The sequence below is a fragment of the Psittacula echo genome (genome assembly GCF_963264785.1).
Source record: "Psittacula echo genome assembly, chromosome: 13".
Classification (NCBI taxonomy): Eukaryota; Metazoa; Chordata; class Aves; order Psittaciformes; family Psittacidae; genus Psittacula; species Psittacula echo.
This window is the reverse complement of record NC_137749.1, coordinates 8,588,407-8,710,302: the sequence shown is the minus strand read 5'-3', so window position 1 is coordinate 8,710,302 and position 121,896 is coordinate 8,588,407. Positions and strand designations below refer to the sequence as shown.

The 121,896-nt window shown below is 44.9% G+C and overlaps 2 protein-coding genes across 10 annotated transcripts; both read left to right on the top strand.

The window, feature by feature from the left end:
- The first annotated feature begins 4,600 nt into the window (after positions 1-4,600).
- Positions 4,601-33,925, top strand: LOC308226749 (septin-2). Its single transcript, XM_080628767.1, has 12 exons — positions 4,601-4,667; positions 10,086-10,137; positions 11,243-11,342; positions 12,838-12,924; positions 13,551-13,674; positions 18,359-18,493; positions 18,952-19,069; positions 24,190-24,291; positions 25,095-25,240; positions 26,270-26,353; positions 27,334-27,391; positions 33,832-33,925. The coding sequence occupies exons 2-12, from the start codon at positions 10,111-10,113 to the stop codon at positions 33,898-33,900; spliced, it is 1,050 nt and encodes a 349-aa protein (XP_080484893.1). The 5' UTR covers positions 4,601-4,667; positions 10,086-10,110; the 3' UTR covers positions 33,901-33,925.
- Positions 33,851-92,643, top strand: SEPTIN5 (septin 5; the record flags this gene model as incomplete). 9 transcript variants are annotated; one of them, XM_080628764.1, is made up of 13 exons in its annotated part: positions 74,587-74,676; positions 78,942-79,038; positions 79,541-79,627; positions 80,186-80,309; positions 80,481-80,615; positions 81,285-81,402; positions 81,757-81,858; positions 82,738-82,834; positions 84,077-84,212; positions 86,083-86,185; positions 86,524-86,659; positions 90,076-91,647; positions 92,332-92,643. In XM_080628764.1, the coding sequence occupies 11 exons, from the start codon at positions 74,587-74,589 to the stop codon at positions 86,578-86,580; spliced, it is 1,146 nt and encodes a 381-aa protein (XP_080484890.1). In that variant the 3' UTR covers positions 86,581-86,659; positions 90,076-91,647; positions 92,332-92,643. The 9 variants fall into 9 exon arrangements, with proteins under 9 accessions (XP_080484891.1, XP_080484892.1, XP_080484890.1 ...); XM_080628760.1 differs by having other exon boundaries at positions 87,376-91,647; XM_080628759.1 differs by having other exon boundaries at positions 86,524-89,211.
- Between the last annotated feature and the right edge of the window lie 29,253 nt (positions 92,644-121,896).

The window sequence follows — 121,896 nt, the reverse complement described above, 5'->3', positions numbered from 1 at the left end:
ATATACATTGCAGATGTTGAAAGTAATTAGTAAAGACATGACCATGAAATTACTGAAAACTGTTCAGGACTAGCGATGGGAAACATAGCACATTTATCTAGTGTCCCAGGAATTCTGTGTTCCTGAGAATACGTGAGAGGTTTGGGAAACCTCCTCTGATTCTGAGAGTGATTAACTCTCAGTAGCGTTGTCCCTATTCTGAGACAAGTCTGAGACAAGCCTGAGACAAGCCTCTTCTTTGGGAATAGCATGCATCTGTTTTGTCAATCCTGATTCCCTTCTTAAAAGTAAAGCTGGCTTCTGTGAGAGGAAAGGATGATTGTTATTGGTGAAAAGATGCAAAATGCGTCTTATTCCAGAGAAAAGTTGCAGATTCTTCTTATTGCTTCTTGGTTGCCATAATTGGCATCTTGAAAAGCTAGGCTTGTGCGTGCTTGTAAAAGCAAACCCCCACTTCTATTCCTCTGAGACTGCTATAATTCAAATGTAATCTTCATTTCCTGTGGTGCATTACTAAAAATGCATTTATTTTTTTGCTTTTTGGGTTCTTTCTTTTTTTTTTTTTTTTTCAGCAAGGGGAAACACTTATCTGTTGCAGATTTTCTTACGGCTTGCTAAATAACTTGTGAAGTAGCTCGTGTATATAAATCCTGGTGCATCCACAGATACTGGCTTCCTGTTTGTACATAAGCAGAGTTCCAGCCCTGAGCTGCATGCTTCAGAAGGGCTCAGCAGTGAGACCAGCTTTCAGGGGACGTGACTTTCTGATTCCCAATGCAGCATGGCTGCAATAATACAGAAAATTGGAGATGTTAATATGGTTCACCCATTAGTGATTCCTTAGATAAAGCACTACACAGTAGAGTATTTTGATCAAATCACCAGTTTACCAAATGCTAACAGAGAATGGGAAGTTTGCCCTGAAATTCCTGTCTATCAGCACACCCAAATACTGAAAATTAGTCTAGGGAATATTTAAATTACAGTATCCAACATTCACACAAGTTATGTTAAAAGTGCTTTTCTCTCTGGTAATCCTTTAAAAGGGGATGTCACCTACAGTGAGCTCTTAACTATGTATTTCTCACAGGCTTAGTCCTGGAGCCATGTACTGTCATTTAGCAAAGCATACACAAATATTCTGAATCAAACACAAACTCAAATGTTAGGAAATTAAAATGGTTTATGCATATGCTTAAGAAAATGTTGTTTAATCAGGACTTGAGCACTTTTATCTTGAGGGAAGACTGGGAGAGATCAAGGTGCTCTGTGCGTTACAGTAGTGGGCCACTATCTCCATGAATTGCCCTTACAGTGCAGCCATTACAGCAATCACACACAATTTTAGGCTCAAGTTCCACATATTCAGCTACATGAGGAACAGACTCAACTAAAAGAAAATCAAATTAAAGGATCTTATAGCTGAAAAGAGACAGTTTTATTATGTCTTAGCAACATATCTTTTTATAAATTTAAATTTAGTCAAAATAATGCCGAGGGACATGAGATTATTTTATCAAAACTCAATTTTCAGTTACATGGTGATATTTATTTTATTATAATCAGTATCACACCATTTTCTCTGTTAAGGAGCAGAATAAAAGAGACAGAGTATTTTTGCTGAATGTATCAGGTATTTCTAACTTGCTAAGACGTGACCCCACACAAAGTTAAGATTTGAATTCAAGGAAGGACTCTAATTGTACTTTTGATAATGTAAACTGAGATGTACCAGGAACTTTTATAAAAGGCTTTTGAGCTTCCAAGGGAAGAATAAACCAAAATTCTTTCAGAAATAATAATTATGGGAATGGGTGATTCACAGCCAGACAGCTGTTCACTGCGTTAACATCTCCAGGTTATTTAACCGTTTAGAAGGAACAGTGTTCTTCAATACAACAATTTCTTCTATTTGCACCTTTTCTAATAGCAGGGTGAGAAATAACAAATATGCTGTACATCTTTTGTGGGCGTGCATTCTCCCTAGGCTTCTGCAGTGCACTATTTCTTAGTTATATGCAGTAAATTTTTTCCATTCTGCTGCTTGGTGATCCTCCATGCTGTGGTTTCATAAGTCTCATAACTGCTTTCAAAAGTAACAAAAGTACATGTTCATAGCGCACTGTAAAACTCCGTGTCACAGGATGCTCTTTAATGTCAAAAGTTGAGATGGGTTCAAAAAGCAACAAGAAAAATTCATGGAAGAGAAGACTCTCAAGATAAAGCTTCTGGCTCAGGAAGCTGCTGAGCTCCAGATTGCCGGAAGCTGGAAGGATACACAGACACGACACTCTTTTATCTTTTCCTAAGCATCTGCTACTGGGCACTGCAGGGGTAGGGCACTGGTGAGACCTGACCTTTGCTCTTACCCGAAGTGCCCTTCCTTGTGTTACTTTCTGGCACAATGGGACTGCTTTGGGATGATTGTGACTTGCCTGAAGCTTTTGTGTGACAGTTGGTCAGCCATCTGATTGAGCCATGACTTGGGAAAATCACTGGTAAGCCTCAATAATGCGGCATTTGACATTTCTGGAGAATGTTTCACCCATTGCACTAAATCCTGCCAAAGGAAAGGAGTGACAATGACGGGAAAACAGGAACTTCCAGTAGGCTCTGTGTGGATGCCAGTCTGTAGTTTGGCATTGTCCACATTAATCTCTTGTAATTTCTTCAAGTACAAATAGTTACGTGTAATAGCAGTTTATGTGTGTAAAATACTGTGTGCATCGCCACGTTCTAATATAGTGACAGAAAAATTGCCACTGTTGTTCCTTTGGTGATGGTACAAAACACCTATATGGATACCCAGGGAATAATTTCTAAAGAAATCTGAAATGCCACCTTTTGGCTCCTCCAAGAAGGTAGTGTGTAACTCTACTTTGTGTTACAACATTACACTTTGTCCTAGGAAACGGAACTTGGTTGCCCTTTCATCGGCTTTTATCTTATTCTTACTCAGATCACATCAATGCTCAGCTGATAATATGAACACAATGTGAATTAACAAATAATGCCAGTCTGCCTGCAGCCACATTTGTTTCACTTCCACATTTTCCTGTTGGGAGCTGCAACCCTATTTGTTTAATGGATGGAAATACAGGAAAAAAAGCAGAAATGTGCTTCTTCGTATTCAAAACTGTAAGTCAAAAGATTTGCTGTGAGCTCGCACATACAAACCATCCTCTGCAAAATGTCCAGATGGATTGCTAGGAACTCTCCTGAGCACAGTTCTTGCAGCTTGAATGGCTGGAAAAAGTCTTAATTGAACTGTTGATACCTTGGCCACTTTGTATTGAGTGTTTGAGCTGTTTAACACTGCTTCACCAGGAGAAAGTGATCTGGTTCCGTAATCTGACTGCAGGTGTCATTTACACGGCAGGTTTATGTCTGCTGGAGTCTCAGAGACCTTGCTGGCGAGAATTCCACCCACCATTTCAGCGATGATACCGATCAGGATGGCTCTCACTTGACCAGAGGGACTGCTGTGATGAAAGAGAAGGTGGCAGTGGTATAGGTAAAACGAGTACATTGGGGGTTTTGCATGATGTTTGAGAGAAAAATTTGCTTCACATGTGGACAAGCAGTTGAAAACCAAGTAGGCTTATGTTACATACTGCGTTACAGTCGAACAGCACAGAGCTTAAGCTAGAGATCTCCCTGGCTATCGCACCTACTATACCAAAAGGTTTTCCACTGTGAGGAGTATCACTAAAACCTCAGAGGTACTTGAGTAGGAAATAGGAATCAAACGATTTGAGACAGAGTCATTTTAAGCAGAATGGGATCTAACTGTTTCATTCTTGAGCGTTAACTCGTGTATGTAGCTCTAGACCCAGGCTGTTTGCACAAGACAGATGTCCAAGCGTGCTGCTGGCAGAATGTGAAATTGGGGTAGGAAGAGAGACTCATACCATTTCAAAGCTGTTACCACAGTAGCACTGGCTACCATGTGGTATAGTCGGGGTGCAGTAACCTCCGTGAGGGGTAGCCCTGTCGGATGAGCCTTTCTCCTATGTTTTTTACTTTGTGAAGCCAGCAGCACCAGGAGACGCTCAGTATTTTGGATCAGGGCACTCAGGGCCATAGCAGGAACAGACCTGCTTCGCTGTAGGATCCCCATGGACATCAGCAGCCTGCGGTGCGGCGGCACCGCTCCCTCCTGAAACGCTGTAGGGAACAAGGGAGTGGAGGCTGGGGACCCAGGGTCCCCAGAGAAAGCAGCCGCTCGCCCATCCCGCACGGCGGGTTGCGGGCCCGTCCCACCGGGACCATGTTAGCTGTTAGCTACGGCATGTCCCGGGAGAAAAGCACCCGCCGCTGAGCCGCTCCAGCAGCTGGACCCTCGCTGTGTCCTGGCTCCCACACCGCGCCCCCCATAGCGGCCGGGCCGGCGGGCCCTGAGCGAGGAGGTCACCACAACGTGGACAATCCCCCTCGCTGCCACCCAGGCAAGCGGGCAGGGCGAGGAGACGCTCTATCCCTCCTCTCGCTCATTCCGGAGCCGCGCTTCGTTGTTACCCTGGGAAGCAGTCCTGACCATAGAGATATGCGGAAGGTAGGCAGGCGCTCGGCCGCGGTGGCATGTGGGATGCCGGAGGACGGCGCGGGGGAGGTATCCGGATCGCGGCCTGGAGGACGCGCACTGGCGGAAGAGGCTGAAGGCTCAGGTAAGTGGCAGGGGCCAGGTCGCGCCCTCCAGCCGGCAGGTGGGTACTTGTGTCACGCACACCGCTCCGCTCCTTCTGACCCCTGCCCGCTCCCTGCACACCGCTCAACCCGGCCCGGCTCTGCCCCGCTCTGCCGAGCGGCTAGCGGTAGGGGCTCTGCCCATGCCCGGTGCCCGGAGCTCGCCTGCGGTGGTGAGTGCTCCGTGTGCGGCCCAGCGGCCTGGCTTCGGCCTCGCTCTGCCTGGGACGAGGCTTTTGGAGTTAGTGGATGATGAGGGGAAGAGCGTATCGGGGTCTTGAACTGGTTCAGGCTCACTTTAGTTTGTTTTAGAGCAGGGCGTGCGTTACTTTGGGGATGTGGAGAGGCCCCTGGGGTGCTGGGCTGTGCCCGGCAGGATGTAGCTGGAGATGCGGGGCGAGGACGGAGCAGGAAGTTCTGTCTCCATTGGCATTCCTCAGATGTTTTAAAAATTGCAACACCAAGCGTGGCCCAGTAGCAGGGACAGGGGGATGCTGCAGGAGCAGTGTAACCCACCAGTACACAGGGCAAGGCGGTCTAGGGTTTGCAACAGAGTGCTTTACCTTTTTTGTGGTCTTTTTTAAGGTCTTAAATTGGTTACGTGCAGGCTGGAGGCTGTGTGGCATCATGGGACTTGGGCATGATTTGAAACTTAAAATACTAACTTATCACTTTTTGCTGGGCTTTGCCAGTATGCCCACAGTTATACGTAAGCTTTGTGGGTATGAGGCAGAGCTGCCTGTATTCTGATAAGTGATTGTGGCTGATATGTTTAGCTTTTTAAGAAAAGCTCCTGCAGACTCGTAAAACAAGTCTGCTTCACAGTGTTTTCCTCTGATAGAGTAACTGTGGGAAAATCGTGTCAAAAGCTGCTTGCGTAGGAAGCACATAATCGCTAAAACTGATTGTTAATGTGGACTGTATCACTGCCACCTTTGTGCTTTTTAAGTGACTGTATTCACTGAAACAACTAGGAAAGGAAGTTGTCTGGAGTAGTATGTTAACATTGAAATGGACCTTTAAATACAATATTTAAGATTAGAGATCTGGATTTATGCACAGGTTTTTTCTAGACCTTTTGCTTTTAAGAGCAGTGCTCACACATGGTTCTCTCAGTGCTTGGTCCTCTCCTTCCTTTGCTGTGCATACATGTGCTATTAAGTCAAACAAATGTTACAAGTTTTGATGAACAGCAATGCATTCATTCCCAGTCATAATCTATAAGGTGTGTCACTGGTTCAAATACATTATCAGAACAAAGTCCGTAGAACTTCTGAATGCTAATCCAAATAGTGGCATACACTCAGCATGGTCTACCTGCAAGCACCCATCCTGGGTTGTTGCATTTGCTGTTACATTTTGTATGTCTTGGAAGTGGTATACAGTTACTTTCCTGAATAACAGTAATACAGAAATGTATTCAGTTGTTCACTTGTAAAAGAGGTTTTCTTCACTTGGTAACATTGGTTCTAATGGGGAAAGTTGAATCACCTGGAGGAACACTCCTTGGGAGTTCTGGGAGGGGTTTTTCAGGTGCAGAGGTGAGGTTGTGATGGGGACAAACCCTGATACAGAGAACAGCTTTGCTGTTGTTTGACAGAGTGAGGTGACTCATACGACTTCGATAGCATAAACTAGCACAAACGAATGAACTCCTTTGTATTTGACTACCTCTATATCCAGTTTGGAATATAGTGAGGAAATCTTTAATTTTCACATGATTCCCTTGATTTTCTGTATGTAAGACACTTGGGGAAGTTATAACTATTTTTAAAAATTATTTATGTGCCTCAGTACTTGACTGCCATTTCTTTGTGGGGTTTTGTAGTTCTTTTTGTGAGAAACCACAAATATTGGTATTTTACTGACACTTTCCTGGTGTTTTTCACTGCCTGCTTTAAGTCTGAAAATGTGACTTGAGAATGCTAATGTTGTTGACACTATTTCCAGCACTTGGAAACCTACTTAAGCCTTTACTGTTTTTCTGTGGTTCCTTATTAGATTCTTAAATACTTCTTCAAAAGTATCAGAGTTACCTAATCTCAGATGAGGTCCCATGTAATAATTCAGGGGCTGCTCTGCTCTGCTTGTGGAGATGGTTGTTAAGGTCACTCTGAAGCCATTCTTTTAAAGTGTTGTTTAATATCCTTATATGGAAATACTCTTTGTACATTTTTCATGGAGTTTTCTTTGTGCTAGTTCCTATTAAGAAGCTCCCAGTCTGCTTGTTCCTAGCAATTTACTTCTTGCATCCTGACAGGAACAAAGGAAATGACCCATTTTCCTTCCCCTCTCTTTCTCTTTCACTGGAACACTGTTCTTAGCAGAAGACGGTAGGATGGCACGTTCCAGGGCTCTGTATTTGTACAGGAGGCAATTGTGACTGAATTTAGTAGTAATCTGTTCCCTTTGATTACTGAACAGCAAATTGTTTAGGATAGGAATTTGTTGGGATCCAAAATGAAACTTTGTTACATTATCCATTGTTCAAAACCTGATTTGGACATTTCTATGCTGTAGCATAGTGTCCTTTTTTTTCTGCTAGACCTGCTTAATGGGGCCCGCAATTACAAGTAGTTTCACTGCTTTTTTGCAAGTTAATCCAAGTGAACCTTATCTATTCCTTTATCTCTGAAATATTTTGCATGTGCTGCTTTGCTTATTTCATAATGATTGGAATAGTTCATTGAAAATCTAAGGCAAACAGAACAGTGGCGGCTTGCTCCGCTTTGCCTCTGTTGTTCATTTTTAGTTTTTAATGAATTTTCCATAATAATTAAACTACAATTTCCAGATGTGGGACTATGCAGAGTGTTGTCAGATACTCAGCTTCACAGTATTTTAATGTTTGACTCAGTTGCATGTAGACACATTCAGGAGTTCAGCAGTCATTGATACTTTGGGTAGTCTGGTCCATTGACACGTTGTCACTTGTAAGCAATGCTGTAAGCACTATGGTTATTTGGTGCTGTAAAAAGATGTGACAAGGTAACATCCAGTATTTTGCTAATTCTAAGATTTTGACTTGCAATGGTGTGGTAAAGCTTCAGGAAGATGGCCCAGGTCATCTGGAGAAGATAGTTGGTGGAATAATTTTCTAGGAAACCTCATGAGGGCAGTGTTATGAATTGCAAAATGTGTTGAGGCTGCATAACAGGCTTCATTTTGAACCTCAGTGCCTTGTTTAGGTGCTGTGGAGCAGTGGGTTCATTCATTTGGGTGGTGGGTTTTTGTTGTTGTTGTTGTTGTTGTTGTTTGGCTTTTAGTTAAGAGTATTTCTAGTCTAACAAAATGCAGTGGGAAATAACTAACCAGATGCTTGCTGTACATACACATTTAAGCATGTGCTGCAGTCACGATGTGATCAGAGAAGCTGTCTGCAGCTTTGGCTACAGTGACTTTTTGGTCAGGGTAAGACGCAAGGTGAATGTAGTTTGCCTGTTAGGAAACAGGCTTTGTAAGTTCTATTTGTGGAGCAACTTAATGTAAATTTAGCTTTTTATGAGATGACAGGCTAATTTTGAAGCCAGATGAGTCGTACTCAGTTGACAAGAATTGTGACGCTTCTGCTTTTTAATCCAGTATCTTGGGTAATGCTACAATGGATGTGACTATGCTGTCAGTTTAAAGCAGAAGTCATTTGAGAATTTACCATGCATATTTAAATCTGAATTGCTCCCCTTTCTCAGGTTTAACTATAGCAGCTGCTCTGGGTGGCTTCTCATCTGGCCTTACTGTGGGAAAAGGGCCAAGAAGGTGAAGCTGCATTAACACTCAGTGACTACTTAGGAACTTTACTAAACTCTTGAATTATGTTACTTGTAACATAGTAATTATATTACTATGTCACCTTGTCTATGATTTTATAGACAAGGTGACAACAGAGGTTTCTAAATGTAGAAACAAGATGTGGACAAAACAGTCAGTTACATCCCTCAGCGAGACTGTGACTGGCTTTTTCAAACCATTCTGAAGGGATGTTTCCCAGGCTGTTTTGAGGAATACTCAACTGAAGGTGATTAGAAGATGATTAGGATCAGGACCTCCTCATTTTATAGGCAATGGATGTATTAGGCTTTCATTAGCAAGCACATGGGGGGAAGTTGGAGGAATAAACAAAGTCAAACAATTTTCCTTGCTTACAGGGTGGCTGGTGGCTGCACAACTGCCAGGATTTAAAATGCCTGCTTCAGGGCAAATGAAATGCCGTGTGATCTGAAGACACGTTTTCCTTAAAACTCGAAGTTGCAATTAACTTCAGTTTTCCTTTCAGTCCAAAGCTTAGTGTGTCTCTGCTAGGATTTGACTGTCAGACTGCCAGTGTCAAAAGCTGAACTGTATCCTGCTAGAATGACTACAGCTAACCAACAGGAAAGCATTTCTGTCTGAACACACAGGTGCCTGCATAGGTCACTTCCCTGCTTCCCCAGGCCAAGAGCTGAGTTGTCAACAAACCAAGCTGTGAAGTGCTTCTGCTGCTTCCGTGTTTCCTGTCAGTGCTGTGGCCGCTCTAAATAAAAGGGCCTTGCTATTGCTGTGATAGCTAATCTATAGCACAACTAACATCCTTGAGCAAAAAGATAAGGGCTTGCCAAACCCCAGCTGTTCCGTGTCTGAAACTAAAGAACAAATCTTTCTGATAGTCCTTCAGATCAGGTTGAATTTTCATGTCCAGTGTGGGTTAGCCAACTGCCAGTGTTTGGCATAGTGTTTGTATTCGGTGGTAGTACTTTGAAGTGACAGAAAATAATGTTATAACCTCTATCTGGAAATTCCAGAGATATCTTGTTCTCAGGATAATTGTTTTATGTGGCAATGATTCTCAAATGTCATGTTTTGGACAACACTTATGCTACATTTACCTATGTCAAACTGTCTTTAAGAAAAATGTAATTCCGAAGTGGAAAGTGTAAAAATGGAAGGAAAAAGGATTTCCTTACGCTGTTCGGTATAGGGGGTTGGGAACAGAGAATATTTGAATTTTGGGTTTTATTAGTTAACTACAGAATCAGAACTTTAAAAAAATTATGTCAGGAGTACCATGAATACGCAGCATTGGCTTCTGGTAGATATTTTTCCTTCTTTAAAGACAGGAAGAAGAAAGGTCTTTAAGGATTCTGAATTTTAATGCTTTGAGTTTTAAAGTAATCTGGTTCAGAACTTTTAAGTATTTCAGTGAACTATTCTGGCTTTGATAATCCTGTGTAATTTCTTTCCTCTGAAGAGCTTCACGTAAGCCACTATATTGATTACGGCTTGTTTTTTTTCTGTTAATCTTTGAGTATGTAACATTTTGTTCTGCTAGAATAAAATGTGATTATATGCAATTGATCAATTAAAACTTAAAATGAATGTAACCTTCAAGTCAGCTAACATGCATTGTGGATTTTATTTTCCAGTGTCTGAACCTTGGAGTGACGAAACATGTCTCAGTCAGGTGAAAAAGTAAAGGTAAAGAGACGGCTGCATGGCCAAAACTTTGTTTAGAATCTATTGAACTTCTGAAAATACTCATGATTTTATTGAAGTGGTAAAAGAGTGAATAAATGATACCTTATTGCTTCATATGTGGTTCTCAAAAGGATCTGCTTAGTAGAAACAGAGCTTGCATGTGTTTCTAGAAATAGGCTTTTGGGTGATTGCCAGACATTCAGTGTTTGCTTACATGTTTAGAACAGTGCCTTTATCTAAGGAAATTTTAATTTGACAAACTTTCATTTCCCATGTATTGCCCCATCTGAGTGGGTTTTAAAAGGATTGTTAGCTAATAATTATTGCCCTTTAAGTAATTTCCCCTGTATCTCCCCAGCACCACTGGAAGTATAGCATGGCATAAAAACTGTTCTCATCATAAACTCATCTGTAAAGACAATTTGGTTCAGGCTAACTCATGGGTCCCTTAATCAAGTGGCTGCACTTCTTGTTTAGGCTCTTATTAGTTTTTCAGTCAATTGATAACAGATGGTGAAGCACACTGCCCTTTTTATAGCCCAAATCTCTTTGATAAGTTTTTCAGACATGTTTCGTTTTCCTGCTTTTGTGTTAGAAGTTAACCATTGTGAAGACAGGTGAACAGCTTAACAAGCAGAAGATAGATCTCTGTGTGGTTGTATGCTGGTAATCTCTGCATTACTATACAGTGTTCTTGTTTTTCTACATATGAGTGTATGCATTATTTATTTTTATAAAGTAGTAGCAGCAGATACTGAATTTGACCAGATATTTTTGTTCTGTAGCTTAAAATCTGGGGGATTTTTAGCCATGTTTACAGTTTAAGATTAATAATAGTGGGTGCTTGCAAGCTTGCAGATTCTTTGTTTGAGGAGAGACTTTTGTTTATATGTAACCCAAGGTACTTACCAGATTCCCATTTATATCAGGCTGCTTGGTAAACAGGCCTGCTTCAAGGTCTGTCTTGCTATAGCAGGAAAAAAATGGTTGAATTCTCTGTTTTTCAATGTGGTTTATGTACCTCTGCACTTTATTGTATAGAATCAGCTGCACTCTTTTCAACTTTTTAAGAGGAAAGGGATCTCAACTTTTGTTCTCTTGTCAGTTTTCCGACTCAGCAGGTTATGTGGGATTTGCAAATCTGCCCAACCAGGTTCACAGGAAATCCGTGAAGAAGGGCTTTGAATTCACACTGATGGTGGTTGGTAAGTGCCTTGTTTAAGTCTTTGTGACTGTTATACAACAACAACATTTCTTTCACGAAGATGTGTGTCTTCCTACTTAGCAGTTGGCTTTTATACAGAAGAAAAAGTTTTGGACCTCTATGTACTTTCTAATTAGAGCTCTTCATATGTTGTCATGTTTGGTAGGAATGAGTATTTGCAGTGATTAAAGATGATGACTTTGAGCCAACAGGACATTCTTGTAATCCTGACTCATCATCAGATGGTAGGGATAGTTGATTAATCTTTCTTTGACTCCTATTTCCCCATCAGAAGGCATGAATGCACGTGGTGAATGTCTTGCTGTTGGAATGGTGATGCTGCTATTGTGTTTTCTGCTGTTCCATACTGACTCATGCTGATATAATCACTAAACTTGTAATTTGCCTGTTCTCTGAATGAGCACCTGTAGGAGTCTGCTGGAAAGTCCCTTAGGCAGAAAGCTGTTTTAAGTGATGTGTTGAATTATACTTGCATTGAATCAGCTTGATATTATACAAGTGCAAAGGGAGTCCACAGTACTATCGCCTTTTTGTAGTGGTTACTTTGGAATGACATGTTATTGAAAAATGAAAATGAGGGGAAATGTACAACACTTCCTTATAATTCTTTGCTCTGTAGTGCCTTTTGGGATTATTTGGTGACAGAATGTTCAGTGTCTGTGAAATAACCAAGTAGTTTGTAATAAGTGTAGAGATTTTGATTTCATGTAGTTTGGGATGATAAATACAGATAACTTTTCTATCTCTAAGATTAAGTGTTAGTAGCCTCTAAAATAACATGGCCAATTGTTGTAAGTGCTGACGCCTTTGATTCCTTGGGTTAGGAAAAGAGGAACTTTCTGAAATTCAGATTTAGTAACTGCATGGACAGGTTTAACTTCATGACTTTGATGTAGGACAAAATTTATATGACTGGAACTGGAACTTCCCAGGTGAATTTTGAATAATTTCCTTACAATTTTCTGCTTCATTTTTCATAGGACATACGTAGCCTGACTATAAGGCTGCAAAGCTTCATTCTTAATTTGGGATCACTTTATTCATTCTCCCTCCTAACACTGTTTCAGATTCAATTTCTAGCTTAGGAAAACCTTAAAGCTCTCAGAAATTTTCAATGGGAGAGTTACAGCTCCTGATTTTGTAAGTTTAAATGGAAAAAAAGAAAGCTTTTCTTTCCCTGAAATAACCAAACTGTCCCTAGATCTATAGTCAAGTGCAGTATGACCTTTCTGCTTTTACTATGAAATCTACTACAGTGAACTTATCATTTTCATGTAAAGTTTATAAAAACACTAGAGGCTTGTTTTTCCTGTGGTTTTAGAAGTACTTCGCTGAACTTTTGATGCTTTTATATCAAAAGCTAGGGTGGATCCTGATGAACAGATTACCTTTCCTCCGTAATGTGGGCTTGGGGAAAGAGGAGGTGCTTTGGAATAAGAGATGTATATGCTTAATAACCTGAATTTTGTTTGTAGGTGAGTCTGGCTTGGGAAAATCCACTTTAATTAACAGTCTGTTCCTGACTGATCTTTATCCAGAACGTTACATTCCTGGAGCTGCAGGTAAACATGGTTTTGCAATTCCTTTAGTGTATACCCTATGAAATATTACATTATTATTGCTTCATTCTGATGAGACCTTCACCCATGAGACCCTTTCTAGATGTATTTTAGTCCTCCACATTGTATTTTTGAGCTACCATTTTTTCATTTTACTTTCAAAGACTCAGCTTTGCTGTTTATCAATTGTTATTAAAATAACCAACACTTCCCTTGCCCCTCCCCAGCCTCCCAAACTGACAATGTACCTAAATGTGGTTTTGCTCTAATCCCCATTTCTCCATGCTTTTTGCTTCTAATCCCCATGCTTTTTGCCTGTAAAGCCATAAATCCTGCTAAGAGGGGTAAATAGATTTTGACAAATAATTCAGCATGCTTCTGAGTATTTTAATTTTTTTTTTCATGCAGTCAAGATTAAATCCCCCCTTTTTAGTTCATTGCTTAGAGTTTATTTACAGAAATGTGGTGTTAAATTTTGACTAGCTAACTTGTTTTCTCCTTTAAAATATTTTATGTCACATTGGCTACGATACACTTCAGATTAATTTCCTCCTCTGTTGCTCTCTCCTGCAGGGATTTCTGCAGCAATTGATAGGCACAATAACAATCAAAATGTTCCTTTATTTTAGAGAAAATAGAGAGAACGGTTCAAATAGAAGCTTCTACAGTAGAGATAGAGGAGCGAGGGGTGAAACTGCGTTTAACAGTAGTTGACACACCAGGATATGGAGATGCCATTAACAGCCAGGACTGGTATGTGTGTAAATACTGCTTTGCTTGATAGTTTGTATCTTACAAAACACTGGTGTGTCTGTCTCTCTGAACTTAAGTGGTGCGACTGGTGGTCTTTGGATAACTTTGATGTACTAAAAGGAAGCAACAGATTCATTATTCTTAACATTAATGGGATTTTATCTTGAATTCATAGTAAACAGTCTTTTCTGAGCTCTTGCAGTTAAGCACAATTTTCTGAGCACTTCTGCATTCTGAGTGCTCGTCTTCATATCATCAGTGACATGACATTTCATTTGTGTGAGCTTTCAAATCAAGCTTCTCATACGTTTTTTGTTGCCTAAAATACACATCCCTAGTAAAACTGTGTTACTTTGTACAACTTCTTGTTTTCTAACAACTTTCAAACTCTTTGAAAGGTTTGGTTAGTGTTCTGTAGCCTGTCTATGATTCTCCCTCAAAATTAGTTGCCTTCTCTCCAGTAAGGTTCTCTGTGACAACTGCAATCAACTTTTTGTCTCTATAGCTGCCTCTGACAGAAGGGAGTTTTTTGTTTGTCTTTTACTTTCTGTATCTCTGGCCTACCCAGTTTCCATGTTTTTAACATGGTACCTTTAATTCCCTGTCCTGTACGTGTACTACTAACAATTTGGGTAGAATTGCTTTTTTAATGATGTAGTTACTGCTTTCGCTGTCTCTGGTCTAAATATTGCTGTTAGTCTTTAACAGCTGAAGTAATTATCTGCAGGTACATACAACATGGACAATTGGTTTAGAATAAAGATCAAGAAGAAAGAAAATGGTAAAATAGGTAGGAAGTTTGTTCATAAATGTAATTTCCAAATTATCATCATGATGCACTTCCCTTTAATTGTGGAGAACTGATCTTTAGGTAACTTTTTTCCAAATAAAGATATGTTAATGTGCTTATAGGATACCTGAATTATTCCAGTGCAACTAGGAGCTAGACTTTGATTAATTTTTTTTACGTACCTGTCTTTTAAGAAGTGCTAACAATATTTATTTTGCTTAGCCTTTAGTTTTTGTTGGCAATTTTTTGTGGGGTGTGTGTGGGGTAGTCCTAAGGAAAACGAAGTGTTGCTGTGCAGAGAAAGGGAGCATAAAGCTAATACTGCTTGATTTGAGTTCTATAAGGTAACAAGCAGGAAGGAGGCAAATAGCTGATAAAATAAACATCTATAATGCCAATAGAATGTTTTGTGATCTTTTCTTGACAGAATGCTGTGTTATCTGGAGCATTCTGAAAAACATTTTTATCAGACATGGTTTTTCTTTTCTTTCAGTGGTGTACTGTCGAAACAGCAGAAGTGAAGGCAATGAAGTTATATAATATACTAAATGAAAGTTTGGAAGTGAAGTTGCAGTGGGATTTTTATTTTCCTCCCACTTTTCCTACTGCATTAAGTTGAAAAAAAAGGGATCTTTCAGGGTAACATGAAGGCATCTTTCTGGACTGCAGCATGGCCTTGCTTATTTTGTGCACTGTTGACTAGAGCTTCCTTCCGCTGGAGCTAAGAGCTCTGCAGCCCATGTATTGTGTTACATAGAGCTCTTCCTGTTGATTGTGTTCTAATGCCCTTTGTTTATTCTGTTAAGATGTTTCATAGAGACCTACGTGTTCAGATTTTTTCCCCTTTCTTTTTTGGAGGCTTACTAAACAGAGTTATTCCATGATGATTCAGACCCAGTAGAACAATTTACTGGTTTATGCGTAGTTTTCTGTGACAAATCTTAAACATAAAAATATATTATGGGAACAAATAGTACCTACATACTAAAGAATAAAAAGATGCAGCTTGTTTTAGTTATGTCTTTCTAGTCCTGTTTTCTTATATCGCATGAAAAGACCTTGTCTGTGCCCTGATGAATGTCATTTTGACAAAGTCTTTACAGGATACCATACGGACTTGGATGGATGGACTCTTTGTTTCAAGCTGTAGTTGAGACTGACCCAGTGCAGCTACCTTCCTTCCGTGTTAGTTCAGAGGAAGCAGCAAATTTGTGGTTTTGAATTCATGTTTGTGTTCACTGCAGTTGAGGTTAACCAGTAGATGGTGCTGATCTCAATCCAAGTTTTATAAAGCACTTCTTTGGGATGGCTGTAATTTGTGCAGACGGACTGTTCTTCACGGTGATGAATTCTACTAAGGTTATTTTTGAACAGGGGTAAATCAAACTGATACAATGTCTGTTAGGAGGCAGCAATTGCTGAGAGTGTTTCAAATATCTTTCTTCGGAGTAGGTTTTCTTATGGCTTTTTGTTTCTGGCTTTGCATTGATAAAAGAGCTTAGTTTTAGAGTTTGACTTTCAAGGATGGGAGCTGGAGTCAATTTTTTATGTACTTTCCATCACAGAAGTAGTGCTAGCAAGGATTATATGTTGTCAGGAGTTTGTCCAGGAGGCCTCCTGAATTAAAAGAATAACAGCGTTGGATTGGGAAATGAGTTCCAGATTTAGTACAGTGGATTCTCTAAAGTAGGTAATTTTTTGTTTTCCGAATGCTATTGAACTTAAAACAGCCCGTAAGGAAAGGTGAATGTTAACTGCAGTTAAATATAGTGATCATATTTTAGATTCTGTGTGAAGCTTTCGTGCTAGCTTGAGTTCTGTAATCTATAATCAAACTATACCTGGGAATGCTCTTTGTATCTGTGGAGGCATGTGTTTGGAAAATAGCAAAATTCTTCATGGTAGGAGGTTCGAAGCATAGGATGGCTGTTCCATGCATGTGGACAATGGGATCGTGAGAGAAGTGTGTCCTTAAAGTAGTATCTTTCATAAGACAGATAAGAAAGGATCTGAGGAGAGGAGGGGAAAAAAAAAGATTGCTTTATGCACAGATTTGAATCAAATCTGACCTCAAAAGGATGGGTGACAAAACCAGTCTACATATTAACTTGTTAGGTATTGCAGATCATAGGCTTCATTTCATCTTGGTTGCAGTGTCACAGGTCATTCTTTAACTGCTTTCTCGCTGCTGCAAGCTTTCTTTTTTTTTTTACTGCCTTATGTTAAGTTGATTTTGTGGGTTTTGGCAGCTTGGTAATGCTCATTTTCTCCCAGTGGGCTTAAATGCAACAGTTGTGTTGTTTGCTGTTACAATACAGGATGTGCTATCGCCTAAGTAATGGTAGGACAGTGGTATAAGCCAGGTGTTTCCCGGAAGTCAGGAGGTACAGGACACTAAGGCCATATTAATAGGGAAAATTATAGCTGTTAGAGCTAGAAAACTGCACGTAAACTGATTACATTGCCAGAGAAATGTGTGATAGTTGCTTTCCCATTGTTTGTTCTTGGTTTCTGTCCTAATATCTGTATGTCTTCAGTCTCGTTACCTTTCACCAGCTAAGAGGAGAGTGGCAAAGGTCAAAAGGAGCATAAACCCTTTTTCAACACATTTATCCATTTAGATGCTGGTTCTTAAAGACCAGAGCAGCACTAAGGTCAAAACTCAGTATTAATACATGTTTTGCTGCATTGTCTTCTGTGGTATGACCTAGAAATCTTGCAGATATAATTGTGTACATATGTATTTATTCCTCCTAGATTCAAAAGCTTGCTCAACTTTGGAAAATCAAATTTCCTCCAAGATCTCTTCCATCATTCGTGTTGCTTCCTTTCATTATCCTCATTATAGCCATTGCAGCCCAGGGCTGAACTTTGCTGTCGCAGTATTTGCCATCGTTCTATGTGTTCATTTTCCAGATTACTAATTCTAGTATTTATATTGTGTTCTCTTGTATGTTTCCTCCTTAAATTTCTCCAGTCAAATTTGCACTTTCTCAACAACAGAAATACTCTTTTTCAAGCTAGGTTTTCTGCTCAGTTTTTCCTCAGGTAGTTTAAGATATGTCCATGACACACAATCATCTGCCTAATCTTATCTTCATCAGTGTGTTCATTTCCCTTTTCCAGCAGCACTTTATTAAAGTGTCCTTTTATATTAATGTTGTTTGCAGGTGTCTCCATGCTCTGGAATATCTTAAAGCAATCTTCTTAGTAATGCATTGTGTTTTCTCTTTCTAGTCACAGCTCTTTTATGTGTTCAAATTTGGTGTTCCTTTACATCTTTGTAGGGCAAATGAATCTTTAGCTAACTGCCTTGAACTAAGCAGGAATTATTTTTCTTTGCCAACAGAGTAGGAGTCTGTAAGGTAACAAAAATAGCTTAATAAATCATGTGATGCTTGCGTGCATGACTTATAAATGTATTTGTATGTAATTCAAGCAGACTAGAATACCAGAATTTTCATAGGTAACTATACAAACTTAACTCTAGGTCAGGGTTGTAAATCAAGAGGATATCCTGGATGTCATTTGTCAGTGGGTTTAAAAACAATTCCTCATCCCTTACCCCCCAAAACCAGAAAAAAATATCAATCTTCTGTTCCTGCCTGTGTTGTCTCATCTCTGAGTGCTTTTTTTTTTCTGAGCTTGCCCTTGAACTTTTTATCCAGTGGACATAGTAACACTTTAAAGTATCTCTAGGCTTGAATAGGCACTCAGTGGTTGCTGTCAGAGTATCTTTTTGCATTATCAAAATACTTTCAGTACTAGATACAATGCTAGAAGTTGAATTTTTGTAACAACTGTTTTTAATAAAAGTATGATTCTTCTTCTGTTCTTTTCATAATTATTTCTTTATTATTTTTTATTTCTCTTTCCCCTCTCTCCATATCACAGCTTCAAAACAATTATCCAGTACATTGACAACCAGTTTGAAAGATACCTTCATGATGAAAGCGGTCTAAACAGGCGCCACATTATAGACAACAGAGTCCATTGCTGTTTTTACTTCATCTCTCCCTTTGGGCATGGGTAAGAAAAAGCTCCTGAGCTCTTGTATTTTAGGGCATTATATCTTGTTCTTAAGTTCATTCATTACTTGAACTGGAAACTTTAATGTTAATTGAGTTACTTCCCACACTATCAGTTAGCCAATGCAATTAAAATGGTCTCTGGGGATTAATGCTCTCCTCTGCTTTGTCCCCTTTTTGGCATTCAATATTGTTTTGAAGCACTCAGTATTACATTGTTTATCACTCAGAAACATAAGAGCTTGTAATATCCTATTTATCTTTATAGTGATAATTTTAATTTCAGTTCAACCTTTACACAGCCAAGCTGATAAGCAAGTCCTCTTACTTAATTTGTTCTGGAAAAACTATTTCTGTAGATACTTGAAATAATTTTTAATACATTTTGTTTGTTAAAAAATAAAATAAATAAACCCAAACAAAACCCCACAAACCTCCTACTCCTCTTTTTTTATCCAGGCTGAAACCACTAGATGTAGAATTCATGAAGGCCCTTCATGGAAAAGTCAACATTGTCCCTGTGATTGCCAAGGCTGACACACTGACGCTGAAGGAGAGAGAAAGACTGAAGAGAAGAGTAGGTCTAATATTTGGTCATGGGAGCAGTGCAACCTATAAAGTGTTAAGCTAAATATAAAGTAAATTCAGACTGAAGAAGGGTGAGTGGTATTGGCCAAACACCTAATCTTCAGGAAGTGCGAGGTAGGAAATCTTCACTGAAGAGTGATGTGCTTTACCAGTGACACTTGCTGAGAACCTGACCATTCTTGGCTTCATCTGTCTTAGCAAGCAGTGTGCCCTCATAGAGCAGGTTTTGAGAAAAACTGTTTAATGAGGGTTCAGGTCATCCTGAAGTGCATGTAATGGAGATGTTTCGGACTAGCTCTTGTTTAGTTCAGTCCACTGAACTCCCATTAGTTGTGGGAGTGCATTAGATATGTTTTGAGATAATATCTTTAGTTTCATCCATCCAAAAGAAACTTGGTTTGTGTGCTCTCTGTGCTATGTGGTTTGTAGCAAAATACGGTTAAGTTGAGGTGATTGGAAAGTTGCTTCGTAAGAGCACCAATGACACAAACTAAAATCCTAATGTAAAGGCAGGACAGTTGGGCTAATACATTAGCAGGATGCTTTTTGTAGCTCGTTTTTTGTAGCTAGTTGTTATGGAAAAATTTATGTCTTGTATCAGTTTTTCCGACTAAGTTGCTGTTCATGTGAAATACAAGGATGTACTCTGGATTGCATTGGAGAAAGTCTTTCCAGACAGTGGTACTAAAATTAATCTGTTTGCATTGGAAAGTTTACTTGCTGTCTTGAAGCGCTTTTTTTGTCAAACCTTTCCAAGGCAGCCCAGCCTCTGCCAAATAAGACATTGTAGTGAATTCTCCAGAAATAAATCACAAATTTGTGGCTGTACAAGCTTTTTACCTTAAATCTAATTCCTGTTTAATCTCATTATAGAATAATTTACCTAAGGAATGTAAATATTTAATCTTCCCTTGTTTATCCTCTTTGATTCAGACTGACTTCATGCACCCTGTTAAACAAAGGAATGGTGAGACTCTATTATGCTGAGAGGTGGCTTAGTAAAATTTGAGACCGCAGGAAGGTTCTGTTGCCTCCAGCCCAGTACATTAATTTGTAAATTCTAACAGATTTGAACCCTACAAAGCCTGTGAATTTTTACAAGTTTAATAACTTATGCCTTGAGTAGTATAGAGATAATTAGTACTTCTAAAATGCAGCCTTTACTTTGCGCCAGACTCTGCAAACTTTTTTTCATGGTAAGATGATAGCTTTTGTGTTATGTCTTCATATCATTTTATGCTACCAGTTTTTGATTTGTCACTGAGGGCGTGACAAATGTTTTGATTATGACCCTCTGGCTTTCAGTAGTCCTTTGGAATGGGTATTGGATCTTTATTCCAAGGGCTTTTGTGTGAGGGTGTGTTTTAGTTTTCTTTGAGGGAGTACAGCTTTATTTAACTGGGAAAATAGTATAGTTAAAATCATCCTTACAGACCAGCACTTAGCTGATCTCAACCTAAATTCAGAGGATTTGTTTGGGGTTTTTTTGGGTGGACCAGTGTTACAAAGGTGTGACTGTGGTTTGTGCAGGCATGTAAACAACTGCAATTTGGCAAGGTAAGGTACTGCTGGCATTGCTGTTGTGTTTATATAAAGCTCAGTGATGTAAAGAAAACTTGCCTGAGAAATGGAATAAATCCTCTGTATCTGAGGAAGTTTAAAGTGAGGGCAGTTGTGACTGGATGAACCTTGTCTGCAGTGTAGACAAACATTCGCTGAAGCCGGCAAGAGCTGTTTATGCAAAAGTGACCAGTTTTATGATGAACTAGGTGAAAAGAGGAAGGAAAAAAGAAAAAAGGTCATTCGTTGGTTTTAAAAGGACCTCCAGATCTTCCAGGGAATAATTCTGTTCAGACTTTCTATCTTTTATTTTGTTGTTCCACAAATACTAAGGAGATGACAGGTACTGTGACAGATTGAAAGAACTCAGGGAAACAACAAACCAGAGATGTGGCTGCTTCTGCTGGTTTTATTGCTTCTCTTTTTCAGTGGCTGTATTGACTTGGTGAAAGATTTTTATCTAATGGTAATATTGTTTGTGGAGCTGCTACTTTTTATAAAGAAACTCTATTTGATCTTTCAGCAGTGTACTTCAGGCTCAGTTTTCATAGGTACTTGCTTTTTCGTTCAGCATTTGATAGCAGAATGATGTTGACAGATTTAAAGCAGGCATTTAAGCGTAATGTTCATTATTTTACAATGTAATTCTCAGGGAATCTGAATGTTCTGCTCTGTCATTTCAAATCCATAAAATAAACTGATAGAAATAGCTTCTAGCTACAGTTATCTTTCACAAAATCAATTCCTAGTTGAAATGAAGAACAACATACTCTTACCAGGTTTCAATACTTGCTGTAATTGTTTTGTGCTTTTATCTGCTGTTTGATGTCAGGGTCTTAGGGTCAAGCATAGCATAGTGCATGTGCTTTTGACATTTACTTCTGTGTGGTGTTATTGCTGAATTTTAACTGAAACACGGCAGTAGTGCAAGTGAACGTGTTTCCCAGTGTGGATTTGGAATTGCTTGGTCTTCAGTACAGTTCTGTAAGTGATGTTAGATTGACGGTTTATGATGTAGGTTTTATTATAGAAGATGGAGATGAATCCTAGTTTACATATCCTGTGATGAACAGATTAATTTAAAGGCAACCTCTCTTGACCATATTCAGTGCTAATCCATGTCTAGTTCTTCCTAGTTCGAGCAAAGTTACTTTTAACTAACTAGTCTTCAGAACAGTCTGGACTTACATAGATGGACACCACATCTGTGCGTTGGCTAAATACATGAATGGCACTTCTGCTGTAGACTGAGGGAGTGGTTAGGAAACAGGTAAACACATCTTCATGATTTTTGTGCTTCTGGCAGAGGTCACTCTACGAACTGAGTTTATGTTAAGTCAAATGTATAATGTGGTTCCAAAGCTTTGAAAGTCTAGCTACTGTATATTGTTCTAACTCAAAGCATTTTGGCTAACAGAATCTCTAATCAAGAGTAAGAATCAAAATCCTCCTCTGCTGACGCAGCTTGAAGTCTGATTTTTTTCAGATGTTTCAGCCATTTGGCCATCAATCTAACGTAAAATGTTTTTGTTTTGCCGCTTGCAGCAAGATCAGTTTGTGGTGCTTGCAAAGGAAACCCAGCTTGGAGTAATTCCTGTTTGGTCTTTCTGGAATTCAAAGTTATTTTTTTAAAACTCTTGAGTGGGAAGAAATGCAAGGCAGTTTCACAGGCTGTGCCATGCATGGCTGCTAAGGAAACCTGCTCAAAAGAATGACTTCATGAGAGGGGAACTAATATTTTGACTCTTTTTTTTTCATTTCCCATGGGAAGGCTAATCTTTAGGAACACAGAACCCTCTGAGGCCAATAAAAATTCAGATTTGAAGAAGCAAAACGTTGCTACATTGTTAGCATAAAATACAGTTTGTTTTTATTGCAATTCTTTTTCCTTTCAGGAAAGCACTAGGTTTAACAGCTGAAATATATTATTCTAGTACCCCTTGCTGTTGGCTTTCCCGTTATTGTTTCACTTGCTTTTTATCTTTAAGATCTCAGCCAGGTTAAATGTGCTTTCTTGCTTTCTGCAGCTGCTTAAAGGCATCGCACTGCAGCACTGCCCCACCTATCCCAGCTGTGCATCTTCTGTTATCATTTGGTGGCAATTCAGCTATCTTCCATTTTGCCAAACAGAACAACCTGCACTGATTTAGATGTAATTTTTTTTTTGGGTGAATATAACTGTTGATTGTTTCTTGGCAACACTTATCCCCAAATTTCTTTTCTCTTTTAAAAGTATTGCTCTCTGTGTAGGTGGGGGCTCATAACACTTCATTCGGTGTGTGTGCGTGTGTGAGTGCGTGGGATGTTTATATACCTGGCAGGAAAATATTATCATGGGAATAGCTGTGGTTCATACATGGTCATTCCTCTTCCAGTGGTCTGGAGGACTGTTTTATTGTAAACAGCTGTTTGATAATCAAGCTCTGGTTGGTTAAGTTTTATTTATACTGTAGCTATCAGTTGCCATCACAACAAAGGATCAAGGAACCCTGCAATGCTCTGGAGAAGGCTCATTAAGACTTCTATTATCCAGTTAGTGTCCAGTAATATATGTAGTAATGACAGCACAAGTCCTTACATAGGCTTTCCTGCATGTTTTTGATTACCTCAATGTCTATCCTGATTTTGCTCAGACTTTATCTGCTGTAAGAGCTCATTGGTGCAGTAGTGCTGCTGCTTGGTTCAGGTGCTGGCTTGGGGTTACTGTTGCAACTTGTTAGGGAATACTAATCTAGGAAGTCTGCAGAGTTAACCTTCTGCTGAGATAGTCAAGATCCCTTTGAAGAGAGTTATTGTGGAATCTTGGCATTCTTCATGCTCTCCTCATACCACCACACTTTCTGTAGAGGAAGAAAATCTTTTCAGTGTATTTGATGGGATTTCTGACTTAAATATTTTGAATAGTATGGCAGCAGAAGCATTCTCTTCAGTGTTGAAGAAAGGAATGACTCGTACCACCTTTTGAAACTGCCAAAAGCCTGGAATTATGCTTACCCCTGCAGTGATTTCATTAGGAAAAGAATGTATACAGGAATACAGAATAGTGCATTTTTTTATGTTAATCTCGGACATTAGTGGCAATAAGGAACACTGGTTTTGGATGGTTTTTCTCTTAGTGGATTTTCAATAACTCTCTCTGGTTTAAGCTTTTGTGGTTTTTGATTCAAGATTCTTTTAAATTTTTGTGCCTAACAAATACACAAAAATATCCTTTGACATGGGCTGTATGGTTTGGATGCTGTAACTAATTGACACCTCCAAATTCATTGCTTTTACTTATTTTCTCATATTCACATTGGTTTTGTCTGCTTTGGTATTAGGCTCCATGTAAGTCCGTTTTGGGTTTGTTTTTTTTTTTATGATTTACTTGCTATGTTTTCTAAAACTGCATTGCTGCTCATGAGTATTTCTAAGCATTCTACTTAAAGCAGAAAAGCATCCTGAGTTTTCTAGGTGTGACAAAATAGTAATTCAAGTGTATGTATTTTTAACTTAATACCTCTGTGATGAAATAGGAATTTATTAATCTTCCTTTTTTGTAAACATCAGGTTCTGGATGAGATTTCTGAGCATGGCATTAGGATTTATCAGCTCCCTGATGCAGATTCTGATGAAGATGAGGAGTTCAAAGAACAAACCAGAGTTCTAAAGGCAAGTTTTGCTTCTAATTTATTGTTTTGCTGTAGTAGTTCTTCAAGCCTATAGTATGCTTAAAGGTACTTTATTCCTTTAAAATGTGTTGAAAATTGAAGTTTTCTTTGGAAGTTGACTGAATTATAATCCTTTTGATTCCAGTCTCTGCTTCTTCACAATTCCAAATGTAGCGTGTTGTGATTTTTCTTTTCTCTTTAGAATGTAAGCAACTCTTCACCAAGAACTGTGATTTGCAGTCTGTTTTCTGTCTCAAACCTTTTAACAAGCAAGCAAATGTCTGTGTGTTATGTTTACTATACTAATTAACAACTTTCCTCTTGTTAGCGCAGATAATAAAGGTTTTACTGAGGTAATTTCCTCTCTGTGCTGTGATACTGGCAAAGGTGCTTGAAGAATGTATCTGAAATTCTGTCTCTAGCTACTTTAATCTGTATCTGAAGTATGTTTCTGTTGGCTCTTTTCCAAGCATGATATTATGTCAGATGACACATTATGCCCAAACTGTACTTCAACAACAGTCAAGTGTTCCTAAAGCAAAGCGTCATTTCCTTTCGTGCCTCTGCTAAGACAAACTGATCCTAACAGAACTACAGGTGTTAGGAATGAGAGGTTGCATTGCCTAGAACAGGATTTGGTGGATGTGGAAGGATTTTAGTAGAGTGCCTTTGTCAGCATTTCTTTCCCCCTCTCCTGTCTGTTACTTAAAACTCTTTATGCTTTCTTTAAAAGAAAACAAATCACAAAACAAAGTAACCAGTCAAAAATGAAAACAATAACTTGTTTTACTCTGTCTCAACTAGGCGAGCATTCCCTTTGCTGTTATTGGATCCAATCAACTTATTGAGGTGAAAGGGAAGAAAATCAGAGGCCGTCTGTATCCCTGGGGAGTTGTTGAAGTTGAAAATCCAGAGCACAATGATTTCCTTAAACTGCGCACAATGCTGGTGTGAGTAATGGTAAAATTATCCCATCTCCTTTGGTGATGTAACTGTCACAATGACTGGAGATGTATAAAAACATGAACTCCTTAAATCCGAATGAGCTCTGGTGGCTCTGTAAGCGACTTTTGAGCCCCCTGCAGCTTGTTTTGCTGCTGTAATTCTCTGCCTTGAGAAAATAACTATGTTTTACATTGCCAGATATACATGACAGTTTTTATGCCTTATGGGAATTGATGTGATGGGTTTATGTATAAATTGACGTTTTCTTACAGTGCACTGGGTGGGGCAGAGAGGCTTTTAAAATGCTACTCAAAGCGATTGATTGAACTGTGAAGAGTATTCTAAAGGCAAAGCTCATTTTTCTTGGCAATATAGGAAATCTATAGAATATGATACCCTGCTCCTTTATGATTTTAGTTGATACGGATATTCTGCCTGTGTAGATGGTTCTAAGTGATTTTCTTTTTCTTTGTTTTAATGATGTCTCGCTATTGTTGGGAATTGAATTCTGATGTGGATTTGATGTCAGTCTCTCTTGGGCAGGGATTGCCCTCTGCTGGTCATTGGCAGCAAGCATTTTTTTCCTCATTTGACTATTGGCAATTGTTAGGCAATGTCAACTGTTATGCGAGTCAAGGAGCTCCACCTAGTTCTCAGTTACAAGTTATACTTAAGAATACTTTAAAGTCAAGAAATACTTTAGGAATTAAAGAATCTTTCCGACTAACTTTTCCCAAGGTTTTTAATGCTGCAAAGACTGGTATAAATAACTCCTATAAAGTAACTGGTGAGCAAGAGGAGAACAACATACTTTGAGTCTTTGAAGAATACTGGTGGGAGGCACTGAAGTATGGTTTAAAGACCAATAACATGAAAGCAGAATCCTGTCTAGCTTTATGGCAGGCATGGTCTGTAAGGATTATTTTCCCAGTGGATACATCCATTGTATAAAACAAAAATAGAAGATAAAAAGGGTGTTTTTCTTCCTTTTGGCAAGAAGGACAAAGTGTTCAATGGCCTTTTGCATCTTCCAGAACACACATGCAGGATCTGCAGGAGGTGACCCAAGACTTGCACTATGAAAACTTCCGTTCAGAGAGACTAAAACGAACTGGCAAGTAAGTATGTCTGTGCCTCTGGGCTCTGCTGGTTGCAATCTCTTTCTTTTGCCACTGTGACATTGGCCTTGCTCTTCATCCTAACTAATCCCACCAGTAAATAGTTATTTCTCATGAGATTTCAATCCATGGAGCTATTGAAACTTCTATGAAATACTCTTCTTGAAGAGGAGTAATATCTAGGAAAGTGCCATGCTTCCAGCTATTCTTGGTTTTGTATCCATTCCCTTTTCTCTATGCTTTTAATTGGAATGTGCATAAAGAACTATAAGGCTGCAAGCAAGGACTTTTATTTAATGATGTCTACCTGGAAAAAATAAACTCTAATGGGCACATTTAAATAGGCTCCAGCCTGTCTGATGTTGCTTCTTCAGTCATTGCGGGACTGCCGCGGTGGCTGATTTCTTGCTCCTTCACATATAGCTGGAAAGAGAAATTTAGACCAAAGAATCTTTCTTTTTTTCTTGATATGTGTGGGGTTTGTGGTGGGGTGTTTTGGTTTTTTTTTTTCTTGGTAAGGTCTCTGTCCTTGGAAACATAATACAAAAAAATCACATCTATCTGTGCCACATCTTTTTTGATAGCGGCTTATTCTTGTCCCCAAGAATACTTTACAAGTATTTGGCCAACCATTTTGATCATAAAGAAGGAAGGAAATAGCCTACACAGCTTTTTTAAAGATTGATTTTTATACTATGGATAGTGAAGGAGATCTCTTGATTAGAGTAAGCAGCAAAAATTCCCTGTAGCAGTGAAGAAATCCAATCTTTAGAAATGGAGAAAGAATAACAAGAGTATGAGATAAAGACAGCTTATTACTAAAAGGATGCACAGATTTAAGAATGTCTGAATTTCCTCTGTGTGGAAGCATGTAGACCTTTTTTTTGTTGTTATGTTAGCTGAAATATGAGCCTTGAATCTGTTAGTTAAGATTTTTACTTCTGTATGTTATACCATCGATGCATTCTTCTGTTCAATAGGCCTGTTGAAGAAGAAGTGGTAGACAAGGATAGAATCCTCCAGCAGAAAGAGGCTGAGGTAAGAGGGAGCTTCTAGAACTGTTGTTCTTTAATGTAGCATGCTATGTTCCAGCTTCAGATTTACGTCAGCTACTGCCTACAGAGCGCAAGATTGGAGCTGTGAAGAATGACAGACCTAATCTGAACATAGAAGTTGCCCATAAAAAGTGTTTTGTTTATAGTCGCTTGCATACTGTGGATGGTAGGTAGCATGTGGTCTCTTGGTTGTGGGCAGGATATTTATCACTTCCAGTTTGTATGCTAATTTTCCAGAAGGATAGTTGCTATTTTTTAAATATTGAAATCAATTTATGTTTGTCAGCTACATATGCTGCTTTGAACAGTGTGTTGGGGTAGACTGATATTCTAATGTCATTTCAGATGTGCATGGCTTACTGTCAGCATGTTACCAGTAAATTTCTTATATCTTGTGGCTATGGAGTAGAAAAAGGTTGTTGAGTGTGAAAAACCACACACGTTAATTATATCATGGGATTTTTAACCTTAATTTTGACTTGCAGCAAAATGCGTAGTATTTCTGTTGTACCAGTCAACATATGGATTTGGTGTTTTCCATCTTTTATTTCTTATGCTGGTTTCAAACTATTACTGGGCCTTTTAACATAAGATTTTAATGCTCAAGTTCCAAAGATTTAGAGAATTTTTAGCCTAGTATTTAAATTCAAGTAGTAGACTGCCAATGCTTATGACTGCTTGCATTGTGAAAACTTAAGACTTGCTGTCAGTTGGAAGAGTGTTTTTTCTGTTCATGTTTTTATCCAATTCAGCTTGGATCCAAGTCCATAAATGCAAGAAGGCAAGACTGAAAAGATCAATGCATATATGCAGTGATTTGGAGTAAGAAATAAAAAAACTACAACCATTTTTGTGTGTTTCTGAGGTGAAAGATTGACTCCCATACATGGAAATTTTTGAAATATAGTTACTTCAGTCTGTGCTTTTCCTTTTTCCTTTATAACATCCATATTTAAAAATAGCCAACCCTGGTTAGCTACTGGCTAACCCTGGCATGTTGACTTAAATAGCAAAAAATTTTCCTAAAACAAAATGCAGAAGCAGCAGATTATCACCATAACTAGTAGTTACTAATAGGAATTGCTGGTGGTTAAATGGGCTGCATCTTTATCACTGTATAACTTTATTTCAGGAACATGAGCACACTTGTTGGTCATGCACTTCAGAGAGTGGAACTTCACAAGTGTTCTGTACACAAACTAACTGCCTCCCAGTTATTGATGTGAGCGCAAATCCACAGCACACCATCAGCTGGCACCAGCAATACCAGATGCTTTGGAAATGTCAAGAGCATTTTTAAAGAATGTTTTGTGTTTGGTTTTTGGCTTTTTCCTCTTCTTTCTTAATGATTCCAAGATTCAGGCAGTAGACTTTGAGAATTTAAGTCATAGCTGTTTCTCGTGTTATTTGAACTATGCAAATTGCATATGTCAAGTACTTAAGTAGAAACTTGGGTATCCTTGTAGGACAGTTTGTCTTCAGTCTTACATCTTAAAAAATCTATAACTATTTCCCCTGGAAACTGGGGGAAACGTTTCCTTGTCAGGTGCATTGTTATATTCTGGCCACTCTGGGAAAGTGTACATACAGTATTTAATATATATGTATGTAATGTGTTTTATACAACATGGCTTAAAGGGCATCTTGAATTTCTTGGAGGGGACAGTCTCTGGAAGTTTCCTCTGGGATGAATCACCTCTGAATAACTGCTGCTGAAGTTGCAGAGGATTAGGTTAGAACTTGAAAAAAAAACCACCAAAAACCCCAAATAGATTTTTAACTTTTTCTTTCTGTTGTCCCAAAGAGATCAAGAGGCTTTGCTGAATCTTCTGTAGATAAGCCATTATGAAGTCCTTTCATCTCCATATCATCCCTAAGGTTCAGACTGGGAAAGATCTGGGGAGGAAAGAGGCACAGAGGAAATGGGCTTGCATTCCATGGCCTTTTCAGAGAAAACAAATATCCATTTCCCCTCCTGTTTTGCATTCCCATCAGCAACGGTGCTTGAAGTTCTATTTACAGTTTTGTGAGGTTTATATAACCTTGGAAGGAATGAATGCTTGGGCTAGTGCCAGGATCATCTTTATCAAGACATCACTTTTGCTAAATGATCTTTTATTATGCCAAAGGATGTGGTCCCCAGTTCAGCAATTTGGAATTGCTAATCTGTCATTTTGGATTTACTGCTCAGTCTGGTTGTGCTTCTTGCTCATTTGCAAGTAATAACCTGTCTTCCTGAGCTGGGAAGTGAAAACAAGAATAAAGGTATCCATGTTCCTGGCTGTACATATGCTGTAGGTCAGATTATTTTGATGTTGTAGCATAAATGGGCACAACCTTAAAGTTTGTAGTGTTGAGCCTATTCCTATTCTGAAAATATATGTTTGTTACTGCTGTTACTGCCCAATATAGAGAGACAGAATGCTTCAGCCTTCCTCCATGAAGTGATCTAGTGTTAGTCCTGGGAGAACATAACAAGAAATTAGTAATTGATTGTAATGGGAATCCCTTAGAGGGGCTGCAATGAAGAACAATGTTCCTTTATTTGGTGGGGTTTTCTTTGTTTTTTTTCTAGGGATATAATGGCTTTTATTTTGTCCTTTTGAGTTGTCCTTGGAAGGAGTTATGCTTGCTGCCCATACAGTGTGATGGCTGTGGCCATAGTGACTTGTGCTATTTATAATGTCAATATGTCCTATGAAAAACATTTGTCTCAATGGTAGCCCCTTTTCCCATACAGTAAATTTGTTACGAGTATTGCTCCTGTCTGAAGTTAACAAGATTAGTTGTACTCTTTGGTATTGGAAGTATTTTTAACCAACAGTAGCTATGATGGGAACTTCCTGATTTACTGGAAAATCCACTGCAGTTTTCCATCTTGCCCTATTCTTGCAGCTTCTTCTGTTATGAACTTTCTTATATAAAGGCATGGGCAGAAATAATCATACTTGGTATGGGAAGGGGAAGCATCTCAGTGGGAAGTAGGTAGTGTTTGGTTTTTAACATTTATTTTCCTGTGGAATCTGTTGTCACAGAAAAGCCACTCACCTTGTTCAGACAGGAGTAGTACTTGTTGGTATTCTGGGCAAAATATGCTACAGGTGAAAAGCAGAGCTGTGTGTCCAAAAGTTATTAAGAAGCTGTATGGTTCACTTTTAACGCTGTAACCTTAAATCTTATTTTAAGTGTGTGTTTCCTTTCCGTGTTGCTACAGTAGTTACATGTTGTCACTAGCCAGTAGTTACATGAACTACATTTTGGTCCTGACATAAGTAAACTAAGTGGAGTTTTATACCAAGGTTAAATTTACCCTCTGACTTTTGTTATCTGGGAAGTCACAGGAATTACTTGTTTTAACAGATTTCCAAACATTGCTTCCTAACTTCCTCTCATCATGTGCATCAGCCTTATGCTGTCATGTTGTGGTATCCATTCTTTAGGGGATGAATGCAAGTTTCTGCAGAATATACTAATGCTGCTCTTACAAGGGAAAGGGTTTGCTGCTGAGCAAGATCAAAGTCTTTTTATGCCTTTGATGCTTGCAGTCACCAACAGTGAAGGGAACACAGATGTTGATATGACATCAATTTCAGTCTTATGTGTAATCTTTTACATTCACCTTTATTAAGAGTAAAGGTCTGTCTATGCAGTAGGTCTAGTAAGGTGAGGATGTGTTGGTTTTAGCCTGTATTGTAACGTGTCGGAATGGTTCTTCTGTCCAGTCCTCCACTTGAAGAGGAATTATGGAAGAGACTGATGTGGTGATCACTTTGAGGGCAATACAGCATAAGTCTTGTTTTTTTTAATTTTAATTTAACACTGGAGCTGTCAGGATTCCAGCTGTGCAAACTGTTTCCTCCCCAGGATATTTGTGTGCATTCTCTCTAAGTTATTACCTTTGACTTTAGCCCCGCGGCTATGTGGCCAGGTTTTAGTGTGTGCTGTCTATTATTACTCATAGGTTGTCTGCTAAGAATACTGTTATGAAACTGATAGTTGTGAGTTTGATTAGAGCTCTTGAGAAGCCAGTGTTACAGCAGGAGATAACTATTCTGGGTTGTTTGTCTGAACGTATCAAATGTTCAACAAAAACTACAACCAAATGCTGATGCAGCTCAGGATGCAGTGAAAGATAAGTGTGCTTCAGAACCTCTCATTTTATTTTTTTGCCAACTTTCCTTATGAAAAGAAAACTTCCCTGACTTCTTGCCTACTAATGGCCATAGGAGACATCAATGTGTTCAGATTCTTTAGCAGGCTTTGTACTTGTAAGTTTTTCTACCAAATTAGCTAAAATAGCTTTAGAAACTTGCCATTATTTAGCTAATGGCTAAGATTAACACTTCATCAGTAGCTCTCAAAAACACGTGAAAATGGAAAATCTTCCTACAATCTCAATGTTAAGAGTGGAGTAGGTCTCCTAGTGCTTTTGTCCTGCCTTATGTTTGAGTTGTATACATCATCTGATTTCTTTCATGGTGTGGGCATATTTTTATCCACTAAGGTTAAGGAAATGCAATACTCAATGCTGTATTTAAGTCTTAAAATATGATGTTGGCTATTAGCAGAATTCTGCATTTGAGCAATCACCATAATACATGTGCAGCAGCATCTTCCCCTGTGATTGCTGAATGGTTTCTATTTTGGGAATGTTTCATGGCTCAGCTTGGAGGGCTCTTGAGAAAGCTCAAGTAGGCGAGCTTCCAAAAAGCTAGTTTTATTCTGATGGTAAATCTGCAGAGAGGCAGTTCAAAAGACCAGGTGTCTTGCATTTTTTACAAGTTGAGCCTTGAAACTTTTCTCCGTTTTTGGACTGTGGAATCAAAGCAACTCTCATTTCTGAGAATTTCTGCTTTTTTTTTTTTCCCTCCGCCTTCCTGCAGCATTATGCCATCTTTTTGATCAGAAGCCTTTTGTTTTACGTGGTTAGCAGAAAGATGTAGATGGGTCTATAATAATCATTACAGACTTAGCTGTATCTCATGCTTTCCCTATCTTAACCTCCTTTTGTCAGAGCGCGTCCATGTTGCAGTCACAGGAACCTCAATTAGCCTCTACTGAACCCTGTGCTGCTGCAGCAAGAGGATGAGTATCAGTATAAGCCAGCCAGTTTTAGGCAAGCTCTATTATCTCTGGCTATGCTGCAGTTTTTAACTGCTTAGTTACTCTTCAGTTTCTTACTTTTTCACAAATCTGTATCTGAGACCAGGCAAGAAAAAGTGATACTGGCATTTGCAGTTATTTTTTCCCTATTCTGTGATGTTTATTTCTGTTTAATAAAAACCAGCTCAACACTACATACATGTAGCCAAGCATTTATTGCAGATACATTTGTATTGAATCTGATGGAGTAACTAGTATCGCAATAGTTAATGTCATTGACTGGATGAAAATACAGTATAATTGCTTAACATAGTGCTTTTAGAGTTGAAGAGTTTCCCTCTACCATCCAAAAATAAATGAAAAAAAAGCTGGATATACTGAAATCTACCCAATCATGCTTAGAATAATGAAAATTTGCCATATAAGCCTCAGATCATTGCATGATCTCCAGTTTGAGATGGACTCATGTTTTATACAATGTGCATGGAAATCACAGCCTTTTTCCTTTTCCAGCCTGTAAGACAGGGCACTTGCAGTTGTGTCTGTAGAGCTTCCCCACCTGCATCTGGAAGGAAATACTCATTTGTAAACCAAATTAGATATATTTGCATATTCATTTTGAATATCTGTATTAGCGTTTCTTAGGAACATTAATTTAAATTAATGGGGGGTGTTTTGGGTGAAAAAAGCATTATATAATAACTGGCCTTTTATGAGATGGAAATTAACTAACAAGTGTCATAAGAAAATGCTTTAAGAAAACAGTTGTTTCCAGGAAAAGTCATTGTTTAGATGTAGAAATATTGGCGCTTAATATGTTTAGTCTGTCTTTCCAAATTTTGTAAACATCTTTCTATTTCTTTTTCAAAGTAGTTTTTAAATTCTGCCTACATGTTTGGCTGTTACTGTTGTTACAAATTTGGCTAGCCGCAAGATGAGTGCTCATACATGACATGCTTTGAGTGCTTGTATCAAACTCACTCCAACAGTGTAACTCTGTACACACCTAAAGGGCACGTTTTCTTCATTGTAGATTAAATGTTGATTCCCAGGTCTGCAAGCATAGCTGGCTTCAAAAGATTTGGATTTTATTGCTCAATTTTCATTTTAAGTATCCTTACAAATGTGTAAATCTTTTGTGAATGTTAGATGTAATTCACTAAGGAATTAGGGATGGGAAATCCAAAGTATTCAATTATGTAAATTAACTGAACGTTTCCAATGGGACCTGTGTTCTACCATGGAAGAAAAAGAGAAATTTCCTGGATTTTGGCCTCCTCATGAAATTATTTTAAACGTGTGGGTGTTTTTCTCTTACAGTTGCGCCGCATGCAGGAGATGATTGCACAGATGCAAGCCCAAATGAGGATGAAGCCCGGTGATGATTAAGATGCTTGACATCTGGATGCATCAGGTATTATGTTTCTGACTTTTTTATTCCTCTTTCAGAAGATTTTCCTAATGATTAGTGTTAATTGTGGCACTTTGGCCTTGCTTCTACACTACTTAGGAAAAAAAAGAGTGATATCCTGGATAGACTAGAAAAAAATATCCATGCAAATGTTACCCTTCCAGCTGTTTTTAAGATCTGTAAATGCTTACTTCAGTGCCTTATTTTTGGATCATCTGGCTTTGTTTGTTAGCACGATCTGTTCAGAAAATTAATTTGACTATATCCAAACAACAGTGAGGGTGTGTTGGCGTATGTAAGCTCTGAATTTATATCATTTTTTCCAAAGAACCAAACAGTATTTTAGACAGACTGGTTACCTGTACTGAATACAGACTCCCTCATGTTATATATATCTATTAGTGGGATCAGAGTGAGTGAGGAAAAATATCCTTGTAGCAAATATTCATGCTTTCTTCAGAATGCTGCTCTTCTGGTATAATTCTTCTTTTAAATGTAAGAAGAAAAAAAAATAGAAGGATATGAGGAGTCCTGTTGCTTAATACTTCAGTTTAATACTCCAGTTGTGATTGCTGGTCTCCTGGAATGTAAAGCTTGAATAAAATGGATTATATTATCCCTTATGACCCTGTGGCAGCTGCCAACATTCCAAGCCTAAAATAAGGAGATTTTTTGTTGCCTTTATTTGAACCTTTGGTCTTCCTGTTTATATTAAAGAAAAGAAAAAAAGTCTCCTAAGGAATAAACTTATTCACTGGATTCTTATTTAAGCAGAAGTTGATGGTTTTACTGGTATGTGCACTGTTATCTTTGAGTGAAGTAGTTAAGGGTAAAAAAGTAGTTCAGACTCAGGTTTCTTACTGTCACAATTCCAAATCTTGCAGACAGAGGAGTCTTCACATCATGGCTTCTAACTTCCATACTAAGATGCATTTTCCCAGAGTTGGGAATCTAAATACTGAGGATAACTTTGTGGCTGACCATGCAGTGTATGCGATAGCAGTGTCTGACATAAAGCTCTCGCTTCCTCAGACAGGCGCTGGTAATAAAGCAGCCTGTTAAATATTTTAGTCTGAACTGAAGGTCTCAAGTTCTCATGGTGAGTTTGTTATCATATGGCCAAACTCTGACCATTGTGAAAATGGCTGCTTGATGCAAGAAACCTTATTTGGTGTAAACTATTATTACCGTTTCTTGCAAAGGAGCTCAGTTCTTTGTGCAACTTAAAAATCCTAATCGCGTGGCATTCTTTAAACTGCTACTTGGTGAGGAAAAAACTGTGCTCTAAATGTAAGAGGCTTGTCCATAGTTGTTGCTTACTGAGTCCAGGGTGGAAAATGGTGCAGATGTGCTTGGAGCTCTTTCTTCCATTCCAAGATACTGGATTTGCTGTGAAATCGCCATCTGAGGGCTAATAGGATGTTATATTTCCCACTAACAGCCAGAAATGGCACTAGATTCCCTGTGTTTCACAGCTTCTGGCAATACTGGATATGATGCTTATAAAAATGAATTGGAGCATGGTTTGTCCCAGGCTGAATTTGCAGCCACTGCCACATAAGTAAACAGAGCTCTGAGTATGTCATCCACATCCATGTGAAATGTTATTTTGTGGATACTTTACATCGCTAATCTGGAACACATCTTGGACCACTACATGTGTTAAGCAGGAGAGCTTTGCAGATTTATCTAAGTGTCCTCATGATCCTGTTGTGATTTAATTTGAACTAAATCTTTAGAAAATTAGGTGGTCTGAAATACTGAATGTGAACGAATTTCAGAAGGATTTGAATGAGGCCTTCCTATGCAGAGCTCCTGCTGTTTATTTGCAATCTGTTAAGCTACATTTCCACAGCTGCTATGGAAATAATTTTGTTTGACAGATTACCTGTAGGAAAGACTTTTGAACTTCTTTTCTTGTTACCCTTCAGTTACTGATAGATAGATAGATAGACAGACAGACAGACTTCTAGCACAATTTGTTGGCTAATATGTACAGTCAGAACTGCAATTGCAGTCCTGCTAAACCAGAGTGTTGCTGTATGATCCTGTTAGCATGCTGAAGTGAATCTTCACCTAGAATTTAGCCTTAGGGAAGTTTCTCTCATGCATGTTAAATGGCTTTGCAGTTTAGGAGGAAGGATGATTTCAACCTCCAGCATTCCCATCAAATTTATTTGCTGTTTTATTGAACTCATTATGTCCAGAGAAACCAGGAAACTTGTAATTAAAACAGTAGTTACCAGAAGCAAACTACCAGCAAATTTAAATATACTTGATATCAATCTTTTTCTTCTATGACAATTTATCTTCAGCATCTCTCAGGTTCTAGTTTTACAAGAACCTTAAAGAATCAGCTCTGGTACTGAAATCACTGTTGTCTCCTCCAGTTGCTCTTTTGCACCCTTCCTTATCTTTGTGCTCAGAAAACCATGTAACTTTATAAATAATTCATGTAAAAATTAACATGTTCACTTCTCTTAATTTAGATAAATATTCAAAAGTACCTTCTTAAAGCAAAGATATTTTGTGAAAAGAGAAGTATGGTGTAAATACCTCCATAGATAAGAGCTGGAGAGTAAACAGTAAGATAATGAAATGTGGTAATATCCAAATATGTGAAATACCCACTTCTGGTTTCAGATATATTTCAGGGCGGGGAGAAGATTGCTGAATGCTTTGGGGTTTTCTGGAAGGAGCCTGGCATTGCATAATGATTAAGAAGTGCTAAACTCAAATCCTTGCCAAAAAGACTGAGGAGTCAGTATTATCATAAGGTGCTACACAGATAGGATAGACTGGAAGGTCTGGTTTGCCTGATCTCTTTTGAATAGGGGCATCTTTAAAGGTGTTATGGAAAGAGCAAACTGCTACTTCAAGCAGTTTCCTTTACTTTCAAGACGAGTAAGAGAAGCATAAGGCGAGTGACAAAGGCAAAGATTCTATGTAGGGAATATGTTCAAAGCTTCCAAAGAGAATGGACAGATTTATTGCTGTGGACAAGTAGAAATCTGAAAGGGAATGGAAGGCAGCAGTGGTGGAAACTAGGACAGGGGTAGAAAAGGAAGATGATTTTGGAAACAGCAGTGACCAGTGTGCCAACTGCAGGTTTTGACAAAAGCCTGTAAGTACAGACTTACTCTCCAAGATGGTGGTGATTGACAGCAGCCCTAACCAAGGTGTGTTCATCTACGTTTTTTTCTATTTCCTCTCTATATTTCATAGTTTCTGTGTACAAACAGGGCATGTGGGGGTGTTTGTAGCAGGCGGTGAGAGCACAGCTTGATACCAGAATACTCTTGGAATAAACAGGAACAATTTTTTACCCTACCTTTTGATATACTGATCTTACAAGTCCATGTGAGGCATGGTAAAGACTTCAAGGCAAGCTTGATTTTTCAGACTTTTTGCCTTTAAAATACAAGACACTGGTGCAAGAGTGTAGGAGCTTATGGCTTCTTACATTTGACAGTTCAAATGAAGGATTGGAGAGGAAGGAGATGGGAGGGGTGGAGTAAGCTACCAAAAACTAAAACAGATTTAGTTTTATTTGGATACTCTAATATGAAATGCTTTTGAAATTAGTCTGCAGTAATTCCAGCAGCATATTTACTAATTTCTGGACTTGTCCATCTTAAATGAGCCTTTATTATGAAAAGCTGGAATTATTTTTTCAAATGAAATGGTTATTGATGGGTGTTTCTTCCCTTTCCTTCTCTGTTTCTGAAAACCTATCTCTCTTCTTATTTTTACAAGTCTGAATTGTCTGTCTTCTACTCAGCTTCAAGATCATACTGGGACAAATCAGTAACAGAAGCCAGGCTATGAAAAACAAATATAGCCAGCTGGAAATGTATTTATGGTTAGGGAAATGTGTTCAGAAAAAAAACAAACCAAACCAAGCATCTTGCACTTAAAATATCTGTAGGATGTTGAAAATTCCTTTAGTATAGCTCATGATTTCCACAAATACATTAAAGCCTCCTGAGCTCACCAACACTGTTCTGATTCTTGATAAGAGCAGTACTAAAGGCACCAAACAGCTAGCTCTTTCTACCAATGAATTGACACCATTTAACAGAACAACACAAAGCATTGTCATAGCAACCAGCCTTCTAAAACGATGCTGCTGAATGCTGAATTGATCTGATGAGAAATGTCATTTGAGGAAGCAAAGATTGTGGTGTAGCTTTTGGCAGCTGAAATTGAGAGCCTGGAGAATGGGAAGCTTGGGCAAATTTGTAGTATTTGGAACAACCGCCTGGCACTGCCAGTGGATGTTTCTCTGGCTAGAAACTAGATTAGAAGAGTGCCATCTCTCTCCAGCTCTTTTCAACTCTTCTAACTGTGGAGCTGTTCAGCAAACCCTTCACTGATGGCCTGGCACAAGTTTTTGAGAGTAGATTTCTGATAGAAATTGTCATTTTCCTCTGCTACTGTACAACTGAAGTACTGAACTTGTGTGGCTCCATAGGTCCTTGAAGTTAACCTGTATAGAAAGATCTTAGCAGGGTCCTCAAGAGCCAGCTACCTTGTAGCTGGTGCCCACCCGCCCTTGTGTATAGTGTGCAGAGAGCTAGGCAGGCTTCAGACGAGAGTCGTGTTATGGCTTTTAATACTTGATGCAAAGACCAATAATGCTTTCATATGAGTTTGTTCATGTAAAAATAATACCTTGCATCTCCCTGTTAGTCCATACTGCTCTCAGTTGGTGAAGCAGTCATGTTCCTGGACTGTAAGTAAAACATAATAAACGATTACGTTGTACTTGGGTTGTGACCTTGGCAGTTCCACAGCATCTCTCTCTGGCCTTTGACAGAAAATGAGTTGTGTGGCTCTTCCCAATAGAAAAAAAAAAAGCACTTTGTTAAAATTGTGATCTTCAAAGTGTTGTACAGAAGAAAAATATGTAGCATTAATATGATACATAAACCTGAAGTATTAGTCAGGTTTATAAACCTCCTGTACCTAAATATTCCATCTTCTGTCTCTTAAAGAATCTTGCTTGGATATTTATCTGTCTTGGCTGATGACTTTTGCTATAGAGAAGTATAAGGTGTTGCTACAGACTAGCAAAAGGAAAAGGAGCAACCTTGAAGTACCAAAGTCATCAAAGGATGACTGAAATACCAGGAACCCAAAATATTACGGGTGTGAGTGAAACAATGAGTCAAAACTAACAACAGGACACTGGTGTCATCCAATTGACTCTTCTTCCTTTTGGAAAGATGCCATTCCTCAGAATTGTTGCTAGTGATTGGCCACTCAAAGCTACAACATAAAATGGGTGCTATTTGACGAAAAAATTAGGTCAGAGAGAAAATGTAACTGCTTATAAAGCAAATTTCTCTCATTGAGAATTCAGAAGTGTACATGGAGAGATGTCAAGTTGCCCTGGAAGCAGCTGAGAGGCAAACCCATTCCTTCCCAAGGCATTCAAAACCTTTACAGATGTAGGATTCTGAGCTGTCTGACCATGTGCCTCAGGGTGCAGGTGTCTGTAGTGCTAGTTATGCTACCCAAAAGTTTTGGTTTAATGGTATACTGGAGAAACATATCATCTTTCTTAAATAATGGTATGAATTCATGTTGCAGGCATTTAGTAAAGCTATGTATTGGTGAAAGGAGTATGGGAGCCTGTACGGTTAGTGTAATAAAACTGGAAATCAAATTTGTGAAGAACAGTATCAAGCTAATGTATCTTAAAATATTGTCTTGTAAGGAGATTAGGAAGAAAGAGCAGCGAAATGAATCCACAGTGAAAATACACAAACACGACTTTGCCCGAGTATGTTCTACAAGCATATAAAATGTGAATATCATGTTGCTAATGGTGGTAACATCAGTGCGCAGCTGTGCTTATAAACTGAACCTTTATGTTTATTCGAAATTCCAGCCTTTTTGTGAGTCTGAAATATCAGTTATGGTTTCGTCTTGAGGTGTTTTCTGTAACAGATTAGAGTTAGGCAGGCAGTGACAGAAATGTAGTTTCTTTTTCATACAGTGTAGCACAACAGATTAATTTTGAATTTGAACATTGAATTTAGTTAGCAATGTATGGACTCTGGCTTTACAGCCTCAGTGCTGGCTTGCTTGTTCTGGTTTGTATGGGAAGTGATGGCCTCTTTAAAATGTTAAGTAACTGTGTATTGACCAGAATTCCCACTCTGAGAATGGCACAGAGCAAAAGACCCTGATACCAGCTTTTCTTGCTCCATATCCCACTTGTAGGCAGCTACTGTAGTCTCAATGAATGTTGCACTGTACTTTACAAGTGAGTTGACAGAACAATGTTTTCTAGGATATTTCTTTCTTCCATACAGATGAATATTTAAGGATATTTTTTCCTGTTTGAAATGAGTATTTTTGTGACTGGAGAATCTGAGGTGTCACCTGAGTCCCAAATCTGACACAGCTTCTTAAGCAGGGAAAGCTGGACTTGTGCTTTCTTTGTAGCAGCCTTCTTTCAGCTGTATGAATACTGCTCTACGAATACGTGGAAAAATCTATTTGCTTTGCTGTTTCACTTAAGCAGTGTCATAAGAGTGTTTGTGCATGACATCAAGTAAAAGTAAGCAGTTTGCTGCTTACTTTTAGCCCTGTTCAGATAAGTAGGTTTTGTTTTCCCCAGCAGAAGTAATACTTGACATAGCAGGCTGTGGTTGGTGTCTTGTGTGCGTTACTGGTGAGATGAGCTGTTATGCAGTTCTTGCAGATGGAGGGGGTGTGGGTGCTTAGGAAGGTATGTAACTAAAAATAAATTCTCATTTATATGCTCTTATTAGACATTTGTGGTAAATATTTGGGGCCAAACTGCATCTGCCTCAGCCAGTGTAGTTCTAATGCAGGTCCCTGTGATGCAGTAACTGGAATGTCCTGGTCTTGGTTTATGCTGCTTTGCTCAGAGGTGCTCAGGCTGCCCCAAATGCTCTGACGGTGCTGAGAGTTTGTCCTTTCTAATGCTCTTTGTTTTCCACTTCTGTTTGCAGCAGTATTCAGTTCTCTAAGTGGATGGGTGCTCTGTTTTCTTTGCCCGAATGGTAACGTTCAAATGCAAAAGCTGGATGCCGCAGATCAAGACCTGCGTTAAAACAAAGTCTGAAGATCATGTTGTAAAACGGCTTCTTTTATATATTCAATGTTAATCAAGTTATAGCGTATCTTTTTTGATTCTTTTGGTAACACTGTCTTCATACTTATTATGTGGTTTTATTATCCTTCCTATACCTTTTTCTACAGAAACTGATAGACTATGCTGTTTGGACTAGTCATTGTGGTGGCTTTAAGGAGTTAGTCGTGTATCTCTTAGGTTATTCTGAACAGTTTTGTGGTTAATACTGAAAGACTTTGTGGCCTGTTTACAGTAAACGCATGTGTGCTTGCACAGTATCATAACTCACTTGCCATTTTAAATCACTGTGTTATCCTATCAGTTTTTCATAACTTTCTCTGTGCTTTGGTTACTTTTGAAGCTTCATCTCTGGTGATTTATATTTGTGTGATGTACGAGAAAATTACAAACCACTGGTGATTCGCCAGTGATGCAAAGAAGCTGACTTTTCTAAATCATCGTGCCTTAATGTACCGTAAACACTACACATGCCAACAACTTCTGGGGATGCCTCTGAAGATTGGCCTTCAGGTCTCAAGTCTTGGTTACAAGAATTTCTGTCACAGGCATTTTTATCTGTCAGCTGAGTGAGGGCATGTTCTGAATTTTTGTTTTTTATATACCATAACACTAATTTTCATTGAAGTTTTGTAATAAATTGTATGAATGTGAAAAATGTTGAATTTTGGGATGGTTTTTGTTGTTGGTTTTATTATCATTGTTATTATTATTATTTTGGCTTTTTCCAGTGAATTATGAAACGCTGTAGTGGTGGTGTGCACAGTGCGTATTCAAAGGGATTGTGATATTTCCCCTGGGGAATGCAGGCATTTTCCAGAGTTTGCATAAAAACTGCTTTGATTTCATTTCAGAACAATTTTAAAAGTGTTTAACTGGAAGTTAGGTAGCAAGACTTTGCATCCACTTTTTTTCCCCATAGTTCAGTAGGCACCTGCTAACACCTTTAAGGTGGGTAAATACCTTAGAAAATCCCATTGCACACCTTACTTCATAAGAATGTTGCTGGTTTCTTTGTTGCTGCTCTCTTCTGCATGCTTTGTAGTCTGGTGTGTATTACATATGCATAAACATAAATTATTTTGCAAGTATGGGATTGAGACACTTTGTCTTCAGTACTAAATTGGACTGTCTTTCATGTAATTAGCCCTAATTTTACTGTCTAGCAATGAGTGTTTACTCAGGATAGGATTAACAAACAATTTGTATCACCGGGATGCATATTTGGCTTGTGCTTGGAGTTGAACTGCATAAAATGGGTGCTACATTGTTATCTCAGTGGCTGCTATAATGAAGTTGAAAGAAGAAACGGAGTGATGGATTTGTGTTCATACAAAGTGTCTTCAGGTTTTATGAAGATTTGAATTGTGTGTCTGTGGAGAGGGCCAAGGTGAGAGATTTAACACAAGCATTTTCTTATGAGTTGTGTGCCATTATATGCACTGTTCTTGCTTTTCTTGCAGATTTTGCATCATATTTTGCAACCTTCTTAAGATGATGTGCTGTCCATTTGTGCTTGTGAAAGTCAGGACAGCCACACCCCTGCTGAGAAGCCAAGACTTTAGTTACATACATTAGTTGCGCACTGGATTAGCTCTCTGAACAAAGGTAACATGAAAGGTTGCTCTTTCAAAGCAAACCAGGACAATAGGGAAGCAGACTTTAAAAAGCATCTAGACTTTTATTTAAACCAGAGCTTTTTCCTCCCTCTTTTGAAAGCAAGGCATCTAAAGTCACTGTCATAGTTCTTGTGTTGGAAGCTTCAGTGAGCAGAGTTTTACTAGTGGGTACTGATTATCACTTGATAGCCTCTGCCTTCTTCAGGCTTCTGGATTCCAGCTGGAGCATTTTGGCTCAAACCCTGAGATTTATTTTAAGAATTGTCCAAAACCAGCTTGCAGTACTGCTGGTGCCATATACAGATAGTTTCCTTTCAACATAGCCTTTATTTTTGTGCCTTTTGATGTTGTCTGATGTTAATCTTCAGTTACATTTGAACTTGTTTTTGTTAAATACTTCACACTACGATGGGGTAACACAGTTGTTAAGCCAAGTCTTTGTTACTGTGAAGATCTCTGGCTAGAGCCTGGTTTCTGGCCTTGCATTTCTACTCCCAATGGTCTGGTCAGTGCCAGGGCCATGGAAGACACACAAACCTTCCCCTGAATTCCAGCCTGTCCTTCTCCAGGCTGACACTTCCCAGCACTGGGACAAAGTGCCCACATATAACAACTTTAATGACAGTTCAGCAGGATCAAGGAGCACAGGACTGCAGTCCTTTCAGTCTTCATTAGATTTAAACCACTGGCAGACTATAAAACAACTCCTGAAAGGTTAAGGGGCTTGTTGGTTTCTTTAATTGTGGTGTAGAGTCTCTAATGGACTGTGGCACTCTGACGTTTACAAACAAGCAGATATGCTGACAATTACCTGATTTAACTTTTTTCGATGCTTTGAATCAATGGCTGAAAGTGAACTCGGGATGAGCCAATGCGGTTTCAAAATGTATGTGCCTGGGATTGCCAATCTCTGGTCTTAAAAGTGGATCTTTGTTTTGGTATGAGGGATGTTCTGAATGAGAAGGTGGAACAAATGGGAAGATAAAGGCTGTGCTGACTACAAGGATTTGAAAAATTAGTACTGTGTCATCGTTGTCAGCTTTGTTGCAGGGCAGGAGAGGGTCCATGCACTTCTGCAGTCATCACCATGCCACACGCACCCTGTCCTGTATTCAGAAGAGTTTCAAGTCTGACTACTTACTTGTCCTTGAAATGTGGAAGATGTAACCTTTCCCTGCAGCTGTGGAAGTTGAGGGAAGGATCTGTGTGTCCTCAGCCTTCACTTCCCACTCTCTTTGCTCCTTTAGAGCTGAGCTGAGGTTCCTATGAGCTGTTCTTAAATCATGTGCCACTACTGCCTCTGGAGTGTTTAAAAATCATTTGAGTTCTCTCTTGCCTTTTCTTACAAAGTTATGCTGACAGCCTTTACCTAAAATAACTTTCCGTATCACCTCTTTAAAATGTTTTAATGGAAACAAAGCAGGCATTCCTACTTTGCACAGTACAGCTGCACTATGAATCAGGACTTCCCACTGTATTTCGAGATGCTAAATCTGGAAACACATTTCCTATTTATTCTATTTGTGTTTGGGGTTTGTGTTTTGGGTTTTTCAATGGGTGTATTCCTTCTGGATGCTGTGTTTCTGCTCGAGAGTAGGCTGTGCTTCCTTCTGTTGTGTTTCAGCCTCCAGACCGGTGGTCGCTGGCACCTCTCGGAGGGTTTCTCCGGTAGCATCGCAGGCCCTGGACGTGTCGGGGGCCGGGAGGCGCTGCCCAGGAGCCCGTCGGCGGTGATGCTCCGGCCGGGATCACTCTCCCAGCCGCGGGCCCGGAGGAGGCGGGGTCGGGGCGGGCGCGGGGCGGGGCGGGCTCCCGGGATTGGCAGCCCCGGCCCGGCCCCGGTCCCTCCGCGGCGGCGCTGGGGCGGCCCCGGCCGCGCACACACTCGCGGGCAAGCGGGGCGCTGCTGCAGGCTGGGGCAGGCAGGGGCGCCGGCGGCACCATGAGCACGGGCATGCGGTACAAGAGCAAGCTGGTCAACCCAGGTGAGGCGCTGGGGATGCGCGGCCGCTCCGCCCCGCGGTCCGTCGCATCCCTCACGCCTCACTCTTTCTTCTTTTCTCTCCCCGGTGCCGGCTCCTGCCGCGGGCATCCCGCCCTCCTCGCTGTGCCCCGCAGAGGAGAAGCAGGTAGGTGGTGGGTCCGCGGCGCGGTGCAGCAGGGGCTGAGCTCGCCCGCCTTGCTTGCAGCAGCGGGTGGTGTCCTGCTACCTGGGCACGGCAGCGTTCACGCCTGTGCTGGGCATGGTGGCCCTGTTTTAGCTGGGTTCATCCGGGAAATGGGTGCTTTGCCTGCTCCATCTCCCTGCGTTTTGGGTTGGGTTTCTTTTTTTGTGGTGCCTTTGGGTGTGTCGAGTAGGTTCGGATGGAGAAAGGCAGCGCAGGGGCTAGCAGAGGCATTTCAGCATTAGGAGCACGTCGCCCCATCACAACCTCTTTCCGCCGCAGCACAGATGCGCAGACACAGACCCGATCCTGCCGCTCGCCACTCCTGGGTGGTGTAGCAGATCATCACCTCGCAGGCAGCCGGGATTTGGGCGTTTGGGCACATCTGTTTTGCCTTGCAAAGCAAATAGCTATTTGTCTTTGAGTCCTGGAGAGAGAAGAGGAGTGATGCAATCAGATGACATCGACAGGCTTGGTTTTTTTTGTTCTTTATTTGGTATTTGGAGGGATTTAGGGTGTTTGAGAGGAAGAGGAATCCTTCTCTTCCTGAGCTTGAATGTCTAGGTAAGGGGTTACTAGCAGACTCCCATGTGTTCCTTAGCACCATCACCATGATGTAGGCAATGTCTGCTGTGTGTAGAAGATCTTTTCTGCCTCACAAAGGTGGGGATGGAGATGGTGGTTAACAAAGCAGGGCAATGCATCAAGCCCCTGCAGCGGGAGGAAGGCCACCCATCCATTCCCAGCCTGGCTTGGACTTGCCTTTGAGTCCAGTCTTTCTCTGAGGCTCTAATACCACATGCAGCAGACACCTACCAAGACAGTGGTACTGCACTGCCATTCTGGACCATAGAAGGGCAAACTGGCGTTGTAGCAGCTTGGGCATTCACCTGGTTACTGCTGGAGATGGTGTTTCCCTATATAATACAGACTTGAGCACTGAGAAAAGACACTGGGGTATTTTGTGAGCTGCTGATTGCAGTGGTGAGATGAACAAAGTAAATCCAGGGGTAACAGGAGAATTGGGTCATTGACTGCATTTTTCCCAAGCTACTTAAATTTTCGGTAGTATTTTGTTGTTATTTGTATTTGGTAGTTATCTGTCAGTGTTGCTGTTAATTCTTGTTATTTCTGGAGGAAAACAATCCAGAATGTCTCCTGAAATTGTAGTAAATTCAATGTAAGCTGTGAGCTGGAGGGGAGCTTTGTGACCCTACCCCCAAAAAAACCCCAACAAAACCACATGCTGTTCTTTAGTTAATTTGTTTTTAAATAAGAAGGGGAGCAGGCTATGTATAAGGCTCCTTTCTGCTCATTCCCCAAGGGAAGAAGCGAGGCAGAGATCAGAGTAGTCTGTTGTAGATATTATCATAATTCCTGAGGGCCTTTGTCACACTGCATAGGCAAGAGTGGGCTGGAGTTGGTACCCAAAGAGGTTGTGTCTGCAGGAGAGTGTTCTCCTGGGGCAGAGAAGGTCTCTCCTCAAACATGCAGGTGTGTGCATGTGCCTTACACCTAGAGCGTAGAATGGGTCTTGCGTGACAGAGCACGGTGCGTTACGAATTTGTGCCAGCCATGGACAGTGGAGGGAAACCAAGCTGTGAATACAAAGCAGTCTGTTAAAATTAAAGTGAACACACAAAACCACAAATGATTTTTCTTCAGCAGCCTTTGGGAGCAGGACTTTTCTTCTTGTGCCACCTTGTTCCAGTTCCCTGACATCTGGCAGCAGGTAACAGTTTAAGAGGTTTGCTAAAGCTGTGATTCTTGCCTGAACTGCTTTTTCAAAATTTATTATAAAAGCTGTTTTTTATAAGCAGTTGGGAAATGGCGTGAGCTTCTGAGAGGGCAGTACAATAGAGTGCATGTGAGTAGAGCAGTCTTCAGTAAAATCTTAATTTGGACTTACTGAGTCCAAAAATAGAACAGTGTGGTGTCTAAGAATGTGTCTTTAACTTCCCCTGCAGCATAGTCAGAGCTGATGCATTTGTCTAGTTCCAGAGGACTCTGTTTTGCAGGTTGGACTTGTAATTGCTATGATTTATTGAAGAAAAAATAATGGTAGATTCTCCCCTCTCTGGTTACCAAGGAATGGCCTCTTAACTGGTGTATTTGGTACTGAACTCGTGCCGTTGATGTCAGTGGAGGCTTGATGCTGGTCTCTGTGCACACAGAATCTAGCTTTCCAAGAGGAAGAGTTGTGGTTTAAGACCCTGGACTTGGGAGAAACTGTTTGGTCTGTAGCTCTACAGTAGGTTGCCTGGTAAGACCAAGCTCCTCAGTCTCATTCTACTTTGGTTCAGCACCTCTCAGAGGAATGGTTTCTCTCCTGGCAATTTATATACTGCTGGAGCGCTGAGAGGGATTCTCGTGGTGAAACTGGGTAGGCAAATGAAACAGTGACTAATGTTCCATGTGCAGAAGAGCAGGCCCCGTGTAAGAGAAACCTAGCAATTTGTCATAAGAGCATTGACTTGAGAACCAAACAGGACAAGTGCAGCGGATGGATGCTCTGCCAAAGCCCAAGGTGTTGCTGTGGGAGGAGTACAGGTGAAACCTCCCAAATACCCAGTTAAACTGGAGTCTCCTGGCACACTCCTGGAGATCATGCCTCCTAGCTCGTGTTGTTGGCGTGTGTTTGTCTGGGGTGTTACCTTGCTGCTTCTCTGAAGCTCACTCCTGCTCATTCAGGCCTGTGTTTCTACTGTGCTTTGAAGTCATTGTTTCTTTTTAAATCAGGAGGATGGGAACCTCTCCTTCCCAAGTTGATCTCTCCCCACCCCATCAACTTGCAAAGTTGTTTGGGTGTGGGAGCAGAGACTATCTGGTGAATCCAGTTCTTTCAGTGGGTCTGAAATTACAGGGCTGTGCCTTTTGCATTTAGCTTGGTCCTTTTTTCTACTTAAGCATATTTTTGAAGTGGTCTGCTTGCCATTAAAAATACATATGGGGTACTGCATATAGAGAAGATGCTGTGCAGAAGGTAATTTGACTGGAGGAATGGTTTCAGTGTGAATCATTGGGAGGCACTGAGAATTCCTGAATTCACTGCTTTTGTGTTTCAGGTTTTGAGAATCTGGGGTTTGTATCTTAAAAAATTATATTCATACTCCATTGCTTTTTTCTTAGAAAAAAAGAGAGAAGCAGAGATTTCCATTGGTCCTGGAACAGTAGATATCACAACAGCAGAGATGTCTTCCATCTAAAATAGCAACCATACCAACATAGTGCATCATTTTAAGGTCAACCTTCAACCACAGCCTTGCCTTGCAGAGGACATTGGCTGATGGAAATCCCCCTGTTCTCTGTCAGTGTGTGCTGAGCTACCTTCTACTTTTCTCTGCTGTGCTTATGGAGAGATGAGCCCAGATGGGAGAAAGTGTGGCCCCTGAAAAAGCTATGCTTTGCGTAGAACAGAGGTACCACCCTTGGCTCACTGAGGACAGCTCCAGTGCAGGTAGTTGCTGATGACAAAGAGCAGATCAAGAGGAGGGAGGAGTGGTGATTCCTGTGTCTTGAGCTGGTTGAGAATGACCTTAACATTGCCTTTGATTTCTGTGTAGATACCTATGTAGTGAAAATTGGTTAGCTTAGTTTTGTGAAAGATGATGAGAACTACCACGTGAATTGAGGTTCCTTTGTACAGCAATTGTACAACAAAGACCAGAAGCCGAGCTTGGCCTTACAGAATACCCTCACAGTCTGTGCTGGAGTAGCTTGGATAATCCATGCCTCCATTACATGTTTGTGGCATTGCCATCTTTCACCTAAGTATGTTCTTTACAGTAGCAGCTCTTGTAATCTTGTGATTAGAGGAAAGTTCTGCACAAGGAAGAAGAAGAGCATGGAACTTGGCAGGTGAGCAGAGTACCACTGACTCTTAATTCTCTCAGAGTTAAACCACTTATTTTATAGTTATGATTCTTTGACTCATTGGGAGTGGCAATGTGGAGCTGTGTTCCTGTGCTGTCTGCCATGCTCTGTATCAGTGCAGACAGGGTGGTTTTTGCTCAGAGAAAACAAAACGATGCTTGCAGCTGGCGAGTGGGATATTTCACCACAGCTGGATAGTCTCTCACTGTGTCATAGATCGCCCTGGCGAGGCTGTTTCTCTTTGACTCCCCATGTTAATGTCTCTTCCAACCTCTGTTTTCCAACCCTGGTCTTACATCCTGACTACCAAGATGCGCCTGCCAGAAAGGGAGTAGCAAATTAGTCACAGACTCTGGAGGTAAATACTGGAAATACTCTTACAGCAGCACATCTCTGTTTGTCTTTCTGATGTCCCAGTGTATCTTGGCCAGATGTAGCACAGGAGTGGAAGCTTTTACTTCTCTGTAAAAAGCCTTGTGTGGTTCATTAATTTTTTTTGACCTATTTCAAAAGATAAATGTTGGTCTTTCACCCTCCACACTGGGCAAAGGCTCAGTGCTCAGAACAGTGTGTCAGGAGCTGGGTGGGACTGCAGCCGGTCAGGAGGTTCAGTCCTGCCTGTCCTGCTATGCATCTGTCTAAACAGTCCTGCTGCAGGAGGCCCCTGTGTTGCACAAATGGGCTGTTCTGGGCTAGGGAGGGAAGTCCATCCTGGGCGCTTGGATTTCTCCCCCCACCCGTTGTCTGTTTGGCTTCTTGGAAAAGGACTGTAAAAAGAGGTTAGCACATGAACTGCATGGGGAAACAGAACTGCTGGAGAGCTGGGCGCAGAATCTGCCTCCTGCTGCTGCTGCTGTCTCTCTTCAATTATTTATGCTCCAAATGGATAAATGGTTATTAGCGCAGGGCAGGGGTTCAGCCCTCTCAGTGCAAGTAGAAATCTGCAGTTTATGAAAAGGGGGAAGTAAGTGTTTCCTGCACAGGGATTTCTGTCCCTTGAATTTCCATGAACTGCTTAGCTACTTGTGCATGAGTCCAAAATTCCACTGCTCTTGCATGAATGGCACAGGGCTGTTTTGGGCACGTTGGCCAAGTGCGTGAGTGTGACACGCGGCCTGATCCTTGATAATGCTGATGAAGTAGGAGCAAGTTTTATTTAACCCCAAGAGATGCTTGTGACACTTGCTCAGCTGCTGGGTTGCAGCAGCTGGGGCATTACAAAAGGCAGCTCACAACTGCAGAGGTGACAATGTTGCTGTCATCTGAATGAAGGAGAAACTCAGTCACTGAATGTTTTTAGTCTCCAAAGTCAAGGAGTCTCTTACAACTGCTCAACACTCAAAAATGATACTGACTTCATGATGATGCTATTCTTCAGTCAACTGTTTTAGCAATAAACCAAGGGGGTATGACAGATCCCTGCAAAAGCTGAGGAAAGGCAAGTCTAGAGAGAGAAACAACTGCTGGGGTTCAGTGCCTTCTAGAACCCATATTGCCTAACCTCAGTTTCAGTCTAAGTTGCTGTTCATTAAATACCCAGTAAATGGACATCTTGGAAAACCAGGGGACAGCCCTTCAGGCAACTGGTTGCTTCCTATGCCAGACCAGGTTGGGTCTCTGCTGTGTATCTTTAGAGCTTTGTCAAGTTAGTTTTAACTGTTCAGTCCAGGGGGTTTTCCTAGCAGTTTTGGGACACCCCACTGCCCACAGCAGTGTTTCCTATAACCGTGCTGCAGCTACTGCTCGTATGTGCACAATCTAAGTCTGGAGAGCTCTGCTCCATCTTCAGTACTTCAGGCACTTCTTGCTGAGATACCTCTTTGATAAGCCAGGAAGGTTCTTCTCACGTTGTTTCTCTAAGTTCAAGTGGCTTCTCTGTTACTTTTTTCCTGGAGAGCAGAGCATGAACTGGAAGGCACCTTCTTTGCTTACCTGCAGAGCTTTCTGCCTCACCAACACCAAGACTTTGTCCCCTCAAGGCAGAGATTTCCCTGGGACAGTGAAACCACACAGAAAATCCTGTAGTACTCATGAAAGAAACATGGCATTTCTAATACATTGTGTGACTTCAGATTTTTGTGAAGCATTTGCAAGTTGTTTCATAGCATTCTGGAGTAACTCCCATATGGGCTGGATTCGGTCTGTGTGTGTGCGCGTGTATGTCTACAGTGTGGTTAGCCACGAAGCACAGGGAAAAATGTTTGTCTGCTGTTACACATTCCTTTTCTCCCAGAGAATTGTCCCTGGAGCTGTGAAGAGGTTTGCAGTCATCTTGTTCCCACAAGAGTGTTCAGGAGCTGGATTTGTGTGTGAAGCATCAGAAAAGCTGGGATCAGATCCCAGAATGCGTGTTCTTCATCAGTATGTGTGCTGTTGTTCATCCACCACTTGGAATCCCAGGAAGACTGTTTAAAGTGAATAGGGGAAAGTGGCACTGTGTGCTGTAAAGGGTTTGTATGTGCAATGCTACCCATAGGGGCTGGGCTGCAGAAAGTGGAAGAGATCAGTTGCTCCCAATTGACGTACGAGTCCTTTGTGTTTTGCGGGCTGAATGGGTTAATATTCTTAATTCCTTCTCTCCTGTGTGGTGTACTTCCTGTGCATTAATTGAAATTAATGTATTACAGCCTGTTAACATTCTACTCTAGACTGCTGTGCCCTCCCTTGGTCTGTCAGTCGCAGCCCCATCCTATGTGGTATCACCTCCATGTGCTGGAGGTGGCTGTGAGAAGAACATACTGGAGGGCTGCAGGGACAGGCTTGCTAATGAGAAAAGCCTGGCGAAGTGTTGACCAGGAGCTGAAGAGGAAGTGAAACCCTGCACAAGTATCTGGGAGGATGTAATGCCAAGAGAGGGAGGAGAATTGTTTAGTTTCTGGCTTTGGTACAACTGTTCACTCCTGAAGTCAAAAGAAGAAGAAATAACAGAGAAGTTGAGGCTGAAGTTCAGCTCCAGAAGAGGGATGTAGCTATGCTGTGCAGGGCAGTACAGTGCAGGGATGCTCAAGATGGCAGAACCTCTCTGAATACAGCACCGCAGCCTTCAGATTGCACCAGCCTGGTGCCATGCCACGGCAGTGAGGCTTGAGGGAAACTTAGAAGTGCAGTGTGCAGGAGGATCTCAGGCTGTGTGGCTCACGCTAGCTCAGGATGGTGTGGGAGGTGAGCCAGTGCAGTTGCAAAGTCAGTCAGAGGAGGGAAGTTAATGGAATTAGCTCCAGCTTTTCACTCATCTCTTAAATTTTGGCTATTTTCTGCACGGTGGCACTAGCTGACAGAAGTAACAGCCATTGCCAGGACTGGAGTGCTCACCCTGAAGTTATCTGATGGAGGGAGAGGAGCAGCAGGGTGGTCGATATGTCCTTGTGTGCCACTGGTGGCTGTACTGCGCGACTGCTCGGAGCCAAGGAGCAGGAGGGCTGAGATCCTGCATTTGCCAGCTTTGTTCAGCTCAGCTCTTTGCTCTTCCTGGGAACTTTGGGAGTGCCCTGTTTGTTTTGAAGCTTGTTATCAAGTGTGTCCAGGGTGTGTGTATGGAGCTGGGATGGTCTCTGCCTGACCCCACCCCGGGGCAGCTGGTGCTGTTCTCCCAGAATGACTCCTGGCAGAGAACTGGGAGCTGGAGCGCGGGCTGAGCAAATAAACCACAGCATCATGAGCGTTAGCTCCTGGAGGCTGGCCATGGGGAGCGAGCCCGTCCCACTGACCTCTAGACATTCTCAGTGCAGAAGCAAGGGAGTGGGGGAAAGAAAGATCCACTCAGCTTGTGGGAAAAAAGGCTCCAATGGCTTAACGCCTTCCTTCTGCTGTCTGCGAGGCAAAGCCCATGGTGGTACAGATGTGGTCAGGGCTCCAGTGACTGTTTCATTTTTCCTTGCAGACCCCTGGTGCTGGGAGCTGTGTGAATGCACACGAGAGTGCAGGCCAGGCCTTTTACTGCTTTAGTTTGTATTGCAGTTACTTTTAAGATCACCTCCCAGGCAAGTCACTTTGCTTTCGGCCTTTGTAATCTCTCCTGGCTGTTTCCTCAGTGTGGGAACTATTCTAATCCTGCCTGCCGCACTGAGCTCATTCTTGCTGTGATATGTACACACATGAAGTCTCTTTAGATCCTGCGGTCTTACATCCACTTCTGTTTTTTAATAAATTACATACTACATTAATTATATATTCAGGTGAAATATGAGTCACAAAGGCATCTGCTATCTGCCTGCCCTACATACATGGTCCCCTTGGCTATGCTTGCTTTATAGCTTAAAGCTCCCCTGAGTCTCCACATTGGATATTAAGTGATGTGAAGTCCTGGAAATGTAGAGGCAGTACTGGAAATGCCCATCTGGACCAACAGTAATTTCCCTCTGCCCAAGACCAGCTGTAGAAAATGTCAAGGAGCTTTATGGCTTTTAGGATCCTATAGACTCTCAGAGGTTCCTGCTGCTCAGAGGAGTTGGTGCCAGCTGGGATCAGACAGTAATGGAAGAAGCATCACAGCCTTCAGGAGCTGGTATTTGCAGTGGGCTGAATAAAGGCAGCAGGGGTTAAACTTCAAGTGATGCAGCTGGCTTGCAGCAAAGCCTTGTTGCTGTGATTGTGCTGTGCTGAGATGAGCCAGAGTGTGTCATGGGGACAGCAGGGGAGCTGCTGTCTGAGGTGATCTCTCATCTCCCAGCAGTTGTGCTCACAGTCCTGACTGTGTAGACGGTTTCTGCGGAGCAGCGCCCTGAAGCCCTTCACTGGAGCATGCAGAAGGAAAACCACTCGTGTCTCACCCCTGAGATTAACGCCTATGCTGTTTGTCTCCTTACTTTCAAGAGCTCTCCTCCCCTTGAAAGGAGCCCTTGGCAGAGAGTGTATTTATGAAGGAAGTGGATATCAGAGAGGACAGTTATTTAACAGGACCTGGGGCTTTTACTGGGAAGTTAATCCAGGCACATGCTTGGGAAGGACTCCAGGTCCACTGAGCGGCTGAACACTCTGGATCCGCTCTAGTCTGCGGGCAGCCCTGGGGCTGACACTTCAGAAGCTCAGACCAGGCGCACAGAGGTGGGAAAGTTAAAGGCATGTTTTCTGTGTACACCCCAGTACTGTCAGATTGATCTGTTTTGGGATCCTGGTAACCATCACCCTGCAGCAGGAGTGTGTCCTCTTGTCACTTGAACAAGCCTCTCCTGCCCTGCCCCACCGCACTCAGCTCACACTATGTTCACGACATTTGACTTCACAGCAATTTAAATAAACCAGAAGTGACTGGATGGAGCCCAGCGTTCTTCTTCCTCAGTGGCTGCTCTGTTCAGCCTGCTGGTCCTCAAACAGAAAGGCTTCATGCCATCTCATAGCTGTGTGATGGCATTATTTTCAGCAGCTCTCATTAATGTCAGTGAAAGCCTTTCTGTTTGAGGTGGCAGGGCTGGTCCTCAGCAGCTGCTCAGAGGTTCTGGCCAGTGCCAGGAGCTTTGCTGCCTAGTTTGAATGGCCAGTGTCATCTGAACATCTCCCTGCTCCTCCTGTGGTCACACTGTCATGGGCAGGTGTTGGTCAATAGCAGATTTGTTCTTCTGGTAAACAAGTGATGGTGTTATTGGAGCTGTTCCTCATGTAGCAGCAGCTCAATGAGTGCATGGGGTTGCTAACAAGGGATATAATGGGGCTTGTTACTCTGAAAGCTTAATGAACCATCTTCTGTTTCTTTGCAAAGTGTGTAGAGGCTTCTTCACGTGTTCTGTTCCTATGCTGTGTCTTGCACTCGGGCGTATGTGGTACTAAAGAGTATCTGTATGAGGTGGAGCTCACAGCACAGATGTGGGTATTTTGGAGGACTTTGATTCTACCTATCATAGGATTAGTGACAGTGAACAAGAAATGTTGGGAGGGATGAAACAACGCTTTTGCTTCCTCAGACACCCTGTGTATGCCCAAGGGATAAATTAATTTGTTGCTCCAGTGAATCCATAGGCACCTAGAGCTTCTCCGTTTGGGGTTTAAGGCTTTTCCTTCATGACAAATAACTATCTTTCTTATTTTTCAAAAAATTAAATGATTAGGGCATCCACCCACCTCTTGGCTGGCATCCTGCTGTAATAGGCTGGCATGTGTTTTCTCCAGTGAAAAGCAGATTCTGCTTCATGTTTGTAAGGCAACGGTTTAGAAATGAGCCTGAGAAGAAAAACTGATTTTCCCACTTACGGCAACATTACATCAGGAAAGAGTCCCATCAAAATTTCTTAAGGCTGGGCCATGAGTTTGGCCTGACATTATTGATTTGATCATCTACAGTGGAAATAGTGTGCTCCAGAGGTGTGCAGCCGAGGGAGCATGTTCCTTTCGTGCACATAAAACCAGACCTCTGCCATCCTGGCATTGGGGGTTAGAAATCCTTACGAACCTCTTGAGCCTCGAGATAAGGAAAAGAACTTGACCTCATGTGGTCTGAGGGCACATGGGGCTATGATGAGCTGCAGGGACAGCCACATCAAGGACAGAACCACATTTCTGGGTTAAGCTGCTTCATTCGGGCTTGGGGACTCAGAGCCTGCCGCGTCTGGCCAGTACAGTGTGACATTTAGCATGTCTGTGAGGGGGTGGCATGTTTCTGATAGGCCTTGTGAGGGGCAGTGGGGTGAGATCCCACAGCAAAACATGACTAGAGAATAAATCACAGAAAATTAAATGCCAAGAGATGTTTGGGCTGGCACGTCAGAGCCCAGGCTGTGGGCCCAAGAAAATCCCTTCCTGTTCCACATGTGACATTGGTTCTGGGGTTTCTTGGAGATGGTTATCCTTGGATTCTTAAAAAATACGAAGGTTTGACTTGATGCTGTACTGCAAGTCCAAGAGCTGTTCATAGGTATCTAATCTGAATTTGCACTCTGTTCTTGTTAAAGGGCTGTGAATGACAAGTTACTCTTGGCCTGGTGTGGCTGTCGCTTGAGCTGAAATTGCATGAGGGTGCTGGCTGCCTGCTAACCTATTGACTGAGCCGAGTGTTCCTTGTCCATCTTGCTTTTCCATCTTACCTGTGTGGCTGTCTCCATTTCCTTTGGGTTGACTCTAAGGAAAACACAATCCATCAAATGCCATTTTTCCACTCTTGCTTCCAGGTTCTTCCCAACATTAGGTATTGCTGCTCCTTGTGTGTCCAACAACCACAGTTTTACAGTCAAATCATTTTGTCTTGTCTAATACCTTCTTTAGGACAGTTTCAGTGCTCTGACTTGCAAAATCCATTATAATCATTTCAAAGGTGACATTTTCACAAAGTCCGTTCTTCCAGTGCCTGCTGTGTTAACATCTCCCACCTTCTACCTCTACTCTTGTTATGTTCAGGTGGAACTCAGAAAGCAATAGATGAAATCAGCAATACCACTAGAAAAAAAAGCTACGAGAGAGGAGTTTACAACTCCTGTTCCTTTAGATCAGGACTGTATTTATGAGTCACTGTTAACAGTTTTGTTACAGGGTGAGTAGAGATTATAGTGATGACTCTGATTTGATAAACTTTATAGTGGAAATCAATGCTAAAGTGGCAGCAAAACCAGTGTCACAGCAATGTTATCTGCAAAGAACAGAAGTTATTGTTGAATTGAATTGTTGAATTGAAATTATTGTTCAGTTGAAGTATTGAACCCAATTTGTTCAGTGTGGTTGAGCTGTGTCCCTGATGCAGTGACATCAGTTATTCAGCTTGGGGTTGCTTTCTCACTCAGTTTTTCAGGGGTAAAATTATCTTAAGGTGGAAAGGATCTGGGGAGGAGTGGGCAATATGATTTAAAATGTGTGTTCTTTAATGACCCTCTGCAGTGTTTAGGGCTTTGGCCTCTGTTTTCAGCAGTGCACTTGGATGCTAAGGTTTGTTTCTAAGGCTGTGATTTTTGATGAGAAGAGAGGAAAAATGGCACTCTTGAATCTGGTAGAAGACACCATCTCTGAGACTTTGTCAGGACAATACCAGTATTGCAGGTCTGTCCTGGTCAAAGTGGGCTGCCTGGTCTGGCTGCAGTATTTTATACTGAATTATCACAGATGAAATTTGCCAAAATGGCAGAGTGGGGTTGTGAACCCTTTGCTTTTATGGAAAGATCCTAACAGCAGCTCTAATGTTCTTGTTCCTAGTGCTAAGCTCAGTGGGGCCTCGTGACAGGGTTATTGAGTGTCTGCATGATGATGGTGTCTGTGAAGCCCTCCCTGAGCCACAGACCTGCAGTTTCACCTTGTGCCAGCCCAGAACTGTAGGCTGTTCCTGCCCTAAATGAATGGATCCTGCTTGCAGTGCCTCTGAGTTTGTCGGCATATTCTGGATTGAGCTGACACATTCCTCTGGTCTGGGCTGGTGGTGTGGAGGTGAAAGGCGATAGGATACAACATCAGCTTTTCCACAAAGGCCATTGTACAATAGGGTTATTTTAAAGGCAAATTTTTTAGGCAGTTTGCAATAATATGAACCAAGGCCCAGCTTTCTTTAAATACAGATGAAAGTGCCCAAGTGCTTTGAAACTGAGAGGAGCTAAGCACATCCTGTGTTTTTATAAATCTGGTGAGCAGCCTTGCCACTGTTCTCCCCCTGCCATCACTCTGGCTGATAGAAATTGCTGTGTAGCAAGAGCTCTTGCCATCTCCCATGAGCAGGCTCTGCAGAGGAATTTACACACATGGTGCCAGGCTTACAGTTGCCTTTCATGTGCTGTGGTCCATGGATTAGGTCCAGGAAAGGGATTGGCAAAGGAAAATAACTGGGAAGATACTGTAGGAGGTAGGTTCCAGGCTGCTCTGAATGGCCCTTTCATCTTTGTCTCAAAAAAAATCAGTGAGAACCATAGCTCTGTGGAAACGGCTTTGAGAGGCTCACGGCCATGCTCAGGAGTGATAGACCCATCCAACGTTTTGGTTTCTTTACTGGAACTGAAATTTCTACAATGCTGCTTCTTTTTTAGGGACTTTATTTGGCAGAGATGCTCCATTGTGGATTAGTGTTGCTAACATCTCATCCCACCTTGCTGCTTTTGAGAACTGTCCTCTTTGGAGGCGGATAAACTTCTCCTGTGTGTACTTGGCAGCAACTAGCTAGTGGGCACTCACTGTTCATCACACTAGCTGTGCTGCTTTCTGACTGATCTACACACCCCGCTAGTTTTCTTCTAGGGTGGGATTGCTTTTGTTCTCCACTTCAGCGCCCTGCACATGGGGATGCGCTCTCAGGGAGCTGGTTGCAATCCATGCCCTGAATGACAAATCCAGGGCTGGAGAGCGAGGCAGTGCTTTACCCTGAGGCTGGATGCTTCTGCATCCCATGTGCCTGTCTCTGCTTCACCTAGACTTGTCACAGCATGAAAAGCTCATGCAGGCTTTGCTACTGCACATCCGTTCTTACCTTTTGCAGTGTTGATAATCAAGGCCATCCTTGCCTGGGTGAACTCCTGTGCTCTGCTTTTTCTGGATGCGGCAGTGGGTGACAGGGCAAAGAATTTGAGAAGTTCAATGAAGAAGCTGTTTGCTATAGCAAGATGAACATCTGTATTGACTGCACTCCTGCAGTCTGGGAGTGGGTACTTTCACCTTTAAAATCCAATTCTGAGGCTCTTGCATAAACAGTGAAATAGGATCTGCTCCCAGGGGAACAGTTTATATAGTTAAATCCAAGTATTACTGGAAAAGGAAAATACAGCCTTCGTCATCTCTAACTCTGCCAGGGCACTAATGTCCTTGCGTCTGTGGAATTCCTTTGCATAGAGGAAGCCTGGTTTGCCTGGGAAGAGAGAGGATTTTTGAATTGGGTTTCTTTCTGTTGCTCTTAATACATTAATGATTTCATAGCATCTCTTCTGTATCCTCTGAACTTGCTATTCAGAATGTTCAACAGTTCCTCAGTGGATCTGTGTTTTGGAAAACAGGGTGTGGGTTTGTGTGTTTATCTGCATCATATCTGTGTGTTCCTCAAATGCAGTTCAGTCTGATTCTTATTAAGCTGCCCTGACAGAAGCCTTTGCCTTCTGTCTTAATGGCTTTTACTTGTAAATTGAGCAATTAAAACTAAAAACAAACCCAAGCAAATCAACAACAACATTTAGGAAAATGGGGAATGTTAGAGCATGCCTGCTCTTACTTGCAGGATTATTCATGTCCAGTGGTTTGCAGATAAAATAGCTGTCCTTTCCTGCACACAAGGAGCAGCTGAGTACTGGAAAAGTGTGAAGCTATTTGTGAACAAGAGTCTCCTACAGACAGTGCTGATGGGGGATTTTTTTGAGACAAAGAGTGTGGCTCAGAGCTCTCCAGGGTGCCTGGGTGCAAGGTGAAGAGCACAACCCTTCCTCAGTGCCTTCTAGGCCAGGGTCCTTGAGGACTTGGCCAGGACATCACTGGCCCAGCCAGGCCAGGTGTGGATGCTCATAGTGAAGTACTCCTCATTGCTGTTTTAAAACTGAAGCCCAGGACATAACACCTCTGTATAGATGCATTTCTGTCTGGAGGCTCTGATTTTTAGGGATACCTAGCAGCTACTTTGAAGGAGCGGCTCCACTCCTCTGTGAGTCAGTCATGCCACAAGTGAAGCTTCCCAGAGGCATTTGAGCCTCAGGAATCTCCTTAGCCCAAACGTTCAACTTCAGACCTGTTCCTTCCATGCGGTGGTTGGTGTTTCTCAGGGCAGTGGGATATGCAGCACACCCTGCTCAGCTCATTGCTGTTGGAGCTCTCCTATTGGGAGCTAGCAGGCGCTGGCCTGTAGGTCTGTGTCTCCTCATCTCTCTGACAAGGTAACCTGCTTGTTGGACATTTGCTTCCTCACTGAGTCCTCACTTTGTTATTGACTGCTGGCATCTTACCAACTTACAGGTGGGAAGCCAGAATGGGCAGAAAGCAGCTGGTGGGAATGCAGCCTGGTAGGAACAGCCTGCTGCTTCCCCTGCTGGAAATTGTCTGTCCCACAGCTGTTTATTCCTAGTCTGTGCTGAAGAGGAACCACCTGTACAGCCCAGGTCTGTGCCTGATGCTTGGATCTGAGACGTTCCTTCCCCTGGAGCTCACTGCTTCTAAAAGGGCTGAAGCTTTTGCTTTCATTGAGTTTCTGCTGTTTGGTATCCAGAACTGGCCTCTGGAAAGAGGCTCCGGAGCAAAGTGCTCTATGGGAGAAGCAGTCATGCTGTACTGCTGCTGTTCAGCCCTAGGGGCGGCATGTGATCCAGAGAAGCTAGCACAGGATTAGCAGTGCACATAGTCCTGAGTTCCAGTCTTCATGTGCTTGAGGAAGCCCTAGAAGTATGCAGCATGTGATCCATAACTGCACACTTGAGCATGCTCTTTCCTTTGAGAATACTCTGCACCTTTCTTCTTCATCTGTTGCTTTTGCAATAGCTCTCATTACCCCATGGTACTAAGAAGGTACCATGTGCAGTATTGCTTTGGCCAGTTGCTGCTGTGGCACAAGTGAGGCCAAGGCCATATGCATGGGCTGCAGTTGGACTTGGTCCAAGCAGCGTATGGATCACAGCAGCTGTAATTGCTGACAAAATGGCCCCATCCAATGGCTGCCATTGCAGTGAGACTGGGAATTCTGGAAGAGACCCACAAAAGCTCAGTACCTTCCTGTGTAGAGCAAAATCTGTGGTGAGGGGAAAATACCCACAACCATGTAGGAGGGAGCTGTGTGACAGTGATGTGTCTTGGCCGTTACTGCTTGAGGCACTGTTGGATCCTGTGGTTGGTTTAGTGCTTCCAAGAATGAGACACTGATTCATCTGTGGTCAGTGTGTTTTTAAAATTTTGCTACTAAACTGTCAGTCTGGTTTCTTGTGGCCAAATGTGACCACTGCAAGGCTCTTTTCCTTAGGACTCCCCTGTGCTGGTGACCTGAATTTCCATCCTTCTTGCTCAGCCTGGTTCCTCAGGTATTGGGTTAAGTACTACCTGATCCAGGTAGGAAAATCCTGCTGCTGCCTTGGCCAGTGTGGCCACTTGGACAGTGGAGAATGCGGATGTTGTAGAGGCCACAAGCTTGTGATGTTGGTGCTCAGTGCTGCATGGACAGGATCAGCTGCCAGCACAAACCATTTCCAACACTATGTGCGTAGGGGGAAAGTTGGGCTGCTGCAGTGCAGGCGTTTGGAGGCCAGCAGTTGGAGCTGGGCACAAGGTGGGGTGATGTGGCTGAGCTGGTCTGACAGCACCAAGCTGTGATTTCTCCCCACTGCTCTGCTTGGGTTGACTTTGGGGAGCTGGGGGCCAAGTGTAATCCTGTGCAAGCTTGTGCCATACCCTGCTATTAACTCCAAGCAGCCCCTGCCAGGTTTGTTCTTGCAGGGGAAGAAGGGAGGGTGGGGGTTTCAGATGGCAGTTTACTGGAAGGCAGAGATTAATGAAGTGTTGAGCTCTTAATGGGGAACATGCTCCACTGATTTGGGTTTCCCTCCCCACCCATCCCACTCTTTAATCTGTGGCATAGTCTTGAGAGCAGCTTGAGAACGGAAGTGATTTCAGACTGGAGATGACCTCATCCGTCTCCAGCTCTGAGGTGGAGCAGCGTTTGGAGCCATGGCTACAGCTTAAGCCATGCTGAATGGCAGAGGGGAGGCACCAGGCTCCTGGGAGAGCCCTGTGCTTCCTGCTAAGCAGAGGGCTCTTGGTGTGTATGGAGTAGGATCTTGCCCCAGGGCCTCCTGCAGTCTGCCAGCCCCTTGAGTGTGGGTATTGATAAGACACAGCTCCAACCCTGAGAGGTCCTGGCATCTTGCCCTAATTACCAGGACTTCAAGGCTGCTTGTGCTGCTCTCTCCAATGGCTGTAACCTTTGCAGGGTGGGATCAGGGGTGTCATGTGTCCCGTTTTGTGCTGGTGGGGGGAACAGCTCCATAGAGGAGCAGCATCACGGCTGGGAACCAGCCCTGTGTGTCTGCTTAAGGAAATGGGTGTTCCAGGGTGCTGGGCTGTAGCATGATGCTCCCCAGCTCCACAAGTGAGGGGCAGCACCCTGCTGCCAGGTGGTGTGGCTGTGCAAGTAGGGATGGTTGGGAAGGTTTTTATATTTCTGTTCTCATCCTTCTGCATGCTCACACAGAGTGGGGTGGGGAGTAGGAAGAAGACAGAACAGAGTCCAAAAAACACAGCTGGATAAAAGGCCTGGAAATGGTACATATTGGAGCAGTTTCCTGATGAAAAGTTCCGGCCTGTTCTGCAGAGTGCTGAGCTATGCCTGGCTGGAAGACGTGCTCAGTGCAACCATGTGGGGCTGCAGGAAGGTGCTGTAGGTATGTGAATGGATGTAAAGAGTCCCTGCTGCGGTCTTTGTATCTGAGGGCCCTGTAGATCAGTGGAAAAGGGGATCGGGGCCCTTCTGGAGGCTTTGTGTTCTAGGAGCAGAGATGTCAGTAGGAGCACTGAGGATTGGGAGCATGGGGTGGGAGCCAGCTGGGGAGTCAGCTCCAGGTCCCAGGCAGTGGTGAGGAGGTTGGGAGACCACCAGCTGCTTGCAGAAACTGCCAGAGAATTCTCCTTCCTGACATGGCAAAGGGCCCTTCTCCTTCCTGCCTTGATGTCTGCTGCTGAGGTGACCAAGATTTTCTCTGGCACCGTTGGAGCCTGGAGTCGTTGGACTCTGCTGGTCTCCCTGGCTGCTGGAGCTGCTTTGTCAGGCACAGCTCTGGACTTCAGTGAATGCCTATGTGCTCCAGTAAGGACAGTTTCCAAGAGCTGTCTCACAAACATTATTGGGAAGTCCAATCACTTCACCTTAAACCTAGCTGTCTTCTGGCTTGAGCTCAAGCTGAAGAGATGCTGGGTTGTGGCAAGCTACGGGTGGGAAAATAAAAGCAGTGTTTTCTCATGGCCCTGTGGCTGTGGAGGAGACTCCCTGTAGCAGGTAGGCAGTATAGGAGGGGATAAGTTCGCTGGAGGAATTTGCTTGTCTCTTGGCCTCATCACAGGTGGTATCAAGACTCTGGCTTGAAGATAAATTCGCTCCCACCACTGCTAAATAGGGAGAGTTTAACCATTCATGGGATCTAGCAAGAGTTCCCCCAGCCCTCCTGCCCCTCTTGCTGGTTGGACTGGGAGCAGGGACTGGAAACAGATCCCACCATGTCTGTGTCACAATAAGGACAAGAGTTTACACTCCCATTTTCCTCCTTCCCGCTTCAGAGTTGTCTCCATACTGGTACATAATGGAACAATTTGAAAGTGCATGGACAAGCAGGGATTTTGCACAGAAATGTGTCTTCTGTCCTTTTGCTCAGCATCCCACAGCTTTGCCCACAACAGTGGAGTCAGTGGCAGGTGACTGTGGCTGGCTGGATGATGCAGGAGCTCTGCCACATCTGTGAGAAGGGGTTTAGGTCATCGACGCCCCAAGAGAGGCTTGTGTTGCTGTAAGTAGTGAAGAACATGCAGTGCCAGTGCTCACTGCTTGGCAAGGCTCAAGACCTTGGCAGTCCCCTGCCATTTGCAGCCTCCTGTGTGTGAGCTCCAGCATCATCCCAGAAAGGGGCTATTGAGCCCCGCCTGTTGCTCAAGTCAGGAGCGCACAATAAAGATGATGTGTCCGGGCAGCAGCCTGGAAAGGGCTCGTGTGTCAGGAACAAAGGAGCCTTTGTGCCAGGCGCTGCCTTCGGTGGGAGGTTTGTCAGCTCTGGAGCTGGGATGCTAATGTGAGGTGCTGTGCCCAGCTCCACTGCACTGCTCAGGGCCTCCCCCCAGTTCAGAGCTAACCAGCAGGCTGGTGGCAGAGGTGCTGGTTCTTCCTTTGCTGTGGGAGGTCTTCGCAGCAGGTCCTGCTTGCCTGAGCATGGCTGTGCCCAGTGGGCTGCAGGAGGCAGGACTCTCCTGGCCTCTCAAGTCCCAGTATTCAGCAGCCAGGCTACTCTGTGCAGTGTGTGTGGCCTGAAGCTGTGTGTGTACAGGCTGTGTGTGTGCTCTGCAATGTGTATAAGTCCCCAGGAGTGCCTCAGGGTGCCTGGGACAGGGCTGTAACAGACCAGGATAGCAATGTCACTATAACTGGGGCTCTGAAGAGAAGTGTCTCCTGGGAGAAGTTCAGAGCTGAGTAGGACTGCTTGCCAATATATAACAGCAAAGCAAGGGCAAACTGGAGAAGTGAAGGCACTGTTACACTAGATGTGCTTGTTACACGGTGATACGCTGTAGAGAAAGCTCTCTTTTCTGGTGTTTGAGAATGCACTTGAGGTCTGGCCACTCTCCCATCTCTGGTTGCAGTGTTGGTGCCATGGTGGTGTGGAGCCGAGCGTGGCTGTCCTTCAGGAGGTGCCAGGCATTGTGGCTAGTGGTGGGGTAAGCAAAACCACAGACAGGCTGAGGAGCTGGTAATGGGATTGAGACAGTAGGATAGGATCATGTTGGGAATCCCTTCTGTGAAGCTGTGTAGGCTTTTGCTTTTGTGGCAGTTCTGCCCAGCTGGTTGGTACTACTGCAGTATCACAGTGTGCTGCTGCATTTTGTTCATGGCATGGCCTGATGTTTCATCCTTTCTCACCGAAGAGCACTGTTCTGCAGGAAAACGCAGTTCATCTCCCTCCAAGCAAGACTATTTTGTTGGGAAGGAAAGGAGAACTTAGTTCATCTTCCGCCGTGGTTGTGAATCCACCATAGGCACCAGCTCTTCCAAAGGGAGTTGTTGAGGGGAATTGCAGGGCCCAGGGAGCAGGCTGGGAGGAGCATAATGTCTGTTTCTGGCTCTGAAAACAGTGTGTGCTCAGAGAGGAAGCAGCAACCACAGGAAAAGGGTAGTTGCCGATCCCAAACTGCCAAAGATTAAGCAATCTGTTTCAAGCCATGAAACCTCCTGTTGAGCAAGAGGACTGCTCTCCCTCCCAAGGCAGGTATGACCTGTAAAACAAGGCGGTAGAGTCCTCCTGCAGCTCAACTACCAGTCATGGCCAATACTTCCTTAGCCCTCCCCACACAAGGTGTCCCTTGCTCTTTATCCCTTTCCTCCTGCTGCTGTTTTCAGAAGCCACCTGGACACTCCCATGCTGCTGTTTTGATGTCCAGTGTCTGCTCTGTAGTCTTGTGCAGGCTAGGACTGTGCAGGCACTGCTGATACATCTTGCCCTTTTTTGGAGCAGATGAGTACGTGGCTGCCCCAAGCAGTGTGTACATAAAAATGAATACATGAAAAAGGTGTCTAGGTAATGATTTCTCTGCACACTGTGATCTCTACAGGACCCTGATCTAGAAAGAAAGAAAGTAAAAAGGAAGGAAAGCAAGCCTGGTAGATGTTAATTTTGGGGTCCTGGCTTATCACTGCAAATTCCTTTTGGCTTTGTAGAGGACAGACTGAGAGATGTGGGAACAGCTTAGTCAACCCCTCCTCTGCTGCAGTGCCATGCAGAGCAGTAAGTCAGTGAACCTGTGATGCCTGTTGGGAGCAAGTTCTCTGTGCCTGTAGGGAAGTGGCCGGTGGATGGGTGTATGATGGAGCTTGATAGCAAAACCAAAGTGGGAGGGCTGCTGTGCCTCCCAGGTGTCTACTCTGCACAGAAGGGAAGTACTAGGCTGCTTTTGGAAGGTGAATTCAGGCTGTGTCTGTCCCAGCAGCTGCTGTTCAGTCCCTGTGTGCTCAGGAGAGCAAAGTCTCTCTGGAGTCCTTTGCTCTGTAGCTGCTCCTGTAAGCCAGCACTTAAGTGGAAGCAGATGGCATCATCTCAGTGGTTAGCAGGAATCTCTCACTGCTGCAAAACTGCTAATGAAGTTTGGGACTGGACTGAAGCAGCCCAAGGCTGTGGCACTGGCGGGGTGGTGCTGGCTCTGTGCTGGGCTGCCTCTTACTGCATCTCTGTTGCAAGAGCACTGCAATTGCAGAGCCAACCTCCCAGCCCAGCAAGCTGTGGTGTTGCCTGTAGCAGCCTCAGGCAGGGTGTTCATCTGGGTACCAGAGCACCATTAGGACCTGTCAGTGTCCACCAATCTTGGTAAATAATCTATATTTATAATCACTCCTTGCTGTGAGTCCCAGACCTTGCCATTTCACACCTGCATTGTGGAAGGGCATGGGGAGCTCTCTGCTATCCAGCACAATCTCTGTTAAGACTGAGCCAGATATTTCGTTATCCAAGAAGGTCTTTTGTTGTGTTTCACTATAAATTCAGACTGACTATTCTAATTTTCTCCCTACCGGTCAGCATCTCTGATAAGGAGAAGCACCATTCAGCAGTTTCTGACTATTACTCTTCAGCTTGGAAGAAACGTTGTTTAAATTCCTTTTGACAGCACCATTTGATTTAGATATTCTGTGACTTCAAGTTTTCTCCCATCATCACAGCATTTAACAAAATGTGAATCTCCAGTCACGCTGCAGGGCACAGAGAAGTGGTGAGTTGTGCAGCAGAGGTGTCACCAGGCTTGGTGTTTGCTGGAGCAAGTAGATGGAGGAAGATGGGAGAGCAAGGCATTGGAGAGCTTCTCTTGATTCCCGTTTTGATCATTGTGATGGCATCCTCCCCAGCCACAGCCTTGGTGTCTGCACTGGCAGGGTACAAGAAGCCAGTATGAATGCTCCATCCAGTGCTTGGTGGGCAGCCAGCAGTGGGCTGACATGGATCTGGGAGCAGAGAGAGCCAGCAGCAAGCTCATGAAATCTTCGGAAAGTCTTTTTGAAGTTCCATCCATTTGGGGCAGGCGGCAGGCTGGGCTTTACAGCTATGGGGAGAGTCAAACTACACAGCCCAGGCTGTGATGTGGAGCTGCTGGAGGTCCTGATGGAGGGCTGTGAGACCTGCAGTGCTCTGCCTGGGCTCAGGACATTGCCTGTGGAGAGCACAGTGTGTTACAGGGTACAAGAGGCCCCAGTTGACAGATCATCTCTGAAACCCTCAGTCTGAACATTTGTGAGGGGTATCTGTAGGGGAGCTGTAAATCCCAGCAGGATAACTCCTCCACTGCTGTCCTCTGTCAGGTGGAGATGGTGTGTGTGTGTCTCTGCAGGTCCTGGGAATGCTTTTGCCACCATCAAAGACTTCAGGTACCAGTACTGCTTCCAAGAAAGCCACTGCTTAGTGGCAGGGAGAAGGACAGGTATCTTTTACACTCAGTGAGGATCTGTGTGGATACTTTATCTGGGCACACACTCCTTCCCTTCTGTGGGAGCTCTGGGAGACAGCTCTTTGATTTACCTCCATTTCATCATTGCTCCATCTCTTCCTCAGGTGTCCTGCAGGAGAGCACTATGGTTTTTTTCTGAGAGCATCTCATGCCATTGCTGGTAGGCTTTTTTAGGCCCTACTCTCAAGGAGTGTTCTGCACCATGGCTCATAAATTGAGGTGTGCTGCAACCCCAATCCAGCTGATTGCATATTCCTGATCATTAGCTAATTGCTTCCAATTGCCAGGAACATAACACTCATTTTAATCACACACATCAGCCATGTTACTTGGGGAGAAGCTGCAGGGTGCAGGTGTGTTTGCCAGCCTGAAAAGGGCAAATGCTTCTGCAGCTCCAACTGTTGCGCAGTTCACTCTGCTGTTTATATTGAACCAAGAGCAACATTCAGGGGAGGAAGGGAGCAGAATTTCCCTGACTAATGTTGCTGGATTGTGCAGGGCTGTGGAGGAGCTGCCAGCCAGAGAAACCATCAGGAGGAAAAAGGAAATGGAAAGAGAATTTAATTATCCATCTGCAAAGACAGACACTGGTCCCGACGCAGGGCCCAGCCCTGGGCAGGCTGACGTGGGCAGGGAGTTTTACACAGACCTGGTCGTATGGCAGGGTTGGGAAACAGGCTCCTAGGGGTCCCCTTTGGGATAGCAAATGGTTGGGTGCTCATCATGGGGAGCTGGGTGAGGCTGGAAGCTGCATAGCTGTGTTTACCAGGGACTCTGCTCTGTGCTGGGCTCTAAGGGGCAGCGCTTTGCAGCTGGCTATGGTTGTCCCCTGTCCGGGTGGAGCATGGGCAGAGCTGTGCAGGTGCAAAGGGAGGAGGGTAAATGCTTGGCACTGTCAGCATGCTCCTCTCAGTCAGGTGGGATGGTGGTGCAAGCCCAAGGGCAAGGGAAGGAAGGTGGAAGTCCCTGTGCACGTGTGTCATACTCAACTAGTACCACTGTGCTTTGTGGTACTGCAGTGTCAGTGCCGGGGCAGCTGAGGGCAGGGAGGGAGGGTAAGAGACTGGAGCCTGGGGGTCTGAGCGCTGGATGGAGACCTGCAGAACACCTCTTAGAAAGGAGGAGGTGCCTCTACCTCCTTGTCATGGGAAGCAGCGCAATCTGTCTGGCCTTGAAGGGTGCAGTCTTCAGAGCTTATTCCTCACACAGACTGGCTTTCTACTCTTTGGGTGCCTCCCAGGGCTGGAGGCTGCTTTAGAGAGCTGCCTTTTTCCCCTTAACTAGTGGAATTAAAAATGATCTGGTGAGCTAAGAGTGGGGTTATTCTCCTCTCTTGTGGGCATCAGCTACTCCTAAAGTTATGTTAATTGTAGCTGGGAGACCCAGACAGAGGTTGGGAGCTGGCCCAAGACTGTTGGCTTTCCTTCTCCCAATATTGTTTTCAGAAGCCTGCTGGGAGCACTGCTGGGAGCACAGCGGGGTTAAGAAAAACCTCCTCACAGAGCTGGGAGTATCTGTGAGATGGCATGCTGAGGATGAACCAAGCGCATCCCTGGTTGGGTGGAGCATCCCTTGTCCAGCCTTATTTGTCCACTGTCTTGCTCCCCATGATCTGTGCTTGGTGAGCTGTTTGCAGATGTCGTGGCCCAGCCGGGACTGTCTCTCAGCAAAACCCTTGGACCAGGCATGAGTGTCTCACAATGCTCAGAGGCCATGATGTCTTCTCCAGTTCAGGATTCATCCTCTGTGGTAGACAGGCCTGATCCTGCATCCCTTACTCACATGAGCAGTCGTCTCTATTTCAAAGGGACTACTCGGTGAGTAAGGATCGCAGGATTGGGACCACTACCTATAACTTTAAAGTGGACCTTCTGTAGGATCCTGTCCCCAACCTCTTTTTGTTCATGTATGTTAATGTGTATCAGGAGCTTCCAAAACTGCTGATGCTCCTGTCATTTGGATGGAGAACCTGAGAGCTGGAGAAGCAGTGCTCTTCCATTTCACCATTATTTTCCACCCTGGCCCACCAAATGGCTCTCAGTCCAGCCAGCGTCCGTGCCATGGAGCAGTGTGTGCCTGTTTGTGTCCCAATCATTTCTGTTCCTGGCTTCTCCAGACTGGTAGGGCAGAGCCCTACCTCTCTGGTTTTCCCAGCTGTGGCTTTGAGATGAGAGGCGGCGAATCTGTTTAAGCCTGATTTGTGCTGCAAAGCAGGAGGATGAAGCAGAAGGAATGATGAGCAGTGCAGACCTTCCTGCACTGCGTGGCTTCTCCTCCTGTCTGAACAGGCTAAATTTGGAAACCTCTGTCCTTTGCTAAGGTTTCGAATGCATTTACAGTTGGAGGTGCCAGTGCCTGTGACCCTGTGTGAGGCAGAAGCAGCAAGGGTTGAAGGTTTGATCTGCGAATTGATCTCTGTCTGGCCCTGGTCAGGGGAAGCCGCCGTGGGAGCTGCCTGTCCCTATTCCCGCTCTTCTGCGGGCAGCTTCTCCCTCGCGTGGAATGAGTCGGTACCGCACCAGGGAAGGTCTGGCTGGAAGTGGCTCCTCCTGCGCTGCTCTGGAGGTGGGGTGCTTTGTGGAAGAGCTCCAGCCAGCCCCGTGTCTGCCCACTTGGTTACATTTTGCAGATGCTCCTAAATGCTGTGCAGAGGAGCTGGGTGTGACAAGAGGTGTGAACTTGCTCCAGAGGGAGTTTAAAGGAGCAAGAGACAATTTATGGTCCTTGGTCCTTTCTCTGAGCTGGAAGTGGAGGCATCACGTGGGTCGCTCAGTGCTTGAGGGGGAAGCATGAGGTACTTCAAGTGGAAGCAGGGAGCACAAATACCTTTAAAATGGAATTTGCTGGGTTTCTGAAGGGATTATGTGACAAAGCAGCAGTGAGCCTAGAGCGGAAATTAAAGCTTGACCTGTGGGGTAGGTAAAAGCAAAACCAGGAGATCTGGTTGCTGATTGTGCTTTGTGGCACTGTACATACAGGAGATTAATTCAGTGCTTTGGGACTTCTGTGTTTATGCTCTGGTATCTTGCTTTTATGCAAGCATCAAAGGATGAAGCCTGGCTAAAGTGTCAGGGCGCTCTGATGCTCCCCGTAACCACTTACAGAGAGCCTTGCTTGTCAGTTCAAGGTTAAACTGATCATCAAAGTTCAGATCAGCAAGGCATTTTCCCTTGGGTCAGCTCAGCAGGAACCTCAAGGTGAGCATGCAGTTTTGCTGGTGATGAAGCAGCAAAGTCCAAACCTTGTGATACCCGTGAGATTCCTCGGTCTGCAGTCAGCACTGACTTTCCATGGAGTGGGAGAGGAAGTGGCAGGAAGAAAAGGTGGAAACTGAGCCATGAAAGGTCCCGTCTGTGGGCCCACTAGGAAAACACCTGCAGCTCCTCAGCCTCCATTGCCGTGGTCCAAGCTGGGGATATATTTATTGTCTGCTGCTGCTCCCATCTGACTTGAGCAACTGGAACTGCCTTTCTCATCCCGGTAGAAAACAGACAGGAACCAAATATCCCTTCAACAGGGAATTCTGAAAATAGCTTTGTATGCTTCAGAGAAAAAGACCATAAATGCTGTTGTGATTTGACGATGCTGGCCTTGCTGAGCCATGGATGTGCAGAGCTTTACCAGTTGTCTGCGCAGGCCAGGCTGGCTGTGTGCATCCCTGATGGGACCCTATTTCCTGGCTCCGCTGCTCAAGACTGCATGGATCAGGCCAAAGACTTTCCTTCCATGACACGCTCCTGGTTGTTCACCAAGGATGGAGCCTGAGCACTGCAGTCTTTAGGACATAGCATCTCTGCCAGAAAACGGCCCCCTGCAGGTGGGTGACCTCTCCTCTGAGCTGACTGGGGCTCTGTCTCCTTCCACTGCACTGTTTCCCCTCACTCACTTTCCCCTGGATGCTCTGGTTGATGTTAGGGGAGAGCTTTTCACACCTGGAGCTGGATCTAGTTTCCATTCATCTTGCTGCTTATAGCAGTAGAGTGGAAGAGCCAGGTGGCTTGGGCTTACAGTGAGCTCACATCACCATCAGGATTGGCAGTGTATTTCTGAGGCCAAAAGATGTGTCTGAGCCCCTGTCTGATGGATGTCTCAGCTGCATCAGTGTGGTGACACTCAGTCTGTATCCCTCTGCGCATCCCAGGAGGCTGAGCGTCTTGGCTAAGGGCATGCCAAAGGGTGAGTGTGGAAGCTGCTGAGGTGAAAGCCCCTTTGATGAGAGCAGAGGGCTGTGGGGAGGAAGGTGTGCAGGGCTGTGGTTGTTGTGGCTGGAGCCTGGCCAGGACGTTGTAATTTTTAGCCAAGGACAGAATTTCCTCTCCCTGCCCCCATCTCTGATCTGTGCTGATCTCTCTGTGCTCATCCTTGTGTTGGTTTTGCTCCTTGCATGTCAAGTTAGCAGCCACCTCTCCCCACCGCGCTGAGCTCCCTGTGACTGATCTCTGCCCATCCCTGCTGCCAGGTCCTGAGTGCTGGGTGTTTTCCTTAACTGGGTGTATTTCTTCCAGCTCCAATGACTGTGCAATAGCACAGCCCTGTGTCTGCCTTCAATTAGCGCTGCCGCTGAAGCGCAGCTCCTTGTTCTTTGTTCCCTGGGCTGGTGTGTGGAGTGAGCGTGGGGGTTTGACCCCCCTGTCCTCAAATGGCTGATGTGCTGCTCTCAAGAAGCATTTTGACACTCCAGCCAACTGCCCAGGGATGAATTTTGCCTTCTGTGGGTTTATATCTAAACCCACAATTAATGTGTTTTCTCTCCTCTTCTTAGAACCATCTTCAATACTGCAGGCTAGAAATCCCCTCTAATAAAGGGAAAAGTAGGACATTGCTCTGTTGCTGCTAGTGCACAACCACAGCTCTACCTACACGTGCTGCAGTCCCTGCCCTGAGCAGTCCTGTGGCTGTGCTTATACCAGATGGCTTCAAGGAGCTAAAGGAGAGGGATGTTGCAAAAGGGTGGGTGCATGGCTTAGCTCTGCCCTGGCCCAGTTGTTAGTGAGCAAGTGCTCAACGTGGCAGCACCATGGAGGACCCAGACAGTGCTTATTCTTTTTTTTTTTTTTGTCTTTCTCTTCTACTGTCACAGTTTGACAAAGAAAAGCTGATCCATGAGGTGGAATGGGTTTGGTGCTCCCAAAGGCCTTCATTTCCCTTGCTGAGTGCTGGGCAGGTTGGGGCCAGGCTCTGACAATCAGAAACTTGGATTCTGCTGCCAGCTTAACCCCTGAGCTGCTGCTGCTGGCACCTGCCTGGAGATGAGGTTGGAGGTGCACATGGCCCACAAGCCCAAGGAAGAACAGTTTAGGTTTGCTCTAGATCCTGAAAGGGCAAAGATGTGCATTTCCCTGCTGGGCTGTGCTGCACAACACATGAGATATCCTGTGTGTTACTTCTTTTGTAAGTATATCATACATGAGATTTCTTGTTGGAAGGTTTACACTGGGCCTTTCCAGGGGCTGCATGGAAACCAGGGGGGGCAATTAGAAAGGATAGGACCAAAATAAGATTGGCTTGGTTGTCATTTGGAAGTTCACACACAGACCAGCCTGAGCCAACAGCTCTGGGCGTGCCATGCCGCATGTCTGAGGGACACATCTGTCCCCTCCTTGGCCCATCATTTCTGGTTGGGTGACTCTAGGTAGGAGGAGAGCCAAGATGAGCATCGTTGGGAGAGGCAGAGGAGGCTGAGTCTGAGAGTAGCTCCTTGTTCTCTCTGCACTGTCAGCATGGCTCCTGTGGCCATAAACAACACTGTGGTTTTGTCGCAACCAAATTGTTGTTGACTTCATCTGTGATCCCAGCTCAGAAGAATGCTCTGATTTGGTGCAGTGGGCTCATGGGGTCACAACATGTCCTCACGTGCCCTTGGAAGATGCTTGTGGTTGGTGGCAATGTGGCCTGTGGTCCTCAGACAAGGTCTGGTGAAACCTCTGTGTTACCTCAAGTAAGTTTGGATGCATCTTTGGTGTGCCACAGCCATTGCTCTTACTGCCCACTGCAGTCATGCACAAGCTGCAGACCCCAGCGGTGGAGTCCTCCAGTCAGGAAAGCAAGGATTAGGTATTTTGCACCTAGGAAGAAGAAAAACTGTCATGAGCATTGTCTGACCTGCCACTGGGCTGGGAGGCTGATGTAGGGTTATTGGCTCCCTAAGGAATGGAGCAGTGCTGCAAAGCAGGGGCAGAGCTGACAAACATGGACATGTTCTGAGAGGTGGCGATTCCTGCCACCTGGCTGTTAGCCCAGGCCTTCTGTTTGGCTGTCACATGCAGAAACAGTTGGGAACAAAACCCAATGGGTGTACTTTAAAGGATGCTGCTGGCAGAGCAGGGTGGTTTGGAAAAAGGCTGCTTGCATGCGATGTGACAGCTGCTGTACGGCAGGAGTTTTCCTGCTCTGGGAGTGTTTTCCAGTTCTACATTTACTTTTCTCAGTCTTTAGGACCTTATGCCTGCAACTTCTGAGGTCTCCTTCCCTCGACTTGCAGCATTGGTAAAACACTGTTCTTTCTCCTTTGTTTTTCTTTAGGTTTTTTTCAGCACATGGTGTGTTTCTAAGCCTTTTCCACTCTCACAGCTCCCCCCAGACTTCAGGCCATTGGAGACCTTGCAGTAACTTGGTACCTTGTAGCAAAACCTGCTTGGGGTGCTTGGTTGTGGCCCAAGGGTGACCACCACAGGCCCTGCTGGTCAGCTGCTCTGCAGAGCCACTGCTGGAGACCTGTGCTTCCTAGAGAAGCAGTGGGAGCTCTGGGAAGTGAGGCGGGAGCGTGGCTGCAGTCTGCATCCTTCCTCATCTGTGAGCAGAAAGCTGCTCAGGAACCTGTGTGGCAAGGGGCAGGTTCCTCCAGCACCACCAGTGTTGTCATCTTACGTGGCTTTATTATAGGTGCTCTGATAGTAACCCCCCAGTTCCTGGAATCATATGATAATATGAAGTAATCAGCTGTTGTCTGTTCCACATAAATTCCTGTTCAGTCTCTGTGGCTGCATAGAAAAGCTGGAAAGCAGGTCCTACATGTAGGTTCAGAACGAACCCAGACTTGTGATGTGAATGACTTTTCTGTGCATGCTGGGTTGCTGCTGGGCTGTGTTCTTATGCTTAACAAATACACAGATAGTTATTTTGAAATGTCTTCAAAGCTTAAAGGGTTGCTCTAAGGTTCAGAACACATCACCTGCTACTCCAGTTGGATTTAGAGATGAGGCTGCAATAGAGCCTGGACTAGACAACAGATGGCCCAGCGCCATGTGGAGGCAGATGCATGTCAACCAGGACTGGGATCTGGGCACTCATTTTGGACCCTGCTTTTTGGGAGCTTTCTGGACCCTTCAGACCCTTCCACTGGGCTGGAAGCAGTACGCTTGTGCTGAGAGCAGGCTTCCTTGTGGCAAACCTTTGTCCTGTGTCAGGATATCCAAGACCTCCTCCAGCTGCATCTGCCCATCTGACAAAGGGAGTCAGGCTCATGGCTGCGACAGCATCCGGTACGTGCAGAACCCCTTCGCGGCACACTGTCAGAGCGAGAGGCATTGGCTCTGGCCTGCGGCCGGTGGCTTTTGTCCTGTCCTTGCTGGCAGGCTCCTCCCGCAGCACAGGCGGAGGCAGGAAATCCCGGGCAGCTGCCGTGGGAGTCCGCTCTCCTCTCTGGGCTTCTCCTCGGCTCTCCTCTGCTCCTGGCCTCGCTGGGCCGCCGCGCCGAGGCGAGCTGAGCCAGCCCGGCGTGTGTGTGCACGCGCAGGCGGGGGGGCTGCCGCATGGGTATAGGGAAGGCGGGGAGGGAACACATGGGTTGGGGTTTTTTCCCTTGGCTGCCGGTGGCTGTCCGTCCTGCCGGCCGCCGTTATGGATTCGATCATTATTCAGGAGCGGCTGGTGGAGCGGCTGCTTTCTCCCCGGACGCAGGCACAGCGAAGCCACCCAGCCAAGCTGAAGGTACAGGGATGTATTTATAGCCCTGTGCGAGCCAGGGAGCAGCAGGGACAGGGCGGGGGGGAGGATGGTGCCCGAAAAGATGTGTGCAGCACAAGATGAGACCTCTGAGCAGAGCAGCAGAAAGACGCTGGTAAGGAAGAGGTGGTGGGGACAGAAAGGAGGGGAGCAGCCCCTGTGGGAGCAGGGCAGAGGGGGTGTTGGACAGCTGGGAGATAGATGTGTGACATAGTTCTGTGTGTCATATTATCTGATGCCGTGATTCCTTGTTTGTGTGCTGGGGGACGGGGGGGATCAGGGCAGGAGTGTGTGTGTGTGCCCAGACGCAGGCTGGTTTGCATTATCGTGTTGTGCTTTGCTAGCTGGTTTCCTATGCTGGTGGGCGAGTGGCTTTGCTGATACTCCTGCGCTGAGCCCAGGCCCGAGGTAGCAGATGGACGCCAGACATGCCCCACAGGCTGCTTGTGTTGTGAATTTAAGCAGCTTTCTGGCAATGAGAGGAAGTGAAGGGTCTGCCTCTTCTCTGGGGCTGGGCTGTGCTGGTTCGTGCAGATGCGGATGTGGCGGCTGTGCCTGGCCAGAGAACAACTGGAGGAAGGGCCGGCTGGGAGGGAGCTGGACAGCTTGTGCTGGAGGCTGTAACATTTGAGAGGGCTTCCCCCCGAAGGATCCCAGCACAAGCTCCATCATTTCTGGGGTTTGCTCCAGACCTGGGGAGGGGCCTGTTCTTCAAATTTTCTGTGGTCCTGTGGTGTTTAATTTTAGCCCTTTTGAATATACCCAGCAAGGCCTCATTTATCCGCAGGCTGAATGATGAAGTCACACAAGATCTGGACTGGTTTAACCGACACATTCGCGAGAGAGCTGAGGAGGGAATTGGGAAGGACAGGAGTGATGGAGGCTGTGCTGTGTACCCTGCCTTGGAGGTACAGACAGCCCTGTAGACACCTCAGTACCAGGGATGGTTTCTTCTCTGGGCAGCAGATCCCAAATATTTCTACCCTCAACAGGAAAAGGACGTAAACCCACCAGTGCTTTGTTCCTTGGCTTGGACTCCCAGGGAGAGCACCGCCTGCCAGGGAGCCTTGTCCACCTCAGCTGGGTAGCGAAGGATGTGAGGACATGGTGTGTTGCTGTGATGTCCAGTGGACCAACAAGTGTGTGCCACAGGAGGGTACAGACATGTTTTGCTTGACCTGGGGTGCTCTGGTTTGTGACAGGGCCCCAAAGGTCAGCCACATCTCTTGCTAGGCACCACTGTGGTGCATGGGGCATGTTCCCAGGGGCATGGGAGCAGCACGCCAGTGGGAACAAAGACAGCACATGGAGGAGGCAGTGGGGAGAGGGGCTCCTTGTGCCAGAGCTGCTGGCTTGGCTGACAGCTGGGGCTGGCAAGGGAAGCACAGTGCAGAGACCGGCTGTCCAAGCCTGCGTCAGCTTGATGGGAGCTGGCTCGTTAGGGTCAGGAGCAGGAGGAGGGGGCTGTGGTGTCTCCAGGAGCTCCCTCAGTACAAGTCTCTCATCATGTAGTTAATGTATTTTAATGTACTTTAGCTTTCACAACCCAGAAAGCCTCCTGCCTCCTTCAGCAACCCTCACAGCAGGGCTCTGCAGCATGTCCATGGCTGGGGACAGGGCTTAACCAGTGACTCTGGTGCTTCCCACTGTGAGGGAAGCTCTTCTTTCGCCCAGCACTGACCTTCCTTACTGGGAAGGGAAATGACCGCATGAGTCATGGGTAGAGGGCAGGGTCCTGCACCAGCTGGGTTTTGCTCATTTCAGATGTGATTCCACCAAGCTATAGGGAGGTACCCAAAGGTACAGTAAATCCATGCTTTCTTGGTTGGGCTGAACAGAAATGAGAGATCAGGTTCAGCCAGTTACACTTGGCTGCAGTAAGTGGGGTTGCACCAGAGCTCAGTTCCCCAGTATCTCCATTGTCAGCCTTTAGTCATCCAGGTTAGAAAACAAAGAAAGTAAGAGAAACACACCCCAAGCCCCGATTACAGTTTAATAGCACGTTACTAGTACTATTCCCTGTGTCAAGTCACTGGATAGAGGGGTAATCATTGCCTTTCCAGTGCCTGGTATAGTATGTGGCAGGTCACTTCTTGCTCTGCCTAAAGCTTGGCTGTATGAGATGCGCAAGGGGAAGGATGTTGTACATTTGTGTCACTCGCTGGGCAGCAGTGGTCCTTGCAGTGTGAGGCACAGGCTGTTACATGTACATGTTGGTCGTGTCCATGGATGTGCTTCACCGGACTGGAAGCAGTCTTTTTCTCTTGTTTTCTTGATCCTGCCATTATCACATTTCTCACCTCGTGTTTACCCTTTACTGAGCCTTTTGGGTGGTAGTTCACAGTGTCCCTCAGGCAGGCATTGCTTTGCTGCATGCAGCTCGTCAGAGCTGCCATCACTTTCACCTTGGGGTCTCACCACTGCTCACTGCACTGGTGCTTTAGGTTGCCAAAGTCCTTGGGCCATGATGGCCATCAGCCATGTCTGTCCTGTCTGAGTGGGCAGATCCAGAGCAGCCATAAATTTGAAGGAGGAGACTGTGTCCTCCCTGCTGAATGTCCCCACTGGGACTCTGCAGTTTGTGTGGCTGAGGTTGCCCAAGGATGCTCACACGTGTGGACATGCAGCCAGAGGCTGTAGGGGGCTGCGCAGGAGCTGCATTGCTCACTTGCAGTATGGAAATAGGTGCCTCAAGCTTGACACGCTGGATTGTGATTTGTGTTTCTTTGAGCGTGTGCTCGAGGAATGGAGATAAACAGAGAAACAGAGCTCTTCCCTGCTGTGCATGGAGAGCCAGTGCCAGAGAGCTGTGGGGTGAGGACAGCCGTGTGCTTGAAGGTATCCATGGCCAGGTGGTGGCTGAGGCTGGTTTTGAGGCTCTGTGGATTTGCCTGTAGTGTGAACCCCAGGGGTATGTTTATTTTCAGTGATGCTGTCTGTGATGTCCAAAGCTCAGGCATTTGTGAGTGGCTGCTTCCCCTTGGGTCTAGTTTGGAAAGTATATGAGAATGGAAGTGTTTGCCAGGGTAGGTGTGCACCTCCCTCTGCAACAGAGCCTGGGGAGGGAACGCACTGTGGTGGGGGTGTGGGCTGTGAAAGACCAGGATGAGCGGTGCTCAGGTGGATGGATGGGTCCATGGTTACCCACATCCACCGGAGCTGTGAGCAGCAGGCTGTGTGCTGAGCCCAAGCTGAGGGCAGTACCTGGAGCAGATCTGTGAATCCACAGATGAGCCGTGTTCACCTTTCAGGATGTACCCTGCATGAGCCTAGGACATGTGTACCCTAGGGCACATCCCAGGCTGTGTGTGCTCCTGGCTGTGGGATGCATGCCATGTGCTTGTGAAACACACCTTTGGTCATGTCACTCCTTGTGTGCACTTAGCGTGCTTGTACACAGCGTGTGCCACGCTTGTGGGGTGGCTGTGCCTTTTATGGTGTAAGAGTGCTCAGTGACAGGGGGCTGTGTTTTGGAGGGTGGTTAGACAGTAGGCAATGTTCTAGTAATACTGTATGTAATACCCTCAACAAAAGCATCTCACCTGTGTTATCAATACTTCTTCATCGTCCCACTTCCTGTGCTCCTTCTCTTCAGAAATAACACTAGAGATTACACAGGATTTCCTCTTACTCAGCCAGGAGTGGCTGTGACACAGCAAGAAATAATCCCCTTTCAGGTCAAGACGAAGCCAAGCCACCGTGCCTCCAGACACGGCTCAGGGCACCACGAGCCCTGGAGTGCTAATTACAGAGAGCTTTCCATCCTGTACTGCACGCACCTCTGGAGGGAGAGATACAAAAATGACTCTGAAAGACTGGGGGAGAAGTGATGCTTGGTGACCCTGCTGTGAAGGGAGCCTGTGACTGTGCCGGAGGAGCAGAGAGTTAGGAAGGTTGTGGGTCAGTAGCAGCCCCAGATGTGCTCTCTGGTTGGAATGGTGGGATGTGCCTTTTCTCTTGCGCTCTCTGTGCTGAGGCTGCTGTGAACTGCTGTGTTGGAGGTGAGAGCAGCCAGGCAGGACTGTGGCTGGGAGGAGGTGGCTCTCCATGTCTGTCTGTAGGAAGTGCAGAAGTCCCTGAGCATAGAGGAGGTGCGTGCCCTGCCCTGCCTTGCTGCCAGGGCAGGGACCAACCTCTCCTCCAGCCCTTGGCCTCAGGGGCTTTTTGAGTCCAGCTCCCTGTCACTGCGTGAGGCTCGAGCAGGAGGGGTGGCACACCCTGACCTGCTCCCATCCACCTCTGCCCTGCAGGACCATGAGAAGCAGTACGTGGGCTTTGCCACCCTGCCAAACCAGGTCCACCGAAAATCTGTGAAGAAAGGTTTCGACTTCACCCTGATGGTTGCAGGTAAGGCCGTGCATGGACGTGGCTGAGCCACATGGTGGATGCAGGGAGGTGACCAGCTCTCCTCACTTCCCTTAGGTACTCCCTTAGCACCTGGATCCTCCCCTGCTTCTGTTCTGGTCCTTGTCTCAGACCTTGCTTTGCTCCTCAGCCTTTGTTGCAGTTCCCCCAGGAAGGATGGGCCCCTCCTGACCCACTCGAGCAAGCTTCTCCTCCAACAGAGTGGCTGATTTGGGGGGCGAAGGCAGAGTCAGCCAGGGTCCAAGGGAAAGGAAGGGAGGGGGAGGAGCTGGGAGATTACATTTGTACAAGGATTGAGACATCTTGCAGCAAAAGTCCTCCCACTGCTTGAAAAATTTAATGCTGATAAACAGCTTGTGACAGCTCATCTCCTGCGCTTCCTCTGGCTCAGGATTCAAAGCCTTGTTCAGAGTTTGATTTGTAAGTCAATTAGTGGGTCATGTCGCTTGCTTCTCCCTCCTCCCCTTTGCACTCTGTCAATTAGGAGAGTCGGGTCTGGGCAAATCCACGCTGGTGAACAGCCTGTTCCTGACAGACCTCTATAAAGACAGAAAGCTCCTCAATGCAGAAGGTAAGTTGGGGACAAATGGGGTGAATGTTCTTGTGTTCAGGGATCTGAAGTGTCCTAAGGAATAGTACTTTGGTTCCTGTAGCTGCTACAGGCTTGGCTGGGTTTCAGCCCTGTTGTTTGTTGCTGCCCTGCTCTCCTTTACTGGCTACAGGGGCACTAGTATTTGAGCAAAAGGGGTTTGGCTGTAGGGCCTTTCTGGCCTATACAGGGAAGATGAGGCTGCAGAGCAGCATTAGCCCTTTGCGTTGAGATGTTGAGATTTGTCTTCTGTTCTTGGATGCTGGAGTGTGGTAGGGATTCCCCTTCCCAAGTGACTGGACAAGATGTTCAGCACAGCTGGGCTACAAGCACTTCAGAGCTGTGTGTATCTTCGCAGTCTGTCTGCCTGCCTGCTGCTGGCCTCCCATAGTACCACTCCCTTGAGGCTCCTTTGAGGATGATCAGGGTGAAACCCATGTTACTGTGCTCAGTGATAAGGAAGGAGCTGGATTGTTGTGGGTGTGAGTGGAGATCCCCAGCATTACTGCCTGGCTTTAACTCACTTGTTCCTGTTCAAAGAGAGAATCAACCAGACGGTGGAGATCGTCAAGCACACGGTGGACATTGAGGAGAAGGGTGTCAAGCTGAAGCTGACAATAGTGGACACACCAGGCTTTGGAGATGCTGTTAACAACACTGAGTGGTGAGCAGGCCACCGCTGTCTTCCTCCTAGTCCTTGGTCACATCTGTTTTCTGTGGGTGCTTCACAGGAAAAGGGGTCTGGCAGCAGAAAGGGGATGATGCTGCCTTATACTGCCTAGGAGACACTGTCCTGTTAAACATGATTTTGTTTTGTTTGAATTGCCCATCCCAGTTGGAAGCCCATCACCGACTACATTGACCAGCAGTTTGAGCAGTATTTCCGTGATGAGAGTGGCCTGAACCGCAAGAACATCCAGGACAACCGAGTGCATTGCTGCCTCTACTTCATCTCGCCCTTTGGGCACGGGTGAGAGCCCCCACTCCAGGGCCAGGGTGTAACTCAGCCCAGAGGGAGGACCCTTGTGCCCTAGGATTGCCCTATAGCAGCTTGTATGTTGGTAGGGCTGTTGGTACAGAAGCGTCATCTGGATGCTCTCGCTCAGCTGAGCGTCACACCACCTCCCTCCCTGTTGCTGGCATGACAGACTGCCTGTGATCAGGCAGAGCAGATCTCCCCCAGGCCTTACAGGCTGTTTTGGAAATAAGGAGAAATAATGGCACACAGATGTATCTTCCTATCTAGCTAAGCCTAACTGATGGGTAGGAAAGGGAATTTTAAGGTGCCTTCAGTCCCTTCCCCTTGCTGGCACATGTGCCAGCCTGGAGCGGCTGGAGGGGCCGTGTTGGCTGCCTGCAGCACAGGGCAGCAGGAAGGAGGCTCTAGGCTGTGGCCTGGGCAGTATTTAGGTTGGAACAGCACAAATACCTGGCCTGTGTCTGTGTGAGACATTCAGTGGCTAAAATCTGAGACAGCTTTCCTGAGGATACAGCTCTAGCTGAGGGCTGTCCCTGTGCTGCTGCAGGCTCTTGTGGCAGCCCTGTCCTTTTCCCTTCGTGCTGGATGGGTGGGAGAGGCTGGAGGGGAAGCTGCTCAGTGTGTCCTTGCTAATAGTGTCCTGCCTCATCTCTGCTGCAGACTGAGGCCTGTGGATGTGGAGTTCATGAAGGCTCTGCATGAGAAGGTCAACATTGTGCCCCTGATTGCCAAAGCTGACTGCCTGATCCCCTCTGAGATCCGAAAGCTGAAAGAGAGGGTGAGATGCTCTATCTCTACAGGATTATACCTAATGTAGTGGTTGGGATGGGATGAGGAGGGAGGGGACATATATGCATATATATATCTATGTATTTATGTATATATGTATACATATATATGTATAGTGTGTATGTGCATAGGTATATACACACACAGTACCTGTAAATCTGATTGCAGCAGTGCTGTGCTGTGAGAAGGGAGCTTGGTGTCTTTAGAGAGACCAGCTCTGTAGAAACATCAAATCCTGTCACCATCTGTAGGCTATAGCATGGTAGCACAAACAGGGAATAAACCCAGCATTTCTGTATTGCTCAGTGTTGTGTCCTTTCGGTTTTGTCTTGCACGGACACAGATCCGGGAAGAGATTGACAAATTTGGCATTAAAGTGTACCAGTTTCCTGAGTGTGACTCTGATGAAGATGAGGAGTTCAAACAGCAAGACAGAGAGCTGAAGGTAAGGAACCTGCTCAGCGGGGTCTGGGAAGTCAGGCTCATGGGTGTGTAGGTTGCTCCAGAAGGAGCCAGAGCTGCCTCATGTGTGCCAAAGCCTTGTGCTACTGATACCCAAGGGACAGCCTACATCGGCTCACATGGTAGATAGCCTGAAGAAGGTGCAGGTGTCCTTGCCATGAAGTCAAGAGTGGCATGAAGCCATGGCAGTTCTGCTCTCCCACCAGACAGTGTCAGTCTTTCTTCAGTCTACCTCAGCCTATGTTTAAGATGAAGGCTGTGTTGTACAGTATTTGCAAACACCTATTTCTGAGTGATTCCTTGAGAAAGGAGGAGTGATTTGTGAGTGATGAGGCACCACTGTGACACATTAGTTACATGGGGGGAGACAACATGATCATATAGGCCTGTCTGGAGGCCCCAGTAGCCCAGGCCTGAACCTATCCCATGCTGAGCCAGCCCTTTGTATGCATGCACTATGTCCTTGTTTCTCCTGGCAGAGAGGTGCAATGGGCTTTGGCTTTCTTCTGAGCAGAGAGGAGCAAGCCTGTCCATCACTGCCTGGACAAGCTCTTGGCCTACATTGTCCCATTTGCTTGGTGTCCCAGCCTCTCTACTCTGGCTTCCTTGTAGAGGAAAGAAGGGATGCAAGCACCAGCAGAGACACAGCTTCCCTCAGGACAGCTGAGAAGAGGTCAGGCTGGGAGATCCCAGTGCCGTAGGCTTTTCTCTGCAAGTGGGTTGTGATGTCCTGTACTGTGGCACGTGTGGATGTCCCTGTAGGGTTAGGCCTTTCCAGCACCTGCCTCCTCACTCCTGAGTTTAAACCCTTGGAGGAGGGATCTGCAGGCAGCCCTGGGCTCAGCAGTGCCTCTCATTCCAGGAGAGCGCTCCCTTTGCCGTCATCGGCAGTAACACTGTGGTGGAGGCGAAAGGCCAGCGAGTCCGTGGACGACTGTACCCTTGGGGCATTGTGGAAGGTAAGCATGTGGTGCCTGGGAGAGGGGCAGGCAGGGGTGAGGGAAGAACAGGCACGCACTTGTAATGGATGGCAGGGGAGAGCTTACCTCTACACAGCCGTGACTGTGACACCTTTGGCACATGTCAGGGGACAAGGCATGGTAGAGACAGAGGCACTGGAACTGGCTCAGGAGGTCTGTTACTGGGAGTGTAGCAGTTGCCCTGCCTCTGAAGCTGTGACAGACTGAAGAAGAGAGGCTCCAGTGTGAATGGGAGAATGCCTGGGCTTTAATGCAGTAGGATAGGGCTGCTTATCAAGGAGGGTGACTGGGCATTGCCAGTTTAGTTTCTGGGGAGAAGCCACTGCCCTCAGTCAAACTGAATCAGAAACCTTCCCGCAGTCTATCCTTTGCGGCTGGTCCTGTATGTGCTGGAGTTGCTGGGCTGGAGGCTGTGCTTGTGCACAGTGTGTTTGTCTCTAACTTTCTCCCTTTCTAAAGGGATTTTGTAAGGCACATAGGCAGAATAACCCTGGAATGGCTTTTGCTGCTGTTGCTGACTCCCCCATGCTGGTGCATTGTGTTAAGCTCTTGCAGCTTTAGTTCCTAAAAGCTTGTGTGTGCACTTGTAGGCTGGTACCCACTGCTTGGGCTGCCCAGCTGCTGGCTCTGCTCTCTCACTGGCTCCAGAGGGGTCTGTATCTGTAGGAGTGCTGACATTTGGCAGGGAGATCAGCTTTGTGAGAACCTGGGCCTGACACAGCGGCTTCCCCCAGCCCTGCAGAGAGGTAAATGGTGATCACCAAGGCAGGCACACAGCTACTGAACACAGCACTGCCCTGTGGAGTCCTGCAGAGCTGCCTGGAGCCTACAGGGGCCTTTCATTCAGTCCAGAAGTCTGAGGAGATAAGCAGTTTGCCACTAGCACTGGCTGTGCTCATTGTGGTTATAACAGTGGCATCCCATGTACCTGGGAGCAGCATCCTCCTTCAGGGCTGTTCTGCACGTGCTTAATACTCTGGCCCAGAAAAAGTCCCAGGAACACAGTGACTTGAGCAGCCTGGCCTCAGCATTGAGAGGCTCCGAGCATTATCGAGGCCTGAGCCAGGGCCAGGGGGAGAGCCCCAGGCAGTGGCAGAGGATAAGAAATGAGCCCTGGGGGGAGTTTTAGTCCAGCCTGGGTGCTGGGAGGTGAGAAGGGTCTCCCTGGAAAGGGCTGCTGAGGTGTGACATCCAAGCACTCTCCTGTTGTTGCTTCTGCAGTGGAAAACCAGGCACACTGCGACTTTGTGAAGCTACGGAACATGCTGATCCGGACACACATGCATGACCTGAAGGACGTCACTTGCGACGTCCACTATGAGAACTACCGAGCTCAGTGCATCCAACAAATGACCAGGTGGGTCCGTGTGGCTTTATCCAGAGGTGGCAGGGGTGTCTCACTGCAGAGCTGGGGTTGCTCTCACGAGAGCTTGTTCATCAGAACGCTCTGTGTCTGCTGGGGACATGCTGGGCTGGGCTGCAGTCTGGGGATTGGCACTAGGGACTAAAATAGCAAATCCAAGCATGTCTGTCACAGCCTGAACCCATGATGGGGATGCTTCTGAGAATCCATGAGGATTCCCCATGTAGATCTTGAGAAACAGGCCTGGAGATTATTTTGAAGAGCTGTTCCTAGCTCTGGGTGAAATAAATCCAGCCTAATGAAACAGGGGATAAATCGTTTCTCTGGTGGCTGATAACTACATGCATTGCCAGAGAGGAAGGCATTCTGTAGTGTGTGGTTGTGTCCAAATCACAGCATGACCCTTGGGATGCTGTTGTTTCTGAGACAACAGAGTCCAGGCAATTAGCAAGACTCTTAACACATCTCCAAAGATGTCTCTGCATTGTCTTCCCATTGCATTTGATTCTCTGTGGTTTTAGTCACAATGATCAGAAAATAGAAGACAGAACACTCACAGGCTTCTAATTTGAAACATCTTAATTCTTTTTCCTTCTTCCCTCCATGACTGCAATACTGGTGACACATTTTAGGTTTAGTAAGTCTTGGCTCATTTGTTGCAAACCATCCCCTTCACTTCCTGCCTGAACTGGCTGGGTAGCTCTGTGCTGCCACATTGCAGACATGGCTGCACTTCACCAGGGAGCAGTCCTGCATGTGTGCAAACATGTAGGTTGGCGCATTCTGTTCACACACAGTGTATCTCAGTACTATTGCATAGCAGAGGAGCCTGTCTTTTTCAACAGTGAGAATAGGGAGTCCAAAAATAGCTGTGTTAAATGTTAGAGATCTGAGAGAAGTGTCACTGCTGCTATTTGGGTAGGCTGTGTATCTATTAAAAGAAGAGCATGATGAAAAAGCAGTTATTCAGCTTAAGAAAAGGTTGTTTGGTGCCATTTCTCACTGCATGGCTAGTTCTTTGTCAGTGAAAAGGTCTCATAAATCAGACCGTGGCCATTTCTAGCAGTGGGATAAGGGTCCTCTAGAGAGATGTTCTGGGAGGAGATCCTTAGCTCTAGAACTGGAATTAACTCAATAATGAGCCAATGGTGACTCCAAGTGGTAAACGCCTGCAAGTGGCATTTTGAATTCCGTTTCAGCGCAGGCATCTTCGGTCATTACCACCTTGTCCTCTGACTTTTGTAAGCAAGTCACCTCCTTCCTCTGTTCCAGCCTGCACTGATGGGCACCCCAGCCCTCATCACAGTGCTGCTGTGCCATGCCTGTTGTCTACCACCTCCTGAATGTGAGGGCAGGCTTTGTTATCAAGACTTGTAGCAATTAAACTACTCCTCTGGTTTTATTGTCCTGGAAAGAAAAGGACCCTGGTGAGCATATGGTGCCTTAGGGATGCTGGTAGTATGCATCGATGCTGCATAGGCACGTGCCCATAGGAGCCAAAGGAAACCAGTTAAATTGTCTGTAAATGTCTCTGCTAAGCTCGCCAGTGCAGCTATGAAAGGTGGTCAGAAACATCAGCCCTCTCTGTGTTTGCTCTCAGTGTGAGCCTGGTTTGGATTTTCCCTGTTAGCTCCCCACAGGCTTCATTTTGAAAAATGTCATTGCCTTTGGTCTCGTTATGCATCTGAGTGCATCCCACACCTCTGGGCTAGATTGCCCCACAGCCCCTCCACTTGGCTGGGTGCATGCTGCTGCATTGCTGACAGGTCTGCTATCATGAGTGACAGCCATCGTGTGGGGACACCAAAGCCAGCCAGCCTGAACCCTAACTGACTGCGTTTCTCCCTTCTCTCCATCTCTCTAGCAAGCTGACTCAGGACAACAGGATAGAAAGCCCGATTCCTATCCTGCCTCTCCCAACACCAGACACTGAGACAGAGAAGCTGATCAAAATGAAGGATGAGGAGGTGAGAGCTGTTTCTGCCTTGGGCTCCTTGGTGTTGGGGATGGAATATGAGGACTTTTTCCAGGATTTCCCCATGAAGGCTGTCCTGGGGCTTCCCACTCCTGCCTCTCACCATCATGGGCTCCTGTTGTGGAGGGCAGGGTGTGAAAGCTGTGGCTTCCTCTGTCAGCGAAACATGGTTCCATTCCACCTCAGATACAAATGTCTCTGTGCTCAGGCAGAAGTTAATACTACCCGAGGCATCCCTTTTTCAGCTCCAAGGGACTGTGCCCACTGCAGATGACCGTCTTCAGGCCACAGCAGACCCCTTTTTGACTATCTCTTTTGTATCTCATGCAGTTACGACGGATGCAAGAGATGCTGCAGAAGATGCAGCAGCAGATGCAGGATCAATGAGAGGCAGGCACTCGGAGGGCAGAGGGAATTCCCCAGTGACCATCTGAGGCCTGGCAAGAGCTGTGGACGTTTAGAAAAGGTTTCCTGTTGTATAGAGACTTGTGGGCAAGAGCTGCACCCGCACCCTCTAATTTATTAGCAGCAGTGCTGGCTTTGCGGTCAGCTGGATTGTGGAGGAGGCTGTTCACTTAACAGTTTACTGATGCGTATTTCTTTTTTAATAATTATTCTTCTTTTTTCTTTCTTTTTTTTTTTTTTTTTTTTTTTTTAAAGAAAATAGCCTGGGAAGTCTCTAAGACATCCTAAAAAAGAAAAAGAGAAAAGAAAAAGATGTCCCTTTCCCATGTACTAATCTCTTGTTTGGGAATGCTCTGGTATTTAAAGTCCTGGTTTCTCTGGTGTACGAACTTGACTATCTGTGTCAATGCACGTAAATGTTTACTCCCAACTGAGGTGCTGTGCCCCCTTCCCCATTCCCCTTGTCTGGGGCCAGCACAAGCATTGTAAAGGCAGCCATACCTTCCTGTGAGTTTGACCTGTGCTGATCGGGCTCCTCAGCCTGAAGCCAGCTGTGGCGCATAGAGCTGGGGCTGGGGGTTTCTCTGTGCACTGACCTGCTCAGGGGTCCTGATGGTTGCCTGGTTTCCTGCCTGGGTTTTTTGTTTGGTTGGTTGGGTTTAGTTTTCCTATCGAAAAACTCCAGGATCTTTGCACTGAGTGGTGAGGGACTGAGTCTCTCGAGGTCAGTTAGAAGAAAACATCTTCTACTGCTCTCAGTTTTGTCTTTTCTAGCAGAGAGGATGAGTTGTTGACTGCTGCCTGCAAGGAGGAGATGATGTGAATGAGCACTTTCCCAGCCATGGTTTCCTCTCACGGCAAGCTGGAGGTGTTGGTAGAGGAACCCCAGAATCCTGCAGTTGCTAGCTGGGTGAGGTTTAGCTCTGGTCATCCAGCTGCAGTGTGTCTGGAGTATCTGTTCTGAAAAGCACTGTGGCAGCCAGAACACTTGGTTGGGACTGCTTCGGAAGGGATAGAAACCTTAGGGCTGAAATCCATCTCTGAATGCAGAGCTGGGCCCTAGCCGCAGGCTTTGAGGTCCTACAAGTGCATTGCTGGCCCTGAGCTGCTGCTGAGAAAAGGACCAGTTTTTGTAGACTCCTTCCAGAGATCTGCAAGCTGCCTGCCCAGGCAGGTGTGGGGTCACGTGTGCAGGAGTGTCACTGCATGGGGCTGAGCACAGCCCAGCAGACTTGGCACTTCCTCCCCTGCCCTTCCCCTGGGTTTCATCCTTTCTCCCCCTCCCTGGTCCAAGGCTTTTCCTGTCTCAGTGCTGGGAAGGCTGGTGGATCTGCTGGGCAGAGATAAGAGCACTTGTTGGCCAGCAGCTTCTGTCCTGTTCTTGCTTCCTGCAGTATTTTTAACTTTAGTCCAGCCAGAGCAGAGCCCTGGAGCGTGATGGGGCTGACAGGGCAGGTCTCACACTGCCGCGCTTGCAGGGAATCAGGGAGAGAGACACACTTGACTCTTCTCTCCGACTCCAGGGAGTGCTACCATGGGCTGGACCCTTCGGCTCCTCTGGCTCCCAGCCTGATCTTCTGTCTCCTTTCCCCTTTTCTGTCTGTTCCTCCATTGCTGACTCCCTCGTAGATCTACCTGGGTAGGAAGCACAGTGTTGGCCAGGAATGGCCAAGACCCTGAGTTATGTTATTAGGCATTGCAGGGCTTGTCCAGGTGGTGAGTAGGTTGGCTGGTTCCAGTTATTCACTGTACAGAGCCCCTGCTTAGCCTGAACATGGGCTGTAGGGGCAGGGCAGAGACCCTGGCACAGGGTGGAAGGACAAAGCAAGGGTGGAAGCCCCTTGGCAGAAATGTACAAGCTGGGCAAGAGCAGTGTCCAACAATTATTGGTTTTTCTTTAATTTTCCCCTATATTTGGCTCATGAGCAACAGTGGCAGTGCCAGCCTAGGAGAGTAGAAGGGTTCAGCTTGTGTTCAATAACATGCAGGACCAAGGTGCTTAAGGAGGAAATACAGCCTATCTTTGTGCAGTGTGCTTACTTGAGCAGGGGAGTAGCCTGAAAGAGGAGCTGCCTCCATGTTCCTCTTTCAAACAGATTCATTCCTAGAAAACAAAGGAGACCTTTACCCTCTAGAGTATAGACATAGAGGAGCTGACAGCTTTTATGCTGGGCTGTGTGCAGAAGTGCTGTATGCTGGTGAGAGCACTGGGTACACTGGTCACAGAGAGGCAGGATTACTGAGGGTCTGTCCCTCTGGGTGGGGAAATCTCCATCAGCTCAGTGCACATGGCTCCTACGTCAAGTCAGTAGACACAAGTCAGTCCCCTACAGCGAGCTGAAGCCTTTGGCTAGCAGCTGATAAAGGTTGTTCAACTTGTCCACAGAATGCCCAGGAGTGAGGCACTAGAGATGGCTTCTGCAGAGGGGCAGTGGTACTGCTGAAATCATGTCTCCGTGCAGGAGGTTCCCTGCACAGAGCACCAGTTTGGGGGCTGTGTGGAACAGGATTAGAGACTGACTTTGGGGGCACCAGGGCTTCTGACTCTGACCTAAAAGGTGGCATCTCTTTATTAAAGGAGGAGTGTTTCATACTACAGCATTGAGCTGCACAGTAAGTGGAGAAGAGACTCTTGAACCAATGTAGCTTGGCCATTTGGCTCTGGCAGTGAGAAGTGTGGATAGGAAAGCAATTTAACACCTCCCCTCATGCAGCCCTCCACAGCTTCATATGCGACCCCTGTACCTCCAGGCACATTCCCACGTCTCTGCCAAGCTTTGCCCTGCTGAGCGAGTCGCTGCAGGGCTGGTGTCCTGCTCTACAGAGCTATCCTAGGCTGCAGCTGGGGCTGTCAGTATAACATCTCAGACCTTGTGCCTGGCTGGGAATGGAGCCGTGGCATGAACTCCTTGTGTGCCGCTGCCTGTGCAGTCCTTGCTGCCTTCCCGCATGCTTCCCCCCAGAGAAGGAGGGGGTCCCACTCTCCGTGCTTTGCAATGGCATTACCTGCTCCTCCTCACAAACTCTTGCTGTGCTTTAACTCTGGCTTGCTCCTGCCACGCATTTTCCCCATCCCTTGCTCCATTCCTAGGCTCTTTGTTTCTTGTCCATCTGTTGGGTTATTATAATATATATTTTTTGTAAATTTCTGTTTGAACATTTTGTCATTGTGAAAAAAGAAAAATGAAACCTTTTAAACCATATCCATTTTATTAAATGATTATTATTATTATTAATGTTTACTACCTGAATTGATCAGTGAAATAAATACATTCAAAAACAACAACCTTTTTAATTTTCAGTTCCCTTGAGCAGTATTGGTGATACGTTATGGGTAGGAGAGGGCAAAACTGACACTGTTTCTCCTTTTGTCTGATTCTGTCAGAGAAGGCTTCAGGCAGGGTTTCTTGATGTGATTCCTGGCCTGTTGATGTCAGAAGCTAGACAAGATAAACTTGAAGATCTTCTATCTTTAAGCTTCCCCTAGGAGCAGTGTCTAAATCAGCAATGGGCAGCTGGGCAGGATCCAGTCCTGGGAAATCCAGTTTTAAGGAGGCAGAGGAGCACTGCTAAGTCTGTGCTGCATGCAGAGCCACAGTGGATCTGGCTCCGGATCAGCTCTCTGCCATTCATCTGACGTGAGTAAATGTAGCACCAAATGCAAGAGACAAGGTAAGTTTGCTGAGCAAACATAGTAGTAGTAGCTTAGTAGTAGAAAGTAGTCAAGCTGCTCCCAAGTGGAAACCAGGCCCTGCAGGACAAACTAGATTAATTTGTTAACTTCTTTCCTGCTCTGCCTATCAGTGAAACAACTGGGGTGATCTGCTCCAACTTTCCAGAAATTTAAAGTTTGTTTTGTTCAGGGCATTGGAGATTTTTCCTTGGTTAGCGCCAAATTCTGCTGCTGCTTACATCCTAAATTCTTTTAACATCAGCATATTCAGGATGTTCATCGTTTCTGCTCTGTATGATGTGCGCAGTACAAGGCAACGGAGAGTTGTGCCCAATGCAGCAATAGTTTCACAATGTAATTCTGGTGGCCTTATCCTAAGGAGCATAGCCAAATGCTCTGATGGCAGAAAAATATCTGTGAAGGTGTGATGGCCTTGAGAAGACAAGATTCTACCTAAATATAGTTTTGACACTTGGCCTTACCTATTCAAGTGTATTTCTATAATGCAACTTCTGAATAAAGGATGTGGTCAGTCTGTTATCAGTAACTCCAGGCTACACTTGTTGAGAGGTGCCGACTCCCTTGGCTACCTAAAGAGCAGTCCTCAGAGCACTATTTTTCCCAGTCTGTTATCCTTCCTGTGAATCTAACAGGTTTGTTTTGATATAGACAGTGAAATGTCAAGAGTTACATTTTAACCGTGTAACTATCATGAGAGGATGCAGGTGCCTGGCTGATCTTTCTCCTTGGCTCAACTATTGACACTACTGTGGTCACTGGAAGTCCATTTTTTTCAGCAAAGTCCATTTTCTTCCACGGCTAATTTAGAGTAATTTGTGTCACTGCTTCAAGTGAAACCTCAGGCTCAGCACACTACAAAGTGCTAGGTCTCCCCACTCTGCCAAATGTGGTCTTCCTGATGAGATGGAGAAACCAAAGGCTACAGTGCTCAGAGAGTGTGGTGCAGATCAGTAATGTCACCTTCCAGGTTGAAATGCATTGTGAGTTACTACTTTGCAATTGAGCCTTTGTGATGTTTCTGTCGGACCAAGCCTATGGGCCCAGAATCACAGTTATCAGTACTGTCAGCATCTCTCCTGGCAAACATGTTCTTGTGAGCAGTGTCAGTTCCCGTTTCTTGGAATACTTGCTCAATGAAGCCTCAGCTTCCGGTGACATGCAGCAAACTTGCAGGAAGGCCTCGTGTGGGAGGTGTCCTTGGGATGACCCTGACCCTTATCTTGCCAGCCAGCTGCAAGGGGATTATCCGGGAGCTCAGCTGTGCAGCTGCAAACACTCTTGTGCTGGCTGCACTGCCTTACGACCTTCCTCTTGTCTTGTAAAGCCAGCAAGAAAGCAAGGATTGAACTACTGTGGTAAGTCAACAGAGTTACCTCTGGTAATTTTGTTCATTTTATGTCTTATTTGCACAGAAAAGCACTGCCTTGCAGGTATGTGTAGTTCTTCTCCTAGAGAAGTTACAGCAGCTCATGTGTTCAGTGGTGCAAGACTGCAACACAGACAGCTCATTGACCTGTGTCTCCCAGTATGGCCAAAGCTCCAGTAGGAGATTATTCACCTGCTGGAGCAATATCTAGCATGGAAAACTCCACTGACCTCCACTGTTGGTGGTCAGTAGCCTCTCTGCTGGCCAAGGACTGTTTATCACTTCTTTTCAAAACTGGAAAGGCTATTTTTTGCTTGTGGTAACACTACATTTATGTCTGAATCTCCTCTTGTAGTTTGCATGAACGAAGCTTTGCTTACAGTTGTGATTCAGAGCTGTGATAAGGCATGAGCAGTTTCGTATTCTAATTTTGATTCCTTCACATTAATTTTCTTCACTACCCTAGTAATGCGCCTCCAGTAATGCTGAAAATACAAGCAGCTCCTGTACACTTCTGAGGACTAGTTGAAATAAATTTGATGGCTGCAGCTAAGCCTCCCAGTAGCCATCTGTTCATATCCCTCCTCAAATCCAGGGTTGGAAGACCAGGAACATTCCTTCTGTAATAAGAGACCAAGAAGTTGCATGCCTCTTTTAACTCTGTTCTTTTCAGAGCTCTCGCATCTCCTGTGAAGGACAGCAAATTCATCCAACTTTAGAAACTCATTCTCAGAACAAACCAGCAAAAGACCTGCTGTGATCCTAGAGTGCATGGTGTCTACTTGCCTGGTCTCCACCTCATCCAGTCTCACCAGGGGAGTGTTTGCAGATGAAGATGAACAGTGGAATTCTCTTGTTGCCCCTCCTTGGCTTCCTCCCACTTGTGATACCTACGTGCCCTGTGCTATGCAAGTGTACAACCACCATTATCGACTGCACTTCGAAAGGCCTAACTGTAGCAAAACTACCGGTTGCTTTCCGCCCTTCAGCTGAGATTATCCACCTTGGTTACAACAAGCTCACCTCTATTCCCAATGGGCTCTTTGACAACCTAAAGAGCCTTCAGGTCGTCTACCTGCAGGGCAACCCTTGGGAATGCAGCTGCGACATCCTCTACTTGCGCTCCTGGCTCCAGTGGCAGCAGAATCGGACCTTATACAGGGATGTGAGATGCAGCTCCCCAGCTCACCTGCAGGGCCGGATCATTGCCTATCTGACAGAAGATGAGATCATTGCCACATGCCAGTACTGGTACTGCATCCTGGCTCTGCTCTCTCAGCTCTGTCTTTTCATCCTCCTTTTCCTCCAGGGTATCTTTATTATCTTCATCATTGTCTACCTTCAGAAATTTCGGAGAATGACTGCTGAAGCTCAGAGCACCACCCAAGATCTACACCAGCATGTAGACACATGGGCATCTTCAAGAAGCCCTTACAATGGTGATTAACATCACAAGACTGAAGACCCTCCTCTCCCTTGGGTGATGCTGTGCTAAGGTCATGTGGTTTGTGATACCCAGAGGGGGTAATTCGGTGCAGTATCTGACCCTGACTACAGCCCAAAACAGGACTGGAACTGATCAGACCCTTGCTGTATTTCCAAAGACCTGATCTTGTGGTTTTTACTGCTTTAAATTCTTTAGCATGATCTTTATTGCTTTGATGAGCTGGGGTGGTTCTGGTTTGATAGACTAAGGAAATCATCAAGTACAGCAACCAGAACTGACTCAAACTGCTCATAACTGTAGGGCCTTTAGTGCTTGATCCTTCCTGTGCTAGAGTATTTCAGCCATATTTTCACAATGCTTCTGGTTGCACTTGATCAGGTGAGAATAGAGGTGGACAGTGAACAGTTGAGGTACTGGACAAGGACAATGGAGAAACACAGTTTCCTTGGTGCTACCACGGATTGCCTTAGTAAACTTCAAAAAAGTGACTGAGTCTTCTCCTGCCTCAGTTTCCCATCAGTAAAAGGGAAAGGATGCTTCTTCTTGCTTAATGCATCTTTCCCAATGTTCTTCTGGAGGAGAGAGGAATTGTTTAGAAGCCTACCCATTTTCCCCTATCTTCATTCCTCCTAATCTATGTATAGTTTCTGTACTGATTCCAACATACACTGTGTCGGACTGGGGCCCTGAGTGTTTGTGAGACATTCACCTGGAGCCAAGTGTTGTTGAACCTGGAGGCTCCTTCTGATTGTGTTTATATGGCACCTGGCACAGGAGATCTGGTCTTGTTTAGACACTCAAACTGCACAACCCACTAACGTGCCTAATGTGCCCCTCTGTTTCTGGAATGAAGCAAAATTGAAATAAAATAATGATGCATGTTGATGTAAATGGCTTACTTTTTGCATTCTACATTGGGAATCTTGCACTCTATTGCACCCCGGGCAGTTTCTTAGGCTCCCTTACACCTATCTGTGCCAAGCAGAGCACGTAACGAAGGCAGGCGGAGACGTTACCAGAAGCGCACCACAGGGTTAACCATGACAGCTTTTGCCTGTCGCAGCGGGCAGGTCCTGCGGTGTTTCTGCTACAGCTCCTAAGCTGCTGCTGATTGTGCGTTACAGGAGGGTCTGTAAAGGCGGGGGTGATGCTTGGTGCAAGCCTGTGGGTGGGGCACGGCCCGGAGCCCTCAGTGTAACGGTCGCCGGCGGCCGTTAACGGTCGTTAACCGCCACCTGGTGGTACCGATCGGCCCTGACCGCCCTCACCTGCTGCTGAGGGGAGCCCCTGCGGACCGGGAGAGGCTCCGGGAGCTGCCGGAGGGGACAAGGAGAGGTCTGTGTCCCTGGTGCTGGCGTGGGGGCTGTGCGATGGACACTGAGGTGCGAAGATGGAGTCCTGTGTGCAGCATGAGGCTGCCTCGCACTGCCGAGGGCAGGCTGGCGTCAAAGGCTATGTGGGGCGTTCGCCATGTTGTGTGCGCCTGGGCCAGCCTGGCTGAGGTGAGTGATGCATGGCTCTGCTCGGTGGGCTCTTTCCTCCGTTTCCTCTCTCTGCCCCATGTCCCTCCAACACTGGTTCGCTGTGGTGTTTGCCTGACTGGGTGTTGCAGTGTAGCAACCAAGGAAATGGAGTTCCAGCTCAGATTTGGCTGGTTAGTTTGTTTGTTCTCCTGGGGATTGAACCTTGCTCGATGTTGTGGTCAATGCACCTCTTGTTTGGGGCTGCGATGTCCTCTGCAATATCAGCAGTAACCATGGCCTTCAAAGGGGGACACAGTTTCACTGAGGAGCCTGCTCTGTGGAGATGCCCAAAGTGATGCTCCATGAGGCAACCGACACTCTCTTGACTTTCAGGTACTGTGGTATTACTGCTGTTGTGTTGCCATTCCCCCCACACCTCCAAGGAACAGCCTTCCCCCGGGAGTAGAAAGGCTGTTTTCTGGCTTGTTTTTCCACAGTATCCTTTTCCCAGAATCCAGATGTAGATGTGTAAGGAAGTAGCACTGTCTCCCCTTCACCCCTTCTTTCTGGTTTCATTAGGTCAATTATACTGTTACTTTAGCTGGTTTATGCCTGTTGGTAAGTCCCTTTCCTTTACTGATACATGCAAAGAATGTAAAAGGCTATTTGCTTTCCCAAGGTGTGCTGGTGTGGCAGAATTAATCCCTGAGTTTTCTGCAGGTTTTTAGCTGAATTTACCTGGGTTAGAGAATGTTGCTGGTGCACGTGGGCAGGTACTGACAGTGCTGCAGGCACAGGCTCAGGTACTGGGAGAGGCTGGACTGGGCACAATCCCAGCCCTGTGACTGACTGCTGAGCTGCCTGCCTGTCACCACTGCTGTGGGGTGCTGGAAAACCTTCAGTACTTGGTGTGCCCACAGCAGAACGACTGCTGACCTTGGTTTCATTTCCCTGGGGAGGCAGGAGGGGTCCTGACTCTGCATCGTTAAGTCTTGGCACATGAAATGTAAAAAGCCTTTTTGGCATCATTTGCACCTGTGAAGAATGTGACTAGCCATAGCAATGTGATAATGAATTGCACTGAGTGCAGAGTGATTTGTATGCCATGGCAGCATGTCTAATCCATAAATCTAGAGCCTGCATGTCTTGGCTTCTCCTGGCTCGGAAAGCTGGACGTCACAGATGCTTTCTTGCTCCACTGGCCTGTGGAGGATCTGCTGTACTGCTGAAGGGAGAACTGGCTTCTTTTCTGAAGGGAGGGACTGTCCACGGCTTCACAGTGGCTTCAAAAGGGAAGCAGTGGTGAAATATGGCAAAGATAAATGCCAACCATTAAGATGCTTTACAAATAACTTAATAGTATCAAGGATGATCCAACACCTGGGCATGCAGAATTGGGCTACCAGGCCTGCCAGGCAGGCTGCTGCATTGCCAAAGGTTCACAGTGCTTCCAAGCAGCTCCTGTCTCTGAAAGACACTGGAAACCAAACCAAACCAAAGTGTGTTTGCAGCCTCCACTGATACAGAGCTCCAAACCTGAGGTGTCTGAAAAGCAGGTCAGCACTTCCTAAGTGAAAGACGAAATGGTTGGTAGATGACACTAAGGAAGGAACACTGGTTCTTCCTTCTTTTGAGTGCCCTATTTTTCACCACATGGTGATGCTTGCATGCTTTGCAGAGTAAAAAAAGGCTTGAAAGCAAAGCAAGCTGATTTTGGAGCTTTGAGTATTTTAGCCTAGAATCCCACAGAGAACCAGTTTTTCAGTCTCTGTACCTTATGGTGATCGTGGTTATGCTTTGCTTTGTGTTTGCTGCAGGTGCTTGTTTAGATTATGTATTATTAACACCTGGGAACCTACCTGTGTTGTTTTAAATAGACTTTCGTAGTTTCTGACCACTCATATGTAGGATGAAAAGCTCACATTTTTACACATACAGAACAACTTATCCACTGTAGGGCTTGGTCACTGAGACAGGCTCATTCTATGCAACAGCTGGAGATTAAGCACTGCTTAGAGATCATATGGAGACAAGTCCTGAAAACCATGGCATATCCCTGTCACACACAGTCACAGCTGTATGCGGTGCATGTGCCCAAGTGGGAATGTTCAGTGGATGCCCTGGTGGCAGTCTGATGTGGAATTTGTTGCACTGCTTACGAATTGAAAAAGACATTTTTCATGGTCATTTATGTGAGGCTACCTGACCTTCTTCAAACCCCTAATTTCCCTTCAGGATTGAAGTATACAGGACACCTCAGAGAGAGTGCCAAGAAAAGCAGTGCTAATGCCACATCATGGGACATCTTGTCTGGCCTAGGGTACATGAGAGAAGAGCTATTTACAAATATTTTACATATAAATGGGATTTACTTTTTTTTTTTTTTTTTTTAATATATATTTGCATATGAAAACTGAGGCTTTCTCAGGCTCCTAAGCCTGATTTCAGAGGGCTTTAAATGGAGAGCACACAGTCTAACTTAACAGGTTTCCATAAATGATTAGTTATCTTGGATAAATGTCTTGAAAGCAGCAGGTTACACTGTTAAGGTTTATTCTGATAATAGTATGTGCAGTTTGTTGTGAAGATACTCTATGTCTGGATAAAGGTATATGTTCCCTGGAAGGACAGGTTAGAGCACTGATGGAGGACATAAAAGATTTAAGTGGTTTTATTAAAAAAAAATAAAAATAAAATCACCCTCTTAAATCTACAAGTAACTTTTTTCCTATTTCTTTATATGTTTCATGATCTACTTCTGCTCTGAAGTGTTTGTGACTATTGATAACAGAATATGCTGGGAGTGTTGCTTTATGTTTTCACAGGGAAGGATTAACCTGAGAGTTATGAAACCGAACTGTAAAGAATGACCTCTATGGATACCTAATGGTTTAGGCTGTGGCACTGATCTACGGTCCTCCTCTGTAACAGCTGATAATCACTTCCAGCCTGCGCTGTCTCAGTGCTTTGATGCCATATCAGTGTCATTCATTTTGCATGAAAACAGAGCTCGTTGCATTAAAGACAGTCTCGGGAGCCGTTACCCATATTGACATGTAATTTGGGTTTGCTCGGAAGAGGGCAGCAAGTAGCTTTTAATCTCCTGTTTGCTTTTAGTGGTAAAATCAACGTGAGATGTGGGCCTGGGAGAGCATGAAGGCAAGTGTGATGTGTGTCTGCCCAAAGAGACTAAATGAATTTCTGAACTTAGTTGCCCAACCAGCAGACATAGCTTTTTTTAGCCTGTAATTACTAGTTTACACAGTCAATTTCATGTTGGTGTTCCAAAACATCAGACTGAAACAGAGAGGGAAGGAAGGTGGGCATTGTCTTGCTATGTCCATAATGGAAATAGTGCTGGTTCTCTGTGGGGTGTTAGTCTGATGAGCTTTGGAGGGATGAAACCTATCCTTTGGTGAGTGGGGGGGGGAAAACCTTGCCCATCATCACTGAGTGGTGAGAGCAGTGGGTTTCTGCTGTCATGCCTGCTGGAGACGGGAAGGTGTCTGGAGGATGGGTAGAAAGTACGTGCTCTGAGAATACTGCAGGGCTAGGTAAGAGAGAGGTGCAAGAACAACTCAAAGTTATTGGGATTGGTTCTGTGCGTCCCTGGAACAGAAAATGCAGAGGCTAAACAGGCAAACATGGAAGCACCCAGGGAATATAAATGCCCCTGCACTGGGAGGAGCTGTGAGGAGCTGAAGTCTGGATTGAAATACTGTGAAACACTGACATCTCCTGCTACAAATCATAGCCCTTAACTTGGTTGTCTCTCGTGGGATACAATATGTCTGTGCCTGTGTTTGGGGAGCTTTTTTCAGCAGGGGCTTTTACCTCCAGCATTCTTAAGCTCACGAAGAGATGATGTGGGTGCCCATGCTTGCTCTGCATCTCCATTACCTGATCTTTCAACACAGTTTTAGCAAGCTAATTTTTTTCCCAGGATGAGGCTTTAATTCCCTCCCATTGATCATGGCCAAAGAAGAGAGCTCAAATGCAGATTTTATTCCAGAAACAATGCTCCCCTTATGTGCTGTGTCATGATCTCTGTGAATGAACCCGCTGGTAAAATGAAGGCTTTTCCCCAGGCTGTTTTGTACCTTTCTCAGGTGAATCTTCTTGTTAGATCAGCTGCCTGGATTCCTGCAGGGAAAAAGAAGGGAAGTAAAGCATAAAATCTTTGTTCCATGGGGACGTGAGACAATACGACAGTCAGTGGGACTTGGGCTTCATATTTAGTTTCCATAAATTCCTATGCGCTGCAGTGAGATTGTCCACGTTAAAGCCTATGAAGCAGAGGGAAGTTTCCCTGTGCAGCTGTACGTGTTTTTCTGTCTTGTAACACTTCGAGTCCAGTCCAAAGACTCTGCCCTGAACTGGCTGTTCACTTCAGACCAAAACTGGCGTCATCTTTCTTGCCTCATTCTCAGCTCTGCTGTGAGCTGCTGCCTATTCTGTTGGTACCTGTTCTTCCCCACCCCTCAGAGTGCTGTCAGCATTTCTTAAGTCATACATAAAACATAGCTTGCCACTTTCCCATGTTTGGTCCTTTGCCGGCCGAGCTGCACCATAACCACCAAACTGATTAATTTGATGATCCAGTACAGAAGGCTTTGAAAGTGAGACACTGGTGTTCTTGATCACTTCCTCTCCTCTCATCCCCCCTGCCACTATCCATCAAGAATGGCATTTTAATGATCCCTTAGCTGCCTTTCCTCTTTTCCTGAGATTTTCAAGAGTGCAAGAAGCAGTGTTGTCATTTCTGTGGTGCTGCCTACCCCTAAATGAAGGGAGCTACCTCCGAGTGCTGTGCCTGAATTTCAGTGTGCAAATTCCCCTGCAGTTTCCTACGGTTCTTCAGGTAGAGTGTTTTGCATCTGTTCATTGCTGGTTCTTGGCCTGAGGAAGATAAGAGGGAACTGAGATGAAAGTTGGGCACTGTATCCCCTAAACTTGTTCCAGTGGTTAATTAGCTGTGAAAAAAATAGCATGTAATTTCAATCCCTGTTTGTCTCTGAGTTTTCAACATTCCTACCTTGCTTTGCCTTTATCTGTAGATGTCTGTGGGGCCCCATGTACTAGGCACTCTACGTTCCCAGGGATGGGAAATTGTGAAATCCATGTGGGATGAGAAATTATCTCAGATGTTTCCAATCTTAGACAGGGGAAAAAAAGTCTATCTTGGAAACAATTCAGCTGAAACCCAGGGCATACAGCTGGTGCATTCATCTTCGTGCTCATCCTCCTGCCTACCAGCAACCCACTTGACTTTCTGAATGAAAAATTGCTCTAATTGAAAATTGGAGCTTCAGTATTTGTGAGGCTGAAAGCAGGCATCTAAACAAGTCCACTGATTTATAGATACATTTTTTAAATCCATGTTTTAAATACAGATGCTTATACCAACTGTTCTTTGGTCTTGCCAAGTTGGGGGGTTTATATTAAAATAATAATTTGCTGAATGGTTTCTACCAGCTTTGTATCTTGCACAGTGAAGAGGGTCTGTCTGCTGAAGTGCCTTTCATTGCATGTAGTGAGAAAGAGGAGGATAGGGTAAATGATCTATGATTGCAGGACTACCAGTGACCTTGTAGCCTAGTGGGCTGCTGCTGTTGAGAAGTGGCTTATGGTCCTATCTGGAGCCAAGCTTCTGTGGCATCAATCTTCTTGAAAGAGGCTGGGTCCTGCCTAAGATAGAGCTTTATTTTTGCTTTGCTGTGCAAGTGGACCCACCTGATGGAAGCTGTGCAGGACATGACAGCATTTGGGGTTTCTCCAGCAGAAGACTTTTGTTACTCAGAGGCTGAGAGTTTATTAACCACAGCCATCCAGCAGGTCTTGGAAGGACTCCCAGGACCCCTGGAGGTGCTGAGCTGCATGTGTTGACATACTGGGAGTCCAGCGGCTGCTGTGTTTCTCTTATTTCAAAGGAAATGTCAATCAGAGAGGGAACATCTCAGTTGGGAAGCAGCTGGAGTGCATATCAAACAGGACCTTTTGCTGGGGTAGGAGGGCAAGGAAGGAGGCAGTCTCTTGGATGGAAGGGAGCAGGCAGTGATCCTGATGGCTGATGCAGCACAGAGATGGCCTGGCATTAGTGCAGTCAAGAGCTATTGGCTTTCAGCCCACTCCGAGCAGGCTGCAGCCCCAGAGGTGCTGCATCTCTTTGGGCTGTGCTGTGGTGGCGGGTGGGAGAAGCGGGTGGGATGTGATGCTGATCTCTGGTGCTGCACACTTAACAGCTGCACCCTGCCAGTTCCCTGCCTTCCTTGGCACCAGCAAAGGTGTAAGGTAACTCAGTACTGAAGTAGGCTGGTATGGAGTTGGACGTACTTGCCCAGGACAAGTGTGTAAAGCTGAGAGGTCATGTGGAACTGCTCTCCTTCCTGTTGTTAGAATCAGCAGAAGCCTTGTGTAATTTGTGCCATGGCTTTAATGACTACTGATTTGGAGAGATAACTTACTACAGTATGGGGTGCTATTTTGTATCCTTCTCTGGAGCACTTCTCCTGAAGACTTAGGCCAGGAGTGGATTCACCAGTGTTCCCCATACTGAATGAGGCAGGCTGTTCTCCACCTGGCAGTTGCAGGGTTGGACTGATGCCACAGAGAGTTAACCAGGGCTGCTGGAGGGCATTGCGGCTGGGCTGTCCTCACTATCTGCCCAGGGTGGCCAACACTAACCCATCCTCTGGTCTTCCCAGAGCAAGGAAGGTCTGAGCTGAATGCTACAAAGATGAATTGCTTCCTGGCGTGTGTGTGAGAGCATTCATTGCTAACTGTAGAGTTGCTGTTGTGAACTGCCTGGAAAAGTTTCCTTGCTCAGCTAGGGAGGAAGAACCTCACTGCAGAGTTTATATAGCATCAGTGCTACCAATGGTCAAAGCAAGCTGACAGCAAACATCACACAGGATTAAGTCTGTGCATATGACCAAGAAAAAGACCAGGATTGAGCAGATAAAAGGGCTAGACGTGATGGGCAGTTTCCTGGCAAAAGGAGCTTGATCTGGGCTGGTTACTGAGTATTTACAAATGCTGAAAAAGTTATTGCCTACTAACTTGGCCTAGTTGTATCTTCAGCAGTTCCTACAGATGGGGAATGAGTGGCAAGAATAATAGAGGAGGGAGGATCCGGTTACATGCTCGGAGAGGAATGCCAGGATTTCCTTGCCTGTCTTGGCACTGGCTTTCTGCTCCTCCTGCCCTGCCCTCCTACCTTTCTGGCTAATCCAGCCTTGGTTCAGAGTCCAGCACTGCAGGAAAGGGAGGCTCTTCTGTTGGAGTTGCTGCACCAAAGTCAGTGTGTGCTAAGCTGTACATAAAATAAAACATAAAATATATTGGAGCTGCTGCACTTCAGCTTGCAATGGAGAGAAAAGCAGCAGAATTTGTGGGCTGCCATAAGACACCCTGTAGCTTCTCAGCAAAGCAGATTTTGTGGGGACTTTGAGCAGAAGGTGAAAGCTGAAGTCTGTTTTATTGAGTAGGGTTATCAAGGAACTGAATCTAGAAAGTTAATCTTGGAAGTATGCTAAGTTTGAACATCTGTGTAAGTGTTTTGAGATTTGTGAGTGAAAAATTCTAGGCAAAAGGAGAGGATGTATCTGTGGTTCAAAGCAGGGGCAAGGGTATACCTCCTGCCTATAGTTTGGTTATGCAAAAACTTCTGGAAAACTATTTCTTTGCTTTTGAAATACATTTGACTGCACTAAGTGGTATGGCGTTCTCAAAATGTTTTCCTTGGCTTATCCAGTGCCTCCTGGACTCTATTTCTTCTCTTTTCTTTCCCTATTCTTCACAAACAATTCAGTTTGAAACTTACTTTACGTTGTTTAGGTTTAGCATTTCCCTCAAGTATTTAAGGCTATGATACTTATCTTGAGTAGCAAGCCAAGGAATCACAGAAATTCTGTGTTAGTGTCTCACTCTCCTTTTGATACACAGGCTTCCTGGAGCAGATTTGTAGCTCCCCAGCTGCTGCTTATTCCATCGTAACACACCATAGAGGATTTGGTCTGTTACCTCTTGGATGGAGAGACATCTTAAAATAGCACCATGCATTGTTCATCCTTTCACCTATCTCGTGATGAACCTGCTGGTTTAGGAAGTGTGGGAAACATACTTAGTAAAAATTAAAATATCTATCTTGGAGACTTCTCATCATCAGATCTCAGAGGGCTTTGCCAAGCTGGATACCAGTTGCTGCATCTACTGCAAAGATGGAGAAACTGAAACAGTGAGAGTTTTGGGATGTGCCTGCTCTCACAGAGCATGTTAGCAGCAAATCTGGGATTGAACACCCCTCATCTCGCACCAGCTTCCTGGGAAGCAGGAAGGAAGGTGCCTCAAGGTGGCTATCTTGCATGTAACTCTTCCTCACTTTCTTCTCAATTAATTTGCACACTGCAGAAGAGGGACTACATTCCCTGTTCCTCATGGTTCAGTTAATCAGGAGGGTCTTTCTCGATTTCAGTAGGTCTGAGCCTGGAAGACTTGGTGTTACTGCTGATACCAGAGTCTTGAGGGCAGTGTCTGTTTCCAGGCCCTGTGCTTCGATGAGCAGCTGCTGCCATCTCACAGAAGTTGCTTACAAAATGCTGCTGTGAGTCTTCTCAAAATATCCAAATCATGGGTGTTACAGGAATGACAGGGAACAAGGGCACTTTTTGATGTGTGGTGCAGTTGGGAGCTGGTATATTGAGAAGTGATCTCTAACTTTGGTCTTGTTGAGCATGAAATGTATGTATCCTGCAGTCTGTCAAGGTGCAGAATTAGCAGCGGGAACAGAGGTGTCCAGTCCCAAACACACTTCTCTCAAGTGTGCACAGAAATGTGGGACAGAGTCCCCTTTCAGTGTGCAAGGGAAGCCAGATCTTGTGTTTATCAGTCTTTGTGGCCTTGGAGTAACTTCATTTCTCTGTGCTCTGCTGCAGGGATGCACTTGGCTCCCCTACTTGTGAACCACAACACCCACTGAAGGATGTGTCTTCAAGCCCTCAGCCATTTTTCCTGGAGGCTGCTACTCAAAGGCACTTGTGATACTCAGAGAAGGGAGGGCAGAGTGCATGCCTGCCCCATCAGATAATGTGTCTCCACCTACGCCTGGCATGGCTGTGTTTTTCTAGCTCTTTTGTGGTTGTTTTGTTCTCCCCTTGCACTCGCAAGACCCTGGTCTGGCTATAGCAATTGGCTAAATCTTTCTTGTGTTCCTCCCGCAGGACCCAGGCACAAGCCCAGCCAAGCTTTTCATACATGTCTGCAGATGGACCTTTGCCCCTATGGTTTGCCTGTCCCCCTCTTCACCCGTGGACAGGCACTCCAGTGCATGAAGTGGACATTTTCCAGCCCTGAGCTGCCAGAGTTAATTAACCTTCTGCTAAGGCCAGGCCAGTCTTTCTGGGAAACTAGATCCATTGGGCTGTGCATTCCACAAGCTTCTCTTTGCCTGGCGTCTCGTGTATCTGTACAGGAAAAATCCATTTCTTCCTCCATATACTTATATTTTAGGATTGGAGGAGCATAAGCTTTGTGAAGAGAGAAGGGATTGAGTTCCCAAAGTCTTCCTGCTGTCAGCAGCTGCCAGGAACTTGCCATGGGAGAAAACCATCCTAAAGCTGCTGGAGATGCCTTGGCTCTTCCTGGGCAGAGGATGCACACATGCAGCTTTCCTCATCTCTGAGAAAGAGCAAAGTCTCTCCTTCGTTTCAGCTGGTTTTGTACAAGGCAGCTGCTACAATTTCCTAGAAACTGCTTGGCAAGACTGGTCATAATGTTGCTCTCCAGTTTAGCCCTTGTCCTCTCTCTTCTAGCAGGCCTGCTCCACTTTCAGAGGAAAGTACAAGATTCTCTTCTGGGCTGTGTTTAATTCATGTGGTACTACTGGTCAGATCTCCACAGAATTATGTTGTTAATGCTGTTACCCTTTTGAGCCATGTGGCCCAATTCCCTTCTGTGCCTTGAGGTCCTTGAGATACTGTTCTCCAACCAGCCTGTGGAGATAGAAGTCAGGGATTGACTGGACTCTCACTGAAATATTCTGTGATCCAGTGGTTGAGTTCTTGGGAAAAACTATAGAGATGAGTGTTAAATTCTTCCCTGGTTGATCTTTATCTTCAAACAAAACACCCCTTTTGCACTATCCCCAGTGCATCTGTGTGTTTTCAGGCTAGTACCACCTGTGTCACTGTGCTTCCTCTCAGTATGGGATAGTGCTGGTGCCAGAGGGAACAAACACTGGGTTGTTTGGTCTCCCAACATACACATGCCTGTCTCCCTCTGGTATCATGCTGTATAAGGCCATTTATCTCCTCCTCTGTGGGGCAAAATGCTCCCTTCCAAAACACCCTAATCAAGCAGAATGCTGGCCAGACCTGTTCCCGTTAACTGAGCCTGTCTTTCCTTGTAAGAAAAAGAAGTCTAATCATGCTGTCTTCCAAAAATAATAATTAAAAAGTATAAGCTTGCATGAAAGCGCGTTATGCTCTGGAGAAAAAAAGATAGGGACCTTTTTGAGTGGTGCTGGGGGCAGGATACAGAAAGTTGTTTGCTTAATGTGAAAAAAGCCAGAATTTACCTGCACGGTCTGCTCCTATTTGGATAGAGGTTACAAATCCCCCCTTTCCCATCTAGTACTGTGAGTAAGTTGCAGTAAATCTGGGGAAGCTGAGAGGGGTTTTTTGTGTGTGGGTTGGTTGTTTTTTAAAGGGCCTTGATTGTCCAGCTATTTTTCTCCCTTGGTGCTGCTTCACGCCACTTCTGACTTTGATTAATAGGTCTCTGAATAAAATGTTAATCTAACTAGGGGTCCTTGGCCCAGCCCCCCTGCCCTCTATGCCGTGCTCCAGAAATATCAGAGAAAACACACAGAGGTTTTGTCTCCCTGCAGAGCACTTGTAGCTTTTGATTAATGGGTGGAAGGGCCCAGCTCCAGGTTTGTGGCATCTCTCCCGACTGCAGAAAAATAAGCAAAAAGTCACCAAACATGACACAGAGAAGAAAAGTCCCAGGAGCTGCAATAAGAAGAAAGAAAGGAGAGAGAGTAGCTTAAAATTCAAGATGTACCCCACTTTAAGCTTTGGTATTTGTGAGTCTGAGTTCAGATCCTCATCTCCATTTTAACCTTTCTTTATAAGTGAGCTCAGACCATGTTGCTGGATTCAGCAGTTTCCAGGCTCTGGGATGTCTTAACTTCTAATATCTGCATCATGAGCTACTTTGCACATTGCCCTGGGCTGACACTTCATGTGCATGTGTTAAGAGTGGTTAAGATGGCTTAATAAAAAAATGAGACCTTACACTTCAAACAGGACACGTGTTTCCCCTCTTCCCCTTCAAACTCTTGCCCATTCTCTGAATCAAACTTCTTTTGGAGCTTCTGAAATTATCAGAAACACGTGTTTCATTCCTGTTTCTGGCCAGTACTGAATTCAGAAAGGCTGTTCTTGTATTACTTTCATGTGGAAGCCAGACCTTTGGAAATTTGCTTGATTCCTCAAGGTGAATGATTTTGTAGAACTATGTATATAAGAAGCTACTCATGCAAGGGCTTGTCTACATGAGGTAACTAGTCTAGGGTGAGTCAGGAAGTCAAACTGAGCTACTATGTTAGTCTGAAACTAGAGTCCACTGAAGGGCTCATCAAAAATGCTGTTCCTGAGGCAAGCCTCAACTAATGGTGTGTTATGCCCAAAAAGTGTGAAGAAGAGTGACTTGCTCCCTTCCCTTGCAACCCTTCTGTGGAAATGTTATGCCCTGCTATGTTTGTCCATTTTGTAATGGAGTAACTGGAGCAGAGCTTGCATCCCTTAGTTGCTGATCACAGAGCTGGAAGATGCAGGCTGAGCTATAAGGTATGTAGGATTTCTTGTATGTGTCCCCAGTGTCACAACACTCAAACTAGTGGAAGCTCACACCATTGAGGAAAGGTGTGTGTGGGAATATTACCTGAATATTTTAAGCCCGTGTTATTTTGGTCAGAATGTGTAAAGGGCTTTAATTTGGGCAGGTGCAATACTTCTTTATGCCAAGCAAAGCCCTGCATCCTCAGCTACTACAGAAATCTTTCAATTAAGAAAAATCAACCTTGGTATCAAGAGATTTAGTCTTTCTTCACCTGGCACCATGTGGGATAAGGACAGTCACTGTATGGCCTTTCTTCTACTCTTGGCATCTCCCTGGAGGCCTTGTCAGTCCTTGATGACCTGTCATCCAACTCACTCGACAACTGACATGCCTGGAGGATGCAGCCGTCCCTGCTGACAACAGCTTTGTTTCCCATGTGATGGATGGCTTTGTGGCCCAAGCCTCATCATTGTCCCCTTGCCTGTGGCCTTGCTTCAGTGATTCTTATCTCTACCCTGGGCATCCACTCCCTGTAGCAAAGGTGAGCAGTTGCCAGTGCTTCACCTTCTCCTTGGGTGCTTCTCCAGGAGTGGGGTGGAGGGAAGGACAACAGGCATCCCCTCGAGATTGAGTGGAACCAAACTGTGCTGTTTACCCAGGCCTGTGTGGCATTTGGCTTTTATCTGCAAGGGGAAGGCAGATACGAGGGATTCTTTTCATTAGTCAAACAGTCAGTTGTATGGGCATGTGGAAGCGCTCGTGTAATTACCATTCTCTACCTCTCACATCCCTATCTTGTAAATCACCAATCCATCACAGCCCTCCTCCTCGTATTGTTCTATAATTAACTGGACAAACTACAGGAGCATTGTCATAGCTCCCCATTTACAGAGGAGGGACAAAGACTCGAAGGAAGAGTCCAGTCCCTTTCAGCTTTTTTCCTCCTCTCCTGAACCCTTTTTTTTTTTCCTGTATCTTCTGCTCCATCTCATGACTCTAAAGATGTCCCACCTGCTTCTCTGAATGAGCACTTATTTGCAAACCTACAATCAGCCCAGAAACAGTGGCCACAAAAGGACAGACTCAGGGATTTTAACCCTTCTTGTTCCTCTACAGATGTGTGCAGGTGTGCTCACTCTCTCCCTCTTGTAAGGAGCAGCTCAGTTCTGAACAGACTTTGGACCCTCTGCTAACGAAAATAGGCTGCAGTTGCCTCATCCATTCCTTCATGATAATATGCTGAGGATTTAGCTCCTAGCAAACAGTCTGCTAATGAGTTAGACAATCCCTGGAGCTGGATTATGAGCTGCAAGGGAGATGGAAGATTTTCAAAGGGTGTGGTAGTGCAAAGATTTGGGGAGTTACTGATACTTTGGCGTTATTGACCCAGGAGCAGATTTTGGCTCAGAGCATGAAGATCTACTATTCTTCCTTATTTGAGGTGTCAGGTATGTCTGCTGGATGAAATGTATGCCCTTATGTTCTGGAAGGCCAGGCCTTAACAAAAACCAACACTGCTTATTTAATCTCCATTTCTAAAATCTTCTTTTCCAGCTCTTGTGAGCTGTAAATTAGACCTGTCCATCCCTTGGAAACTCTACAGAAGTGACCTGAGGCTGACCTCTAAGCTATGGGGGCACTTCTTAATGCTACGTGCATCCCAATGACCAGGTCACCTGTATTAATATCTGAGCATACTGTGATTCCCTCTTGTGAGGCCAGTGGAACGCAGGGTGTCTAAGCTCTGCTTGGAAAAAGTCTTTGCCACTTCAGTACGTTTGAATGGAAAGGGGAAGACCTGTTCGTGTTTATTTTACTGCCTCTTTTATTGGCTTGATTTATAGCCTGAGGCTGTGAGTTAATTGAGGTCTAGTCTAGGAAAGGGCACCTGGGAAGGGGAGGTGCTGCAGTGCCACTAGAGGGAAAACACCCAGGAAAGTACTTTTATAAAGCACAATTTGTTGCTCTATGACAGCAAGCCAAGCTCTTGCCACCAGAACAGGTTGTTCTGGCTCAAGGAACACCCTTAGCTCACTGTGGGTGGCAAGGACCAAGGGGGCAGAGGTTAACCAAGAGAAGGTGCTGCTTCTTGGTGTGCCCTTCATTAAAGCATCCTCCTGCCTGTCTCATGGATGAAACCTAGTCACCTGTATAAGTGTGACTGTCATCGCCTTCTCTAATGGAGACCTGATAGGGAAGTTCCCATAGCCTGAAAGCAGTTACCTTTCAGTGCACACCTCCTGGGCCTGCAGAGCAGATGCCAAGGAGCAGAGCTCTTACCCAGGTCAGCTGGCTCCAAACAGGTTTGGGAAAGGGCTTCTTCAGCCCAGTGCCACTCCAACAAAGGAAGAGAAAATAATAGTGCTGTGGGTGGCCAAGGGCTAAGCCTGTTGTAAGCTGGAGGGTGGCACATTGATCTGGAGGGGCTGGTTCACCCTTTTCTGTGTGGGAAAGAGTGTTGTGGCTCTGGGGTTTGCAGAACCCTGTAGTGCAGGTGCTCTGACAGCTCCTGAGTGGTTAGGTATGGAACAGGCTGGACCTGAAAGGATGCCAGCATCTGTGCTTTTTCTTCTGACTTAGTGAGTTATGAACACCATGTGCTGTCTCCCCAGAAGCTGTGCTAAGAGAGCAGTGTTTCTATCCTGTAACATCCCTGATAGGCCAGGGTCTTAGTGGCAGCACCTTCTCTTGCCAGGCTGGCTCTGCCACAAACACATATGCCACTCTTTTTCCTTTCAGCTCTTTGTACTGTGTGTGTATCAAATAGTACTATGCAGCCATTATTTTCTTCACAGGGAGACCCTTCCTTGCCCTGGGAAAGCCTTTTTAGCCTGGTTTGTGCCAGGGAGGGCAAAGGGAGTAAAATGCTGTCAGATGAACTGCGAGGCTTCTTTCCTTTCCTAGGCTTGCGTGGAGCATGTCTTCATTTCTAGTGCCCAGCCACTCCTTGGATGGCTGGTTCAGTAAATTCCAACTGAATGGGATGGAGCACCTATATGCTGCAGGTATGGAATCAAAAGAAGCTGAAATTGTTGAATGATGAATATCCCCAAGTCCTTAGTTTATGTTACTAAAAGGGATCACCTAGTCCACCTCTCTCCTTCCACATAATGCTATGCTAAAGTTTGGTAAGGAAGGCTGGGTTTCTAGGGAGAGGCAATATCCTTTTTCAGATAAACGGATGCTGCCAGGAAAAGCAGAAAAGCTTTGGATGCGTGAACCCTTCTTAAAATCTGAGTACAGTCTCAATAAGCTTTTCCATCTGTAGGATATATGATCTCATTTCTGGGCCTCAGAGTTATAGTTTGGTGATTACTCTCTTTGTCTTGCATAAGCTTGGTACTGAGCACTGTAGATCAAATCCCCATTGCAAGAAGGCACATCTTGCAAGTGCCTCTTGTTCTTTGAGTCCTAGTTGTATTTGCTCTGTGATAAATTTGTGCCTTATTTGTTTGCTTTCAACTACTTTGCACCGCTTTTTGGAGGAGCTCCTTTAGAAAGAGGCCTTGCTGTAAATAAGAATCTATTTCATAACTTAAATTTTGTCTGAATGGTGAAAAGAAATGCTGAGATCAGCCAGGACAGAGTGAGCAGAGCATGTTGATCTTGGCATATTGCTGCACTGGCCCTTTCCCTGCTCCATAGGAAATGTCCAGATTTCAAAGACTGTCACACCATTAGCACAGAGCCCTCTTCCCCTCTCCTCATCCCCTTCATTAGCCTCATGGGGGAAGCTGCCCAGTCAAGCATAGCAGCAGTCCCCAGGCAGCCTCTGCTTCTCCACCCAACCTGCAGTGAAAACCTGAGCCCGAAGAAGGCTGCAGCAGGGTGCTGCTGGACAAGGCAGCCCCATTGGCCCTGGTGGAGCTGAACCTCCCAAATTCTCAGCCTGCTGGTCAACCCATTGGAGTTCTTCAGCAGGGATCCATGTTCCTAATTTATCACCAGCTGACATGAGCAGGAAATAAAAAGAACAATTTACCCTTCATTTCTCCTGTGCAATGAGCCCTTTTCTTCAAGCCATCAGCCCCCTTATCTAATGTCATCAGAGTGGCCACAGTATAGCTTGTTTTCATCTGTCTCTGGACATTGCTTGAACTTTCAGGGCCTTTGTTTAGCCCCAGTCAGATAATCTGCTCTTTCACTCTGAACAAACAGAGTGCTCCTGGGCTGCACTGCTCTTCCCCTGCCCTATTGTAGTGCAGCAATACAGGGGTGATACACTTCAGTATGTGCTGAGGGGACTGTTCATTGAAAACAAACCCACAGATGCAGGTGATTTTTTACATACCTCTGCTCAGCTCTGCTTTTGCTGGCTGGAGAGGGGTTGGGAGTGACAGGGATGCTGAGGTTCAGAACAGCACTCACAGCCATCCCATGTGCATGATTTTATGGTGACCATGTCATCCCTTTGCAGATGTGTGGCTGTGTGGGGTACCCGATCAGGCTGGGGAAAGAAAGGAAAGGCGTTTCCTACGCCAAGGGATGGTCTGTGTATTGCGTTTGAGGCTTTCTGACACAGGTTAGCAGAGGTTTTGAGTCTTCCCTTCTCTGCTCCGAGCAAGCTAATTGTCCTCCCGCTGGTCGGCAGAGGGCACCAGTAACCTGGATAGAATCCTTGAGATGCAGTTGCTCTGCTGCTTCCAGGGCTGAGCAAGCGAGGAAAAAGGGATGTCCTACTCTGGGGCAGGTTTCACTGACATTTGGATAGAAACGTCTCCCAGCTGGATCTTCCCTCCAGTTGCTTACTCCAGCCAGCCAGTCTGGGGGAATGGCTCCAGGGGCTGTTCCCACAAAAAGGATTCTCTGAATCCCATTGCCTGCCCACTGGGGCTTGTGCATACCGACTGGGCCCTGCTCATCTTTGCTGCTGGTGTCTGAAGCGAATGTTGACAGGATCAGTGGCTGGATTGGATCCTTCTGCCTTTACTGTACTTCATGCTTCAGGTAGTCTGGAGATGTTTTTCAGGGAGCACATTCCCGGATCAGGGTGCAGCTCTTCTCTGCATTTCCCTGTGTGAACTTCCTTTAGATCTTAACAGGCAATTTAAGAGTTAGCACTGGCTGTATGAGCACTTCCTACTTAACCTTTGGTTGGCTTTTTCAGACCCCATCCCAAGTCTGACCATCACAGCTCTGCTAGAACTGTTTACTGTTTTCTGCAGACACAGATGAGAAAACACAGGCAGTGCTGCAAGGGCAGCTTTGAGGCCAGACATGCTGCACTGACTGGCACTAATGACATTCCTTATAGCCTTCTTGCCCTAGTTTTAAAAGCATGTGGTATCTGAGAAAATATTCCTTTTGCCTTGTTTTTGTTACATCTCAGACTCTTACTTCCCTCATGGCCTGCTGAACATCTTGTTGTATGGCCTTTTTAATGCAGGATCTGACTCCACATTACGTGTAATTAAGCTGCTGCAAAGACAAACCTATTTCCCTTTTCTCTGGTTCCACCTTTTCACTAGATCTAAAACATGTAACTTGCAGGGGATGTTGATGAAAAGCTAAAAAGAAGTAAGTTTTCTCTTTCTTACTGTAAATTCTTTTCCCAACAGCAGAACAGTGGAGAGTGAAGCCAGATTCCCTTTTCATTTCAAACTGCTTGGCAAGTGGTATGTAGACAACCTCACCATCCTTCAGTGTGATCCAAGTGAAGCAGTCCAACCTTAAGCATTCAAACCAGTTTTGTCAGGCTTCAGTTGTTTCCGGTATGTCCCTGTCAGAGAGGCATGTTTCAGTACACCAGCTGCAGTGGAACTAGTGATGGTATTGTACACTTTCTAAGTTATTATCACAACTACCTTCTAAACTCTGTTTCATGTATGTTAGTCTGGAAGAATGGTGGCAATTTTAGCAGGCTTATTCCAGGTTTATGTTCTGTAATTGAGGTTGGGGTTAGGCTGACTGATGTCTCAGCTTTTGTTCCTTCATGGTTTTCTGTCCCATTTTAATTCCATCTGTTGCTTTCCTAAATGTAGTTGATCAAGGATGAGCAATGAGTCATACAGGAAAGTCTCATGCACCTGCTTATATGTGTCACCTAAATCCCAAACCAGACCTGTCAGGTTCTTGATTTTTTTTCATTCATTTCTATTTACTGTGTATTGTGGTTTAACCTCAGCCAGCAACTTGAACTAGAAAAGCAATAGAGGCTGGAAGGCTACAATAAAGCCATTTCTCAAAGGTTTCTTTTTCCATATGGAAAGATGGGAAAAGCACTCTATTACAGCCTGTTTCTTTCTAGTCTTCTGAAGTGTTCTTCCTCAAGCAGTACAAGCATAATGCGGTTTCTCTCATGTGTGCGCTTGACTAAGCAGCCACTGGCGCAAGGCTACCATCTGCGGGCTTATGACTGAACGCCTCTAAGTCAGAATCCTGCCTAGACGCTTGTTGTTGTGCTATTGCATCATTGGTCGCTTGAGATTGACCCAGGAGATGACAGTCTTGTTCAGAATGCAAGGGTAAAGCCCTTTCCAAATCTTCGTTAGCGAAGACATGCCATCCTCATAGGAGAAGGAAAACTCCTATCTTCAAACCGGGGCTGATGAAGCTCATCTAGCCTTGTAAGGTCTTCCATCTAAGAGAAGGACACTCTTATAAAACCTACGACCTGAGGCCTTTGCTGTCACTGCTCTAGCTATCTAGGCTGTGGCAGATAAACCTCAGGTGTAAAGGGTGGGGCCAGTTCTGTGCACGCTGCACCTCACCTAAAAAATCCATTGCGCAGGCTGGAAGGGTTTACTCACACTTGCAAAGCCCTGTAGCGACAGGCAAGGGTCAAAACGGCAGGTGACAAGGTGCTCTGGAAGCTGCAGGTCCAACCTTGCCTGTGAGCGGTTCAGGCCTTTGGTTGCTCGAGCTTGATCCAGGAGATGACAGTCTCGTGCGGAATCTTCCTGGTTGCCTATGCAGCTTTTCTCCAATCAGTTTTGCCTATTCCACTTGCTCTTAGTCATCATGCTTGTAGTGAGTGTGGGTAATGCCCTTCTCAAATCTTCCTTCGTGAAGCCAAGCCATCACAAGCATAATGTAACTGATTTTGAGTTATGCTGTCTGACTAAAACAAGGAAGATTTGGCTCAGTGTCCGAAATGACAGATGAATTTGTAACTGTATTTAATCACTATTGATATTGGCACGCTATTTAATTTATGTAAGTAAGGAATCTTTCTACCAGTCACTACAGAAGTGTTTATCTCAAATTCATTGACTACATATAAATGCTGGACATCTATAAAAGTACTTTTCCAGAATTGAATTAGAGATGTTTCTGTAAACTCCAGAAGACAATAGCGCTTCTGGAAATATACAGAGCTGGTGGGTTGGAGCAGTGAGCTTTGAAATATGGTCTGTATAGATCTACTGGATGTGAATCAAGCCAGAAATGTGTTTGCAGCTGGAGGGATGGGGCACAGAGAACCAATCACACGTGATTTAGGTTAAGGTAAGTTTTTCTTGCCATGATTTAATTTCATATAAGTCCCTCAAAACATCTTGCTTTGATCAGGAGAGCAGGTCTTACATATTCATATCTTCAGTATGGCATCAGCAAAGTCTGTCTGTATGTCTCTTCAATTCTTAGCTTGCTGGTTATGTTTCTGGAGTCTGTTGTCCCAAAACAGTGCAGTTCTTCATTACTGCCCTAATTTCTTTCATCTCCACGCAGTTGTCACTGACTAGATCGCCTGTACTGTGGAAAGTCAAATAATAACCTTGCTTCATGCTTTGGATTTGGCCGGTGAAGAGCATGTGAGCTCAGAGCTGATGTTTTCTGTTGGCACCTGCTGTTCATCCACATCTGGCTATTGCTAAGACTCTGACACAGGAAAGTGGTTTCAGTCTTCTGGGCCGGAGTCAATGTTTAGATTGTACTGTTTTTTCTTCATGGAAAATGTTGGTGCAGGAAAATATTTCCAAGGAAACTGTGTTACTTCCAGCGCAACCTGGAAAGAAACACTAATATATTACCTTTGTGAAAGTTGTGTTTCTCTCCTAAGTGGGAGTTGGATTCTGCTATAGAAATCTTATTACAAGGTAAATACTTCCCAGGCCTTCCTGTGTAACCTTATCTAGGTATTCCTGCTCTGGCAGGGGGATTGGACTAGATGATCTTTTGAGGTCCCTTCCAATCTCTAACATACTGTGATACTGTGATACTGTGACATGATGATGTTAAAGCTGATTGTCCCTTGGGCACTTGCTATGGAAGAGACTTGAATTCACTAATACATGTTTTAATGCTCTACAGGATCCTGCGAGTGAGCTTTTAGTGCAATTTAATGCAAGACCACATAGAAAAGTCAAAGGATGCTTTTTTTTAATCATCATAATTTTAAATTCTAGGGGTTGTCTTGATTTCATTACAGTTGCAAAAGCTTTTTGGTTTGGGTGTTTTAATTTAGTGGGCTCAAGTTAATGCCAAGAGCAGGTAGTGAAAATGCTCTGTTGATGTTCTCATGCCATCCTGTTTGCAAAACTGTCTGTGCCAGAGGTTGGATTTCTTACACAGGAATGAGAGCAAGAGCTAAGATATTACAATTTTCATCTCCTTCACACTCCTAAGTGTTTCTTTGGAATAATTCCAGTTTGTGTGTGTAGTCCAGTCTTAGTGTGGTTATTGCAAGATAGTAGTCAAAACCATGGAAGGATTATACTTTTTCTCTTGGTGCAGAGACTCCCTGGAGCTGTGATCTGCTAGGTGCCACAGACCCTGGGGTTCAGAGAGGTTTTAATCAAATGGTGTGAACCTTGTGGCTTTCTTGGAAGAAATGTCTTCACTGGTGACCCAGGGTTGATTGGGTTTGGGCTTGGTTTATGCCCAACACAATTCCATGTTCAGCTTTGTCTAGCTTAAAATAAGCCACTGATTAGAGTAGACATGCTGATACATGAGGGGGTAGAGGATATAGAATGCTGGCACAAAGAGAAACCCTACAATGAGGGCACTGCCCTAACGGGACTGTGGGGAGCAAGGGCAGAGAGAGGGAAACAGCCCACACAGCTAATTGAAAGTGCATCTTCCCGTCAGTCATGGGGCTTGCCCATCAATCATTCTGGCACCAACAGGATCTGACATCAGTAGGGAATTAAATAAACTCCTCTCTCTTTAGGGACCTGCTGATGGAAACCCGTAGGGGGGAAGTGAGCAGAGAAGAGCAGGAAGTGTGTGCGTGGGGGAGGAACAGTCCCAATTGTCCCCTGGGATGGTGCAAGTCTATATCCTTCCTCTTTCTCACAGCAGCATGTACAGCTGAAGGGATTTTTCAGTGAGTCCCCCAAAAGGTGAATTTAAAGCTGGTAACAGGCCAAGCTCACCTCAGTTTAAATAAACAAACTGCAATAACTATCCTACGGTGTATGCCCTGAGAGCTGAGTGATGCTCTGAATAGCTGAAAAATAGTTTTCACCCTTGGGTGAAATTAGTGTTATTGGACTACAGTAACTGAGAGATGAATCTGGACCAGAGTGTCAGAGCAAAACACGGGGAAGAGAAAGTGAACTAGAGCAGAGGGTTAGCAGCTGAGACCCTGTTTTTTATCTTGCTGTGAATCTGTCTCTACAGTGAATTACGATGGGATGTGAATTAAGGTATTGCAGATTGGACCTGGCTGAAATCAGGGGTTCAGTGCAGATAAAGTGACTCGTGTCTCCATTAACAGGGCTGAAGTGGGTGTCAGTGTGCATGCACTATGTGGAGGGCCACAGAGCAGCTGGAAACCATTCCAGGCACTGACAAGTCCCCTGATGGACCTCTACTGACATGGAGTGGCTTTGGTTTCAGGAAAGCCAAAGGGAACCTGTCACTAATTAGACACACAGCTAATTAACGAGAAGCAAACAAAGAGCAGCAGCTTGTGTTTTGGGAAAGCTCAGCTTTAGTAGCCAAGGACGTCTGCTCCTCCCTTTCAAACCATTTCAAAAACAAACAAAGCGGGGGAGACTTGCATTTCAAAGCAGTGCAAACACTGCCAACCTCAGAAAGCCTTGCAGAAGGGATGCCCAAGAGTGGGATTTAGCAGTGAAAGGAAAAAGGGCTCTCTAGGTGTAATGAGACCTTCCCTGTCCCTTGACCAGGGCCCTCTGAATCCCCAGTGTGCATCTCTTATCTATTAGCTTTTAATTTTTCTTTCTCCAAATAAACACTCCTGTTAAAATTTTGGGTGGGTTGATGAGGAAGAAAAGCAGGTGTGGAAACATGAACTACCATTTTGTGCTTTGATGTTTCCCAGGTCTTAGAGGTTTGTGTTATTTCAGTTTAAAAACCTATATTGTGCATTGTTTTTATTGATGTTGTATGCTGCTTTACTGTTGCAGGATTGGCTAGAAGGGCAGCTCAGAAACATAACTGAGTAAAAATTACCTGGACTGTGTAAACAGATGCTGCAGAGCGGATGAGGCTCTGTTTGAGTGCTAGTGACTTTAATGTAAGTGTGCTTTCAGCACAGGAGGAATCCAAAGCTGTAATCCCAGTTATGAGTCCTTCAATGACCCTGAGACAGCTTGCTGAGGGCCTGATCCTCCAGTGAGCCGTGTCAGGGTCCCAGGTCCTGCTCAGAGCAATCATTTTGCCTGCCTCCAAGTACAGCAGTACTAGCAGGATTCATTAACTGAGGTTTGCAAAGTACTTTGAACATGAAACATGTTCCAAATGCCAAGTTATGTGATATTTGGTGTATTTCCTAGAGCCATGTATGTAATTAAGGGAGAATCTCAGCTTTCAGAAACCAAGGCAGCTTCTAACCTTCCTTGTCATAGAAAAAAAATAATCTGGAAAGCAGGACTGAAGGCTCAGAAATTAGAAGGCAAATTTAAAAGAAAACAACAACCCGCAAAGCTATGCTATCGTCATACTAATTTTCTGGTTTTGGGGACTAACTCATCATATTGAGTACTTGGGTTTGACACTATGTGACTGTGCTTTAAATATTTCTTAAAAGAAAATGCAGTATTAACCTTCTTGTGCATTCAATATAGAAATTATTAAGTCTAGTAATGGAGCTGTCTAATGTGGAAATGTAACACAGCATTTATCCTCAGATTAGCCTATCAGCATAGCTTTGGCTCTTTTCTTCCTTCATTTCGGAGGAAGGACTGTGTTCCTGCTTAGGGAAAAGGCTGGGAGTTACAGGTTTAGTCCCAGTGCTGTCAGTGGCTTCCTGGATAAGCATCCTGTGGTCCTGCTGGGATCAGAGTCCCCAACCCCACAGGGGTGGGAACAGGCATCAGCTCTCTTCCAGACTGTGGTATGGAGTGAAGGATATCTCCATGCTTCCATGGGATGCTGCAGTGTTTAGCTCATGGGTGCTTTTAAAGCACTCTAACCTCCTTGACCAGAAGGAGTTATCAGAGCACCTGGTGTTACACTGTAGTAGTAGATCACCACTTGCACTTAGGTATTTTTTTCAGCACTCATCTGTTTTTGCTGCTTTACAGCCTGATTTGACATTGCCTTACACTCTGCTATCAGCACGAGTGCTTATTGTTGTCGAAGGACCTGCTCAAAGAAGCAGCAAAGACACAGCAGGATTCCTTCTAATATCATTTTGGCTCAGGTCTCAAATATGTATCAGTAATTAAAAAAAAAAAAAAAAGTAAAAAGGGAGAAAAGAAGGCAATGGCTTCAGGTTACAACAAGTAAGGAGCATATCAGCTTTTCCAGACACAGACTGATTTTGCTGTGCTTCTCCCCATAAATATCCTTCACTTCTGTGAAAAAGCTGTTGGAAGCAAATACACAAAGCAGTTCATAAAGAAAACATTGTGTGGCACTTCAGTTTCTCTTTGTGGGATGCTACTGAGCTGTTTTATTATTGAGACACTGCAAAAACCCAGCAAGGTATAAAGCAGGATAAGAAGATAATGATAACTTTCTGTCCAGGCAGCACACACTGACTGAGGGCTGTTTCAGATGGCATCAGGTTTCTTCAGCCTCCTCAGAGCTTGAAAATGTGCCCTTGATTTCAGCCCACAGGAACGTGGGCTTGTGCTGCTTTATTGTCTAATGGATTTTTCACTTGATCTCCTCGTGCAAACACGTTCAGCATGTGCTAGGGTCACTTAGAGAAAACTGAACCCCACTCATGTTCTTAGAGTGTAATCCCTTGATATTGATTACTGTGTTGCACAGGGGCAACAGGTAACAAAATCCATGCGGATTCAGACTGACAGCTGATCGTCCCACACGCACATGGTTCAGCTGGTGAGCTCTTTGCAGAGCCGGTTTTGCCTAATCACTAACCACTGGTGTATGAAACACGTAAATATGTTGGAATAGAAATACAGGGCTGCACCAGTTGTTCACATGAAGTGAACAGATGCAATGGAGGATTTTACTATGGACTGTGTTCCTCTCTAGATTTATCTTGTAGGCAGATCAGGTTTATCTTTTATCACTCAGGGTAACCTTTAAATTAACTGTGGTTAGGCCCATGTCTTCTGTTTCCTCACATTTTTTTTTTGGCTCATTGGAAGCCTCATTCTTCTGTGTAGCTTTTGGGGACTATGCAATATTAATTTGTAATTCAAGTGATTTGTGGGGGATACACTATATACTTTGGTCTGAAGGGAGCTAGGCATCTCAGGCACTGTTGTAGCCTGAGGCTGATTTCTAAATATAAAGTATCCTGACATGATCTGTAATATTTGAATGTCTCCTTGGTTCAGTTTAATGGGAGCTCAAATGCTGGCAGTGTGAAACACAGGAAAATGGACTAATGGGAACCCTTACAAACACTTGAGTCAAGATGAGTGACTGATTAAAGGTATGGTCTAGTACTTGGTGATTGCTGGGCTATAAAGGGGCATCTTGAGGGGGGAAGGGAGGGGAGATGCCAACTGGCTTTCTACTCTGCCTCCAAATATAGCAAGTGCAGATTTTGCACCTAGATGGTAGAGCTGCACATACAATACCGCTTATGCAATAACCATGCACTAGAGTATGAAGGTACAACCCAGAATACTTATGGGAAATGTGTCCCTTAAGATCACTGTATCATGTTACTCCCAACAACAAAAATATAAAATTGGAGATTTGGTCTCAGTTCATCTTACATGAAGCATTTGGCAGTTCTCAGCTCTTTGATAATTAAAAGTATTTCTATTGAGACCCACATGCACCCCTTAAATGAGCCTGTAATTTCTAAAAGCTGTGTTCCCAGCAAAATAACTCCAGTGATTCTGGCACTCTTATTCCCAACCAGGCACTCGGAGACTGTCTTTTTTGTTGTTGTTGTTGGTTTGGTTTGGGTTTTTTTTTTTTTCCACAGCATTTTTATTTGGGGTTGTTTTGGCATGAATTCCAAAGTTGAATGCATCAGTATCCCGAGGCTATCTTGAGGATCTGATCTAAGAGGCATCTTTACACTCACCCTAAAAGGTTGGAGACGGTATGTGCTCATTTAAGACCTACAGGTTTGTAGTAGACTTGTATTTACAGGTCACTCAGGATCCCCTACTAGCTAGTGAAAAAATGACCTTGGCTGTAATGCCAAATGCTGCTGAGAGTCATTATATCCATGAGGATATTCATGACTTGCACTTTAAAATTGCGGTTTTGTCTGGGACAAGATAGTCTCAGGGACAACTGTGTTTGAATAGTGAAGAAATAGAAATCTAACACACTGAAGAGGTTTATATCTATGGCATTTAAAACATGTTGCTGGCAGATGATATGTTGTTAGTAAGGGCATGACAGATTTGTTATTATTACTTCATTATTAGCTTTATCTAGTTCTTCACTCAGTTCTGTTGTATTATACACAGTAAGTATACTTGGATCTTCATCCAGACTTAAAGTTTCCACCTCTTCTCCAATTTGGAGAGATAATGAATTAAGACAATGTTTGTTAATTGGTTAACCTAGAGCTGTTTAAAAACCTATTTATGGAGATGCTTAGGGAGGAGAGAGGTAAGTCACCAGGCGGCTGCCCGGCTCAGCTGCCCCAGTATAAAGAAGGACTGATTCTTACATCAGCCCCCATCTTTTAGCTGACTGATTTCTTCTAGAAACCAGCATTTGCAGAGCAGGAACCCTCCATTTTCTTGGGGAAAAAAAAAGCCCTCATTAGTCTGGATTTTAGAGAGAAATTGTGCTGCTTTTTACAGTTTTCTGAGCAGAGCAGACATAGTAGAGCATTCCGTTAGATTTTTCTCCTGCTTGAGATATATTCAAGGTGGTAAATGTATACTGGCAGTGTTGCAAATGGAGGCTTTGCATAGCTGTACATGTTCCCCTTCTCCCTACCGCTTTCAAGCTTCAACAGATGTGAAGCTTGAAAATCTCAGATCCAGGAGCTTTTACATGAGAGCAGCCAGATCTCTGGACATTTGCAAACTCTCATTTGTGAAGCTGCAGTGACATTTAGAGGCTGCTTCTTTCATAGTTTGGCTCCCCTGTCCCCAAATATTGTTTTTCATTTTATATGCTAATAGCCGTAGTTGGGGTCATGGATTATAAGAATTTAAGCTGCCACCTTATAAAATGTTAGAAGAATCCAGTGGGATATTCAGAACATGAGTGAATTTGAGCCAGCTGGAAACAGAATACAAGAGGTGGATTTTCTCCTGGAGGGATACTAATAATTCCTGGTAAAGATCAAAATGAAGGACAGTTGGTTGGTTTTGGAAGGCAGTTGGCTATGCATGAAGAGAATCTCTCTTCAGCCACAGCTTGACATCAGGAGGTTTTTCATTTTTGTAGTGGAGATCCACTTTCCTGTTTGCCACCTGGGGGAGCGTATTTGCAGGCATGTGCTCTGCCTAGGGCATGCCACCGGACAAAGAGAGAGCTGTGTGTAATGACCAGACACCGTTCAAATGCTACAGTTGCTTAGTCTGACAAGACAAGCAGAGCTTGGGGAGGGGGGATCCCAGAACTGGCAGACAGCACAGTGCATGAGTGACCCTCTTCTCTGCTGGAGTAACCAGTGCTCCCCAGGAATCCAACACTGCCTCTATATTGCATTCTGCTGCACCTCTGTGCCACATCAGCTTGCCTATGTAGCAGCTGACAACCCGAACATAAGGGTTAGAAGGGCCTTGGACCAGTTGTTCCCTGCTCCACTTCCAGTCTTGCGACAGCCCTGAATTACCAGTAGACTAAAGCTGCAACAGTCACCAAACTCCGAGGCACTTCTGCCAATTGGTGCAGGGGCTCGAGATCATCATTCAATCCTGACAGCTAAAAAACTTCATTCACTGGTACAGCACAGCAGTGTGTTTGGGCATGAGCTTAGCTTTGGCATTGTCCTCAGAGAGACATCCTGTGCTGAAACACTTTTCGGAACTGATGCCAAAGGATGGCACAAATGGTTATACCACATGCACCAGTGCATTAGAAAAATGGTTTTAGTAGATGGGCAGGGATAGGAAGTCTGTGAAGCTTGTCATAAACTTTAATCAGTAACAGGGTGGGGAAAGGAAGAACACTTGAATATTTTTTACATTAGCTTAAGAAAAACATGTGAATTGATTAGATTCCTAACAGA

Excerpts from the sequence above, each read along its gene's own strand:
- LOC308226749 (XM_080628767.1), top strand. The coding sequence starts at position 10,111 with ATGTCTCAGTCAGGTGAAAAAGTAAAG. Across the intron at positions 10,138-11,242 it reads AGTCAGGTGAAAAAGTAAAG|TTTTCCGACTCAGCAGGTTA; the intron begins GTAAAGAGACGG and ends TTCTCTTGTCAG. Across the intron at positions 11,343-12,837 it reads ATTCACACTGATGGTGGTTG|GTGAGTCTGGCTTGGGAAAA; the intron begins GTAAGTGCCTTG and ends TTTTGTTTGTAG.